At 40.4% G+C, this 121896-nt stretch overlaps 2 protein-coding genes across 7 annotated transcripts; one reads left to right on the top strand and one right to left on the bottom strand.

Moving 5' to 3' along the window:
* The first annotated feature begins 443 nt into the window (after positions 1–443).
* On the top strand, positions 444–31282 carry LOC129179554 (nuclear receptor subfamily 5 group A member 2-like). Of its 3 annotated transcripts, none has more exons than XM_054772937.1 (8): positions 444–638; positions 1496–1614; positions 1778–1919; positions 2862–3511; positions 14582–14701; positions 18544–18691; positions 23161–23436; positions 30222–31282. In XM_054772937.1, exons 1-7 carry the CDS (start codon positions 617–619, stop codon positions 23412–23414), a joined length of 1455 nt encoding a protein of 484 aa, XP_054628912.1. In that variant the 5' UTR covers positions 444–616; the 3' UTR covers positions 23415–23436; positions 30222–31282. The 3 variants fall into 3 exon arrangements, with proteins under 3 accessions (XP_054628912.1, XP_054628911.1, XP_054628910.1); XM_054772936.1 differs by having other exon boundaries at positions 29102–31282; XM_054772935.1 differs by having other exon boundaries at positions 23161–31282.
* Positions 31242–97021, bottom strand: adgrd2 (adhesion G protein-coupled receptor D2). 4 transcript variants are annotated; one of them, XM_054772931.1, is made up of 25 exons: positions 96608–97021; positions 94851–94908; positions 94504–94743; positions 93811–94434; positions 83583–83705; positions 74758–74852; positions 72908–73195; positions 69117–69228; positions 67865–67999; positions 67409–67517; positions 65318–65423; positions 65181–65236; positions 64931–65057; positions 64699–64802; positions 63102–63204; positions 62181–62334; positions 59674–59807; positions 57137–57252; positions 49153–49273; positions 44643–44684; positions 44485–44538; positions 43735–43882; positions 43504–43562; positions 40999–41029; positions 31242–37541 (listed from the first exon to the last, which is right to left on the bottom strand). In XM_054772931.1, the coding sequence occupies exons 1-25, from the start codon at positions 96650–96652 to the stop codon at positions 37534–37536; spliced, it is 3192 nt and encodes a 1063-aa protein (XP_054628906.1). In that variant the 5' UTR covers positions 96653–97021; the 3' UTR covers positions 31242–37533. The 4 variants fall into 4 exon arrangements, with proteins under 4 accessions (XP_054628906.1, XP_054628908.1, XP_054628907.1 ...); XM_054772933.1 differs by lacking the exon at positions 83583–83705; XM_054772932.1 differs by lacking the exons at positions 31242–37541; positions 40999–41029 and adding an exon at positions 43203–43220.
* Between the last annotated feature and the right edge of the window lie 24875 nt (positions 97022–121896).

The following is a 121896-nucleotide window of genomic DNA, read 5'->3' as shown; positions in this document are numbered from 1 at the left end:
CTTGACCTATAAGGATTGTTTCATTTTAAAAAATCTGCCGTACCCCACACATTTAAATACATGCATGTTGTATGTACAGGCTATATGTTTTATTATGTATATTTATATATATTTTAATCCATCAAATGTTTGCTGTATATATGTTTGTGTGTGTCTGTATTTATGATATGGAACACACTCATTTGTCATTGCCATTTTATATTTTCAGTTTATGAATAGTCACAGTCGGGGTCTAATAAAATTTGAATTGGTTGTTAAGAAATAGACGCGAAACAAATACAAAAAAACATAAGACTTTTCATGCATACGTCAATTCTGTCCAGGCATTTTTTTCAGTCGGCAGCCAGGCGTCGGTCACATGACTCTCCGCGCGCCAATAGCAGCCAAGCAGCCCAAGTTTGCGATAAGAACAAGGCAGTAAAGAGCGAGGAGGCTGAGGGAGTTTCACTCTTTTAGCCCTCCGGTGCTCATCAACACGCTGCAGCAAGCAATCTTTCTTTTGGACGGATTTTTTTTACTGCTCTTCGTGGTCCTTAGCAGCACATGCAAGGCTGCAGCAACCTCTACACCTCCAATTTCATATTTAGACAATCATCACTGACCGGCTGCTCTTCAGATGCTGGGAGACAAGGCTCACGGTAGGACTGTCTGCTTTTTTTTTTTTTTTTTTTTTTTTTTTTTCCAGGAATCATCACATATTTTATTGCCACATCTTAATTCTGCTCATTAAGGACGGCGATGACTGCACTGGTTGCTTCCAAAACTAATAAATGAGTCAAAAATGAGACATATTCATGCCAAAAAACATAAATGATTATGATAAAAATAGCTACTATTAATAATACGACTTCGAATAAACATTGGGCTTTTTAGGAAGTCATAAATCCATCTCAGTCAACCTGTTGCTGTATGTAATTGAAAGGCATGAGTTATTATTATTATTATTATTGTTATTATAGGCTATTTTTTATGTATAGGCTATACATTTTTTTGTTGTATACATTTTTAAATTTGTAATTGATTAGATTTCTAATTCATTTTTATTTATTTTTGAATGTAATTTGCATAAGCTCAAATAAATTCTATACTTAATTGTGCAAATTACATCCAAGTGTAATATATTTAAAAATGCACTATAGAAAAATAAAGTCACAAAAATGCATGGTTTATTTGGGATTACATTTTTCATGCATGATATTTTGACAAAAGGCATCATTAAAATCATTTGCATTGCGTATTTTGTAGCGATAAATGCATTTCTGCACCACCGTTGAGTAATTAATAATCATCCGTATTGCTTGTTTTAATACAGTACAGTACAATCAATCAAACGCGCGCATTTGTCACTCCTGACCTAAACACGCGCACTTTAACTGCGATGTCGCACTCGTCCTTGATATTGTGCACTCACGCTCAGGATGTCCTTGGCGTGCGTGTGTGTTTATGTATGTATGTACGTGTGTGTGTGTGTGTGTGTGTGTGCGCGCGCGTGCAGGTGTTACTCTGAAGGTTATGGAATACACATATGATGATGACCTGGAAGAGTTGTGTCCTGTGTGTGGAGACAAAGTGTCCGGGTATCACTATGGGCTTCTCACCTGCGAGAGCTGCAAGGTAATATATATAAAAATATATATATATACATATATATGTAATAATATGTTGATAAAATAGCATGATAATAATAAAAAACATGTTTTTCCTGCCGTTTAAACATTGTAATAGAAAAATAATTACAATTAGAAAATAATTTTGCTAATAAAATGTTGCGTTTCAGGGCTTCTTCAAAAGAACAGTGCAGAACAACAAGAGGTACGCCTGCGCTGAAAACCAGGAGTGCAAAATCGACAAGACCCAGCGGAAGCGATGTCCTTTCTGCCGCTTCCAAAAATGTCTCAACGTAGGGATGCGACTCGAAGGTACACTTTACTATTTATTTCCTTTATTTTTTATTTTTACTCATCACTGGGCGTAGAAATCAACACTTTCACGTCATTGAATTGTTTTTTTTTATTGACGTGTATTGGAAACATTTAGGAGTGGTTGTCATGTGACAGTCACGTGACTACCTCAGGCTATGGCTTCTAAATGGCAGTGCCATTTCCAAAAGCTTATTTTTTGGCCATTAAAGCTCATTTTACAGCCATTTTATTATTGTAATGCTTGAACAGGCTGCCAACTGATATTGCTCTATTGATGCAATCAATTAATAGAAAACAAGCTAAGAAAATATCCAATTAATTAGCCTTAAAAATTGGCTGACGTGATTTTTTATTATATAAATATAATCACATAATAATAAGTCAATTATTTTTTTCATTAACAAAACCCTTTAGCATGATCTAGTAGTATTTTAGGCCATTTAAGAAGCATTAAAAGTGTATACAGTATATTTTTTTTTTTGGCGGTTGATTCTTATGAAAATGAGACTTTATGCTCATGTAGCGTCTCCTCGTGTTTTTTCGCGACTCAGACCAAATGAAGGTACTGAATAAAAAAGGCTTGATTTGTTGGCTGCAGCTCCATCAGCACTTCCTATTCTCATATGATATGGGATCCTGCCCGGACAGCATGCAAGAAAGCACCTGTTTCTTTCTTCCTGAGCTAGAAAAGGATACATTCTGGGACTTGCTGATAAACGCGCGGAGACTCCCATGTTTTAAATCAAAAGCTCTATTTAGACTAGAAAAAGGAGTGAAGACGGTGGGGAATCTCCTCAGCCCTAAAAAAGGAAGCAAAAATGATCCCTTGTGTGTTGATCATTGCCAATGTCTGATTTGAGGATTTTTCCAAGTCGTAAAAATGATATTTTTGGGGATTTGTTGAATTGAGATGAGTGTTTTTTTGGTTTGTTTTGACAGCTGTGCGCGCCGATCGCATGCGTGGGGGGAGGAACAAATTCGGGCCCATGTACAAGAGGGACCGGGCCTTGAAGCAGCAGAAGAAGGCTTTGATTCGATCCAACGGCTTCAAGCTGGAGACGGCGGCTCCTCCGTCCGCCTCTCCTCTGCACGCCGACTACGGCTTCACCGGCACCCTGCACAGCATGCCCACCCTCCCCAAAAACATCCTACCCTCTACCCCCGGCTCCATCACCCCCACGGACTACGAGGCCAACCTCTATGGCCCCCCATCCTTGTCCTTGCAGCCCCACGTGTCTCTTGGCAGTGAGTACCAGTACCCCGCCTTCCCCAGCAGGGCCATCAAGGCGGAGTGTCCCGACTACACCAGCTCTCCCGAGTCTCTACCGGGCTACGCCTACCCGGACATGTACCCCTCGGCCTCGCCGCAGCCCCCCAGTCTACCCCCGTTGGTGGCGGAGATGCTGCGTTGCGACCCAGACGAGCTGGTGGTCCAGAACAAAATCGTGGCTCATCTGCAGCAGGAGCAGAGCGGCCGAGGCCGCCTGGATAAGCCCGGCGCCTTCAGCCTCATGTGTCGGATGGCGGACCAGACCCTCTTCTCTATCGTGGAGTGGGCTCGCAGCTGCAGCTTCTTCAAGGAGCTCAGGGTGAGTGTCTTGCATGCATGCATGCGCTGTTGCCAAAGGACGTGCAAAAATAATAGTCTTTTGCATCACGAAAACCCAAATCTCATTTCAAAAGACTTCGTGCGACAATTGGAACCATATTTAAAAAAAAACATATACCAGGGGTGTCCAAAGTGTTATCCGGGGGCCTTCTGTCCCTTTGCATATTTTTAAAATACAATAAAACACCAATAAAAAAAAGTTGAAATGTTGATACAAATAATCTGATAATAATCTTACTACCTTTGTCATCTATTACACACCTACAACCTTTTTAAATAACTTCTTAACCTGAATTCATTTCAAACAAAAAGTACTAAAACTACCCAAATTGCGCCCCCCCCCCACGTCCTTTGATTTTTTCCAGACACAATCACTAACAAACAATATAATAGTAACTATTAGTATTAAAATGTGTCAGCTTTAATATCAAATGTTAATCAGTGCGAGCCATGGCTCCACTAAAATGTATCACAGCGAGTCACAGTAATATATCAGAACATTGATTGCATCCTCCAAAAAGGGGAACCGCAACTTCACTTGGGGAGAAATAAAATTCAGGCACAAAAATGCATATTTAAAAAAGGAATAGGCATAAACCTTTGTGAATTTGCATGTCTCATGATTTAGCGTATCATTCCATCTGTGGACTGAGGCCACACCAAAGACATGCCACAGTGACATTTTTGTCGCTTTACATAATAAATTTAAAAAAATGAAAGCATTCCTTCATGCGATTTACTGTACGCAAAATACAATACGTCAAAATAAAGCTCTGCTTCTCTTATGAATGAGCTGTTGATGTGCTTTGCTATTCCTAATAGTTAATTCCTATTATGTAGGCTGTCAAAGTGTGGACACAAAAATTCACCCATTATACGACTATAAAAATATAGCCTGTTACATTTTTTTAACATGACTATGTAAAATAAATAATACTAGAATATAAATATATATTTTTTCTTTTATATTAGGGCTGTCAATCGATTAATCATGATTAATCACATTTTGTCCATAGTTAACTTATAATTAATCACAATTAATCACACAGAGAAAGAAGTTTTTATCTATAATAAGTAGGGATCTAGACGATTCGATACGGATCTAGATACGTGGGTTAAGATATGATTAAAAAAGCGATATATTTTTAAAACTTTGATACAATACAATTTGATACGCTGTACAAATGATACGAATCGATTCGATGTGATTCAACGGTGGTAAAATAAGTATTTTCAAATGTGTAAAATGTGTAAAAGAGCACATCATATCCCCAAAGCAAGCATTCAGGTGCAATGACAAAAAAAACAACAAAAAAAAAAACACAGAAAAAAATAAAATAATTTGTAAATAACTACATAAAATGTTATGGAATGAGATATCAATTTTGGAACTTTGGGCCATTATTTTATTCAGAAAATAATATACAGTTAGAAAATCCACAGTTTTTGCATGTTAATGCGAGGAGAGACTTGTCCCACTTTGTTCGACGGTCATTGAACGCACCATCTAACTTTCTCCCATGCTGCACAGATAGACTGCTATACTGTATTTTTCCCGTTTTTCTTTCACCTCATATTTGGTCCCAAATGCTGATACTATGTGGGAATGCATAAAGGTAAGATTTTGATGATCTTAATGTGCGCGGCACCTCTCTGAAAAACTAACTCCAGGCTTGTACTGGTGGATGGTGGCTCTGTATTCATTTCGTGCATTTAATTTGATATTGTTCCTGTCATAGTTTTACACAATACATAATAACTAAGATAAATTTGATTGCTATGCTGTACGTATGTTTTGCTGATGTGTTGAAATTCCTTCCCAGTGACTAGCTAGCGCGCTGCTTATGCTAGCGCTGCTATTGCTATTTTGATCCATTCTCATCTTCCGTCATGGCCACATTGACACAATCTCCCAAATAGCTGTCCTCAGCTATGTCTTCTGGTAACTAGAAGCTTGTAACCCAAACTTTAGCTCGCAGTTCAAAGCAAAAAATCAGCCGAGAGACGGCTCGCATCTAAAAAACACTCGTTGGGACACTTGTATGCCAAGGTACCACTGTATAAAGGAAAATAAAAAAAATACAGGCAGTTCTCCAGTACCTTCTCGCCTCTGTCTGGCAAGTGGACTTACTCTGTGACAACTCAGCCCACAGCAACAGGAGATCCAAATAACTTTGGTCTTTGGTCTACAAATATATGGCATTCAGAAGACGCATTCAATGATGATGCGATAATGTGTAGTATCCTGGACTGGTCACTAGGTGTCACTAGGTAATGTTACTGTAATGCTGGGTGAGACACAAAAGCACCAGACTTGATCGCCAGAACGACAGGCTTTTATTGCAGGTTTGATTGATCTCACAAAAAGCACAATAATCCCTAACATGGCAAGCTAAAACTCAACTCTGAACCCCTGACGTCACTTCCTGTCTGCATCCACTCAGGTCCCCTAGCAACGGAACACATTTACAGCAACACCACACGAGCATGAGTATTATTTATGTCTTATTTGTCTTATTTTCTGTTATTATGTCAACTATATTGGGTAATAGGAGTGTAAAGGTGAATATAGGGGTGTTATTTCAAGTAAACAAACATATTTAAAAGGTGGTAAACAGGTTTTCTTTGCTCTCACTATGAACATATACCATTAATAAATAAGGAATCCTTGATCACGTTCAGGTCTGCAACCAGTTAAAGCTCATAAATGAGAAAATTGTAGAGATGCGTGTATAAATCAGAGTGCATAAAGGCCTGTTTGCCATGTCTTGTTTCACATTTAGTCTATCGTGCCTTCATAAACATGGAGACCAAAACAAAAAAAACCATTTAGTTCCTATTTTCTCAGGAGACTTCTCTGCAGAAAGAGGAGCATTGAAAGCCTGTGAATATTCTCATTCATCCAGTTCTTTGTATTCTCAGGACATTCAATCGATCCCAACTGGACTGTTCAGATTGTCTTAGACGATGTTTCGGCTTTCATCCGAGCAGGCTTCATCAGCTTCATCATCATCTTTGAGCATGAACTGATGAAGCCTGCTCGGATGAAAGGCAAAAAGTCTTCTAAGACAACCTGAACAGTCCAGTTGGGATCGACTGGGACCGAAAGAGACCTTAACGCTGTTGCCAAATCCACTCCATGAAATACTCATTCATTTATAACTTTTATTTCATGTGTTTTTGCTGGATTGTAATGATTTCACAGTGCAGGCAAATGAAAGTCGATGAAGAAGTCAATGCTGCAGCCCCAACTGCACGAGGGACAAAACACACTTCTGACAACCGTTGCTTCCAAACAGTGTTGACCAATTACGGTGCGAAAACATTTTTGATGACCTCATTGTTGGAAATCAACTGACTGATGTTAATATGCACATCAGGCCAATAGGTGATGCACTTTGTATAGAAGCTTTATCATGTTAATCAAAATAAATCAGTTGTTATGGTAATGCTTTAGTTTTTTTCAAACAGGCTCAACAAATTGATCGTATTTTATAACCAGCTTCTAATTACATTGAAGTTCATCACTTGCACAATTCAACATGTCCGAAAAGGAGTAGCCAGAAGCAGAGTTGGTCTAATCCTCATCTCCGTGTTTTAGCAAATACTGATCGTTCACTTCCTGTATTTAACATGGACCAGGTTATTTTGAACACCTATTTTTTTCATTTCATTTTTAAAATAATAATTTTGTTTCTTACAATAATTTGGGTTTTTAGCAATGATCTTATGTGTTTATAATATTTTTACATTTTTCATTTTACATATATTTTTTTACATTACATTTATATATAAGTTTATATATAAGCATTAGTACAAATCAAGGACTTACAGTACATTACAATTATATATAAGTTTTATACATAAGTTCTTACGCAATAAAATTAAATAAAGGAGTTGCATTACACACACACACACACACATATATATATATATATATATATATATATATGTGTGTGTGTATGCAGTATATATATATTTACAAATGTTTGTACAGAAGCGATTCAGTAGTAAAATAAAATTCAATAAAATTCAATAAAATAAAGGATTTTCATTACATTTATATATAGGTTTGTACACAACTCATTCTGTCATAAAATAAAATAGAGTAAAAAAATTTGGTCTAACCACAAAGTTTATTCATTATTTAAAAAATGGCCGGTGGAAGCGTGAAGAAGAGCACGGTACAGCCCTGCCTCGCTACATTACAGTTTGAACTGTCCCTCATTCTATCACGTTTTTTCAAAAATTAATGAATGAATTAATTAATTGCCGCTGTTTTGTTACCAGTTATATGTAGTATTCTGGTCACTAGGCATCAGTGATGTACGCTGATGAGACATGAGATTACACCAAATTACCGTCACACTGCATGGAGTCAGCCCTGGAATGTCCGACATGACATAGTGAAAAAAAGTTCTCCTCCCACTCCTTGTGGTAGGTTTTTGACTACTTACTTTGTCCTTCTTCCGCACTCAATTTGAAACCCTTTCTTAAGTATAGAAGGAACAAATTGGAGGCTAACTAATTAGCTTGGTAGCATACAATGTTTAAAGGGGCGGCCATCTCTTGCAGTGATCCCGTAGCCTGCGCATTACAGTTGAGCAATGTGGTGCAAACAAAGCAAAATAAGAGTGTAAAGGTGACTAAAGGGGTGTTATTTCATGTCTAGAAGGGTATAATAATGGTAGAAAGTGTATTTAGAAAGTCATAAACAGGTTTTCTATGCTCTAACTACGAAAATATTATTAACATTGAGTCCTATTTTGTGGAAATCCACAAGTCTGGAACCAATTAACCGACTATATGCAAATTGTGCATCTTGCTTATTACCAAAGCAGCTTGCCGACTAATCACCTTAATGCTATACATATGTTATGTTTCAACCTTAACGCGTCGCAGCGAGTACGGAGCCAACATTAGCGAGCAAGGCAAGATACGTAAGCCGTGTCTGGAAAATGAAACATCTGGCCGGAGAAATGTTTTGAAGGCATTGAAAGTGCTTGAGTGTGTAAAGGGTTTTTAAGGTTTAAAGGTTGCATATAGCCATGCTTAGTTGAAGCATTGTGGACGCTTGAAATCCTATCCTACTTTGCTTTCCCCTCATGGAAAATGTAACCATTTTGACTGAATTTTATGTGCGCATAAAGCTGATTCAGTCGTTGACCACAATCTTTTTGAGTAAAAAAAAAATCATTGCTGATTGTGTCTGGTATTGCCGTTCCATGAAAATGTGATTAATTGTGATTAATTAATCACAAATTCATTACTTAGCCGCTAATTCATTAGATTTAAAAAAAACAACTTTCCACTGCATTTACTGTGCTACGTTCAAAGATTGTCGAATAAAGTGCGGAATCTCAATGCTTGACGGCAAAATATTATCGGTGGATTATACAGACATAAACTTAAATATTGTAGTGGTTTTACCTGTATTAGCATGTATTATAATTATCATTACCTACTTATGGTCAATGAGATTTGTTTTCTGTAGAAAAAAAACTGAAAATCTTTGAAAAAAAAAATTTGTGACCAAAAATCAGCCAATTTGCAGGGTCGCAAATGCTGAATTGTGAGTACAGTATGCAGGGATACACTGTACAGTATTATTGTTTTCTACGGATTACATCGATTACTTTTTAGTTAGATGTCCTTTAATAATAATAATTCATAATATTCACTCCAGTATTGCGCTGTTTTGACTATTTAGTAAGGGTAGGGTATACTGCAAATTTTGGTATCCGTCCCATACCAAGTCAGAGCAGGTCTGGTATTTCTAATAAGAATACTACAACATGCAACAATTCAACATGCTTTTGACAGGAAATTTTTTCAAGAGCGTTGAACAATTTTGTGATTTTGCCTTAAATTTGTTGATCATAAGTAAAACTCAGGACAAAGATTTCAGGCCAACAAAAATAATATTTTTATCCACAATCTGTGAATAATTTACCAATACAGTAATCTATTGTTTATTGCGGTTAATTGGTTCCAGACCCGACCGTGATAAGTGAATTTTTTTTATAAAAAGAATATTTTGGTAGTGAGAGCATAGAACACCTGTTTACGACCTTCTAAATACAGTTTGTATCATGATCAGAGCCCTCTAGACATGAAATAACACCCCTATAGTCCCCTATACCTTTACCTATTACCCTATATAACAGACAGAATATGAGAAAATAAGACATGTGCGACATAAATACAACTCGTGCTCGAACAGGAAGTGAAGTCCGTGGTTCAGAGTTGAGTTTCAGCTTGCCGTGGGTTACGGCTTCAGCAGTAGCCCGTGTTAGGGTTTATTGCGCTTGTTGTGAGATCATTCAAACCTGCAATAAAAGCCAGTTGGTCCGGCGATCAAGTCTGGTGCTTGTGTGTCTCACTCAACATTACAGTAACATTACTGACACCTAGTGACCAGTGTAGAATACTACATATCATCACAACATCTTCTGGACGTCTTATGTTTGTATTTTACTTCATTTAGCTATTCATTCAAATGAATGAATAAATGACTTCATTTAGCCATGTTTATGCTTGCAAAGCTCCATTTAGACAAAAAATATATAATTTTTTTTGTTGTTGCTAATAATAGTCCGTATTCAAGCACGAAACAATAATTTAATATATTTTTGACAAACCCTGACGGAGGGAAGCAACAAAATTCAAACACGAAGTGCCAAGCGATTACTTTTTACTACATTTTATCACATGCAATTGGTTGAGGAAATCCAAAATTAAATTTGCTTTCATTTTTGACCCAATGCTTCTTTGAACTTTGTAAACTACTTTGTAAACTATATAACAATTAATAATATATATATAATATATCTAATAATATTAACAATGTAGTCACATCAACCGAACCACAGAGTAGTATCGATCCGATACTGATGCTACCCTTGGTGTCAATCCTATAGATATTTGGATCCACCGTCTACCCCTATGATTTAGGTCAGGGGTGGTCAAAGTCATTTTACAAGAATAAAGGCAAAATATTAAGAGAAAAAAGTTGTCATCTAACGAGAAAAAGTTGTCATTTTACGAGAATGCATTTTTAATATCCTGAGGAAAAATAATTTCATTTAAGTAACATAAAGTAGAAATATTCAAGAAAAAAATATTTTTTTTTAAGTCATAATATAATGACAAACAAACCATGAATAAAGTTGTCATTTTTGGGAAATTTGGTTGAGCAATAAGTTATAATGTGACAAGAATAAAGTCAAAATATAGTTAGAAGAAGTCAAAATTAAGAGAAGAAAATTGAAGAAGAAGAAAGGTGAAATATTGGAAACCTCCCCCAAAAAACAGCCAAAAATTGTAAAAAAGCAAAGACCAGAGTTCATACTAATAATGTTTTGAGTATGTGGCCCTCACTGGAAAAAGACCGGACACCCCTGATTTAGGACCACTGTAGTGATGACTTGTAACAGGGTGGCATGGCTCAGGTGGTTGGTGGGTGGTTCGATCCTCCGTCCTCCCGTGACAAAGCTGAAGCATCCCAACAGTGTCGGAGTACGTTAAAGGTTGAAAAGTGCTAGCCATTTACCATTTCATAGAAACAGAGGAGAAATTAACCTCCTTCCCATTAAAACACAATAATACCATTTGGAAATGCAAGTAATAATTACATTTTTTCTTAATCTGTGTTCCTTTTCAGTCGTCCACATTATTGTACATGCAGGCAGGTGTGCATGAAAGAAAGTATTTCTTGTGAAAATCCAGCTGATATACTGTGCGGCCATTCAGCAGCTAGCATGCACAGTGAAGACAAAGCTGTGCAGACAGAGCTGTTTCCCGCTGCTGGATAATTACATTCCATGCACTCGATAACAGGGGAATGTCAGCCTTCCACCGCGCCTCGGCTCGCCACTCGGCTACATTGTTGTTAAATTGTGCACTATTGATTGCCGCAGTTCCTCAATGGTGGCCTTTGTCATGTCTTGGCTTTGACCTTCCATTCACCTGTTGAACACGGCAGATGTTGTAGATGAAGCGTACATAGTCGACAGCATCACGGTTCTGCGTGGATACAGTCAGATGGAGAGCGTGAGGTCTGAGAAATCAAATGAAACTGGGCCCATAAGAAGCCAGAGCCATGTCTGTGTAAAAGAAAATCAAGGTGGACATACCGCAGACCAAGTACACCACACAAAACAGCGAGTAATTGAGACACACATAAAAATGTCTATTTTGACCAACATGAGGTCATCAAGCTCATGTCCTCCCTCACTCACGGCACAACTAAATATAACACAACATTCGAGTTCCGTCTGTGAAGCCTGGATTATGCTCTAGTGTACGCCACACCGGCTCTCTCCTCCCCCCGCTAACCCTCTTACGCTGTGTGACGCGCACCTCCAAAAACATCTAACCTTGTAAATGCTGTCACCTCCGTGAACGCCTTCTCAACATTTGCAAAAAAAAAAAAAGACTGTTGTCACACCTTAGCAAGCTAAATTGTCGATGAGAGTCAGAGTTGCTGGCAGAGAGCTGACATCATGTCAACACTGGGCTATGAAAGCAAATGCTGATATGAATAACTCATAATAACACAAAGCTTTGTATTCCATGTAACATTTTTCCAACATGTACGTATATATGTAGATATTCAAATATTTTTGAAATATCTAAAACTAGATGAAGCAATTTCAGTCGAAATGCTGAATGCTGAAATATCCTAGAAATGTGTTGAAATTTCCTCACCGACTTGGGATCGAACAAGCAACCATCCGGTTGTAATGTGCAAATGCAAAAGAAATTTACACCAAAAGTTCAACCAATTGAATTTCCACCATTTAACTTGTTTTTAGCAGAGTAAAAATGGTGACATTTGAAATGTTGGAAAGTAAAAATGCAGGCTGAATGTTGACATGTGTGAATAAGTAGAACGATTAGAGCGGGATCGAGGTGCGAACCAGCAACCATCGAGTTGGGGAACAACCAGTCTACCTCTAGATGAAGCTGAATATTACAATAATGTGAAATGTAAAATGATCTTCCACCATTCGGGGGCACCAAATAAATAAGAGTACATTTACCGTTGTACCCTTGTGAGTGGTGAACGTGCAGAAACCCTGCACCAGAACCAGTATTTGGACAATACCAATGGACGTCAGACGATCCGTTCTATTGTTTTCAGACATCAAGTGGCATCTATGGCAAGAACGGGGAGCTTTCTGTCAGAAATATTTACATCATGGCTGCTGCTTCTTGAAAAAAAAAACATCACCCCAGCAGCGAAAGGTGAAACTTCGGTGTGCAAACACACTGAGCATTCATCCTTCAACCAGCGCATTTGCTCCGTATTCATGTTGGAGAAGGTTTTCAGCGCTTGCAGCTGGGAGTCCAACTCCTCTTGGAGAGGAAGCACAGGAGGTCGCTGAGACCTCTTACTTCCTTAACCCCTTCCTTTATCACGTCAAGCCCAGACCCCCACCACAGCACCGTTCCAGATGGGTGCGTCTCCTCGCTCACTGATATATTGTTTGATCCAGATGGACAATCATTCTGTCAGCTCCATGTCAGATGAATGTGTGTCTCAGCCTATTGAGCGATGCGGCTGCGGAATTACTGACTGCCGTGTCCTTCACTTCACAGACAATAATGCACCCATCCCCCAACGAGCCACTGATTAATTCCAAGACGTGTCAATACAGCAGTAGAGCAGTAGTACCGTTTGTCTTCTCATCTTGTTTTTATGGTCCGCTCATCTTCCAGTTGATCTTTGTGGTCAAATACCTCGCTGTGACTTAGCCAGCTGGCGTGGCAGTGGACGCTTGTATGGCTTTACTGGATGTGTGGCGTCATCGAGAGGGAATTAAAAACTGCAGAGTATATCACGTGAAGTTATGTTATGTTGCAGATAGAGAAAAATGAAGATTCCCAGAGGATAAAGTAACAAGTATTTAGCGTGGTATCCCCTCATCCTAAAACTGTCTCTCTTATAGTGCTGTTACTGTACTCACCCTTTTATGTGTCCTATTTCTACTACTATTGCTTTACTATGTCAAAATGAATTAATAACTCAAACCCTGGGCCATTTCCCTCGAGAAAGACATCCAAAATGTAACTTTCTCTGCATCTAAGAGCTGCATGGATGATGTTGGTATCAAGTAAAGGGAGATTTTAGTGGTTACCGGCAATGTCAGGAGTAACAGTGTTTTTTACACCGTTATTGTTTTCCTGTACAGTACAGTAATCCCTTGCCACTTAGCGCTTTGAATTTTACAGCTTCACTCTATCACAGTTTTTCAAAAATATACAAATTAATAAATCATGCTGTTTTGTGGTTGGATACGGCCTATTATTGGTTCATGGATGCGCTTATTTAAGTCAATTTTAATGATATTTTGCCTAAATGAAGCATTTTCAGGTATAAACATGGCTAAATGAAGTAAAATACAACTATAAGGCATTCAGAAGACGCATTCAAAGACATTGTGATGATCTGTAGTATTCTACACTGGTCACTAGGTGTCAGTAATGTGAGACACACAAGCACCAGACATGATCGCTGGAACAACAGGCTTTTATTGCAGGTTTGAATGATCTCAAAACAGACACAATAATGTATAACACGGGCAACCGTTGGGGCGGTAACCCACGGCAAACTAAAATGACATCCCGTCCTGTCCGCCACCCCACTCAGCTCCCCTAGCAAGGATCACATTTACAGCAACACACACGGGAACAAGTCTTATTTATGTCTTATTTTCTCTTATTATGTCTACTATATTGGGTAATAGAAGTGTAAAGGTGACTCGAAAATAATGAACATATGCTGGCTTCAGACTTGATCGCTGCCCATTTAAGTTATTGTGGTTACATTTAGCTGACATTCTTGTTTCGTCTGTGAGCAATAATAGCAGAATAGAAGCAACCAAGCAGCACCGGGGTTCTGCGGTTTTGAAAGGTGAAAGCCAAAAAGCTAGTGGTGGCCTAATACGTTTGCACAGTACTGTACTATACAGAACAACAGAAAACTCAGACAGAGTGTGGACTAATACTTGGCTGCTCTTTCTTGTCTTTGTGGTGTTTCCTGGAGGTGGGAGATCAAATGAAACTGCTGCACAACTGCTGGTCAGAACTTCTGGTCCTGGATCACATTTTCAGACAAGTGCAACATGGAAAGGGAGACAGTATCCTGCTGGTAACTGGCCAAGAGGTAACAGCTCCCCCACACAGCACACTATCAAAGATTGTTCTTTTTCCTATCCTGCACAGACTACATGTTTGATATTTTGCATTCAAACAAAACGCATCTTTACCTTTTCACAAAAATATATGTGAAATATATGTAGTGCCTCCCAGCAGACACCAATGAATAGAGCATTCTTTGAGGATGAGCACATCTGGAGGTCAGGTTGACCCACCACACATATACAGTAGCTGGAAAACTCAAGAATTACAGTCAAAACTCCTTGTTGCAGGCCTGTACTAATTAATTTGGGCCATCATCCAACGTCAACATCGAATGCTGTGTCAGGTTTTGCACACTCAAACCCTTCCTCGGAAAATAACTCACTTAAATGCAATACAGGAATCCCTCTTAAATTAATTGGTTCCAGATCCGATCCTGATGAGTGAATTTCCGTAGGATTTGTAGGATTCTTTATTTATAAACCAAATATTTTCACAGTTCGAGCATAGAAAACCTGTTTAGAACCTTCTAAGTACAATTTTTAACATTATTAGAGCCCTCTCGACATGAAATAACACCTCTGTAGTCACATTTACACTCCTATTATAGTAGACATAATAACAAAAAATAAGACATATAAGACATAAATAAGACGTGCGCTTTTGTGCAAACCTGCAATAAAAGCCTGTTTTTCGGCAATCAAGTCTGGTGCTTGTGTGTCTCTCAACATTACAGTAACATTACTGACACCTACAGCGTAGAATACTACATATGACAACGTCTTCTTAAGCCTCGTTTATCACGGTTAATTGGTTCCAGAACTGACAGTCATAAGTGAAATTCCACAAAGTAGGATTCAATATTAATAAATTGAATATTTTCATAGTTAGAACATGAAAATACTGTTTATGACCGTCAAAATCAAATTTTCACCATTATTAGATCCCTACAGACACGAAATAACACCCCAATAGTCACCTTTACACTCCTATTATTCTTTGTTTACACCGCGCAACTGTGTTGCGCAGGCTACGGGATCACTGCAGCGACACAAGAGACGGCTTCCGCTGTAAACATAACTCATTAGCCTCCAATTTATTCATTCTAATCTTAAAAAAGGGTTTCAAACGGAGTGGGGAAGAAGGACAAAGTAAGAAGCCAAAAACGTACCACATCCACACGGAATGGGAGAACTTTTTTTCACTCTATCATGTCGGACATGCCATGGCTGACTCCATGCAGTGTGACAGTAATTTTTGTAAAGTCATGTCTCATCAGTGTAACATTACTGATGCCTAGCGACCAGAATACTACATATAATGTCTGTCAATATTTTTTGATTAGTAATAGTCCATAGCCAACCACGAAACAGCGATCAGTTACTAATTAACTAATTTTAGAAAAAAGGCGATAGAGGGAGGGTGTGATGTTTGAACATGTTTGATGCAGCGAGGAGTGTAATTGTCTTTGTATTTTACTTCATTTAGCCATTTTTATGCTTGAAAATGCTTAATTTAGGCAAAAAAACAATTTGCTTAAATATGCATGTTTTTGGACGAATAATAGGCCATCTTAATCGCACAGGGGGCCAAAACTCAAAGCCGACTATAGGTTGCAGGCCGAACAAGACAACCACCGCCAATTAATGTAGCACACTTACTGTATATACATACTGCATACTGTATACTGTATATGCATCATCACACACAGATGATCGTCTGACCAATCATTATCGGGCTGATACTAGCATAAAAACGTGATATCGGGATCCTTTTTTATCTCTACAATAAAGGCCGATACAGAGCTTTTAGCTCCATCCATCCATCCATCCATCCATCCATCTTTCTACCGCTTATCCAAGATCGGGTCGTGGGGGCAGCAGCCTAAACAGGGAGGCCCAGACTTTCCTCTCCCTGGCCACTTCTTCCAGCTCCTCCCGGAGGATCCCGAGGCGTTCCCAGGCCAGTTGAGAGACATAGTCTCTCCAACGTGTCCTGGGTCTTCCCCGAGGCCTTCTACCGGTCGGACTTGCCCTGAACACCTCCCCAGGGAGGCTTCCGGGAGGCATCCTGACCAGATGCCCAAGCCACCTCATCTGACAGTCTGAATTACCCCATACTCCCGGAGTACTTCCTACAGAATTCTTTGAGGAACACGGTTGAATGCCTTCTCCAAGTCCACAAAACACATGTAGACTGGTTGGGCAAACTCCCATGCACCCTCAAGGACCCTGCTGAGTGTGTAGAGCTGGTCCACAGTTCCACGACCAGGATGAAAACCACACTGCTCCTCCTGAATCCGAGATTCAACTATCTGGCGGATCCTCCTCTCCAGAACCCCTTAGTAGATCTTACCAGGGAGGCTGAGGAGTGTGGTTCCACGATAGTTGGAACACACCGTTCGGCCCCCCTTCTTAAAAAGGGGGACCACCAGTGAATCATCTACTCAGAGATGAGTGTGGAGTAGCCAACAAAACAACTGTACTCATTTAAGAGCATTGTTACTTTACAACAATTTTGCTCAAGAAAAAGTGTGTGATATGTGATGTTACACCTATCGGTATCGGAATCGGAAATTGAGGGTTGGACCATATCGGCATATCGGTTTTCAGCAACAAAGCCAATATCGGACATCCCTAAAAAATAGTATTTAGTATGGTCGGAGTTTGAGAAAATGTCACCTTAGCACTGCCAAATAAATAAGTAAGCAGCTTACATAGCTTTTATCCTGGTTCCGCTGTGCTGGAACATACCAACATACAATGTGGTTGCTTTTTCATGCTGGGACAAAATGTGCATGCGCTGGTGAATGTGTTTTTATGTGGACATACTTCTTTTTCAGCTTCACACTTTTTTTTTTTTTACATCACAGTGGGGGCAATGTGCATTTTTGAAAATGTCCGTGTTTGTGTCCGTTCATTCTTGCTGGAAACGTCTACTTTCCAAGGCCGTATACGTGTCCTGACTGCTGATTGGATGAGCCAGGAAAAGGAAGTGGAAGACCGCTGTGGACGTATTACTATGGTTTTGGTGTTGACTTGAAAAGTGATTGATTGACCACCTTCTCGTCATTCTCTCAACGTCAGGGCAAAAGCTACAATATTTTATATCAACACAAAAACATCACGATGTGTAACCCGGAAGAGGTTGCAGCTGTGGAATGGGCGCATCATGCGTTTCCCAGCATGCTTTGTTGTAGTTTAAATGATCATTTTTGTCTTGAAACTGACAGAATGACTTTAATCCGCAGGTCATCATAAGCACGTGGCTTGATAAGGTCTGCTATGGCCCTACTTTCCAAACAACTCTGATGAAAAAAGGACGTGGAGAGCCTTGAGTTTGACACGTGCTCTGTCTTGACTACTTACTAGGATTCAAACGGTTTCTTCCTTAAATCAGCTGTTTCTGCAGTTCCTCCACATGTTACATGTCAACATGCAAACAGGCACAAATGCAACAAACTGCAATACTTGAAAGTAAAGGGTGAGAAACACCCAAATGTCCAATAAAAAGTATCACCTTTTTGTAACATGAAGCTCCCTCTTCGTCATACAGGCTTGCACTCCTTAGGTAAGCATAAACAAACCCCCACTCTGCATTGTATCAAAGCCTTGTCTTCTCTGAGCTGCTGTTGGTCACAACCGCTTGGTTCGGTCAGCCCCGTGCACCAGCGTGGGGGAGGTGGATATACATGTACCTGTATTCTTGCTAGCGCATCTTGCAGGGTTAAAGTGATGGCATAGAAGATGTTGATATTGAGGTGTGTTGTTTAATAAACACTGTAGAGAAAAACACGCACCTGGCCCAGCTCATACTCTTTCCAATGTGCAACATTCCCAGATTTAATCAGCCGCTCGTGTTTTGCAGGTTGAGATGTCTGCTATTCTCTCACAAGGCGAGGCGATGCTTACAAGTTTGGTGCAAAGAGGACAGGAGCTGGCGGGGAGGTTGCGGGTCGTGCAAGTGGACCGCAGGGAGATTGCCTGCCTGAAATTCCTCCTCCTATTCAACCCTAGTGAGTTAACACTTCAAATACTCAAGTCTTTAATCATGCTGTCATTCGAGCTTAATAATAGTAATGATGATATTAATCAAACACATGCAGACCCATATGTGAGCAAACTAATAGTGCATATAAAAAGGTTTGTGTACAACACCATTCAGCAGTTTCGCAAAACGTCTTATGCAAGGAACAGTCATTCTTTGTTGGTTGGGTTAAATAGATGGATCTATGCTTGATAGATGGATAAATAAATACATGGATAAGATGATAAATAGATGGATGAATGGATAGATCAGGGGTGTCGAAAGTCCGGCCTGCAGCTGTTTTTTAGTTGGCCTGCAGCACATTCTAAAAATATAATTTATCAAAAACAAAAATGGAAAAATCAGCAATAATTTGACAAGAATGTAGTCAAAATATTATGAGAAAAAAGTTGTAAGGAGAAAAAGTAGTAATATTATGAGGAAAAATACCATCATTTTAGTAGAAAAATATTGAAATATTACACAAAAAAGGCCTTAGTTTTTTAAAAGCCGTAATATTATGAAAAAAGAACTAAAATTTGGGCACATTAGGTTGGGGCAAAATTTCTAATGTTATGAGTATTAAGTCAAAAATATTATGGGAATAAAGTCATAATTATGACAAAAAAATACAAGAAGAAATTTGAAATAGTTGGAAAATGTACAAAAAAACCCCAACAGTTGTAGAAATGGAAAAAACATTGTATGAGAATAAAGTCAGAATTTTAAGAAAAAAACATTCTAAAAGGAAAAAACGTCACACTTTTATGAGAATAAACGTATATTGAAGAAAACATTTTTTTTTCTTAACAAAAAGTCATAATATTATGAGAAACAGACAAAACAAAATAAAGTTGTAATTTTCAGCGATCATTTAAGAAGAAAGTTGAAATATTATTTGGAAAATTAAAAAAAAAAAAAACAGCAAAAAGTCTGAAAAAAAGGATGAATACATTTTTTGCAAACCGGCCAAACTGCCACTCAAGTTCGCTCGACTACAGTTACAAATCTAAACAAATAAAAATGGAGCAATTCCACACTTTTTTGTTATTGTTATGTAACGTTATTTGTCAGCTTTCTAAACAAATGTTATTTGTTTATATGAATACGTTTTTAATGCTTCAGATGCTTGATAATACAACTTCCTAAGTTCTGTCCCTGTGTTCACTGCCTGCCCTTTCCGCTCCGATTACCCCTTTGTGAGCGGCAGTGACACAGGAGGGAGAGCAGGTCGTCCAGAAACCGGACGTTTGGTGGTTTGATCCCCACTTCCTCCATCCCAGTCACTGTTGTTGTGAATTGTTGTTCACCCACCTTACCTCCAGCGCCTACACCGGTGTGTGAATCTGTGCCTGTAGGCTACCACCACCAGTGTGTGACTGACTGTGACTGCTATGGGTACTTTCCAAAAAAAAAGGCGCTATATAAATCAAATCCATTATCCATCCATCCATTTTTCCTCATTAGGGTCGCGGGGGCATGCTGGAGCCTATCCCAGCTGACTTCGGGCGACAGGCGGGGTACACCCTGGACTGGTCGCCAGCCAATGGCAGGGCACATATAGACAAACAACCATTCACACTCACATTCATACCTATGGACAATTTAGAGTCACCAATTAACCTCACCTGCATGTTTTTGGAATGTGGGAGGAAGCCGGAGTACCCGGAGAAAACCCGCGCACACACGGGGAGAACATGCAAACTACACACAGAAATGCCCAGGGGAGAATCGAACCCAGGTCTTCCCGATCTCCAAGCTGTTACTGTGTTGGCCAACGTGCTAACCACTAGACCACCGTGCGGCCCCAAATCCATTATTATTATTATTATTATTATTATTATTATTATTATTATTATTTAAATACCCCCAATGACCATTCAGGGGTCACATGATCTTCCTAAATTCAGGCTAAAATGTCTATCCCGTTACTGTCCACCCTGTTGCCGTTTTGCACAGGGAGGGCGTGGACTCAACAGGGTGGACTTCAGAAGGAGATGATGAAATATTTCCAGCATTTATTGCTAGTTTTTCTCTATTTCTGTATTTTTTCTTTATACATTAGGTTAATATACATCCTTCAAAGGGACTAATTAAAACAACATGCACGTTTTTGTCAGGGAATGGTACGTTACCTGCAGCAGAAAAGGCGCTACAGGGCGCGGTGTCGTGCAGGCCCTGAAAAACGGGCAAAATCCCTAAATAAGGAGAAAGGGAGGTTGGAGAAGGGAGAAAATATTGGGCGATGCTGCATTGTTCATTTTGATGATGAACCTTACCCAGGAATCATCTTGAACATTGAAGGTGATACTACAGTGAAATGTATTACTTGGATTATGTTTTACAAGAGAGACACTGGCTGGTCCAAGGATGAGCAGGTTGTGTGCCTCATGAGAGCACCACAACCTCTAAACAAAAGGGATTGGAAGCTCATAGAAAAGCAAAGAGGTTAAAGGGATAGTTCGGATTTTTTGCCATGAAGTTGTATGACTTCCCCTTCAGCAGTGGAGGACATCTAATGTGATTTACCCCCCCAATTGGTCCCGTGAGTCCAGTTCTGGTCGGAGATCCGTGACGAGGAGCGTAGTTCCGCTTAGTTGCTGGGGCCATTTAAGTAACGGCTTCTCAAAACAGTATGCGTTCAACAGAGTAATACATTTGCATCATAAAAATGCCTCCTCAGACCTCACAAAATGCTCAGCGTTATACTTTGTCTCCCGCCGGGTCGCACGGTCGCCTATGCATTCATGTGTATGCTCGCGGTAATGTCACTCTTCTTCCATGTGCATGTGTTCCACAGCGGAAGAAGAAGCAAGCGTCACAGGCAAATATAACGTCGAGCGCTTTGTGAGGTCTGATTTTTTTGAGGAGGCAGTTTTGTGATGCAAATGTGTTACTCTTTTGAACACATATTGTTTTGAGAAGCCACACTCTTTACTTAAATGGCCCCAGCAACTAAGCGGAACTACGTTCCTCGTCACGGCTCTCCAATTGTGGCGGGGGGGTCACTGTTGATGTACTACACAGCTGATGGGGATGTCCTACAACCGCATGTCAAAAAATCAGAACTATAAAAGTATAACTAACTCCCTTTGACGCATTATTTCTACAGTCAAATTAGAAGATGAATGTTTCAGGGTGCGAGTGGAATGAAGTAAATGAACGGTCCTGTCTTTTCCTTCAATGCATTGAAAGGTATGTTTATATCATGAAATATGTCCACCCTGTTACTGCTTTTCCACCCTGTTACCCTTGTTTTTTTTCACATTAGTTCCATGCACTGTAATGATATGTTCACTGTCTTCGTGGTTATTAACAAGGTGAATGAATTGAACGACTCAGATCAGTAAAAAACAGAGCACATGTCCATTCAGTGTTGTTTTTATTGCAAATGACGTTTTGAATCTACATTTTGCTTTAAAATTAAACTTGTTTTTTTTCTAATATAATGGGGATCGATTGATATTATAAAAAAAATACTTTTAAGGCTGAAATAAGGGACATTTCAGGTCTTCAAACATGTAAAAAGGCACAAAGTCTGCGCTTTAAGAACACATATGACTAAAGATGAAAATGTCCCATAAAAAGGTGGACATTTGAACACTATTTGTCATAGTTATTGGAATTCCATATCCTGAGCTTGACATATATATTTTTCTTGTTGTTTAATAAACCCTCATTCAGATAATTAAGATATTGCCAAGCAAAGTCACAATGCTGAAACGGCACCAAATTGCATTAATGACCCGTATGGATGGATAATGGATGGATGAAGTGATGGGTAGATGATAGCTGGACGGATAGATGAATGGATAGATGCTAAATGGATGGATGGATGGATGCAGCCAGCCAGTGTGCTGTACATAAGGTTTGAAGTGTCTTCACTTCTGACCTTTTACCTCCAATGAATTGACTTAATTAAAATCCTGGGCTTCAGAAAAGCCAATATTAACAAAGACAACCTCTTCCATTGTCCTCTAATGGCATTCAAAAGAAGAGTAATGGCTCTATCATTTTGTGGAAGAGCTGACATTCATGTAGCGGCTTGCACAGATGGAGAGAGCATAGATGCGGTGCGCCCAGATTCCCAGAAGTGTGTTGTTTAGCGCTGGCAAGACGGTAACAAAGAGCTTTTGAAAGGGGAGAGCACTTGCCATCGGCGGAAAATATTTGCTGTCTTTGCCGGCAGCTTCTTTGCACACGCTCTCCTTTCGCTCATCCTGAAGAGTCAGGTTTGTCAGGGGTAATTTAATTGCCCTTACGTACTTTGAAAAGATGATTCATAACACTGATTCAAAACATTTAATTACCGTCTGAATGGATGCTACAAGATGGGCTCAGCTGTCCAAGGGAGGGCTCACAAAAGCAGGAATTGGTGTTTTAAAAAGATATACTCCGATCCTCACTGTCACAACAAGCACATTTCTGTTGTCGCTTAGCCCTCTTTTTCTCTTGCAGATGTGAAGCTGCTGGAGAACCAGGCGTTTGTGGAGGGCGTTCAGGAGCAGGTGAACGGAGCTCTGCTGGAGTACACCCTGACCACCTACCCTCAATACCACGAGAAGTTTAGCCAGCTGGTAGTGCGCTTGCCGGAGCTCCGCTCCCTCAGCATGCAGGCGGAGGACTACTTGTGCTACATGCACCTGAGCGGGGAGGTGCCCTGCAACAACCTGCTGATCGAGATGCTGCACGCCAAGAAAGCGTGTGTGTGAGGCAGGATGCGCGTGTGTCTCGGTAAGGATGTTTGTGACGTCTGAAATGACAAAGTCAGGCTCGTATTTGTGAGAGCGTTTGAGTTACAAAGCAGGACAAAGAGGTTCTTTTGAGTTTTAGAAAAGCCCCATTTGTGGTCATTTTAAGCCGAAATGTCCCATTTGTGTATACATACTGTGTATATATGCAGCATCCTTGAATTGGCTAACATAAATACAGGGTACCGATACTGATACCGATACTCATACCGCTTTTTTAGCTTGAACGTCTTCAGAATCGAATGATTTGTTGATAATAATTAGAATAGAAGGCAGGATAAACATTTTAGGCAAACAAACAAACAAAAATGATCAACAATCTTATTTGTGAACAATCTAACAATATAATAGATTATATAACAATAAAAAAGGAGCATCCATTCATCTTAAATGCCACTTATCCTCACTAGGGTCACGGGGGTATGCTGGAGCCTATCCCAGCTCATTTTAAGCAAGAGGCGGGGTACACCCTGGACTGGTCACCAGCCAATGGCAGGGCACATATAGACAAACAACCAATCACACTCACATTCATACCTATGGACAATTTAGAGTCTCCAATTAACCTAACATGCATGTTTTTGGAATGTGGGAGGAAACCGGAGTACCCGGAGAAAACATGCAAACACAGATGCCCGACGAAAATTTGAACCCAGGTCTTCCACATCTCCTGACTGTGTGGTTAGCCAACATGCTAACCACTAGGCCACCGTGCGGCCGGCAAAGGAACGTCGCGCTTTCAATTTCACGGCTTCACTCTCTCACGGTTTTTCAAAATATATGAATTAATAAATCATGCTGTTTCGTGGTTGAAAAAAAATATGGATATTGAAGCACATTTTTCGCTTAAATGAAGCATTCTCCAACGTAAACGTGGCTGAATGAAGTAAAATACAAATATAAGGCATTTAGAAGACTCATTCAAATACGTAGTATTCTACACTGGTCACTAGGTGTCAGTAATGTTCCTTTAATGTCGGGTGAGACACACAAGCACCAGACTGGATTGACGGAACGACAGGCTGTGATTGAAGGTTTAGGTAACAAGCGCAATAATTGCTAACACGGGCTACTGTTGCGGCCGTAACCCACGATAAGCTAAAACTCAACTCTGAACCCCCAACGTCACGTGATGTCCGGCACCCCCACTCAGCTCCTCTAGCACCGGAACACATTTCGTATTATTTATTTCTTGTTTTCTCTTCCTGTGTCTACTATATTGGGTGATAGGAGTTGATTATGGGGGTGTTATTTCATGTGTAGAGTGCTCTGATAATGTTAAAAAACATATTTAGAAGGTTGTAAACAGGCTTTCTATGCTCTAACTTTGAAAGCATTTCATTTATAAATAAGGAATCCTACTTCACGGAAATCCCAAAATCAGGGGCAGGTCTGGAACCAACTAACCACGATAAACGAGGGATTACTGGATTTTCTTTTATTACATACATTTTTTTTTTTTTTCAAGAATAGATAAGACAGTTCCAGCCTGATGAAGCCTTCTCGGATCTTGTAAGACAAACTGAACAGTCTAGTAGCGATCCATTCAATGCCCGGAGAATATTCTGGTGCCGATTCTATCGATATTTGCTTTGATTCGCCCACCCCCAGCTAACGTATAAAGTCCAGTCATCACCACGTATACATGTACACAACATAAAGTTGCTACTGTCTTTAAGACATTTTGCTATACAAACTTGCAAGTTGCGCCGAGTGTCATAAAAAAATGTGTTTTGAGGTCGTTTCCATCGATGCTTTACTTGATCATTTGTACGGGCAAAACCAGCTTCTTTCATTTTTGAAGGTACGGCAGATCCCCGCTTATTTCAGGGTTACGTTCCAAGTCTACCCGCGGCTGGCGAAAAACCGCAACTAATTGGTTCACCCAGAAAAAGGTTTATTTTTGACACACGGCTCGCTCCTCCCCCTCCAAACCCTTCTGCTAGCTTGATGTTGACCTTCCCCTGCGACTCCATTCCCATTGTTTACTTGGGACACAGTCCTGGTTTAAGCCCTAAATATGCCTCACACACTTTAAACACATTTCAAGTATAAAACTACTCGCCACTAATGATTGGTGCTGTCAAATGATCCATGAACACATGGAATCGGGGTAACTGTGTCGCCTTTGGCCTGGTCTAGTAAAGCATTACCATCTTGTACGAACTGCTCTTCACCTCACTGCAAGTTTTGAGGGCGGATTGACTGTCGAAGCGAGTGCTAACGCAGCCAAACAAACTTTTGAATCACACGCAACAAAGGTGCGTTCAAGGACCGCCAAATAAACAACGCTTGACGAAAAAGCATAACCAGTGAAATAAACTGTGGGCTTTCTAACGGTGGTGCATGTATGCTGTGTATTTAACCTTTATGACAGGGGTAGGGAACCTATGGCTCGGGAGCCAGATGTGGCTCTTTAGATGACTGCATCTGGCTCTCAGACATTTCTTAACACCATAAAATGTGTTTTATTTTAATTTGTTTTCCTGACATTTTAAAGTAAAAGATTACAGAAATCAGTGTTAAAAATAGCATTTAAAATATGCATTCTAATGCATTTTAATCCATTTGATTTTGTAGCGCAATGCCAGCTGTCCTTTCCATGTTTTCCGTGTCAGACACCAAAACTTGATTATTATTGGGGTCGTCCCTCCTTTAATCAAATAGTCAGCTAGCTAATTGTGCAGAGACAACCCTTTTGACGAAAAAGGGAAAGAAAGATACGGAGTAGCGCACAAAACCATGCAGCAGCAGAAGTTGCATTAATAGTAAAAAGTAATGTATTTATTATTGGTTAGCTTCAATATAACATTTTTATTAAAAAGAATAAATTCAGAGACTTATATTCTAAAATTGTTGGTCTTCCATAAATATACACACATTTGGTTGTATTCGGTGATATGGCTCTCACGGAAATACATTTTTAAATATGTGGCTTTCATGGCTCTCTTTGCCAAAAAGGTTCCCGACCCCTGCTTTATGATTACGTATTTATAAATGATTGCCAGCTTATGGTGAATGTCTTGTCAGCAGAAGAAACTGCCTATTTTTGGAGAAAACTATTTTAAAAATCATTTTTTGCAGTCTGCAAATTTGCAGGGTTGCGAATGCTGAATCTGGAATATGAAACCAACCAATATTACAATTCCTTTCCTTACGTCCACCTAAGCACTCCATACAACAGTATTTAAGCCTTTAAGGATGTCTGTCACGGGCATCAAACACGAAAACGGCCTTGATTCAAAATTGGCAACAGTGTTTGGAAAATGTGCTATATTTTGGTCCGTACAGGAATATTGTGTGCACGCAAGCGTAGTGATCCTTCTCATGACAAATGTGAACTATTTTGACAAAGCTTTACTTTAAAAAAAGCTGTGCAGAGGGAGCGGATGCTTAACTGTGTGATAGGATGGGACTCCTGCTGTGGAAACGTCTTACAAACAATTTGCAAGATCAAGTGTGCACTTCTACCACAGATTTTATAACTTCCTTTTCAGGAACTCAGTGTTGGATCAGTTTTTCTTTGATTAAAAATCAAAATATCGCAGTTTTGTAATACCACGATAGTGTTCTGAGGTGATGATTATTGTTAGCTAGTAAGGACATTCTTGTCAAATGTTATAGCTTAGTTTAAACCTGCTTAGATGTTAATACTGTACATCGATATGTAACTACACAGCTCTGGCACTGCCAGTTCATAAAAGAGATGTGTTTTGCACTTAAAGAGTTGGACTTTAGATCTTATCATTGGAGTCGGACAGACAAAATGCCCAAGTTTTAACATTTTTGTTTTTCTAGAGCGGTTTAATTGGATTTGTGTTATTTCTTATGGGAAAAAATGATTTTTTTTAAGAATACAGTTAGAGTCGGACCTTCTGGAACAGATCTGTGACGCTAACCAAGGTTCTAAATCATGTTCAGTTCCAACTCGTTGCCTCCAATGAAGCTGTGGAAACATCTACAAGGATGAAAATTCTGCTTCATGACAAAGGCTGTGAATACTTTCTTAGTTTTTTATTTTAAATAAATTTGCAAACATAAACAAATCCGGTGTCCTTACGGCGGTGTTGTGTGTAGCTTTTTGATGAAGAAAACTGATTTGAATCCGGAATAGCCCTGAAACATGACAAAGTCTGCAAATACATTTTAATTTTGTTCTAAAAGCGGAGTGTACACTATGAAGATTGTACATTGCGACTATTTTTGGTACCGTACTGTTTTATATGGAGCCAGTATTCGTCAACAGGCTTGTCACATAAAAAAGCCACGAATGTCAGCAGTGCGGCACGACGCTGCTTCAAGGCTGTTTCCTCCATCTGATGACACAAATTCAATGAACCGCTAATGAATTCTTCAATTCATGCCACCGCACTGCAAAACAGTTGCATGCTTTGGGCTTTAATGCAAATGGAGAATCTGAAGAGGGTCGATTTCTGCCAGCTCCTTCGTATGCACACACGCCGAGACGCTCTTTGAACTTTTATAACGTCGTCTAAGGGTAGCATTAATATTGATAGTATTAACAACAGGCTTGAACATGGACAGCCCATTTCAAAAATGCATACTTTTACTGTGCTTTTTTTTTTTTTTTTTTTTTTACACAAACATTGCTGTTTTGGTGCTTCAAACACCGAACTTTCGGAAAACTCCAGCCAGGGTGATGATTTTCAAAAACGTAGCTTCTGAGCTTGTGTTGCGTTGATTTCTCTTCGGGATTACTTACTCTGCGTGCTGAATTTCATGGCTTCACTCTATCTTGGATTTTCAAAAATATACTCATAAATCGTGCTGTTTCATGTCCGATTAGCAGTCAGAATTATTAGTAGTAGTAAAAAAAAAGCGTATTTAAGCAAATTTCATGTATTTTTGGACTAAAATAATGGCTAAATGCAGTAAAATACGAATATAAGGCATTCAGAAGATGCATTCAAAGACGTGATGATATGTAGTATTCTACACTGGTCACCAGGTGTCAGTAATGTTACTGTAATGTTGGGTGAGACACACAAGCACCAGACTTGATTGCTTTTATTGCAGGTTTGAGTGATCCCACAACAGGCACAGTAATTCCTAACACGGACTACCGTTGAGTTTATAACTAAAGCTGAGCTAAAATTAATCCTGAACGCCCAACGTCACTTCCTGTCTGCCCCCTCACTCAGCCCCCCAGCACCGGGACACATTTACAGCAACACGTACGAACGCGAGTCTTATTCATGTCTTATATGTCTTCTTTTCTTTTATTATGTCTGCTACATTGTTAAAATATAATAATATAATAATGTTAAAATGTTTATTTAGAAGGTCATAAACAGGTTTTCTATGCTCAAACTACAAAAATATTTATAAATAAGGAATGCTACTTCCAGGAAATTCACTTATCACAGTTGGGTCTGGAACCAATTAACCGCGATTAACAAGGGATGTACAGTGTTCCCTCGTTTATCGCGGGGGATAGGTTCGCAAAATAGCCCGCAATAAGTGAAATAGTAGTCAGTAGTCGACTTTATTGTTTTACAATTACAAAAACTGACTGCGCCTCTTCGTCTTGGCCCCGTTGGGCTGTAGCGTTTTTGTATCCTTGTTAAAACATACTGCGCCCGTCGTTGTATTTCCTGAGCTTCTTCTGTTTCTTCTATTGTTTACAGTATTGGCGCTTAGCAAGCAGCCCACATTTGGTAGCCATGACCACAACAACAGACGGCACAAAGGAGATTGATTGACACTGGTCTACAGCCAATCAGGATGCAGAAGACAATGGGCGGTGCAGACAGAAGAGAGAGAATAGAGAGAGAGCACAGAAATACAACACTCAACTTCCCACAGTGCAGTTCTTCTTAAAGGGCCAGGCTCAGCGTTCATACACTGTAAAATGATAAAATAAAGCACTAAAGTTGCACAAAAAAAGACAAAAGAGTCCGCGAAAGGTGAACCGCGATGGAGGGAGGGGACACTGAACTAGTATAACACGCATGGGAGATTTAAAAAAGAAAAACATTCACTGGCAAGCCTCCTGTATTCGAACTTTCTTGGCAGAATGTCAGGATTTTCCCTTACTTTTCTCATAATAACCTTATTTTCAAATGTTGACAGGTATGATTTATGTTGTTTCTTGGATCCATGTAAAAAATGAGCACTGAATTTAAAGATGATGTGTACGGCGATGTGCTGTCGTCCCTCGTTTATCAGCGGTTAATCGGTTCCAGACCCGACCGTGTTAAATGAATTTCCGGGACAAAGGATTCATTGTTAATAAATGGAATATTTTCATAGTTAGAGCATAGAAAACCTTTTTATGACTTTCTAAATATGGTTTGAACATTATTAGAGCCCTCTAAACATGAAATAACTCACCGATATTCATCTTTCTTGTTTACGCCACATTGCAACTCTTATGCTGCAGGGACTCGAGACGGCCGCAAGTAGCAAGCTGGCGAGCTAATCAGTTAAATTTGTTTCTTCTAAACTTAAGAAGCCCGAATGCTACCACTTCCGCACGTGTTGGGAGGAGAGACTCGATGGCTTCTTGCGGTGTTAAGTAGGGGTGTCACGCGACACACGAGCTTGGATCTACGAGAACAAGGCGAGACGCAGTTTTAACTTTACTTTTAAGAACAGTGCAGTGACAAAATATATCAAATAAATGACAATATATTGCAATCTGCTAATATAATTTCTATTATGTTACACTCTTCTGGACTCTGTGTGTGTGTGTGTGTGTGTGTGTGTGTGTGTGTGTGTGTGTGTGTGTATGCTCCATCCACCCAGACAAAGAGACCGTATGACGGACAAAAGGGCTCACTCTGTTGATCTACGGAGCAAACGGGCCACCTGCCTGTTTGGAGGCAAGAGAAGATGAAAACAGGCACGCATGCACATGAGGCCGGCAAAATGATCAAGTTCATTTTCATTTCTTTTGTGATTCATTTGTTAATTTATTATCACCCCAGGCCTAGTGGTAATGTAAGGTATTACTGACGCCTACTGACCACTTGTATTTCAATATGTTTTGACTAATAACCGACCATAGCCTACCACGAAACAGCGATCATTTATTCATCAATTCATTTCTGAAAAAAACAATACAGCGAGGGAGCGATAATCGAACCGGGATATTGCGACTGTACTAATATCTCACTATATTGAGGAACAGAGTGGCATTATAACACACACAAGTGAGCTGTGGTTGCATTTCCCAGCTTCTAATCGGCCAAAATGCGCATAAAAACCCAACAAACTTTACTGCTGTGGATGGGGTGAGGGAAATGTTCATTTTTGAAGATATCTGTGGACGTAGGTGAAGGCCTATTGCCATTAATGCCGAAATATTCGCTGGTGTATCATATGTTTGTCCCTCGCCATGTCTTTCTCATTACACTACTTGTGTATTGAACAGCGATGACAATACTTCTTGTAACATTGTGCCCTAAATAACGCGGTGTGAGAAATGTCAAGATATCGTAGACAATCACTCAGTCTGCCTTAACAAACACACAAACACACACACCCACATGCACACACCTGGATGTCCCTGCTGAGACGGTTGTGTGTTACACGGTGTATATTTATGTTGTGATGTGACATTTGACAATTGACTGAAACTCGAAAAAGCTCTTTGTTCAGGTCACTCTGCTACTGTTGTTGATATTGCTTTGTTTATTTGCCCTTTACCTGTTCTTTTGTTTCGTTTTTTTCCTTGTGGGTTGACAAGTCTGTCCCGACTGACGTGCTTTTTCTTGCCAAAAGAGACAGTGACCCAGGCATTTTGTTTTGTTGCAATATTTTATTGTAATAGTATCACACCAATAAAAGTTGCTGAAATAAAGCTGCACCGGCATGTTGGCTGTCTTACTTTCAACGGCAGCCATGATGGTGTACAACGCCTTTTTTACTGTGGCTGTTGCTTTGCCTTGTCTGACTTACAAAACATTAAAAAAAACATGATTTTATGCTGGTTTTAGAAAGTAATCAACTGAGCTGGCATTTACGCTCACATTTTTGGTGGAGGAGTCATTCTAGGACAGAGGTGTCAAACCAACGGCCGGGGTCCATTTGTGCTCCGTGGCTTGTTTTTTCTTGGTCTAAAAATACAGAATAAATTGCATGGGGTTCACCTGATGTTAGAAATCACATTGAAGGTATTCCAGTTGAGTAAGTAAAAACAAAATCTCGAAAATATGCAAATGTATCCTTTAAAATACAAAAAAAATCAACAATAAAAACAGAAAAAGGCGAGAAAAACTCGGTACAAGAAATAATAATAATAGAAGCGGCTTTAGCCACCTATAACACACACACACACACACACACAAAATTAGCATAGCTATGTTGAATTAGCCTTTTTAGAAAATGAGAAATATCACAATGGACCCCCCACGTCAACGTTTGGACGCCCCTGTTCTAAATGAATCTATCGCCTCCTCTAAAATTGACAAATGTTCAGCAAAAAAAAGACACTGAAAGATAAATACAATTTTACTCCACAAATGTCAAACAATCATGAAAGTACTTGAACATGAAAACCACCAGCACAATTTGGATTGTATGAGGACTTAAAAGACCGGCTGGGGCTGTGTCGACTGGAATACTTCTGTCAGGGCACGTCACTGTGTACACTGTGTACACTGTGTACTCTGTGTACACTGTGTACACTGTGTACTGGCGGTATGAATTTTGACAGTGTAGTGTGGTCGGGGAGGCGGGGGAAACCACCCACACCTTCATCAGGGGACGCATAATAAAATATGATACACAGAACTATAATAGTATAATAAAAAACTGCAGAAAATGCCACATTTTCCAGGGATCGATTTTCAGATTTTTTTCCAGAGCCTGACGTTTCGCAAAATCTCATATTTCAGGGGCTTCAGCTGAAATACCACGTATGAACGATGACTGATGAATGATAATGAATGACGGTCTAGCCTTTAGCCTGGTCGTCAGGCTAGCACGACAATCGTGCCGTGCCGTCCATTTTATGCTGTATTATCGGTATTTTATCATGTATTTAGAAATTATTGCCAATTTAGGGTGAATGAGACGTGTTTTCCTAAAGAAAAACTGCACTTTTTTTTTCAATTTTGCCCATCAATACCACAGTTCTCATGTGAAAACAGATAAAAAGAGACAGCTCATTACTGCACGTAATGGGACACACCTATACCACCTACAAGGGGCGCTAAAGCACCTCCAAAAACCTCCTTTATGGTTTTAGATACATGCTGTGAGCACGTACAAACGCCTACACCACTTAACTTTTCCAAACCCAAAAATAAAAACACAGCAGCAGTGACGGCAGGTCCAATATGCGCTAGTAACTTAGTTTGATCGGTGCAACAATATTAATAATAAAAATAATAACAATGTCGCTGTAGCTTGGTTAATATGCATGTCACTTTTTGTGTGCCGCTTTTTGGAGTCTTTTTCAGAAGCCTTTTTAGGCTGAATATGCGTGGCCCATTACATGCAGTCTCTTTTTTATCTGTTTTTCTATATTTAGAACCACAGAAAACAGAAAGACGTATGTGTTCATGCCTCACATAAGGGTTATGGATGATGGGCGAAATTGAAAAAAGTGCAGTTTTCCTTTAAAAAAAAAAAACTGTTTTTGTTGACAAAAACGAAAACTTATTTCTAATTTTTTTTTTTACCAACAATTTGCAAATTTGCGGGTGAATGCTACCAACAATCTGCAAATTTGCTGAATCGCAAATGTGCGGAGATCCACTGTACTCCATTGCACATTTGCAGGAAATGACTTGACTTAAAATGTGAATTGTAACCACTTGAGTTGGTCCCTCCCTCGTCCACTCCGTAGCCAAAGTGAGGGTGGAGAATGTCCAGCACTGTGAGTGCAACATCCGCGTACGGACGGCACTCTGCATTTTGGTACTTGTCAGCACGAACGCATTGATGAGTGAATGCTGATCTTCTGAAGGTTTGCGTGTATAAAAACACGCGCAAAATTGATACTAAGAGATTTACTAAGAGGGTCTGTCATGTGACCAAAATAACACCAAATAATATGCAGAACATATGCAGAATATATGCAGATTATCAGAACACACAAAGTATTGAGATGAGGAGATGCAAAGTAATCATTTCAAACCCGAAATGTAATTTATCAAATCTGAAACCTGTTTGTGGTCTGTGTTTTAGCACATTTGGAGGCTCAATTTAGCGCTCCTTATTTGGGATCTTAGTAGCTCAGGCCCCTACTGCCATCATTTCCGGTCCAGTAATGGTTTTTCGCACACTCAAGAACTAAGTACACAGTGTACACAGTATACTTATTTAAAGTGTACTGACACTTTGAGACTCATAAGTTAAAACAAAGAGCACACTTTATAGACATTTTTTACATCGGTAACTAAAACACTGCTAGGTCAGACGATTTATGTACGTGACAACCTTTAGACAAGACGGACAGGTTCATGTCAGGTCATGAACGATGCCACACAACATTTAACAACCTGAATAACAGAGATAGGCTTGGTAGAGACGGGATGCAGCACACAGTGATTTGTCAAGTGTAAAAACGCTTTTTTTCTCTTGTCAACATTTACACTTACGCATGCATGGACAAAAAAATCCAAGGTTATTCAATAAACTACTTCCTAATGACAAATCCTGGCACGCCTGGCTTTTATATACACTTCCCAACAAGACATTACAGATGGTTTAACGACGGTGGATATTAATTAAAAAGAAAAAAAGACTAATTCCTGCACAGTATGCATGTAAAATACAGACACAATTCACCCATGAGAACACTTTAAATGTGTACAAAGTGTGCTGTGCAAATTTCTGCTTGACTTGAACTCATTAAGTCCTATTACCCACTATGATAGGCATTATAACAGAAAATAAGACAGAAATAAGACATAATATCGACTCACATGTTAGCATTGGGAGACGTTCCTTGTTGTTACTTTTTTACTTCCTGTCCTGTACAGTAGGTGGCGTTTGTCTCATCAATGGGATGTAATGACCTTTAAGGTCAATGACCATTAAGGTCATTACATTACATTACATTTCTTGTACGTCACTTAGGGACTTACTGAGTTCCAAGACAAACACAAAGCTGTATAGGGCACTTTTTTAACACATTTAAAGTGTTTGTTGGCTTTCTATTTATATCAAAATGAATCTTTTAATCATCTTTTCAGTATCAGTTAAATCCAGTGACATGCGGTGAGGTTCATGGCTGGTGAGGCAATGACTCCTTTGGAGTGTTTTTAAAATGTTAATACAAATGACTCATTAAAAGAATAACAAGAAAAAGAACAATAATTCACTTTGATTAATTTTTAAATATTCTTAGTCCCATTCTCAACTGAAAAATGTTTGTGTTCTTACCTATTATTTGTACATAAAGTACATGCACCCTATCCTTCTCTGGGTAAAGTTACGGTACTTTGTTGTAAAACTTTGATCACCTCCTGGTGAGCTTGAATATATAATCATCCATCATTTCATTTCAGTTCATTCAGCAGAGGATTCAAATATAAGCCAAAAAGAGGCACTGACGGCAGCCCCATCTTTGGTTTCTGCCATGTATTTGATCAGGAAATGTGCAAATGTATCCATTTTTAATAAAACGTCAAAACCAATTGGAATGATACAGAAAATACATTCATAATACAGTTTAATGGAGGCTCTGCCTCACCTAGCTTCCCTGACTGCACATCACTGGTGAAATTCTATTTCTTAAAAGTATGAAAAATGTTCTTGTTCTGTGCTGATTTCACATATTTAACCTTGCTTAGATTTCTACTTTTTGTAGCACACACTAAAGACACAGACCGACAAAAATGACAGCAAAGAGCACGCAGAAATGACAAATATATGAGAAATGTAGTGTCTCTCTGCTCTGTCCTGCGTGTAAGATGTCTTTTCCACACTATTTTGTCGGGAAAAAACACCATCTTATATTCTGGTCAATATGATAATAATGCTTTTCATGATTTCTGACACTCTTTACTGGAACATTAAACATAACGTGTCCATTTCTGTATTTTATGCCATTAAAGCAGGGGTGCCCAAACGTCTCCCAGCCAGGGTACAGCTACAAGGTAGATCATTTGATCATTTTTGTACATTAAGATGCTAAAACCAATCCAAAAAACCTGCCATTTTGTGGTTATAAACTCCATAAGTAGGACGTTTATGGACAGGAAATCATCTCGCTGCACCGAAAGCCGCCAATTGCTAATTTCAACTTGTGTGTGTATGCTCTGATACAGCTTGACAGACTCCTGATCAAAATTTTAAGACCAGCTGAGAAATGGCAAGAATTTACATTTTGCACTGTTGGATCGAAGTAGAGCTTCAAAATGCAAAAAGAAAAAATGGGAGTAGGACAAAAATATTTTTTAGTAAGCAATTTATTGCAAACAAGCATGAAAGTGAAATAGGGTTGTTGATCAGATGATCAAAAGTTTAAGACCACAGCCTGTGGAATCAAAGAAATGTGGATTCTATGTCATTTTCTGTCAGGTATTCATATTGTCATGATCTCTTCACGGCAGAGGCGAAAAGTTTTTCTCTTTGAACGCGGTCGGATTGCTGAGCGGCATAAACAAGGTCTTTCGCAGCATTGCTGCTGAGTTTGGACGTAGTATGACAGTCACTTGAAACTTCTTCAAAGAACAAAAAGGTCAAGTGGTAGACCCAAAATAATGTCAAAATGTCAAAATGACCCGGAGCCAAAGGATCTAATTGGCTGTCCATCAAAACATGGGACCATCCTTGGCCCCAATGAAGGTTGTTACTGGTGCTGAGTGCAGTACAATAACCATCAGATGGCATCTGCGAGAGAAGAAAAGAAGAAAAGAAGAAAAAAAACATCTCCAAAGGCCTTGTCTCATTTAAGGCCACAAAATTGCCCGTTTGGAATTTGCACAAGAGCACCAAACATGGGACACTGAAAGGTGGAAAAAAGTTTTATTCTCTGATGAGAAAAAATTGTAACCTTGACGGTCCTGATGGCTTCCAACGTTACTGGCATGACAAAGAAGATCCCACCTGAGATGTTTTCCACACGGCACAGTGGAGGGGGCACCGTCATGGTCTGGGGTGCTTCAGGTTGTGAAGGGGCGTCAAACGGCAGCTGCCTATATGGAAATGTTGCAGGGGACATCCCTCATGACTGAAGGCCCTCGTCTGTGTGGTAATGACTGGCTTTGTTCAACAGGACACACAATGCCAAAGCTCTTCTTCCAGAGGAATAACCTCACTTTTTTGGACCATTCTGCGTGTTCCCCTGATCCAAATCCAAATGAGAACATTTGGGGATGGATGGCAAGGGAAGTTTACAAAAATGGACTTCAGTTCCAGACATTGGATACCCTCCGAGAAGCCATCTTCACCACCTGGAGCAACATTCCCACTAGCCTCCTGGAAACACTGGCATCAAGCATAAACCTATTTCTGAGGTGACAAGAATGGCGCTGCAACTCATTACTGAGTCCGTTTTTGAAAATGGTATTACTATTTTAGGTGGGTTTTGGTTTTTTTTGAGCTACTGTCTTAAACTTTTGATCAGCTGATGAACAGCCTATTTTGCGTTCATGGTTGTTTACAATAAATTGCTTACTCCAAATGTTTTTGTCTCACTCCCATTTCTTCTTTTTGCATTTTGAAGCTCTACTTAGAGCCTCCGTAAGATCCAACAGTGACACAACCTCTGCAACTACTGCATAGGTCCTGTGTTTTAGGTGACAAAGCAAATTAATGTAATAAGCGATCTTCATTTTCTTTTTATAACGAAAAACGAGCTTCCAGGCCGCACTTTGGACACTCCTGCAGTAAAAGCCATATGATCACAAAATCGGAGTAATTATTTACTTTATATGTGTAATATGCATGACGGTGTGAAGGTGTGGCTTTATGCGTATCCAAACAGCAACAGTGGAAGCAAAGGTTCAACAATTCTTCATTGTGAGGTTCATCTCCACCAGCGGTATGTGTGAGTGTTTGTGTGTGTTTGTGTTTGTGTTTGTGTGCACTCCCAACTGTGTGATCCGGTGTGATGCGAGAGCACAAAACACTGGGCATCAGGATGGACTCCATTTGCAATTCAGCAACCTGTGGCGAAACACAGAGAAGGTCATTAGCTGTGGCCACATTAGAACATGATGTTTTCCTATTGCAAGCTTGCAAGTGTGTTTGCATACAAAAGACAAATTAAGAAGGGAGGCCAAGTGAAAGGAGGAGTGAGAGCGAGAGCAGGTGTTGGAGTGGTTAATGGCTAATGCTGTGAATAGCCAGACACGACCATTGCTGATAAAGGGAATGAACTTCTTCTTTGTCTCATCAGTCGACAATGCACACCCACGAGCACTCCAACGTCATCCAGCAGACGTTCTTCACAGACGCTTAAGACGTTGAATGAAGCAATTTCAAACTTTGTTCTTGCCGCTGATGGGCAAATCGCTGCTATTGAATGTGACTTAACTCCATGCACCATCTGTTGCTGCAAATTCAGATCACCAAAATACACGCTGACACTTTTCACACGAGCCCTTTTGTCATTGTTTCATTTTTCATATTCCCTATTAGTATTTTCACACGACAAGCCACAAAGAAAAAGAACACATGAAGACATTTCAAAATGAATGTTACATTACAGTTTTTCTCCAATGGTTCGGCTCATTTCTTGAAACCTAAATTACATTTTCAAAACTGTAAGATCATTTGGCCAAACGGTCTTACACGGTCTGTATTTTACCAAAATAAACTTGGATGGTTCAGCACAACACCATGGTTCACCTGCAAAAGCTCATGCCTCTCCCAAATAAATTTCTTTCCAATATAAATTGTGAGTGACCCCAAAATGCATCGTCTCTTTGGCATTATGCAAGCACTGCAAGTCAAAATGTTTGGATGTCTTGTCAGTATGGCAGAGGACCATTGACATATCCCTTGTGTCCCTTGTGTCCACCTTTCAGTTTTAGCCCAGTCCTTCATTCACAATGGTAACTGTGCTCATTTTTTGTCAAGCTAATACAATTAAATGTATAAAACTGAAAAAAGAATGCATGTTCGATTTTACGTTAACAATTGCATCCAAGGTTTGACATCACACATTGCACTCATACTGCCAAGGAAATTGGAGCTATTTTTATTCACAAATGACATCCATACATAGGAGTAATAAGACCATGTGTTTAGTATGACATACTGTATACATTGTATAAACACATAAACCAAAAATAGGGAAATGATGTAACCTCCAGTACTGTAAATAAAGCCTGTCTGTCACAGATTCTCATCCACATCACAGTGCAAGTTCTAGTTTCACCTGACTGTCACAAATAATCAATGTATCCATTCTTCCAAGACATTCATATATGGTATTACAGTACATCACAGACTAATCACAGACTAAATTTGATACTTTGGCAGACTATTGTGCATGTGATGACTTATACAATGAAATGGTGCCGACATGTTTTGGAGAGAACAACCATTAGACCTGAGAATCCACAATCAGTTGAGGTCAACAAGATCTATTCAGTTGGAAATGGTGCCTAAGGTAGGTTAACTGTGCTAACTGTAGCCACCTGTACTTAATCATTTGCAAAGATGTACCTACACATTGAGACATGTACTAAGACATTTGCAATTTGATTAAATGAATGAGAAATTCAATTCTGTTGCAAACAATTGCCAGGTTTGAGAATGTCATTTCAAGGAATGTACCAAACCAATGGAGAAAAAACTGTAATACACACTGCAGACCTTCCAACCTTGAAGAAACACTGGGGTATTTTATATATAAAGTGCCCTCCACAAGTATTGAAACAGTGAGGTCAATTCCTTTCTTTTTGTCTAGACTGAAAACATTTGGGTTTGACTTCAAATGATGAATATGACAACAGAAAGCGACAGTTCAGCTTTTATTTTCAGGTATTTACATTTGGATTGGATGCACAACTTAGAAGATAGCACCTCTCATGTGAGCAAAAGTATTGGAACATGTGACGGGTGTGGTTTGTTGCCCACATGTGTCCTTTTGCAGTATTACATTATTATTCAATTACAGTTTTTCTCCACTGGTTTGGTTCATTTCTTGAAACAGAAATTTGATTCTCAAAACTCTAAGATCATTTGGCCAAACAGTCTTACAGTTCAGCTTAGCTCATTTGCAAAAGCTCATATCTCTCCCAAAACTGTTCATTCATGCTTCAAAGCTAATTCATTTCCCATATGACTAGTCAGTGCCACCAAAAGCAAATTGCTTTGGCTCATTTCCTGAAACAGACCAGACTCTCTCAACACTCATGGTTCTTTTACCAAAATAAACTTTGATGGTTCAGCACAACACCAAATATCTCCTTGAAATATGTCCTCCTCTCATTCTTAGCCCAGTCCTTCATTCACAGTGGTTACTGTACTGATTTTTTTGTCTAGCTAATATAACACAATTGTGTATAAAACTGAAAAAAAATGGATTATAGATTTTACGGAAACAAAAGCATCCAAGGTTTGACATCACACACTGCATTCATACAGCGCGGGAAATTGTAACTGAGTAATAAGGAAATGTGGTCAGTATGACATATTGTTATATAAACACATAAACAAAAAACAAGGGAAATTATGTAGTCTACTGTGTTACAAATAAAGCTAGAGTGTCACAACTGACACTTCTTCCATGGTCGCTGTCCTCGCCCTCCTGGGCGTCCTTACACTGTCTGGTCACAGATTCTCATCCACATCACAGCGCAAGCTCTAGTTTCACCTTGTCAAATAATCAATTTATCCAATGTTCCAAGAGATTCATATATGGTAACCATGGTATTACAGTATATTGCAGACTCATTTTGACAATTGAACAAACTATTGTGCATGTGATGACTTATACAATTAAATGATGCCGACATGTTTTGTAAAGAACAACCATGAGACTTGAGAAACGCCAGTTCTAAACTCATCACACAGCAACTCAACACTCAAAAGGTAGCTAGGAGTTATACAATACAATTACCAATACAAGTTTCAAATATTATTTTTTATTTATTTTTATTATATTAACGTTTTCTCATAATGCATTGCGTCCAAGCAAAGCCTTCATTGGTGCCTGCCGGGGTGCTGCAATGATGTCAGCCTCTCTCTGGGCTCTGAGCTCCTCTGTCTCCCTCTGGTGGACAGAGGTAGCATTGCAGTTCCACAAAATGCATTATGGGAAAATGTTAAAATCACTATATCACTATATCCTCTTCATAGAAGACTTCATGAACAAAAGTACAATGGCTACACCAGAAGATGCAAACCACTCATTAGCAAGAAGAATAGGAAGGCCAGGAGAAGAAAAGTTGTATGGACTGATGAATTTTTGATTTTCTAGTCTAATATATTATTGTTGTTTTTTTTACCACTGACTTATTTTTAGGATTGAAATTTTTTCCATTGTCGATCAGGGTGACATGATGAGATTTGGATTTACATGACTCAGTTTTCACAAAAAACTGACATTGTTTATTACTATTATTTGACAGTATATGCGACAATAAATAATGAAAGGGAATAAACATTGTACCTGATTGCTTAAATGCTGTGAGCTGGACCACCTGTTTCATGCAAAAAAAGAGAAGAAGAGACAGCATATAACCAGCACATTCATAATACAATGCAAATACAGGAGAACCCCATCAGCATACGCCCTGGTTAGCGGGTTTTTCGATTAACGTCAAAATTTAGGTCAAAATTTTGCCTCGGTTTGAGTACATTTTCTGGTTAGCGTACAATATGGCGCACGTCTTGCCGTTTTACTAATGCATTGCGTGAGTCCAACCGTGTTCCTAATGTATTTTTATGAGTGAAGTAAAAAAATTGAGAGATTAATGAATTCTGACCTGTAGTTAATTTATCTAATTAATCTTTTTTTACCTAAAAATTGCTCAACTGCCTCACCATGAGGCATTTAAATTAATTTATTGCGGCAGATGAAAATATTGATCTATTTTAAAAAGTGGCTTTTTAAGGGAGTGCAGAATTATTAGGCAAGTTGTATTTTTGAGGATTCATTTTATTATAGAACAACAACCATGTTCTGAATGAACCCAAAAGACTCATTAATATGAAAGCTGAATATTTTTGGAAGTTGGAGTGGGGCTTTTTTAGTTTTAGCTATTTTAGAAGGATATCTGTGTGTGCAGACGACTATTAGTGTGCATAATTATTAGGCAACTTAACAAAAATAAATATATACCCATTTCAATTATTTATTTTCACCAGGGAAACCAATATAACAGCTCAACATTCACAAATGTACATTTCTGACATTCAAAAACAAAACAAAAACAAATCAGTGACCAATATAGCCACCTTTCTTTGCAAGGACACTCAAAAGCCTACCATCCATGGATTCTGTCAGTGTTTTGATCTGTTCAAGATCAGCATTGCGTGCAGCAGCAACCACAGCCTCCCAGACACTGATCAGAGAGGTGTACTGTTTTCCCTCCTTGTAAATCTCACATTTGATGAGGGACCACAGGTTCTCTATGGGGTTCAGATCAGGTGAACAAGGAGGCCAGGTCATTAGTTTTTCTTGTTTTAGACCCTTTCTTGCCAGCCACGCTGTGGAGTACTTGGATGCGTGTGATGGAGCATTGTCCTGCATGACAATCATGTATTTCTTGAAGGATGCGGACTTCTTCCTGTACCACTGCTTGAAGAAGGTGTCTTCCAGAAACTGGCAGTAGGACTGGGAGTTGAGCTTGATTCCATCCTCAACCCGAAAATGCCCCACAAGCTCATCTTTGATGACACCAGCCCATACCAGTACCTCACCTCCACCTTGCTGGCGTCTGAGTCGGACTGGAGCTCTCTGCCCTTTACCGATCCATCAAGACTCACTCTCATTTCATCAGTCCATAAAACCTTAGAAAAATCAGTGTAGAGATATTTCTTGGCCCAGTCTTGACGTTTCAGCTTGTGTCTTGTTCAGTGGTGGTCGTTTTTCAGCCATTCTTACCTTGGCCATGTCTGTAAGTATTGCACACCTTGTGCTTTTGGGCACGCCAGTGATGTTGCAGCTCTGAAATATGGCAAAACTGGTGGCAAGTGGCATCTTGGCAGCTGCATGCTTGGCTTTTCTCAGTTCATGGGCAGTTATTTTGCCCCTTGGTTTTTCCACACGCTTCTTGCGACCCTGTTGACTATTTTGAATGAAACGCTTGATTGTTCGATGATCACGCTTCAGAAGCTTGGCGATTTTAAGAGTGCTGCATCCCTCTGCAAGATATCTCACTATTTTTGACTTTTCGGAGCCTGTCAAGTCCCTCTTCTGACCCATTTTGCCAAAGGAAAGGAAGTTGCCTATATTAATGCATCTTTTGGGTTCAATAAGAACATGGTTGTTGTTCTATAATAAAATTAATCCTCAAAAATACAACTTGCTTAATAATTCTACACTCCCTGTATAAGTCATTTATTGTTTTTAAAAGATGTGGCCCAAGTGCCGCCTGCAACCTTTAGTTTCCACCACCAGGGGGGATTATTGCTGTATTCTTTCACCAAATAACTAAACAATACAAATACAATTGTTCTTTTCGCCGTGGTACATCTTGCTGATTTAGGTGGTCACCGTAGTCCTGCACGGTTGGACGCAGTTTGCAACACCTCTGTTAACCCCTCGTCTTCCCACATGCTGATGGACCTGCAGCTCCTTGCTATCCACTTGGCAAGAACATTCAGCTTGTCGGTCGCAGACTTGCTCATACGTGGGGTGTTCGAGTTTAGCTACAAGCTTTGCTATGGCTGTGATCAAAAGATGAAAAGAAAAGCAAAGCCTTGAAGTGAAAAACTATATTAAATTCAAGAAACAACTCATGGCAAAACACGAAGGTTGATCTTGCTGCCACATCGTGTCTTTGGCAACAATCACGTCTTCAGAGAAGGTAAGAGTAACCTTAATATATATATATATATATATATATATATATATATATATATATATATATATATATGTATGTATATACACACACATACACACACACACACACACACACACACATATATATATTGCTTATATATTTCTTACTTGGTTCCCTGACGTGGGCTTGAATGCAAAACCCACAAAGCCCTCTTTTCTGAAACTCTCTGAAAGACAGTAAAAAAGTTTATTCAGTCACACTCCGATTTGGGCTATTTCATACTGGAAACATCAAGGTTACAATGATAAGATTTCAGGCTGGTAAAATGGTTCCATTATGTCTGCATCAGCGGTTGTGCTTTGGGTCACACGTGAGGGAGAATGAGGAAGCGAACCTACCATTTTTGATAACCAGCGAAGTACAGATGGAACTGGGGGGTCCGGAGGTCTCGCTGGTCTCAGGGCTGGAGGGAGTCGGTGGACTACGGTCCCAGGATGTTTTCGGAGCTCTTTGAGATGGTGTGAAGGTTGTTGGCTGGGAACAGTTCTGTCGCAATAGTGGCATGAAACAATAAGAAGAGTGAAGTAATGGAGCCGTTAAAGTGCAGTTAAAGTTTGGCCGTGTCAGGGATGGACAAAATGAATGGTGCCACCATGAGGCAGCACCAGAGACCCATCGACTCCACTCATAGCCACCCTCCAGGGTCCTAAAGGTTCTGTGACATTTGGTAGAAGTGTATGGGAATGAAAGCTAATGATTAAAATTAGGCAAGCATGCCGGAAGGAGGGAGCCACCATCCCTCCACTGTAGCAGACCTCCAACGTCCTAAAGCTATAAGGGGTGTAACACAATGGGGTGGGAAGAGTGGGGAGCCCACACACTCCCTACAGTGACAACCCACCCCATGCAGGAGGGAAGAAGAAGACACCCACCACAACCCAGGATACCATCAGGCACCCCAGGGCAGAGCCCACCCACCCTAGAGAGGCCATCGGATCCACCGCCCAAGGTAGCGGAAGACAGCCCCTGCCCCCGAGCCTCTCATATAAAAATCAAAAACAGTAAAGCAAATGAGGGTAAAGTAAAAATAAACCCATCATCTCCTCACTCACCCACCCAGAGCAAGTGCTTGCTTTTGAATCACTTACTGTGAAAGATAAGGCCTTTCTCTTTTCTTTGATCCTCTTTATGGCATTCCTCACCTAAATGATAAACGCTGTTTTAAATCACAGGCTGGCAACACTTCAAGTACATCTGATATTCTGTTGCCGTGACTGACATTGATAGGAACTGAATGTCACCTTACCTCACTGTTGTAAACAGCATAAACCAAGAAAATATACAGGCCCTGTGGAAAACACATACACACGTTAAGCAAACACATTTAGACATTTTCCACTGATTATGGATCTGACTATGGATCTGGCCCTGCGACTGGCTGGTGACCAGTCCAGTGTGTACCCCGCCTCTCGCCCAAAGTCAACTGGGATAGGCTCCAGCATACCCCCACAACCCTAATGAGGATAAGCGGCATAGAAAGTGGATGGATGGATGGATACTATGGATCTGCTGCAAGTACATTCGTAGTACAGTGCTCCATTCTCACTGCGGTTTCAGCACATAATGTGTGCAAGATATGAGTAAATTGTGTGAGCTGAGGTCAGGTTACTTTAAATGTCTTTGCAGTACAATCATCTTGCTATGGGCTGCCTTCGCTGCACAGTAGCTGCGCATGAAAGCTTCTGGGTCAAAGTGTGCACGTTCTTCCTGTGTTGGACCTTTCTCTTTTTCACTGGGGTTATTTACATATCTATTATATCTTATAAAGATAACACGAAGAAACATATGTCTCATCTAATGAATGCAGCCTACCAAGGTCATACTCCCCAGCACACTGCTCTGCGGCATTCAGGCTTTACACCTTCCCCTCGTTATGCAACGTTTACTACAACTGGATATTTCTATTGCATAATGGTTTCTTCACAACAGTCTTTTATTATCATTTTGTAGCTTGTTTCCTGGCTGCGCTGCTTCCAGTAGTGTATGTTAAATTGTTTTATCCAATCAGATTTCTGCTTCGGCTGAATGTGTTGCCATGTCAGTGTAATTTGCCCAGGGCCTTCAGAATCAGGAGTGCAGACCCATGTCACATACACACCTTTAGCAATGCTTTTTTTTGCAGATTTCAGATTCGCCTGTCAGGCTCACAGTGCCATCAGCAGTTTTCCGTCCTCAGATTGGTTGATCACAGCAAAGCTGTTCAACAAGCCAAGTTACACCCACAATGGGTGACTGAGGAGGAAAACGTTACATCTCTGGTGAACTGATGTGTTTTTGGTCACGCTCTTACACAAATATTGCCACCACACATCGCCCCCATCCCCCAATGCCTGCTTCTTATTTTTCTACCCTTTCCCCTGTTTCTCCTTGGGTTTGCGTGTGATGCATTAAAATAATATACTTTAGTATGTGTGTGGGGTGTTTATTTTTGCATTCATCTTGGTGTGTAAGCGTTTATTTCGCCAACCGCATAGTCCGTGTGGTGCAGTTACACGCCATAAAGCCATAATCCAGCCATAATCTAATGGCCATAATGAACACAAGCACCAAAATACAAGTTAAGTGAGTCATTCTTTAGCTTTTCCTCTCCTGTTACGCCTCCTCAAGACTGAAACTGGCATGCTTTACCAAAGATTTTGTTTCAGTAATTACAACCTTATTGTTATTGTCACTATTCATATCGTGACCTACTTCACCATGATCTTGGCCTATGACCCTTTTTTGGGCCAATAAAAACACATTTAAATAAATAAATAAGTAAAAATAGACAGCATCATCCTCCTACCGACACGGGGATGAACTTCTACTGTCTCGCTATGCGCGCTGTGCTGGACACATGCAGTAAATCTAAATTAACAAGCAGCTCTCTGCGGGTCACCCAGGGGCTAGCTGCTTTTGATTAATTAAAGATTTGAGAGGAGGGTGGAAAGAGCAAAGAGGAGCACAGATTGAGAAAGATTGTGTGGAGGGAATAAGCCTTCCTTAAAATATCCTGTAGAAATAAAACAGAGACGACTGAGGGGAAGGAAATGGCTGCTATTATATCAGGGGAGGAGAGCTGGAGGTACAGTAGATGTGGTATGACCTGACTGGAGTCTCCCACACACGTGCACACACATGCATTGCATAAACACATTATTGCAGTGACGCACCATCCTCAGAGGATGTTATCAGCTTCAAATTGTAATTCTACATCAAATTTTGCGGCTTCACTCAATCACGGTTTTTCAAAAATATATTAATGAATAAATCATGCTGTTTTGTGGTTGAATATGTCCTATTTTAAGTAAAAAATATGCATATTTAAGCAAATGTGTCAATTAAGCATGTTCAAGCATAAACATGGCTAAATGAAGTAAAATACAAATGTAAGCCATTCAGAGGACGCATCCAAAGATGTGATGATATGTAGTATTCTACACTGGTCACTAGGTCAGTAATGTTACTGTAATTTAGGGTGAGACACACAATACCAGACTAGATCGCCGGAAGAAAAGGCATAAAGGCATAAAAAATTAGCTGAAGTTTAAAAAGACACTGGTTGGCTGCACATTCAAATCCAATGTTATTATGATTTATCTAACGATATATTGTCAAAATATGCACTACTTCTTCCACCTACTTCTTGATCTGGAACGTCAAAGTACACCCTGTTTATGCTTCCGAATGCAGGTTGCAGGTTTGAATGAGCTCAGGCACAAAAATCTTTAACATGGACTACTGTTGAGGCCGTAACCCACGGCAAGCTAAAACTCAACTCTGAATCTCTGACGTCTCTGGGTCTTCCCGTAGGCCTCCTAGTGGTCAGACTTGCCCTGAACACCACCCCAAGGAGACGTACGGAGAGCATCCTAACTAGATGCCCAAGCCACCTCATCTGGCTCACCTCAATGCAGAGGGACAGTGACTCAAGTCCGAGTTTGTTTGGATGACACAGTGCTCCTCACCCTATCTCTACCCTATCCCCACCCTACGAAGAAAACTTATTTTGGCCGCTTGCACCAGCAACCTTGTCCTTTAGGTCACTACCTAAAGTTCATGACGATAGATGAGGGTAGGAACATAGATCAACTGGTAAATTGAGGGCTTTGCTTTCTGCTCAGCTCCCTCTTCTCCACAACGGACCGATGCAGAGTCTACATCACTGCAATCTGCCTGTCAATCTCACGTTCAATCCTTCCCTCACTCGTGAACAAGACCCAGAGGTACTTAAACTCTTCCACTGGGGGCAGGCTCTCACTCCTGACCCAGAAATGGCACTCAACCCTTTTCCGGGCATGGACCATGTGCTCGGACTTGGAGGTGCCGATAAACCACAAAATGCACAGCATAATAACACAGCATAGAGTGATGCATACGAGGTGTGTCACAATAGTTCCAGGACTGGTGTCACACAAGACATATTTCAAATCCAAACTACAAAATAAAAGTTTTCTTCTTCACAAACACCCTCCCTCGGAGTCTAACACACTTTCCCAGCCTTCATGCACTTGATTTTCCCCTGCTCCGTCACCATCTTGTGTTGTCCACATCTTCAAAACGGGTCCACTTTAGGAAAAAAAAATCACACATCGCCAGGTTGGTTGCCGTGCTCCAGCACGACAATGTTCTTCTCTGAATGGCATTGTGACGAAACAGCCCCAAGTTATTCTGCCACAACTTTCGCCTCTACTAAGCAAACGCAGCAGGATCTCTTCGTAGATGTGCAAGTTGAACGTCTGGCCCAGCGGCAGGAACTCTCAGTGGATGATGTCCCTCACAGCGAAGAATTTGATCAGCATCAACAGTCCTGGAACTTTTCTGACACACTATGTACATGTATGATGTAACCATGTGACGTTAGCGAGTGACTGTAGTTATCATAGGTCATTACTGGAAGAAAATCTGTCTGAACTCCGCATTTGCCTCCGGAGTTTTGAACTACTTTGCAGCCTGACCACAGATCTTGACTACAAGGACACGATTGTTTGCTGACACCTTCGGCTCTGTCTGAAACTCTGTCTCATATGAGGTACAGAGTCATTGAAATAAATGAGTCACGATTGCCGCTAGCAAGCTCAACTGAGTGTGATGAACGGGTGAACGTCAATGCGATTGCTTGACTGAAGGCACGCGTGCAAACTGCGAAATCTACATCAAGTTAAACAGACGACCGGAGGAAGCCAAAGAGCTTGTTGTCCAAGACATCAAGAAACTGGACTAACATTAAAGAGCCCATCATCTCGAATACAAGGAAAACAAAAGACAAAACACACAAACATGAATGACGCAGCAACACTACAACACCGCTTACAATCCAATACTGCTTGCTGAAAAAGAAAATCTGGATTTGAAAACTTTACATTAGATTTAAAAATAATACAGCAGCTAGATTAAATCTGACAGTAAATCACCAATTATTATTCCGTTGGAAACAAATAAACCATGGCCAAGGTGAAAATAAATGGATTGTATGTATGTATTATTATTATTAAATAAAATAAACATTGTCCAAAATTGATATTTCTATTTCAACATAGTTATTTGAAACATTTTTTTAAAATCCTAAAATTTTATTGAAAAAACACATGTGACTTGATGATTTTTCTCTTACGTCAGAATGTTTTTTTTCCAGATATAAATAATAATAAATGTAATAAATCAATGTACACTGTAGAGTATTTGGAAATTTATCTGGGAAGATGATGATCAATGCACAGACTGTAGGCCAAAACAAAACATGAAAAAAAGGTAGAAATGAATGAAACTTTGCTTACCTGGAAGGCATTGAGAGCAGTGAAGATATAAGCAATTACAATAGATAGGTGAACCAGTACGCCACACAGCCAGGTCAGACCCAGCACAGGCAGCAGGATGAGAACTGGTCGAGTCACAGCCCTGCAAAGTAGCACATGATAAATGCTACAAAACTAAAATGAGGTCAATACCCAGTACAGTACCACCCACAAATGATGAAAAACTAGTAAGCAGACAAGAGGCCCATAAGATGTCTATTTTTGACATTAACCAAGCCTGGGCTGTGTCTATGGCACGACTATTCATAACATCAATTTGCTCGAGAAAGTGCTCTCCATCTATTCATTCATTTTCTATACCGCTTGCCTTCACTCGGGTCGCGGGTATGCTGGAGCCTGTCCAAGCTGTCTTTAGGTGAGGGACGGGGTACACCCTGGAATGGAAAGCGCTGTCTACTTGCAATGAATTAGCCTGACATTTACACCCATACTCACACGGCTCACACCAACAGGAGGTCATCAACACAAACACCTCCCTCACTCACGGTGCAATCAAAAATAACACATGTGGAACACACTGTACCTGCACCACACCAATGGTGCAAGTATGGAAATAAATGCTGACACAGAAGTATAGTATATACTCCTCATTTAAATTTTAAGACCGGTTGAAAAATTGCAAGAATTTACATTTTGCAATGTTGGAGCTTTAGGAGGTTCTAAGCAGAGCTTACAAAAAGAAGAAATGGGAGTGACACAATTTTTTTTAGGTGTAAGCAATTTATTGCAAACAACCATTAAACTGAACTAGGCTGTTCATCAGCTGATCAAAGTTTAAGAGCATAGCTCAAAAACACCCCCCCTAAAAATAGATATAAAATGTTCAAAAAACGACTCAGTAATAAGTAGCTGCGGCAATCTTTTTAATCACCTTAAAAATTGGTTTGGGCATGCTTGATGCCAGTGTTTCCAGGAGACTAGTGGGCATGTTGCTGCAGGGGTTGAAGATGACTTCACTGTCTGGAACTGATGTCTATTTTTGTAAGCTTCCCTTGCCTCCACCCACAAATGTTCTCAATTGGATTTAGATCATGGGAACATGCAGGATGGTCCAAAAGAGTGAGGTTACTCCTTTGGAAGAAGTCCTTGTCAGGCGGGCATTGTGAACTGCATTGCATTGCATTGTGCTGTTGAATAAGCCAGTCATTACCACACAGATGAGGGCCTTCAGTCATGAGGGATGCCCACTGCAACATCGCCACATAGCCAGCTGCCGTTTGACACCCCTGCACAACCTGAAGCTCCATTGTCCATTGAAGGAAAAAGCACCCCAGATCATGATGGCGCATGATTGCCTTCGAAACATCATCGTAGCGATGCTGACGTTTCAGGTGGCTCATAGGTTAAAGAAGTCCCACACGGTTGACGCCATGATTGTTTTCCAAGTGAGCTCAGGGGAGGTGTGCATGTCACAGAAAAAAAATGTTTGATTTGCTCACCTAAGCCCAGTAAGACACATCACAGTATGAGTAATCTCGCCTCATTGGATATTTTTTTTTAAATAATCGGTAAGCATAGCTATTTTTAATGTTATCTGATTTATCCGTATGATGTCATAATTCCTCATATCGGCCCAAAAATCCTTATTCAAAGACACCCTACATGCAAAACAATATTTATTTTGTACTAATTTATAACCCGCAAGGTATGCTGGGTAACTTCCAGTTGGTACCAGTGTACGCGTGGGCTTATCTTTTTAATAAAGAATCTGCAAATTTGCAGGGATCCACTGTGCTTGTGTGGATCATTTTTGTTTTGTTAGCAGTTTTACACATTTCATTTGAAATGTTTCTATTTGAACATTTTCTTCTAAAAACCTCTTCAAGCCGTCATCAAACATCCCTGTTTAATAACATCCCTGAGGATTTGGTTTGTAGTCACTCCTTCAGTAATTGGGGTGCTGATACATCCCCTGTTGTGCGATAAGGCAAAAACGCTCCCATTTGTTGACGCCACTATTGTTGCAACAGTGCTGCACCTGGGGAAGAGATTTTCGACTGTGATGTATCTGCAAGGACAAAGCCTGAACTCACCTTTTTCTCTTTTATGTTCAAAATGTGTTTCCATCTCTGGAGTGCAAAAAAAAAAAAGACTTTAGTGCTGGCATCAACTTTCAGCCTGTTTGTAAAGGAATGAAGCGGTGAGAGTGGGGATGGCGTTGTGGCATGTGGCATGTTGAGTTTGAAGGTTATTCACCAAAATGAGAAGAATATAGTTTCTCTTCAGCTATTAAACTTAACATTATGTCTAGGGCAAAAATAGCGTGTTAACGGTGGTAACGAATTTCTTTCATTAATTACATGACATTTTTTATCCATTAACGTATACGCATCATGGCAAGCCACAGTCGACGACAGACGGAGTCAAAGTGTAGCCTCCCCACAGAGTCACACACAGTCTGATGCTCTTTTATAACTTATTCTGACCTGAACACATCAACAGAAGTGCAATTCCAACACCATATATGGATCTCCAACTCACAACAAACACGTCTGGAGTGTGTTCATCCTGGGAACAACCCTTCTTCATTGTCACTATGTGAGGGTGAAATGCATTCATTCAAAGATTTATGATTCAAAGTGTTTATTGTCATGTGCACAGTAAAGAAACACGTTTGCTTGTACAATGAAATTCTTACTTTGCTGTCCACTCGGAATACCAGCATAAAAAAAGTAGTATAAGAAGAGGAAAAAATAGTGTCAAAATATATAAGACAAGACAAGTAAAATAAACAAGAGAAATATTAAGGCATACAAATAGCATATACAAATGAAAGAGCTGTGTGCTGTGCAAAAAGAGAGTATTTCAAGTATTCAAGTTAAAGGGTCTGTACTGTAATGTTCTGATCAGCTGTTTAAGAGTCTGACGGCAGTGGGATAGAATGTGGACACTCCGAACATGACAATGTCGTTATTATGCGTGAATGTGAGAAAAACAGTAAGTGGATATTCTTATATCTCTTAATGCAAAAGAACAATTTTCTGTATGCTTGGAAGTCCCAGAAAATACACTCAAATCATGTGAATTCACCTTGAATGATGTAGTGTCTTTGAATGCAACCCCTCATTGCTCATAAGAACGTGGTTAAAGAGTGATTCAATACTATTAAAGAAACTAGTGGTCGGTAAACAGATTTTCAGGCGTGTGCTGTGTTTTAGCTTGATTCAATTTTTTTTAATTAAAAGTTCATTTGAAGCTGTTAATACATACAAATATATATAAGCCTATAACTCTGCCCTGTCATTTATCTTTCTTTCAATAAAATACTGTATAAATTAGCATCATGATTAATTCATTTTAAATCCGTGATTAATCTGATTAAAATTTGTAACTCATTTGACAGCCCTAATTATGTATAATAAAAAAATGTATCCAACTCTCCGGAGAAAATATTTTAGATGATGTTTGTGAGGTCCTAATGTTGGACAACAAGCGGCCGAAATGAGTTTCCTCCGTAGGGTGGCTGGGCTATCCCTTAGAGATAAGGCACAGTCATCCGGGGGAAACTCGGACTAGAGCAGCTGCTCCTAGACCCCTCTCTGGGGAGGTGTTCAGGGCACATTCGACTGGTAGGAGGCCTCTGGGAAGACCCAGGAGACTGTGCCTCTCAACTGGCCTGGGAACCCCTCAGGAGGAGCTGGACGAAGTAGCCGGGGAGAGGGACGCCTGAGCTTCCCTGCTTAGGCTGCTGCCCCAGTGACTTATCTTTCAGATAAGTGAAAGAAGATGGAAGGATGGATAAATAAACTGTTTCATTGTGGTCTACAAATTAAACTTTAAAGAGTGGACAGTTAGAGCTGTAACCTTGCTCACGTTATTGTAATCTTCAGCAACTGGTACAATCATCATTAACCACTGTTATGGGTCTCCCTTAAACTGTTCCCCCTGCAACCTGTGTTAACTAGGACCCTTTACACTACAATCCTATTGTAATAAATGCTACCTTCCTCACCTTCATTACCACACTTCTGGCACTTGCAACGTTTTTTTAAATCAAAAAGCACAGACTGTCTGAAAGCCTACTCGTGTAACACTCCAAAATACTGTGCGTTTGATCGCTTCATCAACGAAGGGTGCATAGCGCTTCTTAGAAGGAAGAACGGAGACAGAGGTGAGTTCATTGTTGCGTGTGCGTTCTATGAACAAATAAAGCACACACATGCACACATAATAAAGTTGATTAAAGGATTCCCTGGCCGGAATCTGTCCCAACTCTATAAGAACCACAATCTATTCTCCACAGAAACTGAGTCACCAACATCTTCAATGATGGTAAAAGTTACCTTAAATATTCATTTAGCCCTTTCATTCATCATGTATATTTATTTATATGCATTTTGCATTGTTTTCTACATGTAAAACTATAATTGTAAAACTATGAAAACATGTCTTGTTTTCCCATTTTGGGCTTTTTGGAATGGATTAATTGGATTTACATTATTTGTTATAGGAAAAATGGATTTGGTTAGGGTACAAGTCGACCGAGTCAGACCTGGATCTGGAACAGATTAATGACACTAACTAAGGTTCGACTGTATATTCATTCTATTCCGGTATAGTACTAAGGTGACACATGCAGCAACAACTTGCTGGTGTGCTGAACAACATGGCAATTTTTGATCATTCTGATTTTACAAGTGCTGAAGAAAGTCATTTGATATAAATGCTTGCTTGCCTGCCAGAAATGCATCACATGCAGCATCCTATATCTTACATTTGTGGAAAAAGCATGACAAAACTGCAACAAAATCACAAGCTATTGTAACCATAGTAACCAGTTGCTGCTATGCTTCTGCAACCGGCAAAGTAATATACAGTTGACGCACATAGTTGTAACGAGGTGACAAAAAGCTAAGACACTAGACACTAGACACACTAGATAAGACACTTGATACTATGTTTAGTGTGTCCAAAACGACATGTTGTCCACGATATACATTGTTGCACCAGGTGACATTACGCAGTCATTTCTTTCTTTTTTCCTTTTAATGCCTTTTTTTTAATCATTATTAGAGTCCTCTAGACATGAAATAGCACCCCTCTAGTCACCTTTACACTCTTAATACTCATTTGTCCTGAAAGGGGTACCAGGGAGGGTGCCGTCACTTCGAGGGGCATGATGCACAGACTATAGTGATTTGAAGCAACAGCCATATAAAATACTGCAAACACAGGGAATAAACAAGAAAAACAGTACTTTATTTGTGTCTGTTCGTGTAGAAAACGCAATCTGATGTAAATTTCAGTCTGTTTGCGCATTGCCATTTTGTGACATGCAAAAGTGGGTCACAAAGACGATGAAATAAAGAATGCAAAACGTTGGAACTTGCGTTCTCCTTTACTTCAGAACTACCACTAATTGTTTAAATACCGTGCTACTCTATTTAACAGTCTGACTCATGGTGTCATCTTACAAACACTGACCTCATCACACAGCAACTTAACACTCGCAGTGTACCTAAGAAATACACAAACAAGTACCAATTCGAGTTTAAAATAAATATATATTTTTAAGCTTTCCCATAAAGCAGTGGATCTGAGCAAAGCAGTCCCTGGTGCTTGCAATGATGTCAGCCTACTTCTGGGCTCCTCTGGCTCCGTCTGGTGGACAGAGGCAACATTGCAGCGCCATCCATCCATCTATTTTCTATGCCACTTGTCCTCCAATGAAATGCTTTACTCAGACGGAATGCATTATGGGAAAACTTTAAAATATATATTTTGTCATTTTAAACACATATTGGTAAATGTTTGTATATGTATTAGGTAGGGCCGCACGGTGGACGAGTGGTTAGCCACACAGTCAGGAGTCAGGAGATTGGGAAGATCTGGGTTCGAATCTCCATTAGGCATCTCTGTGTGGAGTTTGCATGTTTTCCCCGTGCGTGCATTGGTTTTCTCCCACATTCCAAAAACATGCATGTTAGGTTAATTGGCAACTCTAAATTGTCCATAGGTATGAATGTGAGTGTGAATGATTGATGTCTATATGTGCCCTGTGATTGGCTGGCGACCAGTCGAGGGTGTAGCCCGCCTCTCGCCCGAAGTCAACTGGGATAGGCTCCAGCATGCCTGCGACCCTAATGAGTACAAGCGGCATAGAAAATGGAGGATGGATGGCTGTATTAGGTATACCTTTTGAGTATTAAGTTCTTGTGTGATGGGTTTAGTTACAATGACAGCATGACTGTTATCTTGAGTAATGACCTGCAATTTTCAATGGGTTGACAAGCTCGTTGTGAGTTTTTTCATAGCTCATGATTGGCCTGTCAAATAAAGAGCTGCCTGGTCCTCACGGACGTGCGCGCCAAAATATGCCATTTTATGACGTGGACATATGCGGCTTATAGTCCAGTGCGGCTTATACACCGGAATTTACGATACTTTGACTAAACTCCAACAAAACTTTATGCATCTTTTATGTAACCAGTGTAGTCTGCACACAATGCAACTAAAATTTTATTAAGGAAGACTATATGCAAATGAGCTGACATCTGGCTACGTACAATGCGAACTTCAGAGAATTTGCTATTTCTGGAGTTCTTTTTTGTCAATAACGAAAGTGACACTGATTCAAAATCAAAAATATTGAGTAACGTCCATGATTCACATTACAATCCGGTTTTCTACTTATCTAGGTTTTGTAATGAATGCACTTTTGGGAACTATTGTTGTACATCCTGTTTCCGCAGAAGGTGAAGTGTGCTACTTAGTGATTTACAATGCTTCGAAGAACACAGTGTTCAGTGTGAAATATACATTCCCATTACATCATGTCCTGGTCAGCACACCACCACCGAATATGGTAAAAAAAACTAACTAACTAACTACAAAAAAACAATTCACAGAAAATGCCTCAACATCAAAATGTAGTAAATAAAGTGCACAATATCATTTTCCCATTACTGTTTATGTGGATGCAAAGAAAAACGAAAGAGACACTTAATTGTTAATCATAACTGTTAAAATTGTGTTTTTTCAAAACCTTTGACCAAAAACTCATTTATTTACTCATACCATGTGCAAATCAAGCATTTATCAAAACGTAATAACAACAAGTAAATAGAAGAGCATTATTTTACGTACATGTTATAACTGAGATTTCAGTAAACAGTGCCCTGTCGCCATGAAATGCACCCAAATGTGATATTTTTCTGCATTTTTCTGCATGTTTTCTGCATGTTTTCATAAACTGAACAAGTGATGCTTTATTTCAGTATGCAAATTGGTTAGAAAATAACAACTTTAATTTTTGCTTGCTATGTCACGTTTTTGGTTCCCCTGTATGACCCATGCATATGTGTGTTAGTGTGTGTGTGTGTGTGTGTGTATACACACTTTTGTGTCTCATGGTGCAACAAAGTGTGAAATGTCAACACTTGAGAAAAAAATATGATCAATTTAGCATAAAGACATAAACATTTACAAATTGCGCTAAAAATAAAAATTGTATATGAGTTTGTTTTCACGAAAAATGTGCAAATTCGCAGGGTTGTTAATTCTGAAATAAAAGTACACGGGCATCCACTGCACCAACTTTTGGGGGTGATATTCAGAATTTCAAGTCTATCTAACACTCTATGGTTTCATTTGGAATAAAATACAAAGCACAAGCAGCACAGTACAGTATGGAGTAGAAGAGTCCTACTTTTTTACATGATCGTATGAATCATACACTTTCTAGCGTTAAGTGTTATACACAAAGAGTGTGTTGTATTGGGGCCAGGTGAAGGTTAAGCTGATAAGACCGAACAGCTCCCACACAAGACTCCCAAACCACAGCTCCTATCTCGCCACTCTATGTTGACCACAGTTTGCTAGAGCAACAAGAAAACATCAATATTGTGTGCGAGGGCTGGCTCTCGGCTTGCGGAAAGACATTCTCTTATAATAGTGCACAGAAAAGTAGTAACATAAGAGAAACACACATTTCATTGTATCTTACCAGGTGAGGTCAAAGGTCTGCATTTTCGATGCTGAGCGTGGACTGAGCATCTTCGCACGGCGGCGAGCACTGGAAACAGTCACCATGACAACCCGGCACAGGACAACTGAATTGACCTGCAAGTGGAGGACAACAGCTCAGCCCTGCCTCAAAAAAGAAGGCGACAGCTCCAGTTGGCCTCGCTTCATGAATAAGTTCTACTCATGCACAAGCTCTCATACAGTAAGTTTTGACCAGAGAGTCTCCTCCAAATGCAACTATCGAAATAAAAAAGAGCCTTCCAGCGATATACATGTCATTACAATCATCCGAGGGACTGAATACCAGCAGCTACGAGATGACGAGGGTTTGTTTACAAAAGTGTGACAGGACTGGCGAAGCAAGCTTTCTGCAAAAAAGACAAACAAAAACAGAAAATGTGTATTTCATTGGACAATATTTCGCAACTGCAGTAAAACACAGCTGATTCACGCAGAGACGAAAATCATCTCAATGCCAGTAAGTAGTAAAGCGTAAATAAAGTAGGTAGTTTACTGTATGTTTACTGGACCACACATCGCTGTACCTCGCTGAAGCTCAACAGTTCAACTTCATTGAAATATGAAAAACACTATTGAATGCTGATTTCAAACAATATCAATAGGAAATATTACCTTATTTATTTACTCAGTGGTGTGCAGTCAGGGCCAGCAAAGCCCTCTCTGCTGGCCTAAACAATATCAGTAGCACTGACCACATTTACAGCTTAAATAGTAGTATTTGTCCCATAAAAGTATTCATTCATTCATTTTCACGCACGGGGAGAACATGCACAGATAAAAAGAAAATAAAATGATCCTACTGGGGTCGCGGGGGTATGTGGGAGCCTATCCCTGGTGACTTCGGGCGAGAGGCGGGGTACACCCTGGACTGGTCACCAGTCAATCGCAGTTGAGGCTTATTTTTTTACCAGTTAATGTCTTTTGATAAACATGTCGAATCTCTAATTTTGTCTCTCACTTGAGCTCCAGATGATAGTATTTGCTTTTGTTTCCACTAGACAAAATTATTGCAATGCCTTGCTTTCCTGTCTGAGTAAAACCATACAAGAGACCTACAAGACCGAAGACCTACAGGATTCTGCTGAAAATACTGCTCACTGCAGACCATAAATGGCAGGTACCTGCATAAATCCTGGATTTACTTCAACTGCGTGTTCTCTGTCGGGCTCTGAGGTCGCCTAATGAACTTTTGTTCTTTTGCCACAACTAACGATTATTTTCTTAATCAAATAATCTGAAGCTTGTTGTTTCAATTAATCCAGTGATCGGTGAGGCCCTCGACAGATCAAATCAATATGAAGCACGCGCAAACAGTTAGTGGTTTGGTCCGAAACATATCAGAAAAGTGGCAAAAATGTCCATCACTGTTTTCCAAAGTCAAAGCTTATGTATGTGCCAAAAGCACAAAGATAATAGGTCTGCTTTCATGAATGGACAAAGGAAATGTAAAAAATAAATCACATCTGAGAGGCTGTAATCAGAGAATATTTACATTTTTAAATCAAAAAACCACTAATCCAATGCCAAAATATTGTCGATTAGTTGGATAATCGATACATCATTAAATGTTGGAGCTCTAGTGTCAACCATTCTCCATTTTTACCGAGAAACTGTCTGATTTTGCACTTCTTTTTTGGGGCCTTCTGATTTGATTAGTTTCTTGTATTTTTCCTATATTTCAACTTGTAGGGGAAAAAAAAGCCCTCTCCAGTTCTGCCGGAGCAGCATAGCTTCCGGTCTCCTCGGCAACACTTAGGGAACATCTTCCGAACACGTCCACACTTAGGCCTTCAAAATAAGAGAAGTAGACCAGTAAAAAGGTCCCCGGAAACCCCCCCGCTCCAAAAGAAATTGCCAGTGGAAGACAATAATTTTCCCTTATTTAATTATTTTTAATTTTTTTAATTTTTTAAAATTTTAAAAATTAAACAAAAATAATAATTTTTACATTTTTATTTTTTTTTATTTTTTTTTTCCCCTTATTTTTTAATACTGTCCGATATTATCAGACAAGCCTAAATTTTTCCCTCATTTTCTTTTATTTTCCTTTAATTATGGGCTCAGGTTCCACCCACCACCACCCCTTTCTCTCCCCTATAAAAAATATTTTCTTGATTCATGGATGAGGGGGAAGCTACAAAAAATTCTGGCGGATTATTATTTTCCTAATTTTCCGGAGAAAATATCCCTTATTTTCAAATGCAAATGTTGACAGATATGAACCTGTGTCCATGTTTTTAAAAATCTGCTAATAACCCTTCAGACAAGCTTTTCATTGTTTATATTCACGGATTATACTGCATTTTCACACATTTATTGTCCTCTCGTTGTATTTTATTGTATGTTAATTATTTTGGATGTTGATTTGAAACTGTGAAGCACTTAAAATCTCACTTATGTCAATGTCACACAACAAAATTGGCCCACTTTATTTCACATACCAAATGAAAGCATAAAAAACACGTATAAAGTTCGGCTTTAAAAGGGATTACATACCGCCAAGACAAATACTACAGGTCCAACAAAAGACCAGATGGTGCCCGTCTTCAGATTGAGCCAGCAGTGGCCGTCGGCCTTGTACTCGTTCACTGTCAGTGCCAGTGTTACCACAACTATTACAATGGGTAGTCCTGCAAAACAATTCAATAAAAGCAAATTAAGTGTGGTTGTGGTGCTGGCTAAAAGACGCAACATGTTTAAGACGTATTTATGGAACAGTGACTGCTTTCATATCTGATGATTAGAATATTTAGTCTCCAAGCCTATTTAGTCTAATAGGGAACACTGGGCACATCTGCATGGGGGGCGAGAGGAAACATCACGGTATTGTTTATTGCTTATTCACACTCTGTTCTCAGCGCAACACAAAGTTCTCAACCTAACACATAAGAACAGAATTGGAGACATGAACATGGACAACATGGCACCTGCATCAAGACTTTTCACATAATACAGTGCAACCGGTTTATCATGTCCTGGTCCACCATGTTCCTCTTATTCATAAAAAGCCAACATTGACCGCTTGTGTCGACATAACACTTGAGATTTGAAGTAAGTCCAGTTATGTCGACGTGTGTTGTCGTATTGAGTGGGGGAAAGGTACTCACAGATGAAGGCAAAAGTTCTACGTCGTCTGAAAATTATTTTTCAAAATCTGCCAGAAAAGCAGCTCACGTCAATGTCCCACCACTCCTGGCACCGACATCCACCCACACGCTCCTCTAAATAAGCATCATCAACATCGCAGCAAGTTCCCCATCAGCTGCCAGAGACAAAATTCTTGCACTCTTCCTTCTTAATGTCCTAGGCCAAATCATTTTGGAGAAGAAAATGTAGACTCCGGTTGCACAAAATCTTTAAAGATGCTACAAATGCGTCAATAGATGCCATGTTTCCTTCCATAAACATATTCACACGCCAGTGCGTGTTTAGGTTCATGGCTGGTGAGGCACTGGCTCCTTTGTTTTTTTTAATGTTAATACTAGGGTGTCTGAGAATATTAGACTATTTGACAAAATGTCATGTGATCAAGATTGTAGCATTACAACTACATGGGGTACCCACGGCTGTTGCTGAGCATACATTTTTACATAAAATGTCTTTATTTTTGTTATAAATGTCTTATTTTGATACATATTCAGCCTCATTTTGTTAATAAAGAATTGAAAATGACGTGTGTTTAACAGAAGACCTACACTTAAGATGGCCGTGCGTACACACAGCGAAGCCCAGCATGTCTTCCAGATTTGCAGTGTTGTACTTATTATTTTGCTCATATCGGGTCTGGTTTAACATCTTACACTCAACAAGATACTTTGGATATTGGATTTTGCAGCGCCAAAGTTTTTATCACCAATTTTCGACTCAAACCCGATGATCTCCAGAGTACTGGAATCTACACACACCACCCATCAAGGTGGAAGTGCTCTCAAGCGGCGTCAAGAACATAAACAAAGGTGAGGAAGGTACAGAGGAACACGAGCTAAGCTCATGATAACACTGCGCAGACTTCTACTTACCGAGCTTTTTCCTCGCTAATGTCTTTTGTGAATGAGTTACGACGCTACATCACCCACAGTAAGAGACTTCTGGACTGAAACTTCAAGATTTTAAACAGTGGCCGGACAATGTTACTGAGCTAGCCGACCGCCACACCCTTCGGGCTGATAGAACAGTGGCTGAAACCTGCAAATTCAGTGGTGGAGGACTGTGCATACATGTGAACGGCTGTCTGCTTTCTGTGTCACTAAATAAATGAAGGTACTGTTGTAGCACACCTACAACGTTCATTTGTTTATCTGAGTGTTTTCGCCTTTTTCTTTGAGGTGAAAAAAGTCGAACATCAGATCTGTTTATTTGTAGGGATCGCCATTGCCTCCTAAAAAAAAAAACATGATTCAACTATTAGTCGACTAAGGAATCAGATTCGACGATGGAAGTCAAAGACAGCCCGAGTTAATACAGTTTGCTCATTAAGAGGATAACAAGGAAACCAAGACAATAATTCACTTTGGTTAAAACGTTTTTCAAATTGTTTTCATATACTTCTTAGTTGCATTTGTTTAAAAAAAAATATGTTGCATTTGACTTGTTTGTAAATCTAGCTTTAGCTGGCACTTCCATTTGTGTATGTCAATAAAGTTGGAGAAAAATAACGCTCACGCGACACACGTGACGTCGTGTTTTGCACGCATGCATGTCACCTACCGAACGCATCGTGTGTCATTCCACACAAATAAAGTACATTTTTGGGGGGAATGTGAACAAATACATGCAAAGAGTGGATTTGAACAAAAAAGTCATACCAAGCAGTGTGAATGTGGCCTTTTCTAACTACAGTTTGATTTAATTTTTATTCGAGGAAGGACTTGTTTAGATTGTCTAATCAAAACTACTTGAAAAATGGGTTTAGCACTGACAAAAAAAACAAAGCAAAACCTTGTGTGAGATTGCATTGCTGGTGTATAGCCAGTGTGGGAACACATGAAGCAGCATAGATTTACCCCAGCCAATGACGTAGTACAGTTTCATTCTGCGGTCCTCACTGATATTGACAGACACGACTTTGCTCCACAGTAGCAAACCTTCAACCAGCATCCAGGAAAACGAGGCCATGAAGAAGAGATGGAGCAGTGCAGTCACAACAAAGCATGCGGCCTGCAAAAAATCCAAGTGGACAAAAATAATGGTTGTTTTACTCCGAGTACTGAGCAGAAGAATAAGCATTACTATAGTAATACTGCCAAGTATTTTTATTGTAGCTTAGTTGTTATATTCATCTGATACCGTACTGTACAAGCCGGCTGTTTTTCTAATAGCATGGTAAATGGGCTTTTACTTGTGTTGTGTTGCGCTTTGCTAACTTCAAGTACGCTAGCCGACTAGCCGACAATGTTCCGAAAACACTGTAAATTAATTAAATTAAAGATTAAAAATGCTGCAGCCACATAAACGCTGAAGGATCACAAACTAATGCAAAAATAAATGCTGCAAATGCCAAAAAACACGCACAAACTCCGAAAACATACATGAAGAGAAATGCTGCAAGTTCACATAACTAAAGTAAGCAAGGCTACCATCATTGATCATCCAGAGGGAAAAGTCAGGCCCATGTTGGCCTTTCAAAGCCATGATGTGCATGTTTGCTTCAGTTGGACACTTGATGTCTCTATCGGCTCACCTTTCCCCCTCCCCCATTGCAACCAAACAGGTGTTCGTGCTTTGATGGACTGACAGCAAGCTTTTTTCCATCAATAAGAAGGCTCCTGTTTACTTTCACTTTGAAAGCGGCTGCCTTTGTCTTATTATCATGTTCTGTCTGACGCTTTCTCGTGTGCATGCTGACTTATTTGTCAGCAAACTGTATTCTGAGTATTCTTCTTACTTGCCCCACATTTTGTTACAGTATCAACATGGATTCTAACCTCATTGGCAGACGCCCAGTCACTGCACATCAACAGCAGTTCAGCAACTCCGAGAGCAAAAATCAGGTTCTTATGGACAGTGGTACGGTCCGATTTAGGAACCCTATGCAAGGAAAAACACACATACATGGGTAACATGATTAGTGTTTGAAAATTGACTGATGATTATTTACAGGCTTGATTATTTTGTTTGTCTCATACAAAGAGAGCCAAAAAACATTCCATTAGCCAAAAACGGGTTTTAATTCATAGGTGTCGGAATTAAGCCAGGGGTGTCCAAAGCAGGGCATAAACACTTATTGATATATATATCTATATATACATATATATATCTATATATATTTCGTCGTGCTGGCCACGTTCAACAAATTTCCCAAAAGTTTCAGAGCCCATGCGTGTGGTAACACATACATGTAAGGCTTGCTTCATTTATGTTTTATATGTCTTATTTTCTCTTATTGTGTCTACTATACTGGTAATAGGAGTGTAAAGGTGATTATCGGGGTGTTATTTCATTTCTAGAGGGTTCACATAGTGTTAAAACCCATATTTAAAAATTTTTGTATGCTCTAATGTATGTTGGGGCAGCCCTCCCCTCACTGCAAGACATTTATAAATCTAGAGTCCTACGAAGAACACACAACCTCATCAAGGACAGTACACATCCACAACACTCATTATTCACACTCCTACCGTCAGGCAGACGCTACAGGAGTTTGAAGTCCAGGACCACAAGGCTGACAAACAGCTTTTACCCACAGGCCATCAGGCTCCTCAACGAAGCACTCGCACACGCCGCACGCAACACACGCACACACTCATAGCACTTTATTTATTTATTTGTATTATTTATTTGTATTAATGTCTCTTCTGTTGTTGTTGCTTAATTTATTGGTATTTATGTTTATGTGTTTATGTTTCTTATGTTCTTATTCTTTCATTTGTTTTCTTTCTTTTCTTGGGAGAATGAACAGAATAAGATTTTCATTGCATAGTATAACTGCTGTTGTACTATGCACATGACAATAAAACTCTCTTGAATCTTGAATCTCTTGAATCTTAACTACGAAAATATTCTATTTATAAATAAGGAATTCGGCTTTGTGAAAATTCACTTGTCTGGAACCAATTAACCGGGATAAACAAGGGCATACGTTATACTAATTTGCTTTGTCACCTATAACACAAAGCTGAGATGTGGATTTTTTTTTTCAGCTAGCTTAGCATATATTGACCTACACTGAGTTGGTTTAAGCGTCTTTAATGGAGAAAATATATCAAAATGCCCCCCACATTCTTTAATTTTTTTATGTGGTGGACAAAGTTTGGACATCCATCCACTTTGAATGAATAATTATTAAAAGACTGGCTACCATTTCATATTTGACACGTAACACATAACGACAGTATTGACTTGTAATGAAAACTCTAATTGAACATCCAGCAGTAATGTTCAGGATTTTCAGAAAATATTTCTCAGGTGCTCTTCAACAAATCAATGTTTTTTTTTCTTGATGTGAGTCTGGTAGGTTTTTTTAAAAAATGCTTTTCAACCTCTGTGATTTAAAGGGTGCACTCTGTGATGTTTGTGACTCACCCCACAACAATGAAAAGGATGAAGGTGAAGAGGAGGCCACACAGAGACACTCCACAGCCAATGAACGTCAGCACCTGCAGAGCTTTTTTGTTTTCTGGGCTTGGCTGAAACACACACACACACACACACACACACACACACATGCACGCGCACACACGAACGCCCACACATACACACAAAGCATGAGCTGTAAATAGCAGCACACACTGTGGAAGAAAGTCTGTGTAACTACCTGATCTTCGTAGACTTGTAGTAGCAATGCAAAATTGGTGGTGTGGTTGCAGTAGCACACAGTGTAGTCATATTGTTTGGAAACAACCTTGCACCCTTTGGTATTCCACCACCCGCCAGCCTCTGGACTAGATAGACACACATAGCACACATTTATCTGCATTCATGGGAAAGTACTCAAATATCTTGACATTGTTTTTAGATTGCCGGTAACCTTTGGTAGAAATCTAAAAATTCCAAATATCTCTTACGTAAGGGTAAAATCCCAGAAGGCGCACACTGGCTCGTACACAGCCCCAGCAGAGTTCTATGACATAGATTCCACATAGAGATAAATGTGTGGATGGAAAGAATAACTGTGAATATTTCCGAAAGAAAGTGTTCTCACCTGTACTTTGTGATGGAGCTGAAAGCGGACCGCAGTGCTGACGGGTTGATCGTCTCCCAGCACAGTGGTGGATATGACAGAGGAGCCCAGGATGGTACCCAAATACCTAAAGGGCACACATTCGTCTGTGAACGATGAACACCACCCACAAAAAGAGTAGCCAAGTTAAAAATTCACAGGGAAATATTTACAGTGGGACCCCGCCAATTCACTTTTGGCAGATTTTGGGTTAAAAAAAAGTTTTTTTTAATAAAACCCCCCAATAAATAGGCCGTTCTTTTTTTTTTTTTTCAGAAAACACATCTCATTCACCATAAGTCGGTAGTAATTTATAAATAATCTATATACACATATCACTGTTGGAAAGCCCACAATTTTTTCATGTTTATTTATTTTTGCTTCACTGATAATTAGGGATGCAACAGTACACGGTAAAAGCGCGCACTGTGCACTGTTCGTATGTGAGTGTGTGTGCGCATGTAACGGATGCCAGCCTGTGAGGCTGCGCAAGTGTACGTTGGTAGAGCTGTGCTGAACACGCGGTCGACAGTACAGGCTTTTGGCCGTGTGGTCACCGCTCTCGTCTCCCATTGCAAAGGTCCTGTGTTCGGGCCCCGGTGCGGGCAGTGCGGGTTACATTGGTGCTGTGACCCGGATGGGAGTGAGGTTGGAGGGAGTGAGTGTAACAGATGCCAGCCTGTGAGGCTGCGCAAGTGTACGTTGGTAAACCTCACTCCCTCTACCTTGAGAGCTGCGCGGTAGACAGTCGGGGCTTTTGGCTGTGTGGTCAGCACTCTCGTCTCCCATTGCAAAGGTCCTGTGTTCGAGCCCAGGTGTGGGCAGCGTGAAGCAGGACGGGTTACACGCACACGTATCCAGGTTGGCGAAAAGCCCTCCCAACGATGTAATGCCCCATTTCCCACACTGTACATATTTTGAGCGAGGGACAGTCTGCCGAAAAGCGGTCAAAAAGGCATTCGGCGACAGAGTATATATTGGAGACTATCTGCGACAACAGCCGCATGGCCCTGGCCGTCTGTGTCGACGATGCGGTGGGGAGATCACCTCAGTTACAAGCCCGCGGCGCCCCATGCTTCCTGGCCCCAACGTAGAGGTTCGGTGCACCCAAGATGAAAGCAGCGTGCTGCCATTGTTCAGTATAGATGAGAACAGTGCTGCACTCTGCAACTATTATCTCAGCGCTTCAGGTGAGGAGCATTGCTAAAAATAAAGTAATCATCACCCTGTTCAAACGCTTACTGTTGCACTTGCACCTTCCTAAAAAGAAACACTGTAAACCAGGGGCGTCCAAAGCTTATTTAGCTTATCATACAATATACTGAACTACATTTGGATTGCTTTTAGCATCTTTAATGTAAACATCAAAGTTCTTCAGTTTTTCTGTATGCTATATCAATATTTGTATTTCTATTTGAGAATTGTATTTATTGGAGAATTACCTGCCAGTAGATTGCACTTTCATTTTCATGCTTTATTTTAAGAATCATTTCATAATAATCAATACTAAAGAGAGAATTGTAGGAGAAAAAAAGGCACAAAAATGGGCCGAAACAATAGCCCAAATACCGAGGTACAGACCGTACCGTGGGTTACCTCGACCGTTGCATCCCTATTGATAATGTTTATCCCTCAAGCGTTGAGGTTTCGCCCTTTGCTTGGTGGCCCGTGAACGCACCATGGATGTGTGCTGAATGTTTGTTTGGCGACGGAAGCGCTTCAGACAATCTGTCCTCAAATCATTTATTAGTGATGAGTAGCTACTGTATACATTTAATATTTTAAATGCGTTTAATACGTGTGTGAGGCATATTTAGGGATTAAACCTGGATTGTGTAACGAGCAAACAATGGCAATTGAAGAGAGAAAGGGATGGTTCTGGAGCTGAATTTGATCGAATAACTACAACACCTATTGTCATTGATGATGATGATTCAAATGATGATCCAAAATCTGAGGAGAATAGAGGAGAATTTAGGGCGTATCAATTACTCGAGGTTTTTCGCCATTCACTGGTGGTCCCGGAACCCCCCAGAATCAGGGCTCTACTGTATTATTTACTGTAAACAATACCTCTGGCTTCCATCGGTGACAGTAGGGACCATGCTGATGTTTTCTTCAGGATTGAAAAGAGGCCGCAAAGAACCATACCAGGTGTTGACTAAGGTGAGTTTATGGAATCCTGTACAGAGATTAAAGAGAAAAGCTTTCTACAGGTTGTACCAGACTAATAAATGAAATCGCATAGAGAGCGTGTTAATTTAGGATCATTTATTTTTCAAGGTGAATTGTTGTTGCAAAACCCAACAATGTGCCTTCTGCTGCACTTCACGGCAAGACCTTGGCGGGAGAAAAGGATGAATGCATACTACACATTCCCCAGTCAAGGCATTCATTTGCAAGACTGAATATGACTCCTTTGCAAAAAGAGTGACTTGTGTTGTGACAAATAAGTCTGAATATGCAATTGACTTAAGTGAGTGAAGATTGGTGAACGAAAATGATTAGTGCTTCGAGTGGGTCTCCTACCGTTATTATGGAGATCCTGTATTTTCTGATAAGGGACTGAAATGCAGTCTGGATTGGAGTGTTTCTCACTCTCAGGTCCACAGAAACTTGATCCCTTGGTTGGTTCCCACAGCCGCTGCTGCTGCACTGCTAATTCTGAACGTAACGAAAAAGCACATTCAAGTTAGACTTAAATGCAAATGCAGTTCCTACAAGCCTCCGTAAAAGACCATGTGAAAACCATGCGATCTCTCCAAAGCAAAGATGGTCATGAAAAATGTCTGTGGAAATCTAACAAATTAAAGTGACATGGATATGATATATCACAAAAAGGAGGTATCACTATTCAGGAATAACATTATTAGAGCTCTCTAGACATGAAATAACACCGCTATAGTCACCTTTACTCTCCTATTACCCAATATAGCAGACATAATAAGAGCAAATAAGACATAATTTACACTCACACATGTTAGCATTGGGAAAGTTCCTTCTTATTGGTCTTTTTTTACTTCAAGCTTTTCCAAAACAACATGGCGCTTCTACCGTCTGCAGTCCCCCATATTAACCATGGAAAATTAGGCAGAAGGGGCTGCAATATTCTATATCAATAATCAGATATTGACTTCAATCAAAATATCAGGCAAAAAATACATAAAATGTGCTTAAATGTGCCTATTTTTTCCTAATGATAGGCCATATTCAACCCCAAAACAGCATGATTTATTTATTAATAATTTTTTTAAAAACGTGATCGAGTGAAGCCACACAATTCGGAGAGAGGGATTAGTGTACCATTTTGCTCCACGTTTTTGTCCACCTCAAATAAGCTGAACATACCTGCACTATCATGGATCATCCAGGAGGAAAAGTCAGGCCTGTGTTGGCATTTCAAAGCCATGATGTGTGGCTTTTGTGAGATTTGGCCACTAGATGACACTGTTGGTTTACATATCCCCACACTCCCTCTGCAACCAAACGGCTTTCCATGCTGTTATTGATCCATGATGAGCATTTTAATTGCAAGATGGTGTCATGTTTCATTGGCAGTTTTGAGAGCAACACCGAAAGCACTTACAAATGAGAAGTAACGTGACAACACAATCACAAAATCATCTTGAACATTATTGGTTATCATTATGCTTTTACTTTGCCAATTTTCTCAATTTAAGGACTCATATGCAATTTGAAGTCTGCACTTTGGACGTGAGTTGAAAAAATTGCAGTTGCAAACCAAATGCAAATATGCGTGTGTGATGTGTGTGACACTCACTGATGTTGGGGCTTTGAAACGTCACGTGATCACTCTCTGCCATCAAGCGGGGGCTCAAGCTGGTCACCATCCGGTCAATACTCTTGACCACATCCATGGGGCCATTCACCACCTAAAAGACATAGAACACTGGCACATCAGCAACCTTTATGCACTCTTCTGCTCCGCTAACAAGGTACATAGAAAGTCTGTATAACTACAGCAAAAAGAAGGATGGCCTCTCAGCTGCTGTCTCACAATGTCTGTCGGTTGGTGAATGAGATGTGAGAAAAAAAAAACGGCCTATTTTTAGGAGAAAATAAATAAATAATGCTTTGACCAAAAATCCACAAATTGTGAATATGCGGAGATCCACTCGACTGCATGTTTCAACAAAGATATGCTTTCGGCAAAGAGATTTTCAGGCTTGTGTGCTGTTTTTTAGCTTGACTTAAATCTCAAGTTCATTTGGAGTTGTTAAAACAAATACAGTCATCTCTACAAATACAGTAATGACAGTTAATCGGTTCCAGACCCCGTCCATGTTTGAGTGAACTTCCGTGAAGTACGATTCCTTATTTATAAATGGAGCATAGAAAACTCTTTATGACCTTCCACATACAATTTTTACATTATTAGAGCCTTCTAGACATGAAATAACGCCCCTATCGTCCCCTTTACACTCCTATCACATAAATAAGACGTGTGCTTATGTGTCTTGCTGTGAATGAATTCCAGTGTGTCCAGTGGGGGCGGACAGGAATCGATATCGTGGGTTCAAAGTTGAGTTTTAGCTTGGTGCGAGTTATGGCCGCAACAGTAGCCCGTGTTAGGAATTATTGTGCCTGTTATGAGAGCTGCAATGTAAGCCTGTTGTTCCAGCGATCAAGTCTGGTGTTTGTGTGTCTCACCCAACATTAATATAACATTACTGACACCTAGTGACCAGTGTAGAATACTACACATCATCACAGCATCTTTGAATGTGTCTTTTGCATGCCTAATTTTGTATTTTACTTAATTTAGCCATTTTTATGCTTGAAAATGCTTCATTTAAGCACAAAATAGTAATATTAGCTTAAATATGCATATTTTGTTACTTATAATATCTACCGTGGAACCTCGGTTAGCGTCCTCCCCGGCATGTTTTTCGGTACACTGCGTAAGTCCAACTGGGTTCTTGTTGTAATTTTTATCACAAACGTCCTTGCTAGCACCCTTAGCTTGCTAACAAAATGGCAACTGGAGCCGGATGCCTGTCATCAGCGGCAAATGAAAGGGATATATGAAAATTTAAGGTAATTTTACCTTCATTGAAGACTTAACTGTTCCCAAAGACACAATGTGGCAGCCAGTCACCATCTTCCTGTTTCGTGATGAGTGTGTATGCTGTATATGTATTCCGCTGCTAGGGGAGCTGAGTAGGGGCCCGGACAGGAAGTGATGTCGGGGGTTTTAGCTTGGCGTGGGTTGCGGCAGCAACAGTAGCCCGTGTTAGGGATTATTGGGCCTGTTATGAGACCATCATCATGTTATGAGATCATTCAAACCTGCAATAAAAGCCTGTTGTTCCGGCGATCAAGTCTGGTGCTTGTGTGTCTCACCCAACATTACAGTAACATTACTGATATGTAAAATACTTCATATTACAATATGTTTGAATGCGTCTTATAAATGCCTTATAGTTGTATTTTACTTAATTTTGCCATTTTTATGCTTGAAAATGCTTGCACTTAGGCATTTCTTCTTTTTGCATTTTCAAGCTGTACTTAGAAGATCGTTAAGATCCAACAGTGCAAAATGTAAATTCTTGCAATTTTTCGACTGGTCTTAACAATTTGATCAGGAGTGTATATATAATCCTGTCCTGTTAATTATCTTTCCTTAAATTACAATAAAAATGGGCATATTGCAGACATAGTTGCAAATTTGTGATTAATCATGATTAATTAATTCAGAAAGTGATTAATCTGATTAAAAATGTTAATCATTTGACAGCCCTAATTTCTCATTTCAATTCAAAATTTGATAAATGCTAAATTTAAATCCATCCATTTTCTATTCTACTTACCATCACTAGTGTCGCGGGTATGCTGGAGCCTATCCCAGTTGACTTTGGGCGAGAGGCGGGGTACACCCTGGACTGGTTGCCAGCCAATCGTAGGGCACATATAGACAAACAACCATTCACACTCACATTCATACCTATGGACAATTTAGAGTCGCCAATTAACCTAACATGCATGTTTTTGGAATGTGGGAAGAAACCGGAGTACCCGGAGAAAACCCACACACGCACGGGGAGAACATGCAAACTCCACAGAGAGATGCCCAAAACGGAGATTCGAACCCAGATTTTCCCAATCTCCTGACTGTGTGGCCAACATGCTAACCGCTAGGCCACAGTGCGGATACATGTAAACATGTAACATGTACTGTACATTTAATTTTGTTAGTTGTGGAAAGCGGATGAAAGAACGGCTGCGAAGAAAGGATCTTTTGTCCTCTGCCGAAGCTTTGAAGGTAAGTGGCCCCTCTGACTCTTTCTCTTCTGTTTTTATTGATTTTGACAAAGCCACAAATTAGCTTTTGCAAAAACATGGGAGCGATAATGATGAAGTTAACAAAACTACAACACATAAAGAGACCGATTTTTCACAGAAATGGCCCCTCAAATATCCAGTGTATTTCACAGTTTAGCGTATCTTGAAGTATTTGCTTTCTGTATATGTCCCCCGGCAGAACAAGTTTGGAGACCCCTGTGACACACTCATGCAAGAAGAAATAAAAATGGAAGCATATACTTGTCATAATTGCAAAAATTGTCTCGGTCAGCTTAAGAATGACTGTAGTAACAGTTCAGCCAAAGAACACTCACTCACTAATCATAATGATTTTTCCATGGTCTGTTTTGCAACCCATCCTTTTATGCACAGTGTTTCTGAAAAGTACACCTTGGATGGAGGGGCAGGGGCAGTGTGGCAGGGAGGTGGTTGGAGGAAGAGCACTGCAACAGTTTTCTAAGAGATGCTCATCCATTGAGTGTGGGCTGAGACGACCTTGGAGTGTTGAGAGCCCGGAGAGGGACGTGAGGCAAGCGGTAATTCAAACACAACACTCGCCATGAGGAGCCCTCCATATGCATCCAGACACTGCAATCCAGAGTGACATTAAAACAAGACGCCATGTATGCGTTTGTGAACAAGATTACCGTATCCTTCTCTGTTTAGAACCTTCTGTCAAACAAAAGCTGAGTTTCTGTGTGGAGACTTTGTCGTTTCCAGTGAAGAAAGGAAGAAATGTTTCAATTTGAATGTGATAAAGCAATTGATGGCCTGTTCACCTGTCCCTGACTACAGTACAGCAGCACATCAACCTATGAATGAAAGCATATTGCCCTCTAGTGGTTACAACCGGAAATACATGAATTGGCTGCTGTTCACCAAGTGCTCAATGATTTGCTATCTGAAAAAGTAGCCGTGATGATGGCATTTTAAAATGTTCTTCATCTAAATGAGGGATGGTGGGGAAAAAGGCACTGGAAATGCCAGATAAACCTTACATGAAAGATATGGTGAGTATGAATTATCAGTAGTAGACGGGGAAAAAGGTTGAAAACCACCAAAACTAATATATGAATAAATAACTGATTTGGTATTAGGGTGTGTATGTTTTTTCTCACTGATGAATGGTGACAGTGGCAGATAGGGAAAACTACATCCTGCTCGCCACATGAGATGCTACAAAGAGAGCCAAGCGTGCTGCAAGGCAAAGAGGAGATAAGAATGTGCAAAGCAGTCAGTGTCTGCTACCTCTTTGATGGCTTGCCACTTGAAGGCATTGTCCTGGCTGATGACGCTGTCGGCCACACTGATGAAGTGCTGGCTGAGCTCCTGGACGCTCTCCTCGCTGTGGTTGGCCCCGTCGGTCGGCTGGAGAGGGACATCAGCAGCCAGTGACAGCAGCTGGATGAGAGAAACCATGTCCTCTGGCTGCAGTCCTTCCTGCCTTGTGTCCTGAAGAGCCTGGACGGACACGTCGAGCAGGGCCGAGGCTTCACCGAGGCTGCTCAGTCCTGATGGCTGCTGGCCCAGGACCGCCTGGGAGTGTAGAGAGGACTGCAGTCATTTCTGTTTTGGCAATTTCATACCAATAATGCTGTATCTGTAACCGCATGAATAAGACTGACTTTGTATGACAGTCCTCTAGAGATGTGTGTGTCATTAATGAGTCATTCAAAACATGTCGGTTTTTGACTCATTTGGGGATGCACAGGTATTAGTCTCTGTTAACTTGTTCACTTACTCACCCCTGTAACCGCTAGCTAAATGAAAAAAGGAAACCAAGTAACATCAACGTCATTAATTGTGCAACTGTTACTCCAACATCTGGTCCTTGCCTCAGATCAACTCTCCTTTCCCCTTCCTGCCCGAGCTGCATCACAACGAATGATGCACCCCCTCACCATGCGAGTTTCACTGACTTACGGGTGCTCGACAAAGACTCGAATTTCACTGACTCACGAGATGGCGTAAACCGGGGTTTCACTGACTCCGGGGTGCTCGACAAAGAAAGACTCGAGTTTCATTGACTAGTCGGGTTGATGCAAACTCAAAAGTAATTGACTCACGGGCGCTCGATGAAGACTCGAGTTTCAGTGACTCGCAGAGTTGACGCAAACTCGAGTTTCACTGACTCACGGGTGCTAGGCGAAGACGTGAATTTCACTAACACAATGGTTTACAAAAACTCAAGTTTCACCGACTCATGGGTTGACGCACACTTGCATTTCACTGGCTCACAGGCGCTCGGCATTGACTCGAGTTACACTGGCTTCCTGGTGCTCGGTGAAGACTTGAGTTTCACTGACTCATGAGTTGACAACAACTCGGGTTTCTCAAACTCATGGGTGCTCGACGAGGACTTGGGTTTAACTGACTCATGAGTGCAAGTGGTTGCGCCTGTGTGACTTCCTACGCGTACTTTGTAACAAGTGAATTGAATACCCAATTCACGTCAGTGCGCGACTCAAGTCAGTAAAAGAAATTGAGTTTCCCATCACTACTGTCATCAGCCAGGTATGTTATTTGGACACGAACAGAACCTTTTGAATTCCGATGACGCAGGATGGTAAAAATACAAAACATGTTTTTTTTTAGGTTTATACTCTTTCCAGTTCTCAAAAGTACAGGGGCTGACAGGGACGAATGCGTACCAGAGTCCAAACACTCCAATAATGATCCAACAATCATAAAACACATGCAACTGGAAAATGCTGCAAATTAAAAATGCTGCAAATCACATAAAAGCTGCAGGATCAAAAACATATGTAAAATAAAAATGCTGAAAAAAACAAAAACACACACAAAACCAACTGCATGAGATAAATGCTGCAAGTTCAGGGAAAAAAGGGGAAATTAGCCAGGTTAGCAGGGGATGCAGACCTGAGGGATGCCCGTCTAGAGTGGAATGCTCAGAAGAAAGTTGGAGTAGTGAAAAGGTACATTTTTCTTCATGTTTTTGGTAAACACACTCAGTTGCTTAGAATACTATAAAATATTACATCCTAAGTTTTCAAAGACAAATATCCCTTATGTCTGTGGAAAAGAATAATAATAGTAATAAATAATAATTATGAAAATAACATGTTCGGGTTGTCTACCTGGCTGTTGTTGGAAAGCTTCATCAGATGATTCATAAATGCAGTGGGCTGAGAGCTCTGGGAGTCACTGATCTGCTTCATCTTCAGGTAACGCTCTGGGCCAAAAACAACATGAACGATATTAAAACTGCTTTACCAGTGCAATAATGTGTGGCACAAATTTGATTTCATATTTGTAACATTTTTTCTGAAGCACTGCAATCATGCTGGCCATCATCTTCCAGCCGTGTCTGACCACTTTGCCCAGATGATAAAATAAAATAAATTAAATACAGTGGAACCTTGGTTAGCGTCATTCATTCGTCCCAGAAGGTCCGATTCCAACTGAAACGGACGCTAACCAATTAATTGTTACCATAAGAAATCATGCAAATCCAATTAATCCATTCCAGAAAGCCAAAAATGTTAACACAAAACATGTTTATAGTTTTATAATTAGAGTTTTACATACATAAAAAAATGCATAAAATTAGGGCGGCAGTCTTAGCAGGGAAGCCCAGACTCAAATTAGATCACTATAATGTATGAAATAATGTATGAAACCCCCCGGCCCCCGGTCCGCGGGAGATTTGTGGGAACACAAGCTGGTCCGTGGGTCAAAAAAGGTTGGGATACAGCTCATTCCCAACCCGGAGGGAGAAATTCACCCTTTAATAACTGAGAACCATGTCCTCGGATTCTCATTCCAGAAGCTTCACAGTCAGATGCTAACCGCCCCAGTAAACGCTGAAGGTCACAGCACGATATTGTATAAATACAATCAATTCATAAATAGTTTATAAACAGTAACATTATAAAATAAAAAAAGCCAATTCTATACAAGTGGCATTCATACAGTACAATGACAATGACAAAGGCGCAATGACAAAAAACCCCACTTAATAATAAAATTAATCAAATAAATATAATAATAATAATAATATAATAATAATCAAAGTAAAGGGATATCAATTTTGGAAATTGCGGCCATTATTTCATTCAAATATATAATATACAAATATAGTAATATACAATAATGTACAGTTTTTTAAATGTCTAATGCAAGCGATGACTTGTCCCACATTGTTCAACGGTCCTTGAACGCACCATCTAACTTTCTCCCTCGCTGCACAGATAGACTACTATACTGTATTTTTCCACTTTTTCTTTCACCTCATATTTGGACCCAAATGGTGACCGCATGTGGAAATGCATAATAGTAAGATTTAATGACATTATTGAGTGTTCATGCACATATACACTATGTGCCGTGCACCTCTCTGAAAAATAAACTCCAGGCTCGTACAGGTGGATGGTGGGTCTGTATTCATTTAGTAATTTGATTTAATTTGATGTTGTCAAATGTGTTATGTTTTACACAATATATAATAAATAAGATAAATTAGATCTCGATATGTGCTATATGTTGAAAGTCTTTCCCTGTGCCTAGTGCATTTGCTAATGCTAGTGCTATTTATGTCAATTCTCGTCTTCACTCATGGTCACATTGACACAAGACCCCAAATAGCTGTGACAGCCTAGCCTCCTTATTCACTTCCATATTAGATGTAACTGGGTTCTCCCAGGTGGTGGATGAACCTACCCTCTGTCATAATCACACACTTGATCTGGTCATGACATACGCCATTGATGTTAAACACTTGACAGTATTTCCACAAAATCCTGTTCTGTCTGACCATTTTCTAATTACATTTGAATTCCAAATAGCTAACTACACACCAGTAGACAAAACCGTATTTACCAGATGGCTATCAGAAAACAGTGTTAATAAATTCAAAGATGTCATCGCCCCCTCCCCAATTCACTGCCCTTCATTAACCTAATAAACAATACTAACACTAGTCAAACACAGAATGATAAACTCAAAGACACCACAATCTCCGTCCTACCAGAAACTCTCAACTCAGCCGCCCCTTAAAAAGAGGAACCCAAATAAATCTGCCCTATCGTACAATTCGCATACCCATGAGCTGAAACGTAAAACACAAAAATTAGAGAGGAAATGGTATTCCCCCCACTCACACGAAAATCGTTCAGCCAGGAAAGAGAGCCTTAAAAATGATAGAAAGGCCATGTGTGTGATGCCAGAACAGCTTACTACTCATCTTTAATTGAACAAAACAAAAATAAGCACAAATTCCTCATCAGCACTGTGGCTAGGTTAACAAAGTGTCCCAGCACCATCAACCCCTCCATCCCTACCACTCTTAACAGTGATGATTTCATGTCAATTTTTGACAGTAAAATTGCCACTAGACACCAAATGAACCACCTCCCCCCATCCCTCCAACATGGTGACCATTGTATTTGTATTTGTATTTGTACTTTATTTATCCCACAGCGGGGAAATTCACTTGTTACAGCAGCAAGCAAGCTACGCAAGGAAGAGGAAATGATGATGACTGCAATACACTTAAACTGTTTTTACTCCATCAACTCTTCTGAACTAGCCTTTACAATTTCCTCCTCAAATTCCTCAACTTGCAAGTTCGATCCCATCCCTTCTCACTTGTTCAAAGATACTACCCTACTTGTCAACACAGCTCTTCTCAAGATAATCCATATGTCGCTAGTGACATGCTATATACTACAATCATTCAAAGTGGCTGTAGTCAAACCGCTTCTTAAAAAAACCTAACCTTGATCCACATGTCTTAGCTAACTACAGACCAATATCCAACCTTCAACCTCCAAGATCCTAGAAAAAGCAGTTGCCAGTCAGTTACACCATTTCCTTCAAAACAATAATCTACTTGAGGTCAGGATTTAGGATGCACCACAGTACAGAAACAGCACTCGTGAAAATTACAAACGACCTCCAACAAAGGCCTCATTTCAGTGTTAGTTTTATTAGACCTTCCAGAAGCATTTGACACAATTGATCACCAAATCCTAATACAAAGATTAAAACACACCCTTGGCAATAAAGGAACTGCATTAAAATAGTTTCAGCCCTATTTGTCAGATCGCCTGCAGTTTGTATCCATTAGTAATAAAGAATCCAGACACGTGAAGGTCAGTCATGGCATCCCACAGGGTTCTGTGCTAGGACATGTATTGTTCAGCCTTTATACAGTATGTTCCCCTTAGGCAATATCATTAGAAAACACTCTATTAACTTCTACTGCTATGCAGATGACACACAACTGTACTTATCAATGAAACCTAACCAAACTAGTCAGCTGTCCAAACTCCAGGCGTGTCGTAACGACATAAAGAGATGGATGACCTCGAAACCTTTACTATTACACTCAGATAAGACTGAAATCATAGACCTTGGTTCCCAGCACCTCAGAGACAAGATTGCAAATGATATTACTGCCTTAGATGGTTTTGCACTCACCCCCCACAATATATAGTCAGAAACCTTGGTCTTCGATCAGGACCTTTCCTTTAGTTCCCAAATATGACAAGGGTCAAGAACAGCATTTTTCCATTTATGGAACATAAAGAAAATCAGAAAATTCCTGCCAACTACCAGATGCAGAAAAACGTGTTCATGCTTTTGGGACCTCCAGGTTGGATTATTGTAACTCTCTGTTAATAGGTTGGTCTAAGAAATCTTTAAAGACCCTTCAGTTAGTCCAAAATCTTGCCGCAAAAATCTTAACCTGAACCAGAAGAAGAGATCATATCTCACCTGTATTAGCCTCACTGCAGGGGTTATCTGTCAAATTTAGAATTGAGTTTAAAATTCTCCTTCTCAAATATAAAGCACTACATAGTCAGGCACCAGTGCATCTTAAAGAGCTCCTAGAACCCTATCGACCCAGGCAAACACTGCGCTCCCAGAATTTACTTGCCACTCCTAGAATTTTAAGAAGTAGAATGGGAGGTAGAGCATTTAGTTATCAAGCTCCTCCGTTATGTAACCATCTCCCCTACTCAATCCGGAGCGCAGACGTCCTCTCTCTATTTAGAAGTCAACTCAAAACCTACCTCTTTTTTATGATACACTGATAGGTATCAGAGACACTCCTCTATGTTCCTTGGACTAAGACTAAGACTTCTGGCTTGATCTACCATCTACCCCTTTATTTTTATATCTTAACCCAACTGGTTGAGACAGATGGCCGCCCCATAGAGCCTGGGTTCTGTTCAAGGTTTCTTCCCCAGAGGGAGTTTTTCCTTGGCTCCGTCGCCAAGTGCTTGGTCATGCGGGGTTTGAGTTGGTTCTCTGTTTTCATTTATGAATGTGACCTTCATGTAAAGTTCCATGAGATAACTGTTATTGTGTTTTGGCGCTATATAAATAAATTGAATTGAATTGAATTGAATAAAATTGAAATACCCTTTTCTATGTCCATTTCTGCTCAGTATTTGTTTCTGCTTGTGGCGCAACATCCACCGCTGTGTTTCCCCAAACTACGGTGTGGGCCGAGGGTGAAACAGAATGTGCGCATGTTAATTGCACGTAAAAAAAAATGCTGGAGTACATATTATTCACTTCCTGTATTCCATATGTGATTTTTAATACATAGAATAATGATAAGATAATGTAACAATATGATGATATAATTATTATGATTTCTTAACGATTAATACAAAAATCAATATAATAATAAATACGTCATAATAAATAGAACAAGCATAACAGAACAATAAATATAATAATCAGTATAGTACTAAATAAATAAAATAAAGACAAACATAATAAAGCAAGTCCAAGACTCTTCTGCCTTGTATTTAGCAAACATCAACTGCTTGTATTGTTTTTTGAATTCGCTCATCTTGGTGCATTGTTTGAGTTCCTTACTCAATCCCTTCCATAATTGAATTCCGCATACTGAAATGCTGTGGGTTGTTAGCGTTCTCGTGTGTGAGTGTTTCAAGATTTGTTTTTTCCTAAGATCATATTTCTCCTCTCTTATAGAGAAGTATTGTATGACATTTTCGGGTAGCTAGTTATTGTTAACGTTATGCATTATTTTAGCGGTTTGAAATGTACCAAATCAGCAAATTTTAATATTTATGATTTTAAAAATGAAGGATTTGTATGTTCTCAACAATCTTTTTTGCAGTACATTTAGTGAGTAAAGGTTGCTTTTATAATTATCACCCCATATCGCCACACAATACATTAGATATGGTAATACCAGAGAACAGTAAAGAGTGTGGAGTGATTTTTGATCAAGAACAAATTTTGCATTATTCAATATTGAAGTATGTCTCACCACCTTTTGTTGTATATTTTTGATGTGAGATTTCCAGCTCATTTCTTCATCTATTATGATCCCCAGAAATGTATTTTCATTCATCCTTTCAATGTCCACTTCGTCTATTTGTATTTGTATGTGTCCTTTCTTCTATTACCAAATAGCATTATTTTAGTTTTACTTAAGTTCAAGGATAATCTGTTTTTATCAAACACTGTCTTTAATATGACCATTTCATCCTTGACCTTTTTAATTAGTTCTTCCATGCTTTCCCCAGAACAAAAGAGATTGGTATCATCCGCAAATAATACCAACTTTAAGTCATTTGTCACTTTACAAATGTCATTGTTATACAAATTGAACAGTCTTGGTCCCAATATTGACCCCTGGGGTACTCCACACGTAATATCTAAACTTGCAGATGTGTATTGTCCCATTTTTAACCCAATCGTTATACATTCTAGGATGTTGTCAATAACAAATGACATATTCGTCACCATTTTGTAGTTCAGATGTTTGTTCACGTACACAGCCACACCTCCTCCACTTGAATTGTTCCGGTTTATACAGGTCATTTCATATCCTTCCAGCTCAAAGTCCATACCGTTGTTTGCATTAATCAAAATTTCTGAGATTGCAATTACTTTGAAGGGTTCCTTGAATTGGTTCAACTATAGTTTAATGTTGTTAAAGTTTGCATACATGCCTCTGCTGTTTATGTGGATAGTTGACAACTTATTGCCGATATTAAGATTACTGTTGTATTGCTCCTCCGTATAATAGCAACAGTCATTTGTGATGTGGGAAAAAAAGTTTGTGTCTGGATCTATGTCTTTTTCCAAATCCATTTGTTTGTGATCTGGGAAACAAAAGGTGTCCAGTTGTAGAGCTTCTTGTAGCATATTAAGGACGTTGTTGGAGCTGTTTTCCTTTTCCATTCCTTTCAGTCTTTATTTAGATCCTTGATGTTTTTGACAACAAGAACTCTGGCCCCTGGTCCTCCATTTAATTTGATGAAGATTTTGCAATTTGAACTCCAACTACCTCGGATCCTTACTTGCTTCCTCAGATCACGGGCTTTCTTGGCGATTTCAGCATTGCGCTTTGTCAGGTGGTCATTCATGTAGACGTTTGTCAGCTTCTTTCCTTGTTTCAGCAGTGCAGTCTTGAATTTCCTGTTAGTGAACTTGACGATGATGACGGGTGTAATGCTGTTCCTGCCATACAGTGGGATACAAGTATCAATAGATTGGATGTCTACATCCAACTCCTTAGATTGCAAAAAAGTGACAACTTGTTGTTCCGTTGAAGTGACATCCATTTCGTCTGGTTCGTCCTTATTCCCAACTGCCCTGGCATAGGACCTGGGTTTGATCCGAAGCCCCATCCCAACCATCATTAATTTGTGTGTTCTGATCCATATCATCTATGGTGATTTTGAGTTGCTCAATTATTTTGTCTTTTTGTCTTTTCGATGTGAGGAGCTGTCGGATGCTTGACCTCGGTATGCAGAGACAGACGCAGGAGCGTACAAATAAAAGTCTTTAGATATGCACGTGCAGGTACTCACAGTTGTACAGGAACAAACAACAACAAGGCGACAGAGGGAAAGACTCTGTGAAACAACATAAGTGGCAGTCTAGGGCAGTAGCAACAGGTAAGACAACCTTTTAAATGATAGCACAGGCAAGTAGAGCAGAGGCAATGAACCAGCGCCGCTGGGCTTTTAAACCCCACTAATTGCAATCGCTGCCAGCTGCGCAGCAAACACCTGGAGTGACGCGGCTGCAGCTTCCTCCCAGCAGGAAGTGCAGCACACCAAAGTAAGAGCGCAGGACAGGAAGTGCTCGTTCATGTCATGCGGAACATGACACAATATCTTTCTTGAGAGTTGCTCTCAGTGCTGTATTACTTTCCTGTAATTCTTTGTTCTCCACTCTCAGACTTTGAACTTCATCCGTCCAGTTCTGGACCTTCTGCGTTAAGCAGCCAATGTTTTGTTGCATGAGATCCAGCATCTTTAACTTCTGCATTAAGGAGCCCATGCTTTGTTGCATGGAGCCGATGTTTTGTTGCATGGGATCCAGAATCTTTACCTCCTCCTCTATATGCTCAAGTTTCAGTAGAATTTGCACTAGGGTATCTTCCTGCTTTCCCGCCATCTCTTGCAACTTCTTTGACACTTTCCCTTTTTGTGAATCAGCATGATTAGTCAGTTGACGCTTCAAATAGGCTAGATGCTCTTCGTCAGGTATCGTTGGTGGGGGGCGGGTACAAAACCCAAACCGGAGTGCTTCGACCTGAACTGCTCGAGCCACCATCAGATATGCTTCTTTTCTCTTTTATCTTTGGCGTTATTGCGGTTGCTAAGCAACACCGTCTTGCCGTGTTGTCGATTAGCCGTTAGCTTGTTTTCCACTGCCTTTGTTGTTTAATATTCATTGTAACAGTCAGTCACAGTAACAGAGTCCGGCTTCATGAGCAGCCGCCGATTCAAAGCCGCGGCGAGCCTGATAGCTTGCCTATAAGGGTTGTCGGCTCCTACTATTCATTTTTTTGGTGGTCCGAATTAAGGCAGAGATGTCAGCGCTCACGTCTAGAGTTGTAATCACAAGCTATGGTCAGGAATAATCACAAAAAGTTTAAAACTCCGGTAATAAAAAACTGAGCTCTTTTCGTGAGTGTCCTTTCCGTACAACAGGAAGTGACGTATGGAGCCAAAGAAAATGAAGCCAAAGAAAGTTGCAAGTACCAGCATTTTGATTAAGAAAAAGGGTGAGAAACACGTGAATTTAAGAAATAAATCATGACGAAACAGAAAAATGGTGTGTGGCTGCCACATCGAGTCTTTGGGAACAGTTACGTCTTCAGTGAAGGTAAAAGTAACCTTAAATGTTCATTTATCCCTTTCATTTGCCATTTATATGCAGTTACAATTGTTTTATGCATGTAAAACTATAAAAACATGTTTTGTGTTAACATTTTTGAAAGTCAACCTCTGATGACATCGTAGACAAGCAACGTACAGTAGCTAACTGTGCTAAAAGTGTCAGACGTTAACCGAGGTTCCACTGCAGATTAAATTATTAGTCCAAAAATGCATATTTAAGCTAATTATACTATTTTTTGCATTTTCAAGCATAAAAATGACTAAATGAAGTAAAATACTAATGTTGGGTGAGTCACACAAGCACCAAACTTGATCACCGAAACATCAGGCTTTGATTGCAGGTTGAATGATCTCATAACAGGCACAGTAATTCCTAACATGGGCTACTGTTTGCGGCCGTAACACACGGTAGGTTAAACTCAACTCTGAACCCCCGACATCATTTCCTGTTCGCCCCCTAACATGGGAACACATTTATAGCAACACACACAAGCACTCTTAATTATGTCCTATTTTCTAATAACCTACTATACTACTACAACCTGTTATATTGGGTAATATGAGTGTAAAGGTGACCACAGGGGTATTATTTCATGTCTAGAGGGCTCTAATAATGTTAAAAAAACCTATTTAGAAGGTCATAAGCAGTATTTGTATGTTAGTTAGGTTAGGTCTGGAACTGCGATAAACAAGGGATTACTGTATTGGCAAACTGATGGTTCATGGTTTGCCAACCCAGTTTACCTGTGAAATTGTCATATGATCAAAGAAAGACTTACCTCTGCTACTCATGCAGATGAAGGGAAGTGGCTCAGAACAGTCTGTCAACCCCATCAGAAGGTGCTGGTCTGACTGGCTCTGCAGCGTTATGCAGCCTTGCAGTTCCATCTGCTGGTGCTTTGCTGCTCACAAGCAGTCCGACAGAAAAGAAAAATGAATTTCCAACAAAAAGTAGGGGGAAAAGCAGTGACAGGAGTCAATAGAAGTACTGTATTCACAAATGTCAATAATGCTGTGAGTTGCAATAATGCAGCTACTGGAAATCATGCTCAGTTAAGGATTTGATGCACTACTCATCACTGTCTTGGCATGTAGATATGCAAAGATGTTATATACTGTATATTGAACAGAAAAAAAAACAGCCCGCCTGTGGAATATAATATTTTCACTTTTGCAAACCTCCATTTTCAAAAGGTTGGACTCTTGACACAGACTCAGTCACATGGCAACCACTCCAAAATGTTTCCTATATGTCTCTTAGGGATTGATGAGTTCAAGTCAAGCACAAAACTGTAGCTGACTTCTTATGAGTTAAAACAATTGCATTTTTTTTAATGATGGCATTTGCTTCACAGTACATTGATAGCCTTCAACGGCATTACCAAAACAACCTTTGATCCGAACACAGGAGTTCCTTGCTTTTGTGACAAAAATCCACCCATCAATGAGCACGTCTGTGTTTTCACAATTTCATAGCTATTCCATGCGCCAGTCATCATTAAGCTTGGCCATAATTGCCCCAAGCTAGGTGTACTAGAAGAGAGGCCGGTACTTTTTTACACACACAATTTCACCACAACAAACAGTGTAAGCGCTTGTCTGTCAGCAATGTTTTGGTAGCACAATATGGGTCATGAATTCTTGCTGACTGAATCTACCATCAAGAATATGTGTCATGTTTCAGTGTCTGTCGCTCTGCTGCGCTCTCTCCGCTATGTGTTGCAGTACACTCTGACCTGATTACGCTGATGAGGCGCACCTGCAGCCAATTACCTACACCTTTATCAGACGCTGCCAGACAAGGAAGCAGCGCCAGTTATGTGGCTTCGTGCTACTGCTACTGCTACTGCTACTGCTACTGCTACTGCTACTGCTACTGCTACTGCTACTGCTACTGCTACTGCTACTGCTACTGCTACTGCTACTGCTACTGCTACTGCTCCTGCTCCTGCTCCTGCTCCTGCTCCTGCTCCTGCTCCTGCTCCTGCTCCTGCTCCTGCTACTGCTCCTGCTCCTGCTACTGCTACTGCTACCCCTCTGGGTTGCTAACTGGTCCACCCTTGCTCCTTGTACTCCTTTGATCTCAGCTAAGTATTTGTACTGCTACCTTTTGTACCGCAGATATTTTTTGTGAGCTCTAGCCTTTTTCCTGCTTCCCCGTTTTGCAGTGTTTTCAGTTTTTTTTCCTTGGCAGTTGCCCTGAGTATTTTTGTTACATTTTTGCACCTTTTGTTGTATGTTTTGTACCACTACCATTTTGGTAATAAACCTTTTTTCACTGTACACTTTGGTCTCTGCTCTGCATATTGGAATCCAGAACGCCGCAACGTGACAATATGCCTCATATACACATGTGATGAAAATTTCATATTTGCAACTAGTCTATCACATTTGTTTACCAAGCTTGCAGTAATCCCTCGTTTATCGCGGTTAATTGGTTCTACATCCAAACGTGATAAGTGAATTTCCACCACATAGGATTACTTATTTATAAATGAAATATTTTTGTAGTTAGAGCATAGAAAACCTGTTTGCTACCTTTTTAAGTATTTATTTATTTTTTTTAACATTTGAGGCCTCTAGACATGAAATAACACCCCTAAAGTCACCTTTACGCTCCCATAGTACACATAGTTAAAGAAAATAAAACATAAAAGACATAAATAAAACATGTGCTCGTCTGTGTTGCTGTAAATGTGTTCCGGTGCTAGGGGACGGTGAGTGGGGACTGTCAAGAGTTCAGCATTGAGTTTTAGCTTGGCGTGGGTTACTGCAGCAACGGTAGCCCATGCTCCGGTGGGCAGTGTGGCGCTTGTGTGTCTCATTACAGTAACATTACTAGTAGACACCTAGTGCCCAGTGTAGAATACTACATATCATCTTCATATCAACGTCTTTGAATGTGTCTTCTGAATGCCTTACAATTGTGTTTTACTTCATTTAGTCATTTTTATGCTTGAAAATGCTTCATTTAGACAAAAAACACAAAATGTGTAAATATGCTAAATAGGAGTGTCACAGGATACTCACTTCACGAGATGAGGCGATACGCGAGATTGGGTTTACGATAATGAGACAAGATGAGATTTTAGCATTACTTAAAAAAAAGGAAAATGAAAAATATAAAAAAAATATATGAAACTACTAATATAATTTTAACTACGTTACACTCTTCTGCACTCTGTGTGTATGCTAGTGGCCCCGCCTTCACCCACCAAGAGAAAGAGACTGTATGACAAAAAAGCTCACTCTGTTCATGATGTTGTTCCATTGAACAAACATGGCAAGGTGCTGAGACCAATGCACAAAGTAATGCACAAGCAACCCTGAAAAGGCACACCTGTGGAGTGATGACCATTTCAGGTGACCACCTCATGAAGCTCATTGAGAGAGCACCAAGGGTTCGCAGAGCTATCAAAAAAGCTACTTTGAGCAATCTAAAATATAAGACATATTTAGAGTTATTTCACACTTTTTGTGAAGTACATAATTCCACATGTGTTCATTCATAGTTTTGATGCCTTCAGTGAGAATCTAGTCATGAAAATAAAGAAAACTCATTGAATGAGAAGGTGTGCCAAACCTTGGGCCTATACTGTAGATTTTATACTTTAAATGTGTTTAATAAGTGTGTGTGAGAGGCATATTTAGGCCTTAAACCCAGATTGTGTTGCAAGTGAACAATGAATTGAAGAGAGAAGTGGAGTGTTCTGCAACCGAATCTAATCTATTATTCACTACAGCCACATTTATTGCAAATGTTAATCAGAAATCAGAGGAGAATGTCAACGTCAAGCTAGCAAGAGTGTTTGGAGGGGGAATGAGTCGTGGGTTAAAAATAGACATCTTTATGGGCATATCAATTACTTGCAGTTCATCCTCACTTGCTGGTGGTGCCGGAAGAGAACCCCCACAAAAAGCAGGGATCTACTGTACAGCAATGAGCAAATTAACAGCAAAGTGTAATATGCCTAAGCATGAGGGCAGCGTAAAATCCCTCGATAGAGGGACATTCAATTATGGAAAAAAATGTGCAATTAAAGGCATTTTAAATTCAGTTTTACATATGAAGAAACAAGTACAGGCATTCAGTATACTGTACTGTACTATAAAGGTGCATTTGCACAATATCACGTCTTATCAAAGCATCTTCCTGCTGGAAAATTGAATTTTTTTTTGAGACAGCGCCCTCTGCTGGATTCATAGCTGCAGAAGTCTTTTTTTTTTGCCCTGCAGATAGCGACATCAAATCACTTTCTATTTAAGTTACCATTAAAAAAAATATTTACTGTATTTACAACTTCAAGCAGAGAAAAGAAATCCGCAGATATGAGGGAGCGCAAATGTAGAACCTTGTGTAGATTTGAAAAAAAAAAAAAACATTGGAAGTACACTTGCTCATAAAATGAAAGCACGTGCACAGATAACAGCCCAGTTGAGAGACATACTCTCTCCAACGTGTCCTGGGTCTTCCCCGAGGCCTCCTACCAGTCGGACGTGCCCTGAACACCTCCCCAGGGAAGTGTCTGAGAGGCATCCTGACCAGATGCCTGAGCCATCTCAACTGGATCCTCTCAATGCGGAGGAGCAGCGGCAGTAGTCCGAGTAGTCCGAGTGTTACCTCTAAGGGAGAGCCCAGCCACCCTACAGAGAAAACTCATTTTGGTTGCTTGTGCCCACAATCTTATCCTTTTGGTCACTACCCAAAGCTCATGACCATAGGTGAGGGTAGGAATGTAGATCAACCGGTAAATTGAAAGCTTTGCCATTCGGCTCAGCTCCCTCTTCACCACAACTGACCAATGCAGAGTCTACATCACTGCAGATGCCACACCAATCCTCCTGTGTTCATCCTTCATACATGAAGAAAACCCAGAGGTAATTAAACTCCTCCACTTGGGGCAGGATCTCATCCCCGACCCGAAGATGGCTCTCCACCCTTTTCCGAGCGAGATCCAGGGACTCGGACTTTGAGGTGCTGATTCTCATCCGAGCCGCTTCACACTCGACTGAGAACTGATCCAGTGAGAGTTGAAGGTCACAGCTTGATGAAGCCAGCAGGACCAAAGCATCTGCAAAAAACAGACACCCAATCCTGCAGCCAACAAACTGGAACCCCTCAACGCCCTGGCTGCGCCTAGAAAGTCTGTCCATAAAAGTAATGAACAGAATCAGTGACAAAGGATAGCCATGGCGGAGTCCAACCCTCACTGCAAACGGGTCAGAATTATTGCCGGCAATGTGAACTAAACTCTTACACCGGTCATACAGGCAACAAACAGGCTTAATTAAGTGGTTGGTACCCCATATTTCTGGAGTAATCGCCACAGAATTCCTTGAATTCCTTCAAATGCAAATCCACAAAACACATGTAGACTGGTTGGGCACAATAACGCACAATAACGACCCTGCCAAGAGTGTACAGTTGGTCCACAGTTCCACGACTAGGACAAAAACCACACTGCTCCTCCTGAATCTGAGATTCAAATATCCTGTGGATCCTCCTCTCCAGAACCCCTGAGTAGACCAGGAAGGCAGAGACGTGCAATTAATTACGTCCAAACAGTCTCTGTGAGAACTTCATAAGCAGAACGTTTCGTGAAAGAGACCTAATGTAGTTTTTAGCTCCTGGGGGCGTAAATTTGAATGTAGTACTGCCCGAAATCAATTTCTGTCATTTGGGATAACACTATGTAGGAACGATGTATGTAATGTGCACAGTACATTGTCACGAAACACTCAGTTCACAAGACGAGACAATACATAAGATTTGGTCCGTGAGAATGAGACAGGATGAGATTTTAACTTTACTTTTAAGAAAAGTACAATGAAGAAATATTAAAAGGTATATAATATATGGCAATCTACTAATATCATTTCTAATTGTTACACTCTTGTGCACTCTGCGTATGACCCGCATCCAGGGCTCAATCCATTCATGCCGTTGTTCTATGGAACAAATGTGCCAAGGTGCTGAAACCAATACACACATTGAATTCTCTTCCCATCTGTTTGGAGGTGGGAGGCGAGGAAAACAGACACGCCTGCGCATGGCAATGTATTGGAGCTGGCAAAACTATTGAGTTCATTTTCATTTATTGTGTGATTAATTAATTTATTATCGACCCAGGCCAAGTTAACCACGAGAAATCTTGTCACATTTTAATCTTGCGAGACTTTGTGAACCCCTTAGTACACAGTATACTGTATATACTGCTCAAAAAAATGAGAGGAACACTTCGAAAACACATCAGATCTAAACTGTGGGAAAAATGATCTTGAATATCAATCAATCAATCAATCAAAGTTTATTTATATAGCGCTTTACAATAGCCCACGGGCTCCCAAAGTGCTTCACAATAAGACAAAACATAAGAACACAGCATAAAACATAAACACAAAGTAAACACAGAATAAAAACTCTATAAGAAAATGGAGGAAAAGGCTTCTTGAGACGTCATCTGTACTTCTGTGAAGAAGGTGTCGGACGTTTCGCTCCTCATCCGAAGAGCTTCGTCAGCAAACTAATAAGTGCTGGTAGCCTAGGCCTTAAATACAGTAAGAGTGGGCGGAATTGGCCAAATGCCAACACCCTCCTCCTATTGGTTCGTTACACTAAGCCTGGGCGGAGTAGTAGTATAATCCTATCCTGTTACTAACACCTCCATATAAAAGGGAAGTGTCGCTCCCTGAATTGGGTATGAACGACTCTGATACTGGCTTGTTAGCATCTATTGTTCTGGCTCGGCCCTGCCTTCACCTCATTTGCTAGACTAAGAGCTGTGGGTTTTGGTCTCAGTAACCTGCTGAACACAGGGTCCAAATTAAACCTCAAACCACCATTCCGATTCAATGATGGGTTCTGTTGTTTGACAAAAATAGCTTCCTTTACTCCTCTTTCAAACCATCTGTTTTCTTTGGCCAAAATCTTTACCTCGCTGTCCTGAAAAGAGTGATTGGTAGCTTTCAGGTGTAGATGTACTGCTGATTGAGGACCACTAGCATTGTCCCTGCGATGTTGATAAAGCCTTTTTTGGAGCATTTGCTTAGTTTCCCCAATGTAGTGCTCTTTGCATTCCTCATCTTTACAGTGGATGGAATAGACCACATTGCTCTGTTTCTGGTTTGGAGCCTTGTCTTTAGGATGCACTAATTTTTGTCTCAGGGTATTTACTGGTTTGAAATAGGTAGGAATTTTGTGTTGCCATAAGATCCTCTGGAGTTTTTCGGAGACCCCCGCTACATAAGGGACTACCACTCCTCTCCTTTTTGCTTCTGTGGGCTTTTGGGTTTCTTTCCCTACTCTCTTCTTTTGACATTTGTTAAAAGCCCACCGTGGGTACCCACAGGTTGAGAGCGCTCTCTGGACATGTTGTGTCTCCTTTTTCTTTCCCTCAGCACTAGTTGGTATTTGCGAAACGTCCGACACCTTCTTCACAGAAGTACAGATGACGTCTCAAGAAGCCTTTTCCTCGATGGACAACTCCTGTACGACTGAGAGCCTACACAGACGCATTGCTACCATCTATAAGAAAATGCTTCAGTGCTGCAGAGTGCTAAAAGCCTTTAAAAGTACATAAAATGGGAGTCAACAAGAACTAAAAATGCATAAAATACAAGACCGCCCTAGTCGGTGTTGAACGCCTGTCTAAAAAAATGAGTTTTCAATTTCGATTTAAAAAGGCCGACTTCAGTAGTGGTGCGAATGTCAGTGGGCAGTTTGTTCCACAGTCTGGGAGCAGCGACGGAGAAACAGCGTTCGCCCCACTGTTTGTATTTTGCCCGTGGGACTTCTAACAGAAGCTGTCCCGAGGAACGGAGGGCCCTGCCGTGATTGCGGATAGTTAAAAGCTCCGACAAATACGACAGAGCAAGGCCGTTAATGGCATTAAAAACAAATACTAAAATTTTAAAATCGATTCTAAAACGAACTGGAAGCCAGTGGAGTGATGACAGCACCGGGGTGATGTGCTCACGTCTGGGCGTGTTTGTTAAAAACCGGGCAGCAGCGTTCTGGACCAACTGCAGACGCGAAATTGAGGTCTGGCTCAGGCCAACGTAAAGTGCGTTGCAGTAGTCCAGTCTTGTGCTGATGAAAGCATGGATCGCTTTCTCAAGATCCTGCTGACCTAAAAAAGGCTTCACTTTAGCCAGAAGACGGAGCTGAAAGAAGCTCGTCCTAATGACAGAGCTAATCTGTTTGTCGAATTTAAGTCCACTATCAAATATGACCCCAAGATTTTTGACATCAGGTTTAAAAAAGGGGGCCAGAGAGACGAAATTCGCTGCAACAGTGTGCAATGTTGGTGACATACCAAATAAAATACACTCTGTTTTGCTGTCATTTAAATGTAGAAAGTTCTGATCCAGCCACTGCTTTACGTCAGTAATACAATTGAGCAGCCTAGTGGGAGCAGTATTGTCAGTGGGTCTAATAGGCAGATATATCTGCAGGTCGTCAGCATAGAGATGAAAAGACAAATTATGTCTTTCCAAAATTGAACCCAGGGGTAATAAATACAGAGAAAACAGAACAGGGCCAAGGATGGATCCCTGTGGCACCCCGCACAAGAGGGACGCATGGGAGGAGCAGAGGTCACCGATCATAACGGAGAAGCTCCTATTAGCCAGGTATGACCTAAACCACCGGAGAGCAATGCCTTGGATACCGACACAGCGCTCCAGGCGGGATACAAGGACTGCATGGTCAACTGTATCAAAGGCCGCTGTGAGCTCCAGCAGCACCAACACAGCAGGATTCCCAGCATCAACAGACAGGGCAATGTCATTGTGCACCTTTAACAGCGCCGACTCAGTGCTATGTCGGGATCTAAAACCAGACTGGAATTTATCAAGAACAGAGTTCATCTCTAGGAAAGTTTGTAACTGAGTAAAAACAACTTTTTCTAAAACCTTTGAAAGAAAGGGCAAGTGTGAGACAGGCCTAAAATTGGACAGCACAGAGGGGTCGAGATGAGGTTTTTTTAGGAGGGGTCTAACCACAGCATGTTTGAAGGCAGCTGGGACAGATCCTAAGTTAAGACAGGTGTTTATAAAAACAAGTAAACTTGACCCAACAGAATTAAAAACCTCTTTTAAAAACTTGGCTGGGATGACATCTAGGGGACAGTTAGTGGGTTTCATGCCACTAACCACCTTGGTAAGAGACACCAGAGAAATGGTCTCAAACCGCTCAAAGACGGCAGTCTGTGCAGGAGGACCATGTACATCCTCAGAAGACATCCCTGAGCTGCTGATGTTCTTCCTGATAGATGCCACTTTGTCAGAGAACAATGAGACAAACTCTTCACATGTTGTAGTGGTGGCATCAGACAGAATAGTGGGGCGTGGGTTAATAACAGAGTCAATGGTTTTAAATAAGAGTCTTGGTTGGTGAGAGTTGTTGGTTATAATTGAGGACAGATATTTGGACTTGGCCTCCTTCAGGGCTCTCTGATAGGTGGCCAATCTGTCCCTCAACCAACCCAGGGAAACATGCAATCTGTCTTTTTTCCACAGCCGTTCAGCCTGTCTACATTGTTGTCTGAGCAGCCGGGTGTGGTCATTCAACCAGGGATCAGACTTGGTTTTAGTGTTTTTTTGCCGAAAAGGGGCAGCAGAGTCCAGAATCTCAGTACATGTACATGAATATCTTTCCTGATAATAAGTGGGTGATGTATTAGTAACAAAATGATGCCACATATTTTGATAGAAATGAAAATGATCACCCTATAGAGGGGGGAAATCAAAGACACCCCAAAAATGAAAGTGAAAAAATGATGTAGCAGACTGGTCCATTTTGCTAAAATGTCATTGTAGCAACTCAAAATGATTCTCTTGAATGTGGCCCCCACTTGCTTGTACGCATGCCTGACAACGTCGGGGCATGCTCCTAATGAGACTACGGATGGTGTCCTGGGGGATCTCCTCCACTACTACGCTCACCACTAACTCTTCCTTCTTGTCACTTATTAGTCTTTATTCCTTTGTGAGTACATTGCCAGTACTCACCCACTCACATATCCAACTATGCTCTGTTCTGTTTCATTTGTCAGTGCTATGTCTAATCACAACCACTCTTACTCTTCCTTTTTATGAGTTCATTGTCATTACCCACCTATTATCAAACTATGTTTTGTTTTGTCTGTTTCATATTATTTATTAGGATTGTCAAAAGAAGTAGTTACGGTAACAAGAAATCTGACTAAATTTGAAACTTGACTATTTTTTCTACTATTTATCACATTATTACATCATCGCATTCATTTTCAATGTGTTCAACTATAAGAGTGTATTTGGAATACAGGAAGTGAACAAATGTATTGCAATTGATGGAAAACAGATCAATTAAATTAAGTAGGATTAAATAAGCGTTGCTTCTTCCTACTCCTTTTGGACATGTGGAACTGTGAATTGTAATATGTAATGTCTTGCAATGTAACTTGTATGCATATTCAAATAAATTAAAACATTACCATTACCATAATTGCAAAACTGGTTTGTGTTAACATTTTTGAGACTTGTGGTGTAACTGTGTTAGTTAGCAAAGAATCAAGAAAGAGTCAACCGCTGATGACATCATAGACGGGCAACAGAGCTGACTTCATACTTTAAGAACACTGTTTCACTCAAGCAGTGTATTAATAACACAACATGACATGCAAAATACTGTATGCAAACGGGAAAATGCACATACACTGAAGCAAGATGTTGATATACTGTAAATTTTCAAAAAAACATGCTAACTGGGGTGTCGCTAACCGAGGTTCCGCTGCAGGTCAATTTAATTTGACGATTTACGTGTTTAAATGACCTAATATTGGAGTTGATACAGACATATGTCAGCGGTCCAAATCAGGTTTTTCATAACCGGAAGATGACCTTGATTTGAAATTGGCAACCTGAAGACGATGTTTACATGTCTCAAAAGTTTTCTGAATATTTACTATATTCTGGTTAATACAGAAATATCTTGTGCATGACAGCATGAATGAAATGTGGCCATACCTGGACAAAACAGAAGGGCCTGGACTTCCTTGACCGATGGGTGACTGATCACATGGCCCAGGTTCCAGCTGAAGAGCATGACCTGACTCATGGCTGAACATCCATTTAAAGCACGAACGTGGCGGCTTTCCAGGGAAGTATTCCAAACATTTAAGTCGGTAATATTTCCAAAAAAAGGCTCTGTGAAATTTCCTCCAAATGAGTCCTGGTCCTGACCCAGAATAAGTATCCCATCAGCATGGATATCTCTGGAAGTATCTGTGCCCAATCCCATGTCCTTTCTTTCCGCGTCCACATAGATAGCCCAGAGGCTGCTGCTCCATGTGACACAGATGTGATGCCACGCGCCATCGTTAGCAAAAGATGCTTTATACGGAAGGTGCTTCCCGTGAACAATGAGTGCCAGCACGATTCGGCCCTGCATGTCCTTCTGACCCCGTAGCTGGAACTCATTGGTAAAGACGGGAGCAGCATAGGAGAAGATGGTGGACACTTCATTCCATTCTGGGTCCCACTGAACACGAACGCAAACACTGATTGATGATAAAGCCGGGAAGGACCTGTTGATGCGAGCAAAGCCCTCTCTGGATGTTTTGGGGAAGTTTAGAGCTGCAAACTGCAAATCTAAAAAAAACAAAAGAAGTTTTAACAAATGTTGAACTGTTGAGGTGTCAACAGGTACATCTCACTTACACTGCTTAGAGAGGGGCAAAGGCTTGGAGGGCAGTTCGGAAGTGCTGTTGATCCAAACCGGTGACTGGAGTCGAGCCTGCCGCAGTAAGTCCATTGCCCCCTCACGGACCTCCGATTGGTCCAGGGTGGAAAGCGAGCTGAACTGGCCTCTGCAGGAACTCTCAGCCCTGAAGATGTCTAACGAGTCGTTGACCAGCACCAAGGCCCACTGTGAGGTTAAGTGGACAAATCTGGACTGTCCTGGAGAGTAAGAGATTGCTGGCTTACAACATCTTAGGTAAATTTGAATGATTTAGAAGTCAGTAGGTTGGGTTGAAGGGTTGTCCACTCAAATGACAATGACTTACCATGCAAGTCTCCTGTTCTGTCGGTCCCAACAGGTGTTGGCTCACTCTCACTCACAACCTACAGGAAGAGACACGTGGACATTATACTCTTTATTTACCGCTTCATCTTTCACAAAGCTAATCAGTTAATACACGGGGTATAACGGCACATGTATTTGTAATCGGCACCTTCATTTTGGTACAGAAGTGTACCAGTTTCCCACACGGTACACATTAAGTGAGGGACAGGAAGGGTTTATCACATCAGGCATCTACTCAGTAAACAATAGAGTGCAGTCCAGCCTTTGGCTAACGGATGTAATGGCTAGCATAGTACCAAGGAGAAGCCAAAGCTTGAATACCCTCTTCTGTCTTAAAGTCTCCTGTTTGGGAACATTTGGCCTTGACCGGGGAAATGCATAATTGGATAAAGACAAGTGGATCAGATGAAAGTAGCGATAAGGAACAGGGCCAGAATCTGATACTATTAATGCTGCACTTCAGCCATCATGGAACTTTCATTTACAGAAGATCCCTGCTATTCGTCGGCGTTGCGTTTGATCCCCCACTGGTGCAGATTGATTATTAACTAATTAAGCAATTAATTGAGATGCCCACAATAAATGTCTATTTTAACACGTAGCACAAACCACCAGGCTATCCAACTGAAAACCTCGGTTAAATAACACAATCTAACCGCACCACACGGACTATGTGGCTATCGAAATAAACTATTACACACCAGTATAAATGGAAAACAATACTATTTTACTGTCAGTTGCAACCCACCAGGCATGCTGGGTAACTTCCTGTTGGGAGCTGTGTGTGCGGGCTTCCCAGCATGCCTTGAATTGGCCCTTGACATATTCTTAAAAATAAAATAAATACATTATTATTATTACACAAGTGACCCTCTGATATGTTTTTTTTTTACAATAATCCCTAGTTTTTTGTGGTTAATTGGTTCCAGACCTTACCATAAGTGAATTTTTGCCAAGTAAGATTTCTTATTTAGAAATAAAGTATTTTCACAGTTAGAGCATAGAAAATCTGTTTACAACCTTCTAAATATAATTTTTTAAATTCTTTATAGCCCTCTAGACATGGAATAACACCCATATAGTCACCTTTACACTCATACTACTCAATAGAGTCAACATAAAAGAAAATAAGACATTTAAGACATAAATAAGACTCATGTTCATGTGTGTTGCTGTAAATGTGTTCCAGTGCTCGGGGAGCTGAGTGGGTTTTGAACCAAAAGTGTCGTCGGGGGTTCAGAGTTGAGTTTTAGCTTGGCGTGGGTTACAGCCGCAACAGTAGCCCGTGTTAGGATTATTGTGCCTGTTGTGAGATCGTTCCATCTTGCAATAAAAGCCTGTTGTTCCAGCCATCAAGTCTGGTGCTTGTGTGTCTCACCCAACGTTACAGAAACATAACTGTCACCTCGAGACCAGTGTAGAATACTACTTATCATCACAATGTCTTTGAATGCGTCTTCTGAAAGCCTTATATTTGTATTTTCCTTCATAGCCATTTTTATGCCGTATTTGTATTTTTTTATTGGAGAATTGTTTATTGGAGAGTTACGTGCTACAACGTCGCAGTTTTCTATGTTCAAGGTGCTTCCACAAAAGCTAAGCATTTTTTCCCTTACTGACTGAAAATCAACTGAACCATGACCTAAAAACCAAGGTAAGTACCGAACGGTGATCATGGCGTACTCGTATACTAATTTTGATCATTTTTTATATGTAGAATAGTAAGGAAGCTATTACCACAACAGTAAAGAGTATTAGTCCAGCATGCAAGGCTCCAGTCATCTCTAAATCAGTCTAGTGTCCAGTTAAAACAAAAACCTTGTCCAATTTAGTCCTGGTTCACGTCACTTTCATCAGTGTTTCAAAGACTGTAAAGAAACAGCTATTCCATTCCACTTCAGACAGGATGGAAGCCACCAGGTTGCTTTCAAAAAATCTGGAACACACAGGTTTCGAGTCATAGCATCAGTAAAACTTAGGTCCGCTTTTTTCAATCAAAACAGCAGAACGTCACTCTCTAAGTAATCTGGAAACACAATCCACACGTGTAGGGCATCTGCAGGTAAATCCATCCAGACTCGTCATCAAGTACCTCTGCCTCAACGTCCAACATATCCAGCAGAAGTATCAAGACTGGCGGGCAATCAGCAACCCAAGTGTCTGTGTGAAAGGACCAATCTATTCTGCCTCCTACTCCCTTCAGATACCAGACCCCTCCTTCTCTTGCACACTGAAGCCATCAAGCTTTGTCATGCAAATGCAGTCATGTTTTTAAAAGAAGCCTACTTACGCAAGCAGTGTCAAGCATTTGGCCAAGAGAGTTCATCAAGAGCAGCAGGGGAGCGGACATTTTTACCACACAGCTCTTATTTATGCCTTCTATAGGACTCGAAAGTTAACTGGAGCTTGCTTTTTATTGCTGTTTTACTTGGTAAAGTTTACTTGGAAAGTCTAAAAACGTGAATGTTGTTTTCTTTAATATTTTTAATGCTTCTCAGATGGATGTATTAATATTCACCATTGTTCATCATTGTATGCTTGGATTCAAATACATTCAAATATGTTGTGATGATGTGTAGTGTTCTACACTGGTCACTAGGTGTCAGTAATGTTACTGCAATGTTGGGTGAGACACACAAGCACCAGACTTGATCGCCGGAACAACAGGCTTTTATTGCAGGTTTGAAACACAACAGGCACAATGATCCAAAACACACCAGCAAGTCCACCTCTGAATGACTGAAGAAAAACAAAAGGAAGACTTTGGAGTGTCCTGGTCAAAGTCCTGACCTGAATCCTATTGAGATGCTGTGGCATGACCTTAAAAAGGCGATTCATGCTCAAAAACCCTCCATTGTGGCCGAATTACAACAATTCTGCAAAGATGAGTGGGCCAAAATTCCTCCACAGCGCTGTAAGAGACTCATTGCAAGTTATCGCAAACGCTTGATTACAGTTGTTGCTTGTGGCCCAACCACTTATTAGTTTTAGGGGGCAATCACTTTTTCACACAGGGCCATGTAGGTTTGATTTTTTATTCTCCTTTAATAAGAAGAAGTTTCATTTAAAAACTGCATTTTGTGTTGAGTTGTGTTGTCTTTGAATAATATTTAAATTTGTTTGATAATCTGAAATTTCAGTCTGACAATCATGCAAAAAAAAATAAGAAACCAGGAAGGGAAAACACACCATTACATGCTTTTTTTAAAGTTGGGAAACTGAAAAATGATGATAAATGCCTACACTTGATCACTCAAGAACACATCAACGGAACAAAAGAGACAGAATACCTTTAGTGATACAGTAGACAGTTTAGAATTGTACTACATTTTAACAATGCAGTGCTATGACATAGTGTACTGTATATCATGGCCATATCTGAACTGTTTTGACTAGAGATCGACCAAAATAGGTTTTTCAGGACAGATACCAATACTGATTATTAGTATTTAAGTAGGCCGATAACCAATATTTGGAGCCGATATTCATTTACATTAAAAGTGTAAATATTGGTGAAAAATGATGAATAATACAAACACTGTGTATTCTGTGTGTGTGATCGTGAGAGAGTAAGAAATTCAATTCAGTCTTGCTTTGTTGCAGGGAAGTATGTTAAGATGAAGGGAGCTATTTTATACGTTTTTATTTAACTTTACAAGAGTTGCTGCTGAGCTTGTTAACTCCCTGTACTTGTTGCTGTGTTTGAACAAAGATAAGTTATATATAAATGTTACTTTATTTACTGTGGAAACAATTCAGAGAGCTATTTATTTAAGTTTTTATTCAACTTCTAAGATGCTTCTGAGACTAGGAACTCCATGCTTTTTTGGAGCTATTTTCCTATTTGTTTGGTTAAATAATACAACCACTTAACTTGGTTTAATTGCCTAAAGCATGTTTATTTTAAACATTTAAAATTCAAAATATCGGCCACTAGTTTTAACCCCTAAAAACCCATAGATTGCAGCACTTTGCATACATAATGTTGGGCTGGCGGAAAAAAGTGGATGCTCTAAAGAAGAAAAATTATGAGAAGGACTACATGATATCGTAGAGTGGATGATTTGGAGCAGAGCACACACATGAATGATTTGATTGGGATTGGGCTCCACATTACACACGGGTCTTCTGCCAGAGTAGATAGACAAATATCGTGCTCGGGCTTTTAGCCTTAAAATTGCTATGGAAAGCCTGATGCGACGTATTTGTCACAATAGCAAAAAATGATTCATTGTTACAGTTATTTTGAACGAATATGCAGTATGTTCTATGTCTGTGTATAATATGTTTTACCATGAATGGCCAACGTAGCATACTGTAGATGTAACATCACACATCAAGTAGCATTTTAGAAAAAAAAAACATCACAAATGTCTACTGTGTATTCCACTCGATCTCGGGTATGTCCCCAATCATTTTGGTCTGGTTTAATGAACTTGAAGACTTTCAAGTCTCTGGGTAATCTGCCTTTTTCTCTCCCAAACATGCATGTTAGGCTAATTGGAGACCCTAAATTATTCATTGGTGTGAATGTGAGTGTGAATAATTTTTGGTATATACTGTATACTGTATGCACTAGGATTGACTGGTGACCAGGCCAGCGTGTACCTCGCCTCTTGGCCCAAGTCACCTGGGATAGGCTCCAGCTCACCCGTGACCCTAATGAGGACCAGCGGTATAGAAAGTGGATGGATAGATGAACTGTGGTTACATCGTATTTGCAGTTACTATGGTAACTTACTCTGTGACGCTCACCTGCTGAGGAGTAAATTTTCTTCAAGAAACGTTGGGTTTCTCACCGTCTCCTCCCTCGTACAGAGCTGACAACGCTACAACGCCTTTGTCATTCATTCACTCAGCCGAGCCATTACCACGTATTTTTTTGTTATAAACAGCATATCCTTTTGTTGAGTATCCTATTCCTTATACCGATTACCTATCTTAGAATTTCCAGATGACCCATTATTTGAGCCTTACCGTTTTTCTTTACACTAATTTCTCAAAACTCTTGTTGATTTGGACTTGTAACCCATTCCAGTTTTGTTGTTGTCTCTGAGGTGTTTTGATAGTCATCAGAAGACAATTCAAACCAGGGTTTAGGAGGTTAAATGACAGACGGCAGGCATTTTTCTTTCACCCAACAAAGTTGAAGTATAGCAAGTAAGTTCTTGTAAACCTAGCAGCTGGTGAAACAAGGGCAGTGTGGGAGTCAGTCAACTAACCGAGTGAATTAGGCCATAAAAAGAGTCAACAGGCTGACATGCATTTCTATCTGCAGCCCTGAGCAACACGGGCTACAACATGGTGGCACAGTCCCGACCTATTTTAATATTTACAGTATGGTCTTTTGAAAATTTCTGAATATATACAGTAATGCAAAATGCAGTCAACTAATATGTAGACACAAATGCATGCGCCATCATGTTCAGTTTTGTTTATGATTTATTTAACAGAAACAATGTACATACATTTTCCACAAAAACGAAGAGATGCCTAGCACCAGATTTAGGTAGGTTTAAGAGGTAGGCTGAAACAATTAAATACAATCAATAAAATGCACTCAACATCCGTGCAGTATTATCCAACCATCCATCTACAGCAGGGGTCGGGAACCTTTTTGGCTAAGAGAGCCATAAAAGCTACATATTTTCAAATGTATTTCCGTGAGAGCCATATAATATTTTTTAACACTGAATGCAACCACAGGTGTGCATTTTTAAGCATGACCAACAATTTTAGAATTTAGTAAATCGCTGAATTTATTATTTTTGACACTGTTGTTGTACTGAAGCTAACCAATAATGCTGTAATAATAATTAAATAATAATAAATAATAATTAAATAATAATTCAAATTATAAAATACTTATGAAATACAAGTGGTGTGAAAAAGTGTTTGCCCCCTTCCTGATTTCTTATTTTTTTTGCATGTTTGTTGCACTTAAATGTTTCACATCATCAACCAAATTTAAATGTCAATGACAACACAACTCAACGCAAAATGCCGTTTTTAAATGAAACTTTTTATTATTAAGGGAGAAAAAAATGCAAACCTACATGGCCCTGTGTGAAAAAGTGATTGGCCCCTAAACCTAATAACTGGTTGGGCCCCCCTTAGCAGCAACAACTGCAATCAAGCGTTTGCGATAACTTGCAATGAGTCTCTTACAGCGCTGTGGAGGAATTTTGGCCCACTCATCTTTGCAGAATTGTTGTAATTCGGGCACATTGGAGGGTTTTCCAGCATGAACCGGTCATGCTACAGCATCTTAATAGGATTCAGGTCAGGACTTTGACCAGGCCACTCCAAAGTCTTCATTTTGCTTTTCTTCAGCCATTCAGAGGTGGACTTGCTGGTGTGTTTTGGATCATTGCCCTGCTGCAGAACCCAAGTTGGTTTCAGTTTGGATATTCTCCTTTAGGATTTTGGTAGATAGCAAAATTCATGGTTTCATTTATCACAGCAAGTCTTCCAGAAACCATATTTTACTGTCGGTATGATGTTCTTTTTCTGAAATGCGGTCTTACTTTTATACCAGATATAATGGTACACCTTCCAAAAAAATTAACTGTTGTCTTGTCAGACCACAAAGTATTTTCCCAAAAGTCTTGGGGATCAAGATGTTTTGCAAAATTGAGACAAGGCTTAATGTTGTTTCTGTTCAGCAGTGGTTTTCATCTTGAAACTCCGCCATGCAGGCCGTTTTTGCCCAGTGTCTTTTTTATGGTGGAGTCATGAACACTGACTTTAACTGAGGCAAGTGATACCTGCAGTTCTTTGGATGTTGTTGTGGGGTCTTTTGTGACCTCTTGGATGAGTCGTCGCTGTGTACTTGGGGTAAATTTGTTTGGCCGACCATTCCTGGGAACGTCCACCACTGTTCCAAAACTGCATATAGTGTGCAGTTGTGTTGTCATTGACTAATATTTAAACTTGTTTGATGATCTGAAACAAACAAGTGTGACCAACATGGAAGAAAAAAATCAGAAAGGGGGCAAACACACGACTGTATTTTTTATTCATTATCAAATAATAATCGAGTTTTGGTGTTTAACCTGGAAAATATAGAAATTACAGCTGGCAGTGACTCTGGCCACCCGCACTGCGGTAGAAAATGGTCAGATGGATTAAAATATATGAGAATGTTTTATATTTTTAACATTGTGATTTCTATCTTTTCTTTTACTTTAAAATGTCAGGGGAAATACATATACAAATACATTTTTTTTCATGTCTGAGAGCCAGATGTACCCATCAAAAGAGCCATATCTGGCTCTCGAGCAATAGTTTCCTACCCCTGACCTAAAGCCATTCACAGAGATAGATGCCCAGATATAATTGTCTGTATTACTTTATATTTTTTACAAGTTCCACATTTCTCAATCAATTCAAACCATCCCAACATGGACACATTCAGCTCATCCACGACATTCACACTTTAAACCAAAAATTGTCAGTAAAGGCTTTTTCTTCTCACAAGCCTTTGGAACGCGTTTCTATCAAAGAAGTAGTCAATGATCACACAATTTAAAAGGTTTTCTAATTGCATTTGAAAATAAGAGCAATATATTTGCTTACATTGCTGGACTCTATCATCAATGAGGGATATTGAGGAAGAGCCCAGAATGAAAGCACACAGAGCATATGGAGCATGACAGGTTTTGGCGTAGTTTGGCCCTCTGCCATGGAAGGCAACACTCTGGATTTTGTTCAAAGCACAAACTATTTTCCACATTCCCCCCCAAAAATCCTGTTTTTCTTGAAATTCCATGTTTCATTTCAGCTTAATTCGTTTAGTTTAATTTCTACAGACATGAGCTGCTCTAGCATCAACATGCTGCTCTTGTCGATGTTGTCTTTTGTTGTCCTTTGGAGTGTTCACAAGCTCAGGCCATAAGTTGTTATTGGCTCCTCTCTGCACACTTCAGTCCAGTAGATCAACTGACTTCAGCAGGCATTTAGGGGATGTTCACCACACTTAGTGAAGTCACATAAATCCAAGTTTAAGCTCATGTGTTTACCATATGCAAGACATACAGTTCTTAATAAAGCTTCAGGCTCCTGTGTGTTTTTTCCCGGTCATTTGAGTAATCTGTCCTGCTTCTCGACTGAAGCCAACAAACTTTGGCCAGAGCTTTTAATCAACAGGCTTGGCTGCATTGAGCAGGAGCTCACAAAGGAAAGCAGGCTAATTGACCTCCTCCCTTTTGCTTCTCCCTTCCCTCCACTGTAACTCTGCTGCCAATGCCACCCAGTGTATTTCCATGACAACGTGGCGATTGTAAGGATGGTATGGAAACGTCAAACACTTGGTGGGCTTGCATCGTTGCGCACAAAAGACCAGTGACCTACATGTCGAGCATGGGTGGAGGCTTTTCCCAGAATAACAGGCCCAGGAGAGACCAGGCTAGAACCGCAATTTTATTTTTCTGCCTCTGTTGCAGACAACACTGTGTGTAGTCGTCTTCTGCTATGAGGTTTCATGGGAACAAGGGTTCATGTGATCTCACACAGCAATAACAAAAACATTTGTGGTGAGATGTCACTCGTGATTTATTATATTGGAATCATATGGTGCATGAATTATCATGGTTGTATCAATTCTACTCCACTCATTTCTTCTTTGCTTACAGGACATGTGTCCTGGGCAGAAAATGGCGGAATGCTGCCTTGTAAAATAACATTTTTGACTGGTCAGCAATCAGGGGCGATGTTTGCCGGGCCTAATCTGGCAGCAGCAGATAGTCTTTATAGCAGTCTCTGCACCATCAATCAGCCCAGCTCCTCAGGGCCCTGTCCACAGCAGCGGGGGTCACATTGTCGCCACAGAAACCGCCTTTTAAAAAAAAGATATAGGCTTTTGGCATGACACAAAGAAGAAAAAGTGACAGAGGAAGAAGAGAATGGGCTGGTCCTGTGTGAGCTGTCTTCTTTAGACATAATTAGGCCTCAGCTTGAGTCACACAATGCTGACCCGGGTCAACCCGACTCCATGTCGAAAGACATCCCTTAGAATCAATGTTATTTTAGCTATTCTGTTTTTATATTCATTTTATATGAATTTAATATTGTAATTGGTATTCCTATATTATATTATATTATATTATATTATATTATATTATATTCATTTTCTCAAAAAATGTCACAGTAAACATCTAATTCACCATAAGTCTGTGATAATTTATAAATACAGAGAAACCACGATTAGTGTACGCTCCAGTTAGCATGTTTTTCTGTTAAAGTTGAAAATGTTATTAATACACTGTGTGAGTCCAGCTCATGTATTTTTATCACAAAACGTACTTCGGAGCAGCTTGCTAATACATGGAAACGGGAAGTCGGCTCCGTTGCCCGTCTATGATGTCATCAGCGGTTGACTCTAGTTATGCCACAAGTGTTATCACAAAACATGCTTTTATATTTTTGCATGCATAAAACAATTCTAAATGCATATAAATGTCTTCACTGAAGCTGTGATTATTGAGAAAGACGCAATGTGGCAGTGAGATTAACATGGACACCACCTTGGTGTTTTGCTATGCATTATCTCTTCAATTCAAACGTATTTCTCACCTTCTTTATCAAAATGCTGGCACTTGCAACTTGTTTTTCGCTCCATTTTAGCTTATTTTGCAGACGTAATCAAAAGAAAAGCAGAGACCTGAGGTGCTACAATATGAAGACCTTTGGTTGATCGTTAATGTAAGTTTGATGGAACTTTTCATGACAGCTCGGTTGTTGATGGAGTACCATCAAATTTACTTCAGTTCGTTTGCATGGTTGAGCGTGGGACCAATGTGAAATCTCAGCTCAGATTTGGTGCAACAGGTGCAGATCTTGCCATGGCGCAAACTGACCTTTCGAAAGACGGTGAAACACCTGTTGGCCTTATTTACGCTTTATGCAAAAAGTAAGAAACGGCAACTGGTAGAAATACTTCAGGATCGTGGTGTAAGCATTTGCTATGATCGGGTGCTTGACGTTTCTGCACAGGTGGGGGATGCTGTGGTGAGCAGATACACAGAGACCAACAACTTCATTCCATGGCACAATCATCTCGATCTTCCAGCATCCCACATCAGAGAAAATAGCGGCAACAATTACAAATCAGAAATAGCAAAATCAAGAATGTTCTGAAACTCCCTAATTCATATGCTGTAGCAATAATCATTTTGCTTCCAAAATCATTTTCAGACAGGCTTATGGTCCATGTACCACCATCAGGGAGTCTCATTAAGTAGTTTAAAAGTTTTGCACACTTCAAATGTTTGTGGTATTTTGAAAACTCAAATGTTCCAGGAAATGTATACTAAGCAGTGCTGCCAAGACACGTCAAGACACGGGACAATCTGTTGCCAAATCCTCAGTAAGAAAAGTAGCTATTGACCATCCTACAAGTTGCTAGAAATTGCTAGATGATGTCATTGGCTAATTTGCATATTATTTGCATATGCTGTAACAGATGTTGTAGGAAAAAAGCATACCCCCGTTGAGGGGCTCTCCACATATCATTTCAGTCTCTCATCCACATGGAAACGGCGTTCTGGAACGGTATTTTTTTAAAACGGCTTCCACCCATCGTCTATGCCGCTTACCCTAAATAGGGTCGGTGGATTTTGTGTGAGAGGCGGGGTACACCCTGGACTGGTGGCCAGCCAATGGCAGGGCACATATAGACAAACAACCATTCACACTCACATTCATACCTATGGACAATTTAGAGTCACCAATTAACTTAACATGCATGTTTTTGGAATGTGGCAGGAAACCCACGCACGCACGGGGAGAACATGCAAACTCCACACAGAGATGCCCAACGGAGATTCAAACCCACGTCTTCCCGATCTCCTGACTGTGTGGCCAACATGCGAACCACTCAACCACCGTGCGGCCAAAACGGCTTCCAGAGTGGGAAATTCTGAAAACGCCGGCTTGTTGTTTTTGTATGGACAGCCAAACCGCTATTGTTCAGAAATGATGACGTCACCAATCCGTCAGCCACCCCATCGCTGTCACGTGACCAGAAGCGAGCTTTAACGACAAGCCAACATAATATCTGAATATTTTGATGGCCATGACACAGCCCACTTGACATTCTCCTGATATGTTGTCATTTTCTCCAAAATGACTCGTAGAACTAACTCCACTTTGTCGTAAATCTAGATGAACCTGTGAAACTGGAAGACGACGGACTTATGCCCATGCGTTTTTTCTTCTTCTATAGTTTGGTGTGTCAGGTGGTTACGTCTGCGTGTCAGCTTACAGCGCCACACGTGTGTGCCTTGTGTATTACATTCCGTCTGGATGCAACTATTTACTAATCCGGCTCAGTGTGGACGCAATTTTTTTTCAAGCCGTCAAAAAATAAATCCCAGGAACGTTCCCGTGTGGACAGGGCCTTAGTGGCTTCAGTGGTCAAGGAAGGGATGGGGAGGCCACTGATGTGATAATGCATTTGTTTTTTCGAATATTTTCACGATCGACTAGCAAAATAACAACCGACGGGTTGGTGAGCCCTGCTCAAAATAATGGCTGTGTTTCCTGCTATAAAATTCCCATCTATCATTTATTATTCATCGATAATTTCTTGAAAAAAAACGCAAAACAGTGAGGGAGCGATATTCAAACCGCGAGGGACGACTGTATATCTTTACACTAAGGAAAATAACAAAAATTGGAACGCACAGTGACTGGGATAAGTAACTTTATTGTGATTACTGGTTTGGAAATAAGAACACGTTAAGATTACTCGTTACTGAAAAAAGTGGTCATTTTAGAGTGGTAACGCATTACCGGCATCACTCGTACTAAGTAACGCTATTTTTAGCAAAAAATGCTTTTACCCCATTAAATTGCTAACATTTTCATTCTCTAAATGTAGAATCTGATTTGGCATGTTGGGATATACTGTATATAATTTGACCCAAAGATCACTGAAATCAGATAATCCAATCAGATTCTTGAACATATTGTGGTTTCAGATTTTACGTGCCAACAGTCTTGATTTTTGCCTTTTTGAAAAAGGAGGTCCTGATGCCCATTTGTGCCAAATTTCCAAATCTGGTGCTTGTATCACAAAACAGAAAGAGTCTTTCAGTAATCTGCTATCTAATTTCCAAACCGCCCAGAGAAAGCCCAGGCAGGCACAGGAAGAAAAAGCAACCCCACCCACAAAAGCAGTGAGGGCGCAACCACAGGTCTCTGTCCTAAAATGTGGCATGGATGTTGTTCAAGTTTGACGTCATCCTCCTTTAATTGAAGCTGCTATTCCCACTCTGACCACTGGGTGGTGGTCAAGTCTTACACAAGCGCTACACTCTATATACGGTAAACATGTTCACGTGTGTACTATACAGCTTTAGTGTTGAACTCCTAAAGTCCCGATGTGACGTACCCAGTTTGATGTGGTTTTGTCATGTGATACAGTCATGGAAATAAATTATTAGACCGCTCTTGTTTCTTCAGTTTCTTGTTAATTTTAATTCCTGGTACAACTAAAGGTACACTTGTTTGGGCAAATATAATAATGATAACAGATATAACTCATAAGAGTTTAATTTAAGCGCTGATATCTACCAACTTTCATGGTTTTAATAACCAAAATCACTTACATGAATAGCTATAGCATTGTACTGCCAAAAAAACAAACTTTTATCAGCTATTTTTGTTATTGTTATATTTGTCCAAACAAAGGTACCTTTAGTTGTACCAGGAATTAAAATCTTGAAAGAAACAAGAGTGATCTAATAATATTTTCCATGACTATATATACGTATACGTGTGTATGTATGTATATATATATATATATATATATATATATATATATGTGTGTGTGTGTGTATGTATGTATGTATGTGCCAAAAAGGCTAATTTTGAATTATTTTTGAATAAATATACAGTATATTATGCTTCAATTCAAAGTACATTTGTGTTCAGAGCACAAACAAGTACCGCGATTAGTTCTTTCCAAGGATTACATTTAGCATGAACAATGTAACATGTAACACGCACCTTTAACATGAACTCGTTGTATTTTAGAACAAAAAAGTCAGAAATGTTGTATGTGTTCCACTTGGTTTGTGGTATATCCTCATCATTTCAAATAGGTTTTACGGGTTAACGAAGCTGTTAGTCTCAATCTGACCACTGGATGGTGATCAAGTCTTATACAAGCGCCCGTCAAGCGGCACTCGTCCGAGTGTGCGTGTGTGTATGTGTGTGGGGCTGTGTGTGTGTGTGTGTGTGCGTGTGTGTGTGTGCGTGTGTGTGTGTGCAATGTCCGCTTAAAATTTTCAGACATCTGCGCAAGTCGTCCCTGCATGTCAGCATCGATCAGAGAGCAGACGTGCTTGCCCGTCCTGATTTACCTTCAGACACCTGAGATGGAGGAAATTACAGGAGCAGGAATGGGAAACAGATATGCAATAAAGAGAACAGAGGTTTTGCCCATTCATTACAGTATCGTTACCTTCCAAAATAATACAATGAAAACTACATTACCCATCAACACAAAAGCAGCTGTGAGTCCAAGAGGGTATAAAATCACCTCTTTAAAAGAAAACTGCACTTATTTTGGAGTGTTGCCCATCATCCACAATCCTTATGAGACATGAACACATGTCTTTCTCTTTTCTGTGTTCAAAACAGAGAAAAAGTGCTAGCACAAGATAGTTAGAAATGCACGTAACGCACACCTAGTTTGCCCATAGAGCCCTCTAAAAACCTCCTACAACATTGTATCGTCTTATATACATCTGTGACCATGTAATAGCAGGTACATTCAGAGGACGTAATAGCCTATTTACAGTATTTTGGTCATTTTAAGCATTACTGGAGCTTCCTTCCTGGGTGCATTGATTTCACACAGCCCGTAGCAACGAACGCTACTTCCGCCAACAACAGCAGCACAGAGAGAGCGTTTGCTATCAATAATCATGTCACCCTTCGAAAGAGCCGCCGACGACTACTACTTTTTACTTTTACTCCCCCCAGGCAGAGAATAACACTGCTGGGTGCTCGGCAGATCCAGCTATAGGGAAACACGTTGGCATGTATAACTAGTGGTAAAAGTTGAAATTACAATAAAACAAACCATAAAAAATAAATACAGAACTAAAAATAAAACCATAATGAAACAGTCACTTACAATGTCCACTTTCACTGGGATGTCGACTGATGGGATGGCTGTACAGTACACTCCTGATCAAAATCTTAAGACCAGTTGAAAAACTGCTAGAATTTGCATTTTGTACATTTGGATCTTAATGAGGTTTTAAGTAGAGCTACAATATACAAAAACAAGAAGGGTGAGTGAGACAAAGCATTTTCAAAAAGTAATTTATTGAAAACAACAATAAAACTGAAATAAGCTGTTTATCAGCTGATCAAAAGTTTAAGACCACAGGCTATAAAAGCCAAAATCTGCTCAAAATTTTCATTTTCTCTCCTGATGGCTAAAGCTAAGAAGCGTTCTCTTTTTGAACGTGGTTGGATTGTCGAGCTGCATAAGCAAGGCCTCTCGCAGCGTGCCATTGCTGCTGAGGTTGGGTGCAGTAAATCAGTCATTCTACATTTTTTGAAAGATCCTGAGCATTATGGAACAAAAAAGTCAAGTGGTAGCCCCCAAAAAAATCACACTTGCGCTGAGCCAGAGGATCCCATTGGCTGTCCATCAAGACACAGGGCGGTCTTCCACCCAAATTAAGGCCCTTACTGGTGCCAACTGCAGCGCAATAACCATCAGACGGCATCTGCGGGTAAAGGAATTAAAAGACCTTGCCTCCTTCACAAAACTGCCCGTTTAGACTTTGCCAGGGAGCATCAAACATGGGACATTGAAAGGTGGAAAAAGTTTTAATCTCTGATGAGAAAAAATGTAACTTTGACAGTCCAGATGGCTTCCAACGTTACTGGCATGACAAGGAGATCCCACCTGAGATGTTTTCTACCCGGCACAGTGGAGGAGGGTCCATCATGATCTGAGGTGCTTTTTCATTCAGTGGAACACTGGAACTCCAGGTGGTGCAGGGTCATCAAACGGATGCAGATGTTGCAGCGGGCATCCCTCATAACTGAGGGCCCTCGTCTGTGTGGTAACAGCTGGGTTTTTCAACAGGACAACGCTGCAGTTCCAAGGCCTTCTTCAGGGAGAATAACATCACTCTTTTGGACCATCCTGCATGTTCCCCTCATTTAAATCCCATAGAGAACATTTGGGGATGGATGGCAAGGGAAGTTTATAAAAATGTCCATCAGTTCCAGACAGTTGATGCCCTTGGTGAAGCCATCTTCACCACTTGGAGCAATGTTCCCACTAGCCTCCTGGAAACACTCGTATCAAGCATGCCCAAACACATTTTTGAAGTGACTAACAAGAACGGTGGAGCTACTCATTACTGACCCCTACAGAGAACATTTATTGTTCTGGTTTGGAGAGTTTTCTGCGATTTTTTGAGTGATGGTCTTAAACTTTTGATCAGCTGATAAACAGCCTATTTCAGTTTAATTGTTGTTTTCAGTAAATTACTTTTTCAAAGTGCGTTTTGTCTCACTCCCCCTTCTTTCTTTTGCATATTTTAGCTCTACGTAAGATCCAAATGTGCAAAATGCAAATTCTAGCAATTTTTCAGCTGGTCTTAAGATTTTTATCAGGAGTGTATCTCTCAACACAAGACTTGTGCCCCCCATTGAGCTGGTAAATTAAATTCAGACCACAGGCAGTGCAGCAACTCCATTAGCTTACATTAAGTCTCGGTAGTATCAAAATATCGATACTTTGTACAAAGTCAATCATTTGAGGTAATGTATATCATAAACAGGAACACAGTGGAAAGCAAATAAATGATTGAGACATTGTTTTTTATGAGCTATGCTATGATTTGAAATAAACTACATTTTAAAATTTACCCGACATGTTCGGTGTATTTGTACAAAGCATCGGTATTGGATTGGTATTGCCGATACCAGTCTGAATTTTACTCAGTATCGAATCGAAAAATAAATTAATGGTATTGCACATCACTACTCGGAAGTGGGGTGAGGTGTTGTGTGGGTGAGGCACTGTGAGCGAGGTGTCACTACGTCAGAAAAGTAGTTATTCTGTGCTAGCTCCTACATTAAGAATGTCGCTGTAGCTTGGTTAATATGCAGGTCCATTCCATTCTCTTCTATCCCTAGAACCTAAACTTCAGCCACGGTGAAGGAATGTCCGCGTTTTGTCCTCAGACTCTGCTTCCTTTATGGAAGTGGAATTGAGAAGGGCCTCAAACTATTCCTTCCACCGACTATATCCTCAGTCGAGGCCAGCAGGCGTCCGTCCTCACTGTAAACAGTGTGGACCGAACACTGTGTGCTGCTTCGCCTGCCGGTACCTGTCAGCTGCTTCAGGAACCCCACAAGCCATCCATGCTCGATAGGGCTCCTTCTTCAGCTTGACGGCAGCCGTGACCTCTGGTGTCCACTATCGTGTTCGGGGCTTTCAGGCAGGACTGGCACCGACAACCTCACAGCTCCAATCGGCTGCTTCAGAAATGGAGGCATGGAATACAGCTCATTCGGACTTGATATCCTAATTCTCCACAGTGGATGCAGGCAAAGCTCTGCAGGAGGTGAGAGTTGAAGACTCGACGAAAGGGAGACTCCGCCAGACGTTCCCAGCATACCTTCACTGTACGTTTGGGTCTCCCAGGTCTGTCCAGCATCTTTCCCTGCAAAACAACTCATCACCAGGTGGTGGTCAGTTGACAGCTCAACCCCTCTCTTCACCCGTGTGCCCAGAACATGCGAATGCAGGTCTGATGATACAACTACAAGGTCGTAGGTTGTCCTGGTGCCTGGTGCACTTGAAACATGGTGTTCGTTTTGGACAAACTGTGGTTTGCACAGAAGTCCAATAACATCACACCGCACGGGTTCAGATTGGGGAGGCCGTTCCTCCAAATCACGCCCCTCCAGGTCACACTGTCATTGCCCACATGGACGTTGAAGTCTCCCAGTAGAACTACGGAGTCACCAGCTGGGGTGCTCTCCAGCACCCCTCTGAGAGAGAAGGCAGGGTACTCTGAACTGCTGTTTGGCACGTACGCACAAACGGCAGTCAGGATCCTTTTTCCAACCCGAAGACGAAGGGCAGAGGTCACCAACCCGTCAATCATGAGCTACTAGTCAATCTTTGGGACGTTGCCAGTCGATCGCGAGAATATTACAAAAAAAATTATTACTACGTCAGTACCCTCTCCTCGTGGAGAGCGGCCAACAGGCATGCAGTTTGACCACTGAACACGCCCGTAAGCCTAAAACACGACCGGGATAACAGGGCATTCCTTGCCGAGCAACCAGCAGCAAGAAGCGTTAAGTGACAAGTGAAAGAAAAAGAGAGCGTGACAGAGCACAGCGATGTGCCTGAGCACACAACAGTAATTATTGCATGTTAATATTGCTCAAAATCTACCTCAAAATTAAGGCAGGAATATAACTCCATAGACGTGCAAAAAAAACCTTGCTATGGATGACTATTGTAACGCCAGTCTCTCTCTCCTCAACCATGATTGCTCGCCCACGACACTGAGCCAACCACCTGAGTTGTATCTTACAGCCGACACCACAAGCCCAACCTCGATGAAAATCCACAAAAGTAGGGGTGGCCAAAGTGTGGCTCGTGGGCCATCCGCGGCCTGTGGCTCATTTGTCATTGCATTGAAGCAGAAACAAAACTTTAAAAAAAGTACAAATAGAACAAAGGGCACAATGAGAAAAGGCCAACAACCAATAATAACACAGAGGTTTTTTCTTAAAGACAAACCTTTAAATATTATAATAAAAATATAAAAGTAAATCTTTCTACAAAATTAATAAATACATATAGATTCAAGATTCAAGAGTTTTATTGTCATGTGCATAGTAAAACAGCAGTTATACCATGCAATGAAAATCTTATTCTGTTCATTCTCCCAAGAAAAGAAAGGAAACACAAGAAAGAATAAGAACATAAGAAACATAAACACATAAACATATATACCAATAAATTAAGCAACAACAACAGAAGAGACATTAATACAAGCAAATAATACAAATAAAGTGCTATGAGTGTGTGCGTGTGTTGCGTGCGGCGTGTGCGAGTGCTTCGTTGAGAAGCCTGATGGCCTGTGGGTAAAAGCTGTTTGCCAGCCTTGTGGTCCTGGACTTCAAACTCCTGTAGCGTCTGCCTGACGGTAGGAGTGTGAATAATGAGTGTTGTGGATGTGTGCTGTCCTTGATGAGGTTGTGTGTTCTTCGTAGGACTCTAGATTTATAAATGTCTTGCAGTGAGGGGAGGGCTGCCCCAACAATGTTCTGTGAGGTCTTGATCACCCGCTGGAGTGCCTTCCTATCACGTGTTGTACAGTTACCGTACCAAACAGTGATGGAGGCGGTAAGGACACTTTCGATAGTGCATCTGTAGAAGCAACATATATACTTCATATATGGTTTTAATTCATCCTGAACATGCATGAGTCAAACAGTAGCACATCACATAGTACAATTCACAATTTTGCATGTCCAAAAAGGAGTAGGAAGAAGCAAAGATTATTTAATCCTACCCCTCATCAGTTTCACATCAGTTGCAATACATTTATTCACCTCTTGTTCTTCCAAGTGTACTTTGTAGGTCTACATGACAATGTAGTGCAATCATAGCCAAGGTTTTTACTTACTCAAAGGAAGCTAGAGGCTTAATAATAACTGATAGAATATATCCACGACCCACAGAACAAAGCTGTGCTAGTAATGTCTTACGCTTGTTTTTTATATTTTACTTTTTATACGGCAGAGTGTCATTACAGCTTTAGTTCATCAGGAAGTGACAGGAAGTGACGGTGGGCGTCCCGAGCAGCAGAGCTAGGCTCAGTGCTAGCTGTGAGTTTCGAGAGAGTTGGGAAGTGTGTTTATGTTGGCGTGGATGTAAAGTCCTGCAGTGTTCTCCGCTGTTAATAAAGCCATTAAAGTGCATCGGTGACGTGAGTCTCTCCTTCCCCACAACAAGCGGCATTACAGTATTGACACACATTGTGCACATTGTCTCACACCAGGAAATAAACGGTGTCATTTCTTACAGGCATTGGCTGGACAGCTATGTAGTGGTGCTTTTAACCTTTGCCTTGTGGGCAAGCAGGAAGGAGAGACGATGCTGAGAGATGTGTGTGTGTTCTGAACTGCTGTCTGGTGGCCGCGTTCAATAAATAAAGTTGGCAGAAGCAATAGGAGAAGTTTCCTTCTTTGCTTCGGAGCTGAATAACACTGACAAGTTAACAGACTAGTAGCGAACGGAAAAGAAGACGGCTTTTTTTGTGTCGAATACAAAAGATGAGGACTTTGATGGATTTGTGGATGAGGATTGATCAAAAATAACGTGAGTACATTCTAAAATACTTCAATTAAGTACAACCGAACTCAGTTTTGCTCCCGCTGCCGCATGCATGCCAGCGTATGTTTTTTTTTTTTATTGTAGCGTCGCTGGGAGCACGTCCTGTTCCCAGCCTACTTTGCGGTAATGTTTTGGTGCAAATGCTCTTAAAGTTACATGTTTGACCAGGAGATAGCAAGCTCAAAAGAAGACGGCTTTTTTATGTGGAACAACTGACAGTTTGTGTGGATCTTGTGAATGATTGTGACTGAGCTAGGACTCAGTAATTAAAGTCTACACACGACGGCTTCATTGATTGAAAAACAAAACTTTTTCGTGTATGAAGCTTCTACTTGAGTTGGTAATTTGGCCACTATATGCGGTCAGATATTGACCAAGGGAGACAAAATGGGTGGCCGCTGGCCGCGTTGGACAGGTGACTGCTATACACAGGGTCTATAACATGTAAATTTGCTGCAGGGGATTTTTATAGGCAGGTGGCCGTTCTATAAAGGTGGTCGCTAAGACAGGTTTGACTGTATATATATAATTTCATCCATCCATCCATTTTCTATGCCGATTATCCTCACTAGGGTCGGAGTGGTACACCTTGGACTGGTCATCAGCCAATCGCAGTATATAAATTATATAATATAATAAAAAAAATACATTGGATATATATTTTGACCAGGGATATTGGGCTCAAAAAGGTTGGTGACCACTGGCGTAGGGAAATGACCCTCTCGTTCACTGGGGATGACGCCAACACGGAGGCACCGAGCCGGGAGGCTACTAATAAGCTCACACCAGCTTGTCGCCTTTCCCTGCAGCAACTCCAGAGTAGAATGACGTCCAGCCCCTCTCGAGGAATTTGGTTCCACAAACCAAACTGGGTTGAGGTGAGTCCGACTATGTCCAATCAGAATGTCTGAACGTCCCACACAAGCTCAGCCTCCATCCCCACCAGAGAAGTGCCATTCCATGTCCCAAGAACCAGATTTGGTTGCCGAAGACCAGGTCGCCCAGGCGCCCGCCCTTGACCGCCAACCAAAGCACATAGCACCGGAGCCTTATGCTTGCCCCTCAGGTGGTGGGTTTACGTGGGGGAGATCCCGTGTGGATTCTTCGGGCTGGGCCTCTCTGCGTTCGTAACAATAGTAACAAAAGCTAATAACTTTTTTAAAGTAATTTTCCCGAAATATTGGTATTTTAAGATTTAGGTTTAGACTATACGTGTTTGAGCATGTATAATTCTAAACCTTCATAAATGACAGAAAATACAAAGTCAATTCAAAATTGTGCTCCCAGTTCTTTGTGTTTTGCCTGAAACACAAAGATAATACGTCTCCTTTCATGGATGACGAAGAAAATTAAACAATATTCACATTTGAGAGGCTGAAATCAGAGGATATTTACATTTTAAAATAAAAAAATGATTAGTTGAATCCCTCCATAGCTATTGATTAATTAATCATTGATTAATTGTCAGCGATGGCCAGTTTTGCCTCTTTTCTGGTAAGTTGTGGACCAAACCACAAACTGTTTGTATTTGCTTCATATTGATTTGGTCCGTTTAGCGGCAAACTCAGTTAAATGAAACAAATTTTGTCTTTATCGACTAAGAAAATAATCCTTAGCTGCAGCCCTAGTAAAGTGTATGTTAACTTGCAGTGTTCCTTCTACATCCAATTTAAGAACATGTTCAGCGTTCTGTAAAGTGATCACCTTTATGACAGGAAAGATAAAGGATGGCAATGAAGTGTCCCTGTTGATGAGGGTGAGGTCTGCATGTATTTCCTGTGACTCATGAGGAGATTCACTGCTTACTCAGGAGTGAAAGCCTCAAATTAAAGTGTTTGTGCTGACAAAGGACAAATGGGATTTTTCCAATGCGCAAACAGTGCAAGATTGTGTTGGCTTGCACAAAAAAGTGTCTCCAAGTTGACACCTCTAATGAAACGTGTTGGAAATGAGGTCTGGTATGTTGCTGCTAATGTTATATTACACGTGTATAAAAAAAACAAAAAGAGAAGGAGGGGAGCAGAGAAATATGTGGTATGACACAGTGGGAGAGATGGCCTTCCCGTCTCCTGTGTATGGCCATGTCTTATGCACCCTTGAAGTGGGGGTAAATTGAATATTCATGAGTGAGCGTGAATAAGTGCTCCTTCAGCCGATAGTGTCACTGATAGATGAGATGTGGACCCGCACAATCCTCTTCAGAGGCCTATAGAGCAAGCCAATAGAGCGGGGCAATAGTCAAGGCCCTGGAAATAGAGAATGGAGGGGTTATGTTCAATGCATACACTGAACTCTCATTGGACTTGCACACACTGCCAGCCCCAAATCTAATTTTTGTTCTTTTTGCAACTTTTCCTGTTTTATGATGTTTGAAGAGCAAAATCACATGAAATCTAGAGATGGGATTTATGGCTCTTTGAAGGGAGATGGCTCTTGATGAGACGTTACTCTCAAAAAGAGTCATTCAAAAGGCCGTCTCGTTATTGAAAGCAATCACTGGTAGCAGTTATTAGATAAGATTTCGATCATAATCATTCAAACTTCCACATGGGAATCAAAGCCTTGTGTTTTCATCGTAAACATTCCATACAGTGGTTCCATATTTGTATGCTTTCACAGTGACATCACTGTTTCAATTTTCTCTCACCTAAATAAACAATGGAGAAAAGTTTGTGTCTGTTTATCCAATTAAACAAATAATGATTTTGAGAGCAAAAAATAAAAAAAGATTTCCTAAGAAAAATAATGGATTTGAAAATTTAAAAAAAGATTCCCACACCCCGGACCCATATAAGTGAAGGAAAATGGATGGATCTGCAAACAAAATTATTTACCAAAAATGACAAAAGTGCTCCTTTATTTACAAATAAAAAAACTGGTTTTATGAAACTATAAATGTTGTTTGCGTTTGATTGCATTTAAACTTCACTCTTGTGGGTGAGGGTGAACGATAATAGAAGCCTTTTTATTGAACGGTCTCGAATGCTGGGCTGTCAACTGCCGCCCTCAAGAGATGAGTGAAAATACTGAAGTCAGTCGACATCGACCTACTCAACACAAAAGTTGTGATACTTTGTCTGATCACTTTCTAGTGAGCCTCCATCTTGGCAGTCAAGTTCATTCATTCATTCAGCAGAACATAAAAATATCTTTAATGCATTTGACTTGGGCTCTCCAGCAAGCAAAAAAAAAAAAAATGCTGGCTTTTCCTCTCTATGGAAGGACGGCAGTGACAAGCACCTTCCAGCTCATGCATTCCCCCACACCTTCAGTAGAGTTCTGTATATTTTATTGTGGGATGAGCAAGAATAATGATGTCCCACTTAAATGAACTCTTTCAATACCAAAGACATAGTTATACATTTTTATAACCTCGAATGCCTGATCCCAAAGACGTATTTACTTTTATGTTTTTTTGCGTGAGAGGCAAAAAGAGGTGATGATGCAACTTTGCACAAATGCACTAACATTTCAGAACACTTTTAAGCCGTGCAAATGCAGACATGCATTTGATGAGAGCTCCAGGGGTCATTTAAATGAAGAATCACACATGACAGGAAGAAGGAAGTGACAGAGTGTGGGGGAGTGTAGCGTGCAGAAGGTTATGCATTGTAGGGAAATGTTAACGCAAGCACAAGCACACACACGTGTGCACATGGACACACATAATTCAGTTCCAAATGTGAAAACTGTAAATGCTTCATGGTGTTATATTTGGAAATACTTTATTTTGATGTAAAACAAGCCCTTTTTTGTGTTGTTTGTGTTGTGGTATAGTTGTTTACATATGTCAGCTGTCACAAAAGCAAAAAATATTCGTGTCAAAGTGAAATCTATGCTTGAAATTTATTTTTTCCACAAGGAGCTGTTTTTCTCCCTTTTTTTAGTCGAGAACTGATATTTTCCTGAAACTTACCTATGTTCTACTACTGATTACTAAAGAACGGAAAACGAAACAAACGTTTTTTTTCTGCTGAAAGACGGGAGACTAATCTTTCTTTTGGTAGGTTCCATGTTTATATTCTGTGTGCCTTGAAAGATCAGTCAAAATCGTCTAAAATGGCACCGCACTGAAGGGGTTGTCTTTTGAAAAATGGCTGGGATTGAATGAATTACAGACATCACACAAGCTGTTTCTGGAACATTATATTATTGGCCACATGCTGGCAAACACAAACTGGCAGGCACCATGACACAACTCAGTGCACTCGCTATGTGCACTCAGACGGTAGGCGGGGCTTGCGCACTAAGCCGAGAAGAGACGCTCGCAGCAGCCTCAGCTTGGATTTCTGCGCAGGAAATGTGCAAATTCAGTCATTTACTTAATAAAATGCTAAAAACGGTTTTAATTGTAAGGAAGATACATTGATAATAACGTTCAAAGGACAAATTATGATATTTATTTTATGATTTATGATTACTGCTGCCTGCCCTGACCACATGTCACTGGTTGCACACATCTGAGGAGGGAGTTTGTTCAGAGAAACACGTTTTCACCTCCATGTTTGACAGTATGGGATGCTGTTGTTGGGCTAATATTTGGCATTTCTCTGCCTCTTCTCCCAAGCCTTGTCTGAATCATTCAGGTGTTGCGTTTTAGACTTTCGCCAGTCCAGTACATATGTCTTCTTAAAAAATATTGAAAGACAAGTTATATGTAGTATTCTGGTCACTCGGCATCAGTAATGTTACATCGATGCGACATTCGATTAGATTACACTGAATGGAGTCAGTTAGCTTCTTACTTTGTCTTTCTACCCCACTCCATTTGAAAGACTTTCTTAAATTTAGAAGAAATAAATTGGAGACTAACTAGTAAGCTCGGTTGCTAGCTGTATGCTATGAGCGGTGGCCATCTCTATGTCACCGCAGTGATCTCATAACCTGCACATTAGTGTTGCACAATGTGGGCGTAAACAAAGAAAATAGGAGTGCAAAATATAGGGATGTTATTTCATGTCTATAGGGCTCTAATAATGGTAAAAACAGTATTTAGAAAGTCAGAAACAGGTTTTCTATGCTCTAATTATGAAAATAGTAGCATGTGTGGCGTCGTGTGGGAGAGCGGTTTGCTGATGTCGACATTGTGAATGTGGCCCATAGTGCGGGTGGGGCTATGGTATGGGCAGGCGTATGTTATGGACAACAAACATGCGGGCATTTTATTGATTGGCATTTTCAATGAACAGAGATAGTGTGATGTGATCCTGAGGCCCCTTGTTGTGTCATTCATCCGAGACCATCACCTCATGTTACAGCATGACAATGCACGGCCCCACAATTTCTGGAAGCTAAAAACATCCTGGTTCTTTCATGGCCACCATACTCACTGGACATTTTTGGGATGCTGTGCTTCGGCGTCTGTCATACAGTGTGAACAAATTAAAAAGGTATTGATAAAAACTTGAAAAAAATCCCCAAACTAGACTAACAAATTTTTGGGTGTCATAATAGATGATAAAAATGAGCTGGAATGGCTCAGGTGGTAGAACAGGTCGTCCAAAAATCCCAGTCACTGTTGTTGTGTCTTTGTGTCCTTCACCCACCTTGTATGAATGTGAATGAATGTTTGGTGGTGATCAGAGAGGCAGTAGGTGCGAATTGGCAGCCACGTTTCGGTCAGTCTACCCCAGGGCAATGTGGGTACAGATGTAGATTACCAGTGGATGAATAATGGGTTCACTGTGAAGCGCTTTGGGTACCTTGAAAGGTGCTAAACAAATTTTATTTTTTAAAATGTTTTTTAAAATTTTTATTATTTTTAAAAAGAACACAAAGTGTCACGGCACATTTCAGTACTGAATAAAGCAAAACGCGTTCTAATCACTCCAGACTCTCTGCTATTACCATAGCTAAACGATGGGTGGCGATATGGGGAAACAATTATAAAAGCACACTACAGTCACTAACCACACGGCAAAAAGAGCCGCTAGGATATTACTAATGTTATCGCTATTCATTAAATCACAAATATTGAAATTCACCGATGGTACACCCCTGCCTCTCGCCCCGTGGAAGTGAAAGCGCTGGCCGGAGACTGGGAAGTCTGTGCTTCCCTACTGAGACCGCTGCCCTTGCAACATGGACCCGGATAAGCGGAGGAAAATGGAAGGATGGATTCAAGCCCAGGATGGCGATATGCAAACTTTTGACCAATAAACACAGCAAAACTTAAAGTACTACTTAAATCTGGCCTCAAACTAGGTTTACCATGGCAAAACACCCAGAGGAATTTCGGTGAAGGCCACTAAGAGACAAACGAATTAAGTTTACAAATTATACCTGAGGGAAGTGAATTCTTTGAAGCTTGCAAAAAAGTGCCATGAGTCCTTGAAGATGTTAAAATTGGCTAACATTCTCGATGCATAAATGACTACCCAAGGACCAGTGCCCCTCTCCTCACCCCATCACTGTGCATTGATTTGTGTTGCCTTTAAATTGTCAGCTTCCTCCATGCAGGGTGCAGCTGTATCGTGCTTAAATGATTCAGATTGCTACTTTTACCTCTGCTTACCCTCCCTCTGCTGTCATTGTCACACCCACTTATTTCATTACAGATTCAGTAGACTTGATAAAACAGCAGGGGTGCTCCATCGCACAGCTCTTAGCCAGCCCGGCCCCAGACAAAGAAGTGGTCATTCAGGGCAACAAATCACACCAAATGGAGCATTTGGTCTTTGTGTGGGCTAGTTATGGAAAACTGATAGTGGCATACAAAATACTGAATAGGTGTAATAAATGCTGAAGAAGAGGGGGCTCTTCTCCTAATTGGCAGGCGTGGGGGGGCTGCGGGAGGAAGCACTGGCATCTTTTTGTAAGTGAGACAGAATTCTGTGAAATGATTTAATAGCTTGTTTAAAGTTGAAAGGGGCAGTGGCACATCCCGTCTCCCGTCTTCTCTCTCTCGTCTTAGGGCTGACAGATAAACATGTTAACTGCTGGCTAATTGTGCTACCCGTTCCTTCCCAGTCTCAAGTGACACTTTTATACAAGAAGCGTCAGATCTCGCGGAGCGTGCACACTCGAGATTTACAACCGCCAATGCTGAAGAACGTGCGAGTAGAAGTGTGTACCTCGAAGAACTCTCTAAATTAGCGGTGACATTTGCAGGAAAAGGGACAACGTTTTGACAGACAGTCATGGAAAAACTCACGTTTGATGACACGCTGGAAAACATGAACATCTGTCTATTGTCCTCAATTTAACAAGAGGGGGAAAATGAGGCAAACTAAGGCAACCAATGACAATCACATGTGTTGATTTTAGGTTTGCAGCAAAAGTTGTTTAGGTAGCATTCACACTTGGAGTCGGATAATTCCTAAACACTAATCCTTAAAGGAAAACTGCACTTTTTTGGACTTTTGCCCATCATCCACAATCCTTATGTGAAACATGAACACAGGTCTTTCTCTTTTCTGTGCATTCTAAATAGAGAAAAACTGCTAGCACGAGGCAGCTAACACTGCACGTAATGAGATTCACCTTGTCCACCTATAGAGCCCTCTTTCAGTATTTAAACACCTTCATAAACCTCCAACGATGTTTTACTGTTGTATAACAGGTACATTCATGTTAACATGTAATACTTCCAGTATTTTGTCGTAATTCAGTCATTTTAAGCATT

The sequence above is a fragment of the Dunckerocampus dactyliophorus genome, chromosome 4 (assembly GCF_027744805.1).
Source record: "Dunckerocampus dactyliophorus isolate RoL2022-P2 chromosome 4, RoL_Ddac_1.1, whole genome shotgun sequence".
In the NCBI taxonomy this organism is placed as follows: Eukaryota; Metazoa; Chordata; class Actinopteri; order Syngnathiformes; family Syngnathidae; genus Dunckerocampus; species Dunckerocampus dactyliophorus.
This window is presented reverse-complemented; position numbering and strand designations above follow the sequence as displayed.

Coding starts and splice junctions, on each gene's coding strand:
- adgrd2 (XM_054772931.1), bottom strand. CDS start 96,652: ATGACTGGAGCCTTGCATGCTGGACTAATACTCTTTACTGTTGTG. Junction 64,803..64,930: donor TACAAGTCTACGAAGATCAG/GTAGTTACACAG, acceptor TGTGTGTTTCAG/CCAAGCCCAGAAAACAAAAA. Junction 44,685..49,152: donor CTGCTCTCAATGCCTTCCAG/GTAAGCAAAGTT, acceptor TGTTTTCCACAG/GGCCTGTATATTTTCTTGGT.
- LOC129179554 (XM_054772937.1), top strand. CDS start 617: ATGCTGGGAGACAAGGCTCACG. Junction 1,615..1,777: donor TCACCTGCGAGAGCTGCAAG/GTAATATATATA, acceptor GTTGCGTTTCAG/GGCTTCTTCAAAAGAACAGT. Junction 18,692..23,160: donor CCTCCTCCTATTCAACCCTA/GTGAGTTAACAC, acceptor TTTCTCTTGCAG/ATGTGAAGCTGCTGGAGAAC.